This window comes from Phoca vitulina, unplaced genomic scaffold (assembly GCF_004348235.1).
Source record: "Phoca vitulina isolate PV1807 unplaced genomic scaffold, GSC_HSeal_1.0 scaffold43, whole genome shotgun sequence".
In the NCBI taxonomy this organism is placed as follows: Eukaryota; Metazoa; Chordata; class Mammalia; order Carnivora; family Phocidae; genus Phoca; species Phoca vitulina.
Window position 1 is genome coordinate 9,972,528 of NW_022589746.1, and position 108,128 is coordinate 10,080,655.

General features: G+C 38.7%; 3 protein-coding genes and 1 pseudogene across 9 annotated transcripts; 1 reads left to right on the plus strand and 3 right to left on the minus strand.

Moving 5' to 3' along the window:
- Positions 1-13,440: 13,440 nt before the first annotated feature.
- LOC116648357 (zinc finger protein 33B-like) lies at positions 13,441-66,623 on the minus strand. The gene is given in 7 exon segments (XM_032430298.1): positions 13,441-19,231; positions 19,233-21,304; positions 42,302-42,328; positions 50,988-51,083; positions 51,354-51,498; positions 65,269-65,404; positions 66,483-66,623. Coding segments are annotated over 6 exon segments (2,457 nt in total). The 5' UTR covers positions 65,284-65,404; positions 66,483-66,623; the 3' UTR covers positions 13,441-19,129.
- Positions 38,652-40,468, minus strand: LOC116648358 (annotated as a pseudogene).
- LOC116648444 (PRELI domain containing protein 3B-like) lies at positions 52,136-59,150 on the plus strand. Its single transcript, XM_032430426.1, is given in 3 exon segments — positions 52,136-52,277; positions 58,064-58,421; positions 58,423-59,150. Coding segments are annotated over 3 exon segments (780 nt in total). The 3' UTR covers positions 58,703-59,150.
- A 9,891-nt stretch (positions 66,624-76,514) lies between the features above and the next one.
- LOC116648445 (zinc finger protein 84-like) lies at positions 76,515-105,656 on the minus strand. 7 transcript variants are annotated; one of them, XM_032430428.1, is made up of 7 exons: positions 105,573-105,656; positions 101,774-101,904; positions 97,710-97,768; positions 89,409-89,474; positions 85,542-85,668; positions 85,173-85,268; positions 76,515-81,755 (listed from the first exon to the last, which is right to left on the minus strand). In XM_032430428.1, the coding sequence occupies exons 3-7, from the start codon at positions 97,722-97,724 to the stop codon at positions 79,525-79,527; spliced, it is 2,535 nt and encodes an 844-aa protein (XP_032286319.1). In that variant the 5' UTR covers positions 97,725-97,768; positions 101,774-101,904; positions 105,573-105,656; the 3' UTR covers positions 76,515-79,524. The 7 variants fall into 7 exon arrangements, with proteins under 7 accessions (XP_032286319.1, XP_032286322.1, XP_032286318.1 ...); XM_032430431.1 differs by lacking the exon at positions 89,409-89,474; XM_032430427.1 differs by lacking the exon at positions 101,774-101,904 and having other exon boundaries at positions 105,573-105,655.
- Positions 105,657-108,128: the final 2,472 nt, after the last annotated feature.

Genomic DNA, 108,128 nt, shown 5'->3' on the forward strand with positions numbered 1-108,128 from the left:
ATAAATTTCTGTTGGTTAAGCCACCCAGCCTATGCTATTTTGTCATGACAGCTTGAGTAGACTGATACAGGGGCCCTAATGGATGGGACCACAGGATTCAGGTTGTAATGATTCATCATGAGGCACCCCTTATATTTTCCAGGTTTAAGAATAGGCAAAATTGGGGTGTCACACAAAAAAGTAGTGGGGATAATCAGTCCTTTATTAATTAGGTTTTATATAATAAGTTTTAATCCTCTAATGCCCTGTTTTAGCTTACATTAGGACATATTAACGATTTTAACTGGGGTCCATAGGTTCCCATTTTATCAAGCCAATTTGTAAATCCCAAAGATTTTATGGGCATCTATGCCTAATATGCCTAATATGGGATATTTTAGGGCAATGGGTACAACAACTATGGAAAATTTAGGCAAGGCTACAGTGAAAGTGAAACATACCTATTTCCCCTCTATAATTTGGTTAATATCCTAATATTGTAGGATATTAGTAGTAGTAAATACGTAGTAAATACGTAGTAAATACGATGCTTATATTTAGCAGCATCCCCAAGTATAACAAATAATTTGAGACCCAGTGTTGATGAAGTCCACAAAGTTTTGTCAGTTGGTGCATTTTAGCAAATACTAAAGTTAATTTAGAACCTATATTCAAAAGAAAATCAGCACCCTTCTTATTTTATAAATCATTTTAGTATAGAAATTTTGGACTTTCAATTGGGTCAAATCATGGGACCTCTGTTTTAATAGTTATACATACACATATGTAATTTATTTACTATATATTTATATTAAAATATCATATGTGCCACTTATTTAGTTGTGTTTTATTTTCTCCCCTCTAACTAGGGCTTTTGTTTCTTTTTACTTTTTTCTGTTTTTGCTTTTAGCTGCCTGAAGCCATGGTTTTTAGATTATGTGTTTGCTGAAAGAAAAAGGGGAGGAGGAGGGAGCACTCTGGTGCCTTTAGGCAGGAGCTTCTACCTGAGATTAGCCCTGTCTGCAGTATAATGAGAGCCTTTCCCCACTTAAATAAAATCTTTTAGAATGATTTGTATCTCTAGGTGGATAAATTCACTCATTCTTTCTTTCTTCCTTCCTTTTGTTTGTTTTTGTCATCTGTTCCTGATCATGTTTTTCCCCCTTTTAGATGCTTCCCTGATAAACTCCTGGTGGTCCGTAGTGGCCTTCCTTTCAAGAGTGTCCCACTTGACCTCAAAGGGCGTGGGGTTTACGTCCAAGAGCAACAGTGGGATCAGCTTTCGCTTTCACATGTTTTGTGTAGAAGACTGTTTGTGTGCTGATAAGCAGCAGCCCTTAAGAGAGTCCATACACACTGATAAAGTATTTTAGAATTTTTTATTAATTAGGCCACATCCTTAGGGCTTGGGGCAAAGTCAGAACTAGATATTCCTTTCCATTCAACTTTTTCATCGAACATTGAGCTGCTCGTCTCCAGAGACGGGCCGTCTTACATCTGCTGGGTCTGGAGTCAAACTGACAGCACAAAGGCACACAATAGCAGTAGTCAGCAGCCACATAACAGTTGTGGGGAGCTGTGGTCTCCATGGGACAGGCATCCCCAAACCAATATTCAGTAGGTCCTTTCAGTGTAAGAATGCCTAGCCAGGCAGTCTCCTACTACCTGATGAGGCAAGCTGGTGCGTCTTTTGTATACAAGGAAAATAACGGTGAATAATGGAGTAGCCCCTGGGCACATTGGCCTGGAGGGTCAACAGATCAAGCCTGCCTTTCAGGTGAGGGTGGAAGGGTAACTGTTCCAGTCCCTTTAGAGGACCTCTGCTCAGTATGGTGGCCACTTACCCTAAGCACCCTGGAGACCTCATCCAGACTAGGTGTGTCTGTCACACACAGGGACCAACCGGGGACTGCTCTGCCCAGACTACAGCACCCTAAGCTAGGCAGATGATCTCTCTTCTTGAGCTCTAACACAACTGAACTGGGTAACCAGAGCAACCCAACAGACACCGCACAGTGTGGTGGCCACTAAAGCACAAGTGTGCCAACATCCAGCAGTGTGCTCCCAGGCAGGATTCGCTGTCCATGGGATCGGTTAATAAGCTGAAAGCATTCTAGAGACATGCCATCCCTGTCTGTCACTGAACCACCCTGGTCACTGTACCAGTTATCTCAAGATATACCCAGGATTTGTTATAAGCAGGTCTGATAAGATGACAGACATGAAGATAACTGCCTTTGAAGGAAAACTTTATTATATACAATTTTCAAGAGGAAAGAACATACCACACCATGCAGGGCCACCCAGGGAAGCACCAAGGTCAGTGAAGAGACAGAAGTGAGAGAAAATCATGGATGAGAGCCTTTATTTCTATAGTGTAGGAAGTTCTTAGGTGAGGATGTGCCCCACTGGGCAGGAAACAAAACAGATTTAGGGTTTGTGGTTGGAGGGTTTGTAATATGATTTCTGTGCCCCTGTGGAAACAGAGAGATGGTTTGAATATAAACAACTTTAGCCATCAGCTTGATGATGATTTTGAGATGCCAAATCATCAGTTACAGACTCTCAAGAAGGATTATTACAGTAAAACATCAAACTAATAGAATAAACTCATATTGTTATCTCATACAATTACATATAGACACAGGAAAGCACTCAACAAAACTCTTAACAAAATCCAGCACCTTTTCATGATACAACACACAACAAACTGCAAATAGAATGGAACTACCTCAACCTCCTGAGCTTAATAAAGGCCATTTATGAAAAACCTAAGCTAACATCATACTTAATGGTGATTAAGTGAAAGTAAAATCTTGAATTTGGACAGGGTGGTTAGTTTGGCTAGTATTCCAAAAAAGTAGAACATTAGAAGGAGGACATTTTACAGTTTAGTGTCTCTTATCTGACTAGTGTATGACCATACAACTTTAGCTGATCATGTCAGGAATTGCCAGACTCATCCCATCCTTAACACCAAAATTGTTAAGGAAATATAATTAAAAACAAAATCTTCTCCAAACCTAGAAAACATCCACTCAGGCATAAGACAAAGAAAACAACTTTATTATTGAATGACATGATACATATCACAGACAATCCAAAGACAGAAAGAAATCTTACCTCCCCCACCTTTTTTTTTTTTTTTTTTTGGTGCAAAAAGGTGTTTTTATCATAGCATGCGGACAGGACCCATGGGCAGAAAGAGCTGCCTTTTTTTTTTTTTTTCTGGTACCCCCCCTCTTTTTTTGAGAGAGAAAGAGAGTGAGTGGGGGGAAGGGCAGAGGAAGAAGGAGAGAGAGAATCTTAAGCAGGCCCCACACTCAGCACAAAGCCCGACACAGGGCTTGATCTCACAACCCTGAGATCATGACCTGAGCCAAAATCAAGAGTCAGACGTGGGGCGCCTGGGTGGCTCAGTCATTAAGCGTCTGCCTTTGGCTCAGGTCATGATCCCGGGGTCCTGGGATTGAGCCCCACATTGGGCTCTCTGCTCGGCGGGAAGCCTGCTTCTCCCTCTCCCTCACTTGTGTTCCCTCTCTTGCTGTGTCTCTCTCTGTCAAATAAATAAATAAAATCTTTAAAAAAAAAAAGTCAGACCCTTAACCGACTGAGCCACTCAGGCACCCCTCACCCTTTTTTATAGCCAAGCAGATACAACCCATTACATACATGTTGTCAAGATAAACAATAACTAGCCCTCAAGTAAGAGGACTTGAGAGCATCATTTATCACACATTGTTTGCCCTAAATTTACCTGGTAATTGGAATGACTGGCTGTGTTAGTTTATTGGTTTTTCAAAAAGTAAAACGAAAAAACAAAAAATAAGCTTCTCATATCTTTATGACAGGAGGTAATTTTGCAACTTGGATCAAGGCACCCACCACCAAAGTTAGGCTTCTACCCTCTCACAGAAACTGGGAAACCTAAGTGCTAGGTCCCTTGAAGTTTACATTTCAAAGAGATGGTTCTGAGGCCCTTGAGAAAGACATTCTAGGTTGTAAAACTGCCAAGAGACATTTAAGAAGATTTATGTTCATTCTCAAAGGGGCAGAAAAAGAATTTACAAGTTTACAAAAGAAAATACAAAGAGAGATGTCTCTTCCTTTATTTTTAGAGGAATATTAAGCCTCTTATTTTTAGTTTGTATTTGTCCTTACACCATTCTTACCACTTATAGTTAATACTATACTGAAGGTCCTAGAAGGGCAATTATACAATGAAATAGAATAAAAGTCATCCAGATTGGAAATGAAGTGGAAAACTATATCTGCAGATGATGTGATCTTATATGTAGAAAATTCTTAGGAAACTGACAAAAAACATCAGAACTGATAAATGACTGCAACAAGTTTACAGGATACATGATCCTGTAATATATTAATATCAAATGAATTTGCATACATTAGCATTGAGCAATCCAAAAACAAATAAAAAAGTTCTTAGAAATGAATTTAACAGAAGGAGTGTAAGACTACAATGAAAACTGCAAGACTTCTACAAGATTTGTATAATGAAAATTTCAGTGAAAGATTTTAAAGATCTAAGTAAATGGGAAATCAGGAGTGATGTCAGCAAGATGGCAAAAATGAAGTTTCAGTCCTTGTTCCTTCACAGAAACACCAATTTAACAACCACCCATGAATAAAAATACCTTCAGACAAGCTTCAGAATCTAGGTGAGAGGTTAAAGTACATTGGTGGAGCACAAAAACAAACAAACATATGGAAAAGGGTGAGAATAACAGTCTCACTATACCCTCATCACCCCTTCCCCAAACCCACACAGTGTAGCACCAAAAGAGATTCCCTTAGCCCGTAAATTCTCCTGTAGCAAAAAAGAGAGCAAAGTGAGTATCCAACTTCAGTGCAGACCCAGCACTGGGCCCATTCACTCCCAGACTCAGCCAACCAGCCCACCCAGAGTTCCTGGCCAGGCTGACTTGTATAGGGCTTCATTGACAATGCAAGTCTATAAGGACTGGAAAAGGTGACTGCTTCTTCAAATGTACAGACACCAACACAAGGCTATACATACAACCACCATAGGAACAAAATAAGCTCCAGTAACCAACCCTAAAGAAATGGAAATCTATATACTGCCTGACAAAGAATTCAAAATAATCATCTTAAAAAAGCTCAGTTAAGTACAAGAGAACACAGAGAGACAGCCAAATGAGATCAGGGAAGCAACAAGTGAACAAAATGAGAACTTCCACAAAGTAATAGAAACCACAAAATGGGGCGCCTGGGTGGCTCAGTCGTTAAGCATCTGCCTTCAGCTCAGGTCATGATCCCAGGGTCCTGGGATCGAGCCCCGCATCGGACTCCCTGATCAGCGGGAGGCCTGCTTCTCCCTCTCCCACTCCCCCTGCTTGTTCCTTCCCTTGCTGTATCTCTGTCAAATAAATAAATAAAAATCTTAAAAAAAAAAAAGAAACCACAAAAAAGAACCCAATTGAAATTCTTGGAGCTGAAGAATACAAAGATTGTACTGAAAATTTCAATAGAAAGTTTCAACAATAGACTCATTCAAGAAGAAGAAATAAGTGAACACAAAGACAGGTCATTTTAAATCATCCAGAGGAACATACAGAAAAAAAAAAAGAAAACAGAAAGAGTGAAGAAAACCTATAGGACCTATGGAATACTATCAAGAAAACAACATACACATTATGGGAGTCCCAGAAGGACAAGACAAAGAAAAAAGGAGAAATACATTTGTGTGTCCAAGAGTGGGAAATGAATCCAGCAAAAATTCATGGAAGGGGCAGCATTTTGTCCTTCCTGGAACAGACACTCTGGACACAGTCTTGTCTTCTTTGCATACAATGCTTCTGCCAAAACAACCATCTGTGGACTTATAGAATGTCTTATTCACTGTCATGGTGTTCCACGCTGTGTTGCTTCTGATCAAGGAAATCACTTCACAGCAGATGAAGTGAGGCAATAGACCCAGGCTCATAGAATTCACTAATCTCACCATCTGCTCTACCATCCTGAAGAAGCTGGCTTGAATGAATGGTGGAATAGCTTTTTGAAAACTCAGTGACAGTGCCAAGTAGGTGGCAATACCCTACAGACCTGGGGCAAGTTCTCCAGAAGGCTTATGCTCTGAATCAGTGTCCAATAAATGGTGCTATTTCCTCCATAGCCCTGATTCACAGGTCCATGAACCAAAGGGTAGAAATGGGATTGGCACCACTCACTATTACCTTTAGTGACCAGTAGCAAAATTTTTGCTTGCTATCTCCATGACCTTCTGTTCTGCTGGCATAGTTCCAAATGGAGGAAAGCTTCCATCAGGAGACACAACCATGATTCAACTGACGTGGAAGTTAAGACTGTCAACTTGGCCAATTTGGGCTCCCCATGCCTTCAAATGAACAGGCAAAGAAGGGAGATACTGTGTTGAGTTGATTGATCCTACTAAAGAAACTAGACTGTTACTACACATTAGAGGTAAGGAAAAATATGTCTAGAATACAGGAGATCCCTTGGGGCATCTCTTAGTACTAGCATGTCCTGTGATTAAAATCAATGGAAAACTACAACAACCTGATTCAAGGAAGACTACTAATGTCCCAGAACCTTCAGGAAGGAAGGTTTGGATCACCCCAGCAGGTAAAGAACCATGACCAGCTGAAGTGCTTGCAGAGGGTAAAGGGAGTAATGAAGGGTAGTGGAAGAAGATCATTATAAATACCCACTGTGACTGTATGACCAGTTACAGAAATAAGGACTGTAATTGTCAGAGGAGTATTTCTTCCTTATTTTGTTAGTAGGTGTATGCATATATCTTCAATTAAATATATATACTGAATACATATATATTTATATACTAAATAGTTTAGTTAACATACTTAGTATAATATATGTACTTAATTTATACTTGGTATATATATTAAGTAGGTATCTTTGTTTACTACCTTCTCCTATCCCTATATCCATAGTATATGGTGTACTGATTTTATATCATAGTGTTTAAGTATTGTTAACTTAATTATTTAAGTTACGGGCTATCAAAGAGAAGAGTAAATAAACATCACCCAAGGACTCTGCATCCTCTTTCAGGGATATGGCTAATGTTTTTTTCAGTTGTACCCTGGATAGTTGTATAATGGTAGATGGAGGAAGTATGACTTTGTTATTGTCTTTATTTGAGACAATTTAATTGAGATTAAGTATGGAATATGTTATTAGAAACCAGGATCTGGGCACTGCACGTACATGTTGCTTCTAGGACATTGGTGCACTTATATCCTGTCAGTTGACAGAAAAGATGTATTTTGTGTATACTAGCATATGTATATAAACATAAAAACTTATATATGCAATCATATGTATCTATATTCAGTTAAATATGAGTTCACATTGGTATTTCCAACTCTCACCCACTACCATGTGGATCATTCTAGTGTCCTTTTCTTGCTGATCTGTAACCTCCCAATGCAACAGTGATAAACCTGGCTCTTCCCATCTGCTACCTATTTACTCAGTACCCAGTGTAAATGTATAGCAGTACCAGAATTGTTAACCTGTACCCCATGGAAAACAGCTTTATCAACTAGAGTAGAATGCTTATGTGCAATTCTTTGTCTTGAGCATTATAGTCTCCACTCACTTCCATAATTACTTAAGTCAGCACCTTTCACCCTCCACCTCCTTCAATGAGGTTGTCCCATAGATAGTTTACAATCCTTCCTGGTATCCCCGGAACCCATCAATCGCTTTTTAAATTTGCTTACATTAAGTTTCCTTATATATGTTGTAAAGTCCTATAGGTTTGAACAAACGCATAAAGTCATGTACCCACCATTATGGTATCCTACAGAATAATAGCTTCACCGCTTAAAAAATTTCCTGCGAATCATCTGTTCAGCCCTCTCAACCTCCCCTTGAAGCTTTCTAAATGTTATTCTCTATAATTTTGCTTCTTCCAATGTCATATAAAAATCAATCATACATCATGTAGCTCTTTCAGACTGACTTCTCTCACTAACCAATATGCATTTAAGATTGCTCCATGACTTTTAGTGGCTTAATACACCATTTTTTCTTATCACCAAATAGTATTTCATTGTATGGATATGCCACAGTTTGTTTATCCATGCACCTATGGAAGGTATCTTGGTTGCTTCCAATGTGGGACATTATGAATAAAGCTGGTATAAGTATTCATATGCAGGCTTTGTATGAATGTTAAGCTTTCAAATAAGTTGAGTAATTACCTAGGAGTGCAGCAGTTGGATTATATAAGACTATGTTTAGCTTTGTAAAAAACTGCTAAAGTTTGCAGATATTTTTAACCTCAATTTATAGTAAGAAATACATTTTGATTCATGATCCAATATAAACACAAATACTCATTTAACATTTATTCATGGAGTATTTACAATGTGCCACAATCTAGGCACTGGATTTATAGTACTACCTAAAATGGAGAAAACTCCCAGTTTTTTGTTTTTTTTAAGTTTTTAATTTTAATTTTATTTACTTTTATTATTATGTTATGTTAATCACCATACATTACATCATTAGTTTTTGAGTGTTCCAGGATTCATTGTTTGCATATAACTCCCAGTTTTGATGGAGTTTATATTCTAGTGAGGGAATATAAAGAAAATAAGTAAGACATTTCATTTGCTGAATAACAGCTCTGTAAAAAAATTATAGTAGAAAGGGAATAGTTTACAGAAAAGGAAAAATTATGGAGACAAGATAAAACAACAAATCAACACTTCCCTTGTCACCTGGTGTGAAGCAATTTAGCAGCAAATGCTTTCCCCCCCCTCTATAGTTATTAGTAAATATCATCATAAACAGTTTGCTTTCTGCTGGCAAGGCCAGCAATACACCTTCACTGTCCTACCTCAGGGGCATATCAACTCTTCAGCCCCATATCATAGTCCAGTCTACAGACAGCTGGATTGTCTTTTTCTTCCACCAGATAGATGTCTTGCTGATTCATTGCACTGATGATATAATGCTGGTTGAACCTACTGTGCAGGAAGTAGCAAATACTCAAGACACAATGGTAAGACACTTGTGTGCCTGAGGGTGGGATTTAATCCCACAGAAATGCAGGGGGCTGCCACCATGGTAAGATTTCTAAGGGTCCAGTGGTGTAGGACATGCCAAGATATTCCTTCTAAGGTAAAGAATGAGTTGCTCCTCCTACCAATAGGAAAGACGTACAACCATTATTGGGCCACCTCAGATTTTGAAGACAATATACACCACATTTGGGCCTGCTACCCCAAGCCATTTACTAAGAGAACAGAAAAGCTATCAATTTTGAGTAGGGCCCAGAACAGGAGACTGTTCTGCAACAGATCTGAGCTGCCAAGCAAACTGCTGTGCCACTTGGGCTGTATTACCCAGCAGATCTAAGGTTGCTTGAAGTATCGGTAGTGGAGGGTCCTGCTTGGAGCTTTTTGCAGGCACCTATATGTGAATCACAGCGCATACCCTTAGGACTCTTTAAGCAAAGCCATGCCATCCTCTGTGAACAACTATTCTCCTTTTGAGAAACAGCTTTTGGCATGCCTGGTGGGCCACAGTGGAGACTGGACACAACCACAGGCTACCAAGTTACCATGTAACCTGAACTGCCCATCAAGAATTAGATGTTGTCTGATCCACCAAGCCATACAATTGAGTATTCACAGCAGCACTTCATCATCACATGAAATGGCATATACAAGATTAGTCTCCAGCAGGCCCGGAAAACACAAGTATGCCCATTACCCCTACTAATACTACATTCTACCCTCTTATCCTCTTCAACCCACAGCTATAGTCTCATGAGGAGTTCATGACCAGCTGACGGAGAAAGAAAAAACTCAGGCTTGAGTTAGATAATTCTGCACGGTATGCAGAACTTCAACCTCACTCTGAGATGGTCCTGAAAGTCAGTGATGAAAGGAAATCATCCAACTGGGCAAAAATTTGAGCAGGGTACCTGGTTACTTATTTGGCAGGGAAGGAGAGATGGCCATAGTTATGTTTCTATACTGATTCATGCACAGGGGCTAATGGTTTGGATGATCAAGGACTTGGAAGGAGTACATTAGAAAACTGCTTAACCAGCGCCCACACTGCATAAAGTCAAATCCCTGCAACAAATCTCTAACTACATCTGTCTCCTAATGGTTCTGCTTCTCTGATTGAACTCGCATTTACATTCTGATCATGCAGTTTAAAAACCCGTGATATCATGAATATAACCAAGATTATGACTTCTGGTTCATAGGTAGGTACTCCTCAGAATGACTGTTCCAGTTTATCCTCCCCATGCCTAAAAACTTTTGTATTTTTCTGTGAACCATTTTTCTGGAGTTAAAAGTGGTATTCTCAGTTTTGAACAGGTCTTCCCATACTTTGTGTACATGCTCAACTCCTAACGAACTGTGTGCCCCAAGCTTGCAATGGAAAAGAGGAGTCCTATACCCTAGGGATGCAAGCAGACTGAGAATTCCTGAGCTCCTCCACCACCACCACCAATCATGTTCTTACTCCCAAACAGCTGTCAGCAGATAGGGCCTGACCTACACAAGCAAGTATTTAATGGGGCTTTTGGTTCATAGCCCTGTAACAGGGTCATAAACACATTTCTGAAAAATCTATATGAAATGGGATTTACATGACAAAAAAGGATACAAACAGATTAAAGATGATCATCCAAATTCCAGTGATCTGGCTGTCCTGGTTACTACTGTTGTGTAATATTAACCAACCCAAACACAATGACATAAAACATTCACCATTTTGTTATGCTGGGGAATACAGAAAGGGTATAGTAGACACAACTTGTCCCTGCTCCTTGATGTCTGAGGCAAAGCTGGGATGACTCAAAGGTGGGCTGCAGTCATTTGAAGGCTTACTTGGCTACCATGCACAACATAAGGTTTGGGAAGACAAAGACTGGACTAATAGAGTTCCTAGGCAAAACTTCCCTGTGTTGTTTGGCTTCCTTATGATATGGTAGCTTCAGTATAGTTGGACTTCTCACATGGAGGCTCAGGTCTCCAAGTACAAGTGTTAATAGCGACCAAGGCAGTGAGTTCTGTAGCCTTTCATGACTAATGTTGGAAGATACAGCATCACTTCCACCATATTCTGTTGCTCAGTAGAGTCACAAATGTGCCTACATTCAAAAGGAAGGGACACAGAACTCCCCTTTCAATGGGATAAGTGTCAAAAGATTTGCAAATATGTTTCAAAACCTTCACATTTAGACCTCTTAAGAGCGGCTTCTTTCGGGGCGCCTGGGTGGCTCAGTCAGTTACGTGTCTGCCTTCAGTTCAGATCTATCTCAGGCTCCTAGGATGGAGCCCCAAGTCAGGCTCCCTGCCCAGCAGGGAGTCTGCTTCTCTCTCTGCCCCTCCCCACTGCTCATGCTCTCTAATTAAAAAAAAAAAAAATCTAAAAAAAGCAGCTTCTTTCATCTTCCCAAGAGAGGTTGTATGGGAGTTGGGGTGTTGAAAAAAAATCCCAAATTCCTGAGTAGGTTTTATTATCTGCAAATACATGAGCATTCCTGCAAAGATCATGAGCATTTGTCTAAGTTCAGCATTAAGCAGGCACTTTAAATAGCAAGATTTGCACAGGTGTACTCATATACTATAGCACGCCCCACATGCAAGAGGTGGCCTCTCAAGTAAACGGACTGCCTGGGACTTACAGGGTTAAGTGGAGGTTCTATTGAGTGCCTTTTTCAAGAGCCCAGTATTGTGTGCTCTGAGAAGTGACAGGAGTGCCCTGGTCACGATCAGTAATGTCTGGAACTCCTAAGGTAATAGGAGTGTCCTGGTTACTTCCTGTATTATAGTGATAGTCCATGTAGAAACATGTTACCTTGATTTATATTCAGCCTATACTGTGAGACAAAAGATTTCCAGAATTCTTTACCCCAAGAGGGGGCAATTCTTAGGTCATAGCTCAAGAGTTTGTAAAACTGTGCCGATGGGACCATTTGTTGGCCAGGGCATCCAGTGCTAAGATGACTACTTGATGTTTGGCCCGTTATGCGGACTCTTGGGTCCTTCCCTTTATCAGGGACATCCTGGATAAGGGATGAAAACCAGCAACATTCCCCTGTGCTCCATCACATACAATGATGATGATGTCACCTGTAAAGTCTAAGAACTGCTATTACTGTTCATTTAATCCCAAGGGGCTGCCCCAGTAACAGGGTCTGTGAGAGGAGTGACCTCTTCCAGCATCACAGCACCTGGTAAGGGACTGAATACAGAAGAGGCCCCCCCCCTCTTGCAGGTGGGATATGCCAGAGAACCCAGGTTTGGCTCCATCTTGTAGCAAGGAAGCCTCCGTAGCCATGCGTGTGAGATACTGTTTCCATGATTCAAACTATAACAGGCAGCTATGTATGGAGGGTCCCAGGCTCAGTCTGTGAGAGCCTCTGTGTACTGGAGCACCCAGTATATAACCAACAACTGATGCTCCAAAGGTGTAGATTGCAGGGCTGAAGAAGGTAGCTTCTTGCATCAGAAGCCCATGGGCGACTTATGGCCATCATGGATGGTCTACAAACTCCAGGAGGCATGAGAGGAGATTGCTAAAGTCTCTACAGGGAAGAAGGGCACTAACAGGAGTGCCTGTCGATTTCAATTTGGGTTGACTCCAGAGCCTGTTTTTGGAGAAGGCCCTATACAAGTTGAGTCAATTTGAAAGTAACAGCATTAGTAAAATTAAATAAACTTTGTAAGTGGGGAATGTGTTGCTTGCAGAACCCAAAAAGGACTAAAAGATGTTGTATTTGTATTAACATTCTGTGTGCTAAGAACACACAAAACAAATAACAGTCAATATCTGTTTCTCAACAGTGCCAGAGATGGAGCAGCCCTTGGTTTACCAATACTGAGGCAGATCTTTGCAATATGTATGGGGAAATGAATTACCCACTTTTGTGATTCTTTTGTATGTGTAGATCACTACTGAATGTGTGAAATTGCTCCTCAGAAGAGGATGGCATCAATATAATGTCTTACCTGTGCTCCTGAAGAAATGTGGATGCAATCAAGATATTGCCCACAAAGACTATGTGCAGAGGCAGAGGCGCTGAGATATCCCACTGGTACCCTGGGAAAGGTGCCCCTTAGGAGGTGAAGGTGAATTGTGGCTGAGGCTTTATATATATATATAAAGTAAATACTTTATTTACAGGTGGGATATGCCAGAGAACCCAGGTTTGGCTCCATCTTGTAGCAAGGAAGCCTCTGTAGCCATGCGTGTGAGGTACTGTTTCCATGATTCAAGCTATAATAGGCAGTTGTGTATGGAGGGTCCCAGGCTCAGTCTGTGAGAGCCTCTACTGGAGCACCCAGTATATAACCAACAGCAGGGTACAGCAGATCGATTGATCTATCCATCCATCCATCCATCCATCCATCCATCTCAGATTGTTCAGGTTGTTAAAACAAAATACCATAGACCAGGTGGCTTATAAACAACAGAAATTTATTTATTTCTCACAGTTAAGCAAGCTGGGAAGTGCAAGATCAGGGCGCCAGTGGTATTGGGGTCTGGTGAGGGCCTGCTTCCTGGTTCACAGATGGCTGTCCCTTTGCTCTGTCCTCACGTGGGCAGAAAGCCAAGGGAGTTCCTGGAGTCTTATAAGGGCATTGCTCCCATTCATGAGGACTCCATCCTCATAACCTAACCTTATCCCAAAGGCCCCACCTCCAAATACCATCACACTGGGGTTTAGATTTCAACATACGAATTTTGAGGAAACACAAATATTTAGTCGATAGCACTTCTCTTTTATATTCAAAAACTCCTCCAAGGAAGTAACATGATTAAATTTAGTGGAATGCCCAGATATAGCTGTAATTTGAGCCCTGTTTTAAGGCCATGAAACTTTGTCAATGGTGCATTTCAGCAGATATTTAAGTCAATTCAGAAACTAAATAGTAGAGGTACAAAAGCCAAACAGTGCCCTTTTGTCTTTTGCGGTATAAATTTTTTTAAGTCCATACCCCCAATTGGGTCAATCTGTGGACCTTCGTTTCTGTCATTTTGTAGTCTCCTCTTCCCGTATCTAAGTCCCTCCCTCTCCCTCATTCTTTCTTGCCCCTTCTTTCCTTTCTGTTGTCACTAGATATACCTCAGGGGGCTTCTCTTTACTCCGATCAAATTTACTAACTTCATTCCCCAGAGGAGTCTCCAGTCAGGATCTTCAGGGCCATGGGCGCACTCCATGGCAGTATTTGCTTCTTACAGATTAAAGATCCTGGGATGAAGTCACCTTTGGACTATCCCCTTGGCTGGGGCACAGAGTGCGCATTTTCCCCTCCACACACAAGGATGAGAGTTTCCTTCCAACACAGACACAGGCAGCGGAGCACGCCTGGCCAATAGCCCAGCAGTTGACTGATTATCTTCTGTATGGCTGCCTTTTTTTTCTGCCATGCACATCTTCTTCTCTCCTTCATTCCTCTCTGTACAAATTCCCTCTGAATGTTTTGGGTTTCTCGCCATGTCAAGTAGCAGCTTTCAGTTTTTGTCTCTACTCAGTCACCCGTGGCATGGACCTGTGTGATTAGAAGGGAAAGTACCAGAGCCCAGCAGGTGGCTTCATCGGCAGCTGTCGCTTCATCCAGGGAATGCCAGCCAATCTCCCTGTGGTCAGGGTTCACAAACAGTAGGGTCATTTGTCTATAGCCCGGGTCAGAGCCATTAAGCTCCATGATTCCAAGGTTAGACCCTTGGAAAACAGCGGTGCTAAGCAAATCCCAGGTTCACTGGCTAAAGGTTTTGCATTAGAAGAGCATTTGAGGTGCTTCCTCTGGTAATTTGGAAGGGGTCCCTTTTCTTTTCTCATCAGCATCTGGGCCACAGGACACCACAAATGTGCACCTCCACACTGCTGGGCATCAGGTGTGTGTGCAATGGCAGCAAGGGAAGAAGCAGCAGAGGAGGGGGGAAGGCTGCTACCCTGACCTGAGCAACAGCTCATTAGACAACTGGAGTGCCATGCTTAATTCTCCTGGGGCTGACTGTCCTACCTTTCCAAAATTTCACAAAGGGCCAGCTGCATGCCCACCCCAATGGTGCACAATGACAAACCATGGTATGCAGGGGCACCCTGAGCAGCCAGGGATGGTCGCCGGACGCTATGCAGTAACCAGAGAGTTCTAACCAGACCCTTGGTAGGTGGGGCACAAATGCAGTGGGGGTACAGTGCTGTCTCTGCCTTTACAGGCAGAAGCCTCACAGCCAAACTGAACCCAAAGGGAAGTCACCTGGGGTGTAGCCAAATAACAGTTCTCTCATAGGGAGCTTTTTAGGGTGGGAAGACACAGTGACACCCCAAAAAGAAGGCAGTACTGTGCAGGTCAAAAGGCAGGCCTGCCGGCGATTGGCAGCTCTGTCCCAAAGGGCCTTTGTCATATCACAGAACTAGTTAGTCAGTCAAGAACAATTAGTTAATGATAACTAGATGAACCACATCTTAGATGGTGACCTTGTTCTTGGATGGGCCATCCTGTTCATTATGACAACTGTATTAACTGCCTCCTATTCACTCAGTTGGTGGTAGGATTCCATCTTGGTTTCAGAGGTAAAAGAGTCCATTATACTAGGCCTTGATTTCAGGCCACAGTTACTATAATTTAAAATATTTCAAAGACTATAAAAACATCTCAAATGTTCATTAATGTTGATTATATTTTCAGTGCAGAAACGTATGAGAAACAAAAACCTTAATATAGAAACAAGATATTATGAAGAGAGGTAAGAAATTTATGATACTTCCAAAAAAGATAATAAGGCTTACAAGAGCAGAAAAGCTATAACTGAAAATAGGTTTAGTGGTTGTCAATATAAGATTTCTGAGAATGCATTCTGCCTCCCACCATGGGAAAACTGGTACCGAATAATGAGTTTTTAATTTTGTAAGTATAGAAGAAAGCACCTTCACAGATTCACCTACATTGCTATATGCAGGCAGGGTTGTTTATTTAATACACTTTATTTTTTAGAGTAGTTTTAGGGTTACAGAAAAATTGAGCAGAAAGTAGAGTTCCTATATACCCCTTCACTTCTACAGTTCCGTTATTCCTGTCTTGCGTTAGTGTGGTACATTTGTTACAACTGATAAGCCAATACTGATACATTATGACTAACTAAAGTCCACAGTTTACCTTAGGGTTTACCCTTTGTGTTTTACACTTTATGGGCTTTGACAAATGAATGACATGTATCTACCATTATAATATCCTACAGAATCGTTTCACTGTCCTAAAAATCCTCTACAATCCACCTATTCATCCTTCCCTGCCTTGTCCCAAACCCGTGGCAACCACTGATCTTTTTACTGTCTCCATATACTTGTGCTGTTATCAGAATGCATTATAGATGGAAACCAAAATGTAAAGCCTTTTCAGATTGGCTTTTTTCATTCAGCAATATGCAAGTAAGGTTCCTCCATGTCTTCTGTTACTTGAGAGCTCACTTGTTTTTACCACCCAATCATTGTACCTTGTAACCTTGTTATAATTGCTTACCAGTGTCAAGGTATTCTATTGTTGACTCCTCCAATTTTTCTACCTAGAGAATCATGTTATGTGTGAATATAGACAGTTTTATCTCTTCCTTCTAAATCCAAGGTTATTTCCTTCACTTGTCATACTGTGTTACCGATGACTTCCAGAAGGAGGCTGAAAAAGAGTGGTCAAAGGGGCCTCCTTCCTCCTTATCTTAACTGGGAAAGCATCTAGTTTCTCACCATTAAGTACGATGTTAGTGATAGGGCTGTTGTAGATGTGCTTTAACAAGTTGAAGAAGTTCCCTGTATTCCTAGTATGCTGAGATTTCTTACTGTGAATGTGGGTTAAGATTTTGTGAAATGCTTTTCTGCACCTATTGGTCTGATCATATGACTATTTTCCTTTTGCCTGTTGATGTGATGGGTTATGTGAACTGATTATCAAATGTTGAACCAGGACTGCATACCTGGAATAAACCCCACTTGGTCATGGTGTGAAGTTATATACTGTTGGATTCAGTTTGCTTATGATTGTTGAGGATTTCTGCATCTATGTTCCAAGACATAGAGTTCTGTCTGCAGTTTCCCTTTCTTGTAATGTCTGCCTGGTTTTGCTACTACAGCAATGCTGGCCTCACAGAATGAGTTAGGAAGTATTTCTTCTGCTCTTACTTTTTGGAAAAGATTGTAGAGAACTGGTATTTCTTCCTGAAGTGTTTGGTAGAATTCACCAGTGAACACATTTGGGCCTGACACTCTCTGATTTGGAAGATTAACTCAATTTCTTTAACAGCTATATGCCTAGTCAGATAGATCTGTGAGTTTTGGCAGATTGTGTCTTTCAAGGAATTGGTCCATTTCATCTAGGTTATGAAATTTGTGGACACAGAGTCATGCACAGTATTATTATCCTTTTAATGTCCATGAAATCAGTTATGACTTTCTTTCATTTCTGGTATTAGCACCTTGTATCTTCTCTTTTTCTTAGTTAATTTAGCTAAAGGTTTATCAGTTTGACCTTTCCAAATAACTAACTTTTTGGTTTTACTGATTTCCTCTATTTTGTTTTTGATTTCACTGATTTCTGCTCTAATTATTATTTCTTTTGTTTCACTTACTCCAGATTTAATCAGCTCCTTATCCTAGTTTCCTAAGATGGAAGCTTAGACCCTTTGTGCAAGTTAAGATCATTCGTTTGTGTAACCTGGTTTATGTAATCTGACTGATGGTGTAATCTAGTATACCACCATTTTATACCCTGTCTCTCAATAAAAGCCCCACTCTAGCTTCACTCTGGCTCTGCTCCAGTCTCAACCCACCTTCTCCTCACAGAGTCAAAAATCTCCAAGGGCACAGATCTGTCTCTGGGTACACTGGCCTCTGCCTTAGAGGGCAGTTACTTACAGAGGGTTTGTACAAAATGTAGGCTGACTAGAGGACTCACACATGTACACTCAAGGCACCTCCTGGCTTGACATGAACCATGGGTGAATGGGGAAAATGAGACTAGGGACTAGATATCCCTCTGTACTGAACACATTCTATTTGCCACTTTGTTATTTTGATTTATACATTCTAAATGGTTATGTATTACCTCTCTGGGCCTCCTTTTACAAGGCTGCTCAGCCCTTACACACATGGGGAGATGTGCCTGATATGGTAACAACTGCTAAATTAGGAGTGTCTGTTCTCTGTTCACAACTATATTAAGTTGCATTATGCCCATGAAGCACATATGGTTTATATAAGGAATGATACGTGGATACATAAGTCCTGTAAACTTAAGGGACACCTCACATAAGCATTTAAGGCTGTGACCCTAATTATTCAATTTATCTCTGCTTTTAAAAAGCTTCATATTCACGATTGCCAGGATGAGGGCTGCAGAAACGGTATGATTAACACAAGGGAACTTCTCGTGATGAAATCCTGATTCGTTTGTAATCCTAATGCAACAGAGACTCCAGATACCTTTATGATTTTGTAACCTGTGTTGATGGTTACTCAAACTATTAAGTGATAAAATTTCACAGAACTACACTGTACACAAAGTGCTTGTAAAAACTGTTGAAGTAGAAGTAGAAATAAGGACTGTATGTGACTTAGTACTGTAGTACCATCAACTTCCTGTGCTTGACAATATACCGTGGTTGTGGAAGATAGCATTAAAGGAGGGTTGGTGGAGGGCAAGTGAGAATTCTATGTATGACTGCAACCTATTATAAGTCTATTTTTTCATTTTACTACTTTCTTTTTTTTTTTTGGTTTTTAAAGCTTCACATGGCACAATATACATTTATAAACTATAATTTTTTATGTTTCCTAAAGATAAATATGGCATCAAAACCCAAAACACGACTTCTAATGTTGTATTACTTCTAAAAATAATCTTCAAGTTATATACCTCAAATTGAAAGGTTTCTCTTTAATATAAATTCTGACATAACCTAGTTTGTATTTTTGCTAAAAAAAAAAAAAAAATTGTTTTTACAAAATAAAAAAATCTGCAATATTTTATACCAGTATTTGCTTGGTGACATTCAATGGAATGTTACTTAACAAGACTGTCCTGCATTTGTTGCAGTCTACTCTGGAGTAAAATAAGGCCAGTTTGTGTGCAGGAAGGTTCCCGAACATTCAGGATATCCTGTCAACAGAGCTTCCGCCAGTGTGAATTCTTGTGTAATGGGTGCTGAACTGCAGCTCGACATTCCTAACATCCACTTCAATCGTAACGTTTTTCTCCTGCGTGTGTTCTCTGATGTACAATGAGGTTTGACTTCTGAGAGAAGGTTTTTCCACATGTGTTACATTCATAGGGCTTCTCCCCTGTGTGTGATCTCTGATGTTTAGCAAGGTCTGATTTACGGTAAAAAATTTTCCCACATTCATTACATTGACAAGATTTCTCTCCTGTGTGAGCCCTGTGATGCACTGTGAGGGATGATTTGTGACTGAAGGATTTTCCACATTCATTACATTCATAGGGTTTCTCCCCTGTGTGTTTTCTCTGATGTAAAATAAGTCCTGACTTCACACAGAAAGATTTTCCACATTCATTACATTTATAGGGCTTTTCTTCTGTATGAGTTCTCTGGTGGACAATTAAGGCTGACTTATGACAGAAAGCCTTTCCACATTCATTACACTCATAGGGTTTCTCACCTATGTGAATTCTCTGGTGCTGAGTGAGCTGAGACTTCTGGCAGAAGGTTTTCCCACATTCGTTACATTCATAGGGTTTCTCCCCTGTGTGTGTTCTATTATGTTTAGTTAGGTATGATTTATTATAGAAGATTTTCCCACATTCATGACATTCAAAGGGCTTCTCCCCTGTATGTGTCCTATAATGTTGAGAGAGGGTAGACTTATGGCTGAAGAATTTCCCACATTCAGGACATGCAAAGGGCTTCTCCCCTGTGTGAGTTCTCTGATGTACTGTGAGGTCAGACTTCAAGCAAAAGGTTTTCCCACATTCATAGCATTCATAAGGTTTCAACCCTGTATGAATGATCTGATGCCTGGTGAGTACTGACTTGTGGTAGAAAGTTTTCCCACAGGCATTACATTCGTAGGGTTTATCCCCTATGTGAGTTCTCTGATGTTGTGTAAGATGTGACTTCTGACAGAAAGATTTCCCACAGTCAGGACATTCAAAGGGTTTCTCACCTGTATGAGTTCTCTGATGCACTGTAAGGTGTGAATTCATACAGAAGGATTTCCCACATTCATAGCATTCATAGGGTTTCAGCCCTGTGTGTGTTCTCTGGTGTTTAGTGAGGTCTGACTTCTGGTAAAAAGTTTTCCCACATGCATTACACTGATAAGGTTTCTCCCCCGTATGTGTTCTCTGGTGTAACGTGAGGGCTGACTTGTGGCTGAAGGCTTTCCCACATTCACTGCACACATAGGGTTTCTCCCCTGTGTGTGACCTCTGATGTTTAGTGAGGTTTGACTTCTCCCAGAAAGTTTTTCCACATTCATTACACTGAAAGCGTTTCTCTCCTGTGTGTATCCTCTGATGTCGAGTGAGGTGGGACTTCTCCCAAAACGCTCTCCCACATTCATTACATTCAAAGTGTTTTTCTCCTTTATGAGTTTTCTGAAGTTGTGAAAGGCATAAATTCCTCCTGAAATTATTCCCACTTTCATTACAGTCATAGTGTTTCATATGTGCCCCATGATGTTTCAAAAGGGTAGACTTCACACATAAGGATTTTCCACAACCACTAAATCCATAGTGATTTTCCTTTGAGGAATTTATCTGGTGGAATAAGAAGGAGGAGTTATCAAAGAAGGTTCTCCCATATTCATTACATTCACAGTCATTCCCTTCTGCAATCTCTTTCCTGTATGTACTGAATATTGCCTTTCCAAGGAAGGTTTCTTGATAAATGTTATGATCAAAATTCTGCTCTAAAGTTTGAATCTTCTCATGATGAATAGGGTCCTCATCATGACTGAAAGTTTTCCCATTTTTAAAAAATTCACTTTTCTCTCTAGTATGAGTTTTCTCATGTTTAATACTGAGTAGCAATTTTCCACAGGCATTAAATTCATCAGTCTTTTTTCCTAAATAGTTTTTCTTATTGATAAACAATTCTGAAATACAGTTGAAACTCACTCCACATGAGTCACACTGACAGAGGGTTTTTCTGGAAGGAAAAGAATTTGTGTCCAAGTTATGTGGTTTTCCTACTACGTTGCCTCGTTCTTTAGTTAGCATTTTATTATTGATGAATGCAACTTCCCACACATGTTTAGGCTGGTTTTCGTGGCTCCTTTCTTTCTTGTGATCAGTTTTCCAGATTTCTAAAAATAAGAAAAATTAACCTTACATATGAATAGTAACACATTTTTTATGGAATGCAATGTATATACAAATGCCCTATGTTAGAGCTGATTTGGATTTCTTGTCTAGTCTCCAGAGAAGAAAATAACTAGGTACATATTCTTTCTATTCTTGAGTTTGAGATGAAAAAAGAAAAATGAAAACAAGAAACAAAAAGCCTGGCATAATGGAAAAAGGGAGCAGAAACTGGCTATTACAACACATACATCTGCATTCTGGTGTCAGAAGAATAACAGCACCCATTAAAAGCTGAATGTGTCCATCTATCCTCCAAAAAACTGTATGGATCAATATAAGGAGAGCAAATAAAATTACCTACAACAACCCATGACTTCAGCATAACCAGGACATACAAAATACTACTAACTTCAAATCGCCACTAAGGAAAGAAACTTTTAAATACAGAGAAAACTGATAATGAGCCCACATCCGTTGAGAGTCAGCTAGAGACTGTGGCAACCACACATAAAGAAGAGACAGGGAACTCAGAGATGATTAAATACAAATAAAATCATTCCCAGAAAGGGGAAGTCCCACTATGAGTGGGAAAACACTGAGATGACATTTCAGTTCTGATACATGACAGCTCAGACCACTGGGAACTCCAACAGAAGGGACTTGTAGTAAATGGGAACTGAGGACGCAAGCGCTGATCCAGGTCAGAAATAAAACTGTAAGAAGGACAAAGTGATCTTAGAATAGACTTAAATTACAAGGAGCCAGTTATGAACTGAATTATCCCTCTCCCAAATGCATATGGTGAAGCCCTAATCCCCAATGTGACTATAGCTGGAGACAGAGCCTTTAAGGAGGCAATTAAGGTTGAATCAGGTCATCAGGGTGTAGCGCTAATTTGACAGGAACAGCATCCCTATTAGAAGCAGAAGAGACACCAACTTGCTTGCTCCCACTGTGTGCACAGAAAAAAAGCCATGTGAGGCTACAGCAAGAAGGTGCCGTCTACAAGCTGAAGAGACAGGGCTCACCAGAAACCAACCCTGCTGGCACCTTCCCCTTGGCCTTACAGACTCCAGAAGGGTGAGAAAACAAATTTCGGTTATTTAGGTCACCCAGTCTGTGGTGTTTTGTTATAGCAGTCCAGGCAGACTAACAGAGAGTCCGAAGAGAAAAGAGATTTCACTGAAATTTTAATAAATAGCCCTGAAAAAAGGCATGACAACAGAGCAGAAAGAATGACAAGAAAACCAAAGAAAGAAGAACTGGTTCACAAAGAAGATCCTAGATAAAGAAGGTAGTCTGGAAAATAAATAAAAGATTTTAAAATAAAATTATATGCATATATGAGGATTATACTCTCTACAGAAAAAAAAAACAATGAATATTAAAAACCGTAATATGGGGAGCCTGGGTGGCTCAGTCGTTAAGCGTCTGCCTTCAGCTCAGGTCATTATCTTAGGGTTCTGGGATCGAGCCCCCCATCAGGCTTCCTGCTCAGCAGGGAGTCTGTTTCTCCCTCTCCCACTCCCCCTGCTTGTGTTCCCTCTCTCGCTGTGTCTCTCTCTGTCAAATAAATAAATAAAATCTTTAAAAACAAAACAAAAAGAAACCATAATCTAAGAAAACTGCCCAAAAGAGGACCTCATCTACACAGGATAAAGAACCACCATGAACCTGGGCAAAGCTGACCTGGAACAGTCTTCTCTAAGGAACACTTTAATAATACTAGACCTTAAAAATGAAGAAACATCCTCTGGGCAAAAAGACTAAATCTCAATAAACAAAAATGTAGATTTGGCAATAGATTCTGTCACCAATAAACAAAGCGAGGCTTAGTGGAGGAACATTTTCAAGTTAAAAAAAAAGTGGGAATAAAGGATTTGATAGGGAACACTGGCAGAAAAACTGAGCAATGGATAATTTAATTGTAGGCCTAAGACCAAAAGAAAGTTGAGAACAAGAATAGAAGAATAATATATAAATGTTAGAGATGCCTGGGTGGCTCAGTTGGTTAAGCGTCTACCTTCGGCTCAGGTCATGATCTCAAGGTCCTAGGATCAAGCCCTGAATCGGGCTCCCTGCTCAGCAGGGAGTCTGCCTCTCCCTCTCCCTCTGCACCACCCCCTACTCATGCTCTCTCTCTTTCCTCTCACATTCTTGCTCTCAAATAAATAAAATCTTTAAATACATACATACATATGTGTGTGTGTGTGTATGTATATATATATATATATATATAAATGTTATATATTCTAGTGAGGTAGAAATGATGCAATTAGAAGACCTATAGGAAACAGGAATGAAAAGAAGAAATAAGAATAAGCTCAGAGATAGCCATATAAATAATAGCCTAAAGAATGCCATTAAAAGCTAAAAAATCAAATAGAGACTTAAATAAGGAAATGGGCAAACTAAGGCCAGTATAAAAGATATTAGTGTAAAAGTAACTATGAGAACAAAAACATGAAAATTTCCTGACTCCCTCCAAAAAGAAAAAAAGATCAAACAGAATAATTCAGTAAATGTGATACACTCATTAAATGTAACAAAATGACAGAAATGAGACCAAACATGAATCATATTAATAAATATGAATGGGTCTACTTCATCAATTAACAAAATGACTTCAAACTGTGTCACAAGCAAAATCCAAATTGATGCTGTAAAGGGGAAATAAAATGATAAAAACGGACTCAAAAAAGCTAAAATCAAAAGGATGGACCATATTATTCCAGACAAAGGGAAACAATAAGGAAGCAGAGATGCAATCTTGTTATCAGTAAGGACAAAAAAAAAAAAAAAAAAAAAAAAAAAAAATAACAAAATTAAAATAATAAAATTAAAAAAAAAAAAAAAAAAAAAAAACAACCCACTTTACAAGGCTAAAATCCTCAACTTTGAATGCGAAAATCACGGTTATGAATATCTAGAGTCCAAAAACCCTTCATGAAGCAGAACTCAGAAAAGCAAGGAAAAAAATAAAATACACTATTCAAAATAGTATTTCAAGAAAGATCAAAAAGCAAAAAGTTGGGGGTGTAGAAGACTTAATGACAACAATCAAGACATATATCTTTATAATGTCAAAACTTGTAATAGAAAATACACTTCCATCTCAAGGGTGCGTGAAACATTAAAAAAAAAAAAAACTGATATAGGTAACATGCTCAGGTAATCCTACAGTAAAACTAGAAATTATTGGGGAAACTAAATTTATTGAGATTTAGTCTTTTTGCCCAGAGGATGTTTCTTCATTCAGCTTCCACTGGGACTTCAAAAACAAACAACTCTCTAGTAAAAACTGCTCTTTGGTGAAAAAGGAAACAAACCAAAGCTGAAGTTCTAAAGCAAAATAACTAGTCAAAATATTACTTAGGAGTACATATGGGATACACATACTGATCAGAGATTTCATAGCATTAAATGTTTTGTATCAGTGAAAAAGAATGAAAAATAAGTAAACCCTTGACTCAAAAAATAAAAAAAAACTAGAAGAAAACAATAGTAATGTAAAAGAATGAAGTAGAAAGCACAAAGAGGGGGCGCCTGGGTGGCTCAGTTAGTTAAGCGACTGCCTTCGGCTCAGGTCATGATCCTGGAGTCCCGGGATCGAGTCCCGCATTGGGCTCCCCGCTCAGCGGGGAGTCTGCTTCTCCCTCTGACCCTCATGATCTCTCTATCTCATTCTCTCTCTCAAATAAATAAATAAAATCTTTAAAAAAAAAAAAAAAAGCACAAAGAGGGAAATAATAAAGATAAAAACAGATAAACACAAAAATAAATTTAAAATAATACAGATAAAAACTTTCTCTTCAGGGCGCCTGGGTGGCTCAGTCATTAAGCGTCTGCCTTCGGCTCAGGTCATGACCCTGGGTCCTGGGATCCAGCCCCGCATGGGGCTCCCTGCTCCACGGGAATCCTGCTTCTCCCTCTCCCACTCCCCCTGCTTGTGTTCCCTCTCTCGCTGTGTCTCACACAGCGAAAAAAACCTCTCTCTTCATCTTTAAGGTCTACTAGTTTTATTAAAGGCTGTCTTTAGTGAACCATTCCACATCAGTTTTCCCAGGTTCCTGGTGGTCTCTGAATATGTGGATCAGGTCTTCTTTTATTTTTGGACAGTTTACTTACATTAGAAGTTAATGGAACAGAAACAGAAAAACAGCAGAACAAGAGTTAAGTCAAAAAAGCTGGTTCTTTGCAAATAATCAAGTCAAAAAGTGGGCAGAGGATATGAAAAGACACTTCTCCGAAGAAAACATACAAATGGCTAACAGACACATGAAAAAATGTTCATCATCATTAGCCATCAAGGAAATCCAAATCAAAACCACCTTGAGATACCACCTTACACCAGTTAGAATGGCCAAAATGCATAGGGAAAGAAACAACAAATGTTGGAGAGGTTGTGGAGAAAGGGGAACCCTCTTACACTGTTGGTGGGAATGAAACTTGGTACAGACGCTTTGGAAAACAGTGTGGAGGGTCCTCAAAAATTTAAAAATAGAGCTACCCTATGACCCAGCAATTGCACTACTGGGTATTTACCCCAAAGACACAGATGTAGTGAAAAGAAGGGCCATATGCACCCCAATGTTCATAGCAGCAATGTCCGCAATAGCCAAACTGTGGAAAGAGCCGAGATGCCCTTCAACAGACGAATGGATAAAGAAGATGTGGTCCATATATACAATGGAATATTACTCAGCCATCAGAAAGGATGAATACCCAACTTTTACATCAACATGGATGGGACTGGAGGAGATTATGCTAAGTGAAATAAGTCAAGCAGAGAAAGTCAATTATCATATGGTTTCACTTATTTATGGAACATAAGGAAAAGCATGGAGGACATTAGGAGAAGGAAGGGAAAAATGGGGCGGGGGAATTGGAGGGAGAGATGAACCATGAGAGACTATGGACTCTGAGAAACAAACAGGGTTTTAGAGGGGAGGGGGGAGGGGGGATTGGTTAGCCTGGTGATGGGTATTAAGGAAGGCATGTACTGCATGGAGCACTGGGTGTTATACGAAAACAATGGATCGTGGATCACCACATCAAAAACCAATGATGTATTGTATGGTGACTAACGTAACATAATAAAATTAAAAAAAAAAAAAAAAGCTGGTTCTTTGGAACCCCTGGCTGGCTCAGTCAGTGGAGCATGCAACTCTTGATCTTGGGGTTGTGAGTTCGAGCCCCACGTTTGGTGTAGAGATTACTTAAAAAATACATAAAATCTTTAAGAAACAAGAAAGCTGGTTCTTTGAAAAGATTAACAAAGGAGGCAAATCATTGACTACCCTAATCAACAAAAACAAGGGAAAGAAAGCTCAACTACCCAAACTGAGAAACAATAAGGAGGAAACAATCACTGGAACAAGGTATGAAAAAAATCAAAAAGGCTACTTTTACTCAACATGATACAGATATGTTTGAAAGAAAAGTAGCAAATAATTTCCTAAGAAAATACACTTTATCAAATTAAACTTGGTAGAGACAAAATGTAAATAGAATAATTTCCACATAAGAAACAAAGTATCAAGTTTGCTTGAGCCATAAAATAAAGCATTTCTGTGCTTTTCACAATTGTTAAATTTTTCCCATACTTGCCTTATCTTTCTCTACATAAAGTCTTCTTGACCATTAACTACGTGGGTTAAATGCAAACATCATGACCTGTTATTTCAAATGTAGCAGCATGTATCTCCTATGAGTAAAGGCATGATCACACTAAAGAAAACTGTGCACTGATACTATATTATCCATCATACAGTCCACTCAAGAAGAACAGTATCTTTGAAATATCTATGTGCTTTTCAACTATACAAATCCCCTTCCTTCACTGCAAAATCCTCCACCATTAGGGGGTATAGCTATCATGAAAATGGGTTTAATCAAAATTGTCTTCTTTAAAGATTTTCCACATAGGTTCTGAAATCTGTTAATGTATCTCTGAGGTATGCCTGTAATATCTTTGTCTAGTTCTGGTATTAGCAAAATGCTGGCCTCAGAGACTGAATTAGTTAGTATAACCTTCTCCTGGATTTTCTGGAAGAGTTTGGTAAAACTGGTATTATTCCATGTGTGGTAGAACTCACTAATAAAGTCCTGTACTTGGGTTTTCTTCATGGAGTGGTTATCTATTTCTCCTGAAGTGAGCTTGGATAGCTGTTGAAGGAAATTGTCCATTTTATCTAAATGGCTGAATTTATAAACCAGAGGCAAAACATTTCCTTATTTTCCTTGTAATATCTGTAGAATCTTTGGTGGTATTGCCACTGCTATACTTTTTTTTTTTTGTAAGATTTTATTTATTTTTTGACAGAGAGAGAGACAGCAAGAGAGGGAACACAAGCAGGGGGAGTGGGAAACGGAGAAGCAGGCTTCCCGATGCGGGGCTCAATCCCAGGACCCCGGGATCACGACCTGAGCCGAAGGCAGATGCTTAACTACTGAGCCACACAGGTGCACCACCACTGCTATTCTTTTTTTTTTTTTTTAAGATTTTATTTATTTATTTATTAGCGAGTGAGAGAGAAACAGCATGAGAGGGGAGAGGGCCAGAGGGAGAAGCAGGCTCCCTGCTGAGCCAGGAGCCCGATGTGGGACTCAATCCCAGGACCCTGGGATCATGACCTGAGCTGAAGGCAGTCACTTAACCAACTGAGCCACCCAGGCGCACCCCCACTGCTATTCTTGATATCAGTAATTTGTCTCATCTAGAAGCCTGTCAATTTTACTGATCTTAAAGAACCAGCTTTTGGTTTTACTAATTTTCTCAACTATTTTTCTGTTTTCAATTACATTATTTAAACATTCTGTTATTTACTACTTCCTTTCTTCTGCTTACTATGGATTTAATTTGCTCCTTTCCCCCTAGATTTGTAAGGTGGAAGCAGCCATTAAATTGTGACCTTCCTTCTTACCCAGCATGACTTTCACACACATGTTAGATATACACGTGTGTATACACACACAAAATCCAACATGTATGAAATTTACACATATGATAAATACATATTATTTATAATATATATTCCACATAAAAGGAATTTCATGTATGCATTTGTGCGTTAGATATATTCACACAAAAAAATTTACTTGTGTTGCATAAGAAAGATCTCAATTACCTCAGCTGTTTTCACCTTATAAAACAAGAAAAAAAAAACACTAGAAAAAATTAAACCCAAAAGTAAGAGAAGGAATAAAGATCAAATGGAAAATAATGAAATCAATGAAATATTATACATACTTTGTTTCCTATATAAAAATTTCCTATATGTAAATTTCATGTTTTCATGAACATTCAGTTCAAAATAGTTTCTAATTTCCCCTTTGAATTCTTCTCTGAACCATCAAGTTAGGTAAAAGGATGCTATTAAGTTTCTAACTATTTAGGAATTTTACAGCTCTTTCTGTTATTTTTAATTTAGCTAGATTTAACTCCACTCTGGTAAGAGAAAACATTTTATATGACTTGACTCCTTTTAAATTAACTGAGATTTGTTTTAGGTCTTAGAATATGGATCTACCTTGGTTTACGTTCATGTGCTCCTGAAAAGAATGTGTATTCCACTGGTTTACCTGTGTGTGTATGGGGGAGGGGTAATTTTATAAATGTCAATTAGGTCATCTGGTTATTCAGTTTTCTTCAAGTCTACTACAGCTTTGCTTATTTTCCATCTCCTTCTTCTACTAATTATCGGGAGAGGGATTTTGAAACATCAGACTATAACTGTGCATCTACTTCTTCAAGTTCCATCAGGTTTTCCTTCATATACTTTGAAAAACTTATCTGCACCATAAAAGTAAAGGATTAAGTTTCTTGATAAATATATCTCTATCAATATGAAAAAAAATCCTTCTCTTTCTCTGGCAATATTCTTGGCTTTGAAATCCACTTCATCTAATACTGACACAGGACTATAACCTTTTGAATAATTTTACCATTGTGCATCTTTTTCCATCCTTTTTATGTTCAACCTATTTGAATCTTACCCTTTTAATTTATCTCACTTGGCAATCTCTGCCTTTTAAATGGGGGTAAAGTAGTGAAGAAAACAGGCAAAAATCTCTGCTTTCTCAGGTTTACATCCTAATGGAGAGACAGTAAAGACACATGTAATATGTTACATGAATTAAGTACAACTTAGAAAACTATCTTTTGCCAGTGATTTGCAGTGGTAGATCTAACCAAGATCGAATTCCCACACAGGTAAGTTACCTCTAAGCTCTCACTGGGCAAAACAGACCTAATTACCACGGGCTCATTGTATATCTCAATCATTTTGTGTGTTCTAAATATTAAAGGGGTAACTTGACTTCTTGAAAACAAAAACAAACACACCATCAAACCTCATAGGAATTCTAATTAGCATTAATTGAATCTGCATGCGAATTAGGGAGGAATACATCTTCATGATGCTGGCCCTTCCAATAATCAACAACATACATCTATTCATATATAGAAAACTTCTTTAAGTTTTTCAATACCGTTTTAAACTTCTTACAGAAGAATATTATGTGTCTTATGCTTATATCAAGTTTTAAGAAACACTCAGACAGAAATACACACATCTACTAATCGTAAACTGCAGCGTCACTCTGAGAGAAGTGGGGCACTGTCCTGGCTCCTAGCTCCAGAGCAACATTGTAGTACTTATACTCAGAGACACAGGCAGAACAGAGGACTATCAAGTTCTTCTTATGAAAATAAGGCCACCTTCAAAAACAATGAAATTTCAGTGTTCAGCAACTAAGAAGAGGCTCGTGCCTCCATTAGGGCAACAAGGTAAATAACAGACCAACTAAAATTATACCAGAAGGAACAAGGGAAAGAGACAATTAAGGAGAACAACCCAGGCTATAGATCTGGTCCTATCCAGCAGAAACATTCACACAAATACACTTACAATAGATGAAGATTTTCTACGGAAATAATTTTCTCAAATTATGTTTTCTAGGAGATGATTTCAAAACCAGTGGCATGAAGGGCAGTATTAAAGACGGGTCTCAAAGGCTACTCTCTGAAAGGGCTCAAAATTGGACCAATCCGTAGAGCAATATATGACCCAGGACAATGTTGGAAACAACAGACCGACCAATGGGCCAACAATTAGTAGAGGCTAAAAGCAGGGTGACACCAATAGAGGCAGAGAAGTTAACACAGAGATCAGTGAAAGAAACTGTGTTTATCAGGATTCGCCAGAGAAACAGAGCCAGTAACTATATATATACACACATGCGTGTGTGTGTGTGTGTGTGAGAGAGAGAGAGAGAGAGAGAGAGAGACGAAGAGGTTTATTAAAGGAATTAGCTTATGTAGTCATAGAGGCTAAGAAGTCCCCCAATCTGCTGTTTGAAAGCTGGAGAACCAGGAAAGCCAGTGGTATAATTCAGTCTGAGTCAAAAAGCCTGAGAATTACGGAAGGTGATGGTTTAACTTTTAGTAAAGATTAAAAGCCTGCAAACTAGACGGCCAGTGGTGTAAGTCCCAGAGCCCAAAGGCTGGAGAACTAGGAACACTGATTTTTGTCTCAGATATCCCGGCAGAAGAAGAGAAAGAGAATTTGCCCTTCTTTGCCTTTTTGTTCCATTCAGGCCCTCAAAGAATTAAATGCTATCTGACCATAAGGGTGAGGGTGGATCTCTTTACTCAGTCTACTGAATCAAATGCTGCTTCCAGAAAGATCCCCCAAGACACACCCAGAAATAATGTTTTACCAGCTATCTGGGCATCGGTTAGGCCACTGAGGTTAACACACAGAATGAATCATCACAGAGACACTCACAGAGCACCCCCCCATAACACTATCATCATTCTAATAACAGTGTGCGAGCCCAAGGCAGAGCCCTCTGATGAGACATCAGAGATGGTACACGGTGGGAGGAAAGGACTTCAGCCAAATAATCCAATCAAGTCATTAAACAAATAAGCAAGCAAAAATAACAACAGGCCCTAGAGAAAGAAGGAATCAGTATCAGACTAGGAACAAAATATCTAAAATATCCTTTTGTCAAAAAAAAAGATTCACAAGACGAACTGGAAAATTTCACATATATGGGAGAAACAGCAGGCAACTTGAGAGAGTCCAGATATTGGACTTAGCAGATCTCAAAGCAGCTATTACAAACATGTCCAAAAGGCAACCACATTTAAGGAAGTAAAGGAAGGTACTGATGACACCTCATCACACAGAGAGTATCAATAAACAGAAAAGAATGAAACAAAAATTCTAAATTTGAAAATTATACTACCTGCACTGTAAATTCGTTAGATGGGCTCAACAGCTGAAGCTTACAGAAGAAGAAGAATTAGTAAACTTGAAGACAGATCAATAGATATAATTTAAACAAAACAAGAATGAAGTCAACTGAACAAAGCCTCAAATAAATGAAGGATAGTGTTATCTGCACCAACATATTCATAATGGGAATATCAAAACAAAAGAAGGAAGAGCAAGGGGAGAAAAACTATTCAGCAAAACGATGGGGAAATCCTGCAAATTTAAGAGAAAAACAATATGCAAATTCAAGAAGATAAATAAACTCCACATGAGATAAACAGAGATCCATGCCAAGATGCATCATAGTAAAAATATTTAAAAAGAAAGACAAAAAGAAAACTTAAGTATCAAGAGAAATACAACTCATCACATACAAGGGAACTCCAGTTAGATTAACAGCTGACTTTTCAACAGAGAGCAGGAGGTAGGGTGACATACTGTGAGCTAGGAAAAAAAACCCAAAATAGCAGAACTGTTTTCAAAACTGAAAGCGAAATACATAAACCTATACATTTCCAGTCATTAGTTCAAATCCACAAAGATTGCAGGTAAAAGTAATGCTGTAATTTAAAAGATAGCATAAAGACGTATTTCTTCTCCTAACCACTGCCCAAGGCTATGCAACAACCAATATGTATACAACTATATTGTTCTGTAACCTATAGAAATTAAATATATTTGACAATAGGAAAGACAAGGCAGAAAAACAAAGTTATACTAGAGTAAGGAAATGAACCTGGATGGTAACTTGAATTCACAGTAACAAATGAAGCAGAAATGGTGAATAAGAACATTAATAGAGCAAACTCCATAAATAAATACTTGCTATCCTTTCTTGTCTCAGTTTCTTTAAAAGACATCAAATTATATAAAGTAGTAATTCCAACAATGCATTGTTGGAATTTAAACATATACAGATCTACTATGCACAAAAGTAGTATCACAAAAATAGAGCAGAATAAACAGAATTATATATGAATGGCATCTCTATATTTCAGTGTAGATAAGGGAGTATAAATCTGAAGTAGATTCTGAAAAGGTAAATTTATTAGGTAAATCTTAGAACAACGATTAGGAAAATCATTTTTAAGTGAAATCATCATTGAAGAAATTAAAATATTATGCTAAAACATACTTAATGAAAAAGAAGGCAGTAATAAAAGAACGAGAGGATCAAAAAGGCATAAGGCAGATAAACACCAAAAAGTAAAACAGCAAGAGTAAATCCAACCATACCAACACCAAAAAACCGGGAATGGACTTAGAAATCCAATAAAAAATCAGCAAATGTCAGGGTGTATAAAACATGTAAATGCAAGCACATGCTATCTACAAAATTCAAAGCACAAGTAGGTAGAAAATTTTAAAAACAGAGAAAAATAGATCAAGTACACAACATTTATAAAAAGGCTATAGGAGCTATATTAGTATCAGGCAAAAATCTATTTTTACACAAAAAAGTGTTACTGGAGATAAAGTGGACATCATGCAATGAAACCAGTCAATAAGTAAAGGAGACATTAATCCAAGCAATTATATGCTGCTAAGTCTCAAGTGTATGAAGCAAATTCTGACAGAATTCAAAGGAAAAACATACATGTCAACAATAATAATTAGAGACTTTAATATCCCACTTTAAGTAATAGATAAAACAACTGGGAGAATACAAACAAGCAAAAAAAAAAAAAGAAGAAGAAGAAGTTAAAATACACTAATAAAGTAAGCTAGACCTAACATATATTTAAGACAATCCACTTGAAAAGAACGGAATACATATTCTTCAAAAGATGAAACATTCCCTAGGATAGATTTTATTTTTAAAAGATTTTATTTATTTGGCAGAGAGAGACACAGCGAGACAGAGAACACAAGCAGGGGGAGTGGGAGAGGGAGACGCAGGCTTCCCGCTGAGCAAGGAGCCTGATGTGGGGCTTGATCCCAGGACCCTGGGATCATGACCTGAGCCAACGGCAGATGGTTAACGACTGAGCCACTCAGGCGCCCCTTCCCAGGATAGATTTTAAAAGGTTCTCCTGGGCGCCTGGGTGGCTCAGTCGTTAAGCGTCTGCCTTCGGCTCAGGTCATGATCCTAGGGTCCTGGGATCGAGCCCCGCATCGGGCTCCCTGCTCCGCGGGAAGCTTGCTTCTCCCTCTCCCACTACCCCTGCTTGTGTTCCCTCTCTAGCTGTCTCTCTCTCTGTCAAATAAATAAATAAAATCTTAAAAAAAAATAAAATAAAAAAATAAAAGGTTCTCCTACCACAATGGAAGAAAATTATAAATCAGTAATACAAAGGGATTTTGAATTCATAAATATAAGATTAAATAACACATTCCTGAATAAAACAGAGGGAAAAAATAACAAGGAAACTTAGAAAATACTTGGGAGTAAAAATGTAGATTTAATATACCAAAACTTATGAGATACACACAAAACAGTACTTAGAAGATAATTTATACCCACAATAACCATACTAAAAAAAAGGATCCCGGGGCACCTAGGTGGCTCAGTCGGTCAAGCATTTGACTCTTGATTTCGGCTCAGGTCATGATCTCAGGGTCATGAGATCGAGCCCCACTCAGTGCAGAGTCTGCTTGGGATTTTCTCTCTCCCGCTCCCTCTGCCCCTACTCACCAAGCTCACACGGGTACATGGGCTCTCTCTCAAATAAATAAATATAAATGCACGCTCTCTCACTCTCAAATAAAATCTTAAAAAAAAAAAGAACTATCCCAAATCAATAACCTGCCTGGCACACCTGAGAACAATGGAAAAAAAAAAGCAATACCAATCCAAAGCAAGGATAGAAAATGAGATGAGTAAAAATTAATAAAACAGCAAAGAAAGGCAAAAAATGATTCTTTGAAAAGATCAAGAAACCTGACAAACCTGCATTTAGGCTGACATGAAAATAAGAGACATAAGATTCAAATTACTGAAGTTATGGAATAAAGATGGTACATATACTAGGGATAGAATGTACTAACACTACAAAACTGGAATGTTTCATACATTACAAAAAAAATTGTAAGTGAATGTTTTGAACAACTGTATGCCAACAAATTTGATAACTTTGCTAAAATACAAATATTCCTAGAATAAGAAAAAATATAACAACTAACTCAAGAAGAAATAAATCTGAAAAAAGTACAAGAAGTAAAAACACTGAGGTAGTCATTTTAAAACTTCCCATAAAAAAAAGCCGAGGTCTAGGGGCGCCTGGGTGGCTCAGTCATTAAGCGGCTGCCTTCGGCTCAGGTCATGATCTCAGGGTCCTGGGATCAAGCCTCGCATTGGGCTCCCTGCTCAGCAGGAAGCCTGCTTCTCCCACTCCCACTCCCACTCCCCCTGCTTGTGCTCCCTCTCTCACTATGTCTCTCTCTGCCAAATAAAATCTTTAAAAAAAAAAAAAAAGCCCAGCTCCAGATGGTTTCACTAGTGAATTTTAAAAATCATTTAAATAATAATTAACATTAATTATTCAAATACTCCTCCAGAAAATAGAAAAGACCTCCTAACTCATTATATGAGACTAATACCACACTGACACTAAAATCAGACATGAGAAAAGACAATAAAAAACTAAGATCAACATCTTTTCAATATAGACCCACAGATACTCCCCAAAATGCTAGCAAATGTTATATAGTAACATATAAAAAGGGTTATACACAAAGACCCTGTGGGATTTATCCTACTAATGCAAGGCTGGCTTACCATTTGAAAATGGTTAAGTGACTACGGCCATACCACCCTGAACGTGCCTGATCTCGTCTGAAAATGGTTAAGTGAGCACCAACAGTGCATTCTCCCTCTAACTTACTAGAGCTGGAGGGCGTCTTCTCTGCCTTCTCCCTCTGCCTCACTCCTGCTCTCCAGTATCTCCTGAAAAGGAGTCTATACTCACCTGCTATCACACTTTTTCGACTTCCTGGATTTCCAGGCTCTGGTGTCTAGTGTGACCTTCTGCTTTCAGTCTCACAGGACTGTATATATTTATGTACTTTAAGAGGTAATACCTGAGGATCTCCCTTCTCTTCAGCCTGAATCTAGATGCTGACCAAGATCCTCCCACTGGGACACTGACAGGTCTTGAAACAACCTCAACTACTGAAAGCCACTACTAGTAAAATAGACTGGTTAGACAATCACAAAATTTGACAGACAACCAAGAGCTAAGTCAGGGTTGAACAATAAGGTTATCACCTACATGAGGCCATTCCTCCAATACTAGGAGAGTTGGCTGTTTGATCTAATGCATAGAAACCAACACAGAGAATCAAGAAAAATAAAGAAAGAAATGTGTTCTAAATGAAAGAACAGGATAAAACCTCAGAATAAGTCCTTAGTGAAATGGAGGTAAGTGATTTACCTGATAAGGAGTTCAAAATAATGGTCATAAAGATCCTCATCAAACTCAGAAGAACAGATGAACACAGTGAGAACTTTAACAAAGAGATAATATAATAAAATACCAAACAGAAAATACAACAGGTGAACTGAAAAATACATCAGAGGGATCCAACAGCAGAATAGATGAGGCATAAGAGATCAGTGATCTGCAATATATGACAGTGGAACTTACTCCATTAGAGCAGGGGGGGAAAAAGGGGATATAGCTTAAGGGATGTATCAAACAATACAAAGCAGATCAACACTCACATTATAGAAGTCACAAAAAGAGAAGAAAAAGAAAGGGGCATAAAACTTATTTAAAGAAATAATGGCTGAAAACTTCCCCAAATTGGGGCGGGGGGGAAGAAATCCCTATTCAGGAAGCCCAGAGACTTCTATATAAAATAAATCCAAAAGACCCACACCAAAACATATTATACTTAAAGTACCAAAGATTAAAGACAAGGAGAGAATCTTAAAAGCAGCAAAACAAAAACAAAAACAAACAAAAAATCCACAACTAGTTATTCCAATTCTTCAGAAGAAACTTTTCCGGCCAGAAGACAAGTGGCATGGTATATTCAAAAATTCAAAGAGCTGGAAAAGAAAAAAAAATTACTAACCAGGAGTACTCTACACAGCAAAGCTGTCATTCAGAATTGAAGGACAAATAAAAAGTTTTCCAGACAAAAAAAAAGCTAGAAATCACCAACACTACAACAGCTTCACAAGAAATGTTAAAGGGACATTTTTAAGCTGAAACAAAAGAACACAAATTAGTAACAGGAAAACACATAAAAGTATAAATCACAGTGGTAAAAATAAATATATAGTAAAATTCAGAATATTCTAATATTGGGAAGATAGTGGGTTGATCACTTATAAAAGTAGTATGAAACTTTTTTTTTTTGAAGATTTTATTTATTTATTTGACAGAGAGAGACACAGCGAGAGAGGGAACACAAGCAGGGGGAGTGGGAGAGGGAAAAGCAGGCTTCCCGCGGAGCAGGGAGCCCGATGCGGGGCCCAATCCCAGGGTCCCGAGACCATGACCCGAGCCGAAGGCAGACACCTAACAACTGAGCCACCCAGGCGCCCCAGTAGTATGAAACTTCTATGTACAAAAAAATTGCCATAACTACAATTATTAGTTAAGGGATACATAAGATCAAAAGATACAAGATTTGACATCAAAACCATGAAATAAGGAGGGGAGAGTAAAAACACAGAGCTTTAGAATGTGTTCAATCTTAAGTAGTCAACTTATATTTGACATTGGCTTTAAATGTCCCATTAGACCGGACTTTACAGACATTTACAGAACATTTCATCCAAAAACAAAGAAAAATGCTCAATACACATGAAAAATTTTCAAGGATTGATCATACATTAGGACAAAAAACAAATCCTACCAAATTTAAGTAGATTCAAACCCAATCAAGTATCTTCTCTGACAACAATGGTATGAAACTAGAAATTAATTACCAGAAGAAAACTAGAAAATTCACAGATATGTGCAGATTAAACATGCTCCTGAACAAACTGAGTCAACAGAGAAATCAAAACATACCTTGGACAAATGAAAATGGAAATAACAATATACCAAAACTTACAGGATACAACAAAAGCAGTTCTAAGAAAGAAGTTCAGAGTGATAAATACATTAAGAAACCAGAAAATTCTCAAAAAACCTGACTTTACACCTCAAGGAACTAGAAAAAGATGAAGAAATGAAGCCCAAATTAGTAAAAGGAAGGAAATAATAATGATCAGAGCAGAAATAAATGAAATATTATCTAAAAAGACAACAGAAAAGATCAATAAAATTAAGAGCTGGTTCTTTGAAAAGATAAACAGAATTAAACTTTTACTAGGCTCACCAAGAAAAAGAGGACTCAAATAAGTTAAATCAGAAATGAAAAAGATGTTAAAATTGATACCAAAGAAATACAAAGGATTTTATGAGAGCACTATGAACAACTGTAACAAATTTGACAATCTAGAACAAGTGCACACATCTCATAAAAAATAGAGCCTATAGGAGCACCTGAGTGGCTCAGTCGTTAAGCGTCTGCCTTCGGCTCAGGTCATGATCCCAGAGTCCTGGGATCGAGCCCCGCGTCGGGCTCCCTGCTCAGCGGAAGGCCTGCTTCTCCCTCTCCCACTCCCCGTTTGTGTTCCCTCTCTCGCTGTGTCTCTGTCAAAAAATAAATAAAATTAAAAAAAAAAAAATAGAGCCTACCAAGACTGAATCATGATGAAATAAAAAATCTGTAACAGACCAATCAATAGTAAGGAAACTGAATCAGCAAACAAAAGCCTCCCCCAAAATAATGCTCCCCCCCCCAAATAAAGTCCAGGACCAAACAGCTTCACTGGTGAATTCTACAAATCATTTATTTATTTATTTATTTTAAGGATTTTATTCATTTGAGAGAGAGAGAGCACAAGTAACAAGTACAGCAGCAGAGAGAGAGGGAGAGAAAGCAGGAGCGTGGGGGGGCAGCAGAGGGAGAGGGAGAAGCAGGCTCCCCACTGAGCAGGGAGCCTGATGCAGGGCTCGATCCTAGGACCCCTGGATCATGACCTGAGCTGAAGGCAGACGCTTAACCAACTGAGCCACCCAGGCGCCCCTCTACAAATCATTTAAAATAGAATACCATTCTCAAACTCTACCAAAAAAATAGAAGAGGAGGGAACATTTCCAAACTCATATTATAAGGCCAGCATTATCCTCATACCAAACCTGAGCATGATGTTACAAGAACAGAAAATTACAGGACAATATCCCTGCTGAACAAAGATGCAAAAAACCTAAACAAAATATTAGCAAACTGAATTCAACAATACATGAAAAGGATCATACACCATAATGATGTGGGATTTCTTACAGGACACAAGGATGGTTCAACATCCACAAATCAATCAATGTGATATACAACATGAAATAAAGGATAAAAATCATAAGGTCATCTTTCAAGAGAGTGGGGGTTAAAGGGAACATACCTCAACATAATAAAGGCCATATATGAAAAACCCACAGCTAACATCATACTCAATAGTGAAAAACTTTCCCTCTAAGAACAGGAACGAGACAAGGATGTCCATTCTTACTACTTTTATTCAACACAGTAACGGAAGTCCTAGCCGCAGCAGACAACAACAAAAAATAAATAAATAAAAGGTATCCAAATTGGTAAAGAAGTAAAATTGTCACTAGTTGGAGAAGACATACTATATATACAAAATCATCAAGACTCCACCAAAAAAGTATTAGAACTGACAAATATATTAGGTCAAATTGCAAAAAAATCAACATACAGAAATCTTTTGGGGGGCACACAACACAGATAATTCTTTTATTAACTAAATTACAGATGCTTTGAATAAAAACTTAGAACTAACAATCATTTAAGGGTCAATGATTTACTTTCTCCCACAGATGAGAACTAGTTATTTTTCTTGTTTTGTTCGCCTGAACAGTGAATCAAGGCCATGGTGCTTAAACACAATTGTATTCCTTTCATATCTTACTACTTTCCAAATTAGAGTCCATCATTTCATGTCAGTTACTCATTAAGGGTTTCCTCTACAGCTTTCCTAGGAGATTGTATAGTCTTCTGATTGTAAGCAACAAGCTTCATATAAATTAATCCAAGTAATTCTGCTAGAGCTATAATACCGAAAGCTGAAATCAGAAAGAAGAAGGCCATGCGCTGGGGTGCACTCTGAGACACAGAGGCTTAGTCCAACCATAGAGAGCACACAGCCCACTACCTGAAGGATCAGTATCACTGTAGGAATTACAATTAAACCAAGTCCACAGCATTCCTTATTGAATATACACTTGGGACAAAATGACAACTTTGGTGAGCACTAGTCCAACAAATAAAAGAATGGTCTTATTCTTTTAAGACTGGATTTATATTTTAGTGTCACAATACCAAACTGTCCCCAAGACAGAAGGACAGCCAAAACTGGGAAAATAACGAGGATGCTTTCATTTGGAGAAAACCATGAAACAATATAATATTTTAATTCTATGATTTCCCCTTCTCTGCTTAATTCTGTTACCTCACAAGTGTAGTTTCCTATGACAGCCTCTTTCTTATCCATCCTCAAAGAGGCAAAGTCATTAAACAATCCTTGTGAGATTTTGGTCCTCTTAAACTTATCCCCGTTGAGTGGTCCTTTATACAGCTCCATCAAAATGTCTTTTTCTCTAAATTTCCACTTTACATACATTTCATTAATGTTTGTTGCACCCACATTATTAGCAAACATAGGATGACAACAGTTTCATTGCAAGCCGTGTGTTCTACAGATCTGGTAATGTCAACTATTTGCCGAGCCAAACCGCAGCACACCGAGCCCAGCAGCAGCACCACCAGGGGCCACACGGCCGTGGCTGCCGCGGGGCCACCACTGCGGTCCATCACAGGCAGGCCCGCCGCGCAGGCTGCCTGGCCGTGCACTCGCGCGCTCCTGCCACCCCACGCCTGCTTCCATTCCTCCCGCCTCTCCAGGTGCGCATGGGTACTCCCCCCACCCCCCGCCCCCACCGCCGGCCCCAGCCCCCAGGGCTGTTGACGCGAGGCCCTCCCTCCCGCTTCCCTCCTGCTTCATGGGGTCAAGTCCCCACTCCAGTCCGCTCCAAGGAGGCCTGGACCCCGCTCCCACACAGCGGCATGCGCCGGACTTGCGGGTCACGTTCCACCAGCCCACCACAGGAGGCTGAGCACGTAGTCCTCCGCTCACCTGGGACCTCCCTGCACCCGTTCCCTCCCTCTGAGGTTCTCCTCTGCCTCTCACATCAACCTGGGCCCCGGTCCTCTCTCACCTTCACGCTTCAGGAGCGCCGCCAGGCGCTGCTGTCTCTGACCGGGGCACCTTAGCCCACAGAAGCCCCTAATCTCTCTCCTGTCCCGGGTCCCAGGTCAGCCAGCGCATTGACGCTGCTGCATCCTTGCCCCCACCTCTGCCCCAATATACAGACACCTGTTGCATTTCTATATAATAATAACGAAGTAATAGAGAAAAAATTAAGAGAACACTTACAGTTTACAATTGCACCAAAAAGAATAAAATGCCTAGGAATAAACTTAACCAAGAAGATAAAAGATCTGTATTCCAAATAATGAAACACCGATGAAAGAAATGGAAGACAACAGGAACAACTGGGAACATATACTATACTCATGGATTGGAAGAATTATCATTATTAAAATGTCCTTACTACCCAAAGCAATGTACAGATTCAGTGCAATCCCTATGAAAATAACAATAGCAATTTTCACACTAAAAGAAATAATACTAAAATCTGTGTAGAACCACAAAAGATCCTGAATAGCCGAAGCAATCTTGAGAAGGACAACGAAGCTGAAGGGTACCATGCTTGCTGATTTCAAACTATACTACCAAGCTACTATAATCAAAACAGTATGATAGTGGCATGAAACCAGACACACAGATCAATGGAGCAGAATAGATAGCCTAGCAATAAACCCACTTATATGCCAACTAATCTACAACAAAGGAGCCAAGCATATACAATGGAGAAAGAATGGTCACCACTTCAATAAACGGTGTTAAGAAAACTGGACAGCCACGTGCAAAAGAATCAAACTGAACCACTATCTTACACCATACACAAAATCTAATTCAAAATGGATTGAAGACTTGAACACAAAACCTAAAACTATAAAAGTCCTAGAAAAACACATAGGCAGTAAGCTCCTTGACATCAGTGATGTTTTGGATTTGACCCCATAAGCAAAGGCAACAAAAGTAAAAATAAACACATGGGACTACATCAAACTAAAAAGCTTCTGCACTGCAAAGGAGACCAACAACAAAACCAAATGACAACTCACTGAATGGGAGAAAATATTGCAACCATCTGTCTGACAAGTGGTTAATATCCAAGACAGAACTAATATTATCAATTGGAAAAATACAAATCTGATTTAAAATGGGAGGAGGACATGAACAAGACATTTTTCCAAAGAAGACATACAGATGGCTAATAGGTACATGAAAACGTACTCTACATCACTCATCACCAGGGAGATGCAAATCAAAACCACGAGACAGCACTTCACACTTATTACAATGACTATTATCAAAAAGACAAGACATAACAAGTTTACAAAGATGTGAAGAAAAGGAAACCCTTGTGCACTGTTCATGGGAATGTAAATCGTGCAGCCATTATAGAACACAATATGGAAGTTCCTCAAAATATTAAAAATAAAACTATCATATGATCCAGCAATTCCACTTCTGGGTATTTATCTGAAGAAAATGAAAACACTAACCTGAAAAGATATAAGCACCTTTGTTCACTGCAACATTATATAAATAAGGAAAGAAAGAAAAAATATATAAATATATATTAAGTATATATAATTTACTGTATATACTATATATATAAATGTAAATATATATAAATACATAAGTATATATATTTATAATATATAAATTTTATGTATTAACCTACATACATTATGTATACTATATGTATTTTATATATGTGTGTATACTATATTATATATATTTTACATATATGTGTATATATTTTATACATTATATATACATATATATACATATGGTGTATGTGTGTGGAATATTATTCAGCCATAAAAAAATTTTTTTAAAAACATTTTATTTATCTGACAGAGAGAAAGCGAGAGAAGGAACACAAGCAGGGGGAGTGGGAGAAGGAGAAGCAGGCTTCCCACTGAGCAGGAGCTCGATACGGGGCTCAATCCCAGGACCCTGGGATCATGACCCAAGCCAAAGGCAGACACTTAACAACGGAGCCACCCAGGCGCCCCTCAGCCATAAAAATTAATGAAATCTTGCCATTTGGGGACAACACAGATGGACCTTGAAGGCATTATGCAAAGTGATATGAGTCAGACAGGGGAAGAAAACATCGTAATGATCTCAATAATGATGTCACTTATATGTAGAAACTGAAAAATGCAAACACAACACAATGATCTGATAGATACAGGGAACACACTGGTGGCTGCCAGAGGTGTGGGTTTGGGGCTGGGCAAAATGGTAAAGGGAATCAAATGGTACAAACTTCCAGTCATAAAAAATAAATCATGGGATGTAATGTACAACGTGGTGACTACAGTTAATAGTACACTGCGTATTTAAAAGTTGCTAAGAAGTGGATCTCAAAAGCTCTCATCACATACAAAAAAATCTGTAACTATGTATGGTGACAGATGTTAGCCAGATTTATTGGTATGATCATTTTACAGTATATGCAAATATTTAATCAATATGTTACACACCTGAAACTAGTATAAGTCAAGGACACCTCAACTAAAAAAAAAAAAAGAAAATAGATACAAATAAATGTCTCTAGTGAAAAGAAAACAATACAATAAAACTATATGCCTAACTTAAAAAAAAAAAGTCTTTAGGAAGACTTATAAAGGAACATTTTGTTTTGTTCTGTTTAAATTAATAGGTCACATGGTAATTATAGCCACTTCTACAGCATGGTACCATTTGCACTCCAGCAACACTATTAAAATTGGTAGAGTCACAAAATGTTCCCAATATTTATAAATTATAAACTTTCTTCTTGGATATTCTGCATGTAATTGTCAAAGATCACATAAAGACAACTCCTCCAATGCCACCTCCATATTCTTTTTTCCCTGCCTCAAAGCATGAAGGGCTCAGCTGAAAATTAATACAGAGTACAGATTCAGGCAGTGTAAGAGAGCATACAGACCACAGCTGGTAAGATACACATTCTGTTCGTATGAAAACTCTACTACACTCTTTAATTACACGTTCTTCAAGAAGCTGTCTAGTAACAGAATTTGGTTTTAATGAATACACAGCAATTAAGCAGACAGAAAATAGCTTTAAACTGCACTATTAGTTCAAGTTTGTTGAATACTTGGTGTATGACTGGCTCTGAGGTTTATAAAGGTGACGGAGATAAATTCCCTGCTCTAAAGAACTCAACAACCTAGAACTCAACTAACAAATCCGAGTCTCATATTTTAGCATGTGTATGATGTTTCAACAACCCCCTCCCCCCAAAAAGAAAATCAATTAATAGCCTATGTAAGTAGGAAAAAACAGGACAATAACTGCCTGATCATCTCAATACACACAGAAAAAGTGTATGACAAAATCTAAGACCTTTTCTTTTTTTTTTTTTTAAAGATTTTATTTATTTAGCAGAGGAGACACAGCGAGACAGGGAACACAAGCAGGGGGAGTGGGAGAGGGAGAAGCAGGCTTCCCGCCGAGCAGAGAGCCCGATGTGGGGCTTGATCCCAGGACCCTGAGATCATGACCTGAGCCGAAGGCAGACGCTTAATGGCTGAGCCACCCAGGCACCCCTCTAAGACCCTTTCTTAATAAAAACAATCAACAGATGAGAAACAGAAATAAACTCCTTCAATCTTTTAAAAGACATCTATGAAAAGCCCACAAATAACAACACGATAAATGGTGCAAAATGGAATACTTTCCCTCTAAAATCAAGAACAAGACAAGAATCTACTCTCACCACTCATACAGATAGTTCTAGCCAGGAAAAAAAAAATACAGGTTGGAAAAAAAGAAATAAAACTATCTGTACTGAACACTAAATCTGAAACTAATGATGTACTGTATGTTTGCTAACTGAACTAAAAACAAAAAACAAAAACTACCTGTAGTTGCAGCTGACACAATCTTGTACATAGAACTTAAAGAATCCAGTAAAATACTATTAAAACTAATAAATGAATTCAGTAAGGTTACAGGGTACAAGATCAACATATAAAAATTAATTGTATGGGTGCCTGGGTGGCTCAATCGGATGGGCATCCGACTCAGTTTCAGCTCAGGTCATGATGTCCGGGTCCCAGGCTCAAGGCCCACATCGGGCTCTCTGCTCAGCAGGGAGTCTGCTTCTCCCTCTCCCTCTGCTTCTCCCCCCGCTCATGTTCTCTCTTTTTCAAATAAATAAATAAAAATCTTTAAAAAGCCCCACAAAGCTACAGTAATCAAGACTGGCAATGTGGTACTGGCATAAGGACAATCCTATACATCTATGCAATTAAACTGGGAATACAGAAATAAATCTGAGTATTTATGTTCAATGCATTTTCAATAAAGATGCAAAGAAAAAAAATCCTTTTCAACAACTGATGCTGAGGCAATTGGATATTAGATACAACACCAAAACCACAAGTGACAAAAGTAGAACTGTACTTCATGTAACAAAAAACTCTTGCTGCAGAGCACACAACCCAAATAGTAAAATGACAACCCAGAAATGGGAGAAAATATTCGCAAACTATGTATCTAATTAGGACTGGTATACAGAATATGTAAATAACTCTTACAACGCAACAATAAAAAGACAGCTATAACTAAAATATTAACAAGGCAAAGGACTTTTGAATATTAAGCTTGTCTTGCTATAAATGACTTCTTTGTGGTAGGAGTGTGCCACTCTTCTAGGATTCTTAGACAATCAAATCTCTTCAAAAAAAAAAAGTTTTATTTCTTCCTTTGTCATCTGTATACCTTTTATATTCCTGTTTTATTGCATGTCATGGGATTTCTAGTCAGATGTCAAATAAGAGTGGCAAAACTGGACATTCTTGCGCCTGACCTTAGGGAGAAAGTATCCAGTTCTTCTTTATTACGTATGAGGCTAACAGATTTTTTGTTATTGCTTTTTATCAAGTTGAGGAAATTCTCTATAACTAGTTTGCTGAGTTTTAATCATGAATGGGTGTTGGATTCTGTCAAATGCTTTTTCTGCATCAATTGATAGGATCATATAATTATTTTTCTTTCTGCGGCCTGATGGAGTGGATTATATTAATTGATCTGAATGGTAAATGAGCCTTGCATGTTTGGAATCAATCGTACTTGGCCATGGTATGTAATGCTTTTTATATATGGTTGGATTTTATTTGGACTTTTGCATCTATATTCATAACAAACACTTGTCTGTAGTTTTTCTTTCTTATAAAGTCACCATCTACTTTTGAGATTAAAAAAAGAGTAAGGAAGGTTCCCTCTAACTACTAATCATCCTAAGGAATCTACAAGAAAGCTACTATAGGTAATGTATGAATTCAGACAAGTTGCAGGCTATAATACAACCACCCCAAAATCAGGTGTGTTTCTACATACCTACAATAAACAATCTGAAAGAAAATAAAGCAATTCTATGTATAAGAGCATCTTTGTTAGCCTATGGTGGATTACACTGACCGGTTTTTGAATGTTGAACCCCTCTCGCATACCTGGTATATATCCCACTTGGTCATGGTTCTTTTTATACATGGCTGGTTTCTATTTGCTAATATTTTGTTAAGGAATTTTGCTAGTAAATTTATGGGAGATATAGGTCTACAGATTCATTATTGTTTCCTGTACTGTCATTGTATGGTTTTGGTATCAGGATAACAAAAAAACCTGTTACGAAGTGTTCCATGCTTTCTATTTTTCTGGAGGACATTGTGTAAGATCATTATTAATTCCTCCGTAAATGTTTACATGTTTGGTAGTCTTCTATGGTGAAAACATCTGTAAGAGATTTTATCTCTTTATTTTAAATTAAATTTAATTCAAATTATCTATGTCATCTATGAAAATCCACAGAACCTTCAAATTATCCATGTCATCTTGAGTTTTGGTAGCTTGGAATTTCTAAAGAATTGATCCATCTCTTCTCAACCATCAAATTAAGAGCATAACGTTTAAATTATCCTCCTGTTAACGAATGCCGAAGTGATATCCCCCATTTCTTTCCTGATATTGGTGGTTTGTTGTGTGTGTGTGTATTGAAGATTGCTAGGTTTATAAATTTTATTGATTTTTTTCCCTAAGAACTGGCTTTGTGTTTCAGTAGGTTTCTCTATTGTTTTCCTATTTTCAACTCATCGATTTCTGCCTTATTTTCTTCCTATTTGCTGTGGGTTTACTTTGCCCTTTTGCAGTCTCTTAAGGTAGAAAATTAATTATGGATTTGAGACCTTTCATCTTATCCAATGTTAGCATTTAGTCCTATAAATTTCCCTAACACCACTGCTTTGGCTGCTTCCCACATAAATTGGTATATTTTTTCATTCAGTTCTATGTATTTTTAAAATTTCCTTTCAGCCTTCTTTGATTCATGCTTTACTTACATGTGCCTTGTTTAATTCTGAAGGGTTTGGATATTTTTCTACCGACTTTCTATTACTGATTTCACAGTTTGATTTCCTTGTGCTCAGAGAACATAGCATGGTTTCAGTTCTGCTGAATTTACTAAGGTTTGTTTATGGCCCATGATATGTTGTATCTTACTGAATGTTCCATAGGCACTTGAGAAGAATGCATACCTTGTTTTTAGGTAGTATTCTACAAATGTTCGTTCAATCCTGCTGGTTGATGGTGCTGTTCATTTCTTCTATATCTGTTAATTTATATCTGCTATCTAGAAGTTCTACCAATTGCTGAGAGTAAGGTGCTGAATTCCCCAAATATAATTGAAAATTTGTTTATTTCTCCTTTCAGCTCAATCAGTTTTGATTTGTGTACTATGAGGTTCTTTTTTTGTTTGGTGGGGTCACATTTTGGATCAGTCTTTTTCGTTGGAATACTGCTTTTTCTCTAATAATTTCCTTTGCTCTCAAGACTACTTTATCTGATATTAATGGAGTCAATCTTGTTTTTGTTTTCATTAATGTTTGCATAGTGTATCTTTTTCTATTACCCATCAACCTCACTATGTTGTATTTGAAGTGAATTTCTTTGTAGATAACATATTTCTGCCTCATGTTTTTTGTTTTATCCAGTCTGCCAGTCTATACCTGAATTGGTGTGTTTAGATCATTTACATTTATAGTAGGTATTGCTATATCAAGGTTTAAGTCTGCTGTTTTATTTTTGTTGTTTTCTCAGTTTCTCATTCATCTCTTCCTAATTTATTTTCTTACTGATTACTTGAACATCTTTTTAAAGATTCCACCTTCATTTACTTACAGTATTTCTAAGTGTACCACCTTGTATAGTTTTTTAGTGGTTCTTCTAGGTATTCGAGTCCATTTCTAGGTAAAATGCACATATATAATTTATTACAATCTTCCTGGATTAACATTTTACCATTGACTTTAACGGAAATGTAACACTGTAATTTCAATTAAATCCCTGTATTCTATCTTGTAAATATATCATTTCCTCCACATGTAGAGCATCAAATCATATGATATTCTAAATTTTGCTCCAACAAATATGATTTCAGAAACTTCTGAGAAGGAAACTCCATTATTATATTTACCCTTATTTTTTGCTACTACCAATGTTCTTTCTTTTTTGAAGTTCCAAGCTTTCTTGTGTTATTTCCTTTCTATTTAAAGAACCTCCTCTAGGCGTTTTTAAAAGATAAGTTTGCTAACAACATTTTCTCTTTGTTTTCCTTTGTATGATACCTTCAGTTGTCCTTCTTTCATGAATATATTTTCACAAGCCAAACAAGTTTTGTTTGAAAGTTCTTTTCTTTCAGTACTTGGAAAAAAACGTATTATTTCCTTCTAGCCTCCATGGTTTCAGATGACAAATCCACTATCATTTCCAAAGAAAATGAGTTGTTTCTACTTTCAAAATTTTTTCTCTTTTGTTTTCAGAAATTTAATCATGACATGCCATTAGTATGGATATCTTTGGATTTATCTCACTTAGAGTTCACTCAGATTCTTCAATGAGTATTTTTATGTCTTTTGCCAAATTTGGGAAGTTTTCAATCATTATTCCTTTAAATACTTCAAGTGCCATCATCTCTTCCCTTTTTGTTACTCTGATGATACTGATGATTAGTTTTATTTTTTTTTAATTTTATTTATTTATTTGAGACAGAGATAGAGAGAACATGAGCAGGGGGAGAGGGGCAGAGGGAGAGGAAGGGCGAGAAGCAGACTCCCCGTTGAGGAGGAAGCCAGCGCAGGGCTCAATCCCAGGACCCTGGGATCATGACTTGAGCCAAAGGCAGACGCTTAACCAACTAAGCCACCCAGGTGCCCCAATACAGATGTTAGTTCTTTAGTTATTCCAAATACAGAGAGAATCCAGCCTCTTCTCATTACCTCCATATCGCCCCAATTTTGACTAAATGACCATAATTGCCCTTCAGGAAAACTACTAGCGAACTCTCTTAAGTGCTTATGTTCTTTCCAATATTTTCTCTATAGAGGTGAGAAAGATCTTATGAACATAAATCAGACGTTGCTTGTTTACCAAAATACACTAGTAAGAATAAAAATAAAATCTTTAGTAAGATTTATGATATTCATCTTTTGGACCATAGCTGCCTGACATCATTTCCTGCCCCCACTTCCCATCAATCATTCCCCTTTGGCCACTGTGACTTTTTTTTGCTATTTCCCAAGAAACACCAAGCACATTCCTACTCATTGGCTTAGCAGTTGCTATTACCCCTGCTGAGAAGAGGCAGGATCCTCACAGCTCACACAATCATTTCATTCAAATTCTGCTCTAATGGTGATCTCTTTAAGGTTTCCCCTGACTACTCTTCTTGGAGTAGCACAATTTAACTCTGCTCCCATTTCTAGGATAATTTTTACCACTACAGAGCTTTAATACACCTAAGTATCTGATTTTAGTGCTACCTTTTTAATTTATATTTGACATATAACTGTATAAATTTACAGTGTACAACCTGTTAATTTGATACATTTATATGCCATGTAATTGCCACTGTACCAATAACTAGCACCCCTATTATGTTACATAGTTACCATTTCTTATTAGTGATTAGAATAATTAAGTTCTAGTGCCTCAGCAAGTTTGATTATTATAATACAATACTGTCTATATTCACTATATGCTATATTAGATCACTAGGGCTTATGTACTCATTACACTTTTATACCCTTAAACAACATCTCTCTTTTCCCACATCCCCCACCCCCTGGTAACACTACATTACTCATGTTTATAACAAGTTTGGCTTTTCTAGATTCCAGATACAAGTGACACCACATGGTATTTGCCTTTCTCTGTCAAACTTATCTCAGATAGCATAATGCACTCAAGGTTCATCCATTTCACAAGTGGCAGAATGTCCTCCTCTCTCATAGCTGAATAATATTCTATTATTTACACATACCTATTTTAATTACCTATTTATCCACTGACGGGCAGTTAGGTTGTTTCCATATCTGGCTATTGTGAATCACGCTGTGATAAACATCAGCGTGCATATTCTCTCTTTGATAACCTGTTTTCATTTCCTTTGGGTGTCTTCCCAAGTGGAACTGCTGGATCATAGGATAATTTTATATTTTACTTTTTGAGGAATCTCTATACTGTTTTCCATAGTAGTTGAACAAATTTACATCACTGCCAACAGTGCACAAGGGCTCCTTTTTTTCCACATCCTTGCCAACACTTGTTATCTCTTGTCTTCTTGGTGCTAGCCATTCTAAATAGTGTGATGTGTGGTTTTGATTTGCATTTCCCTGTTTAGTAATGTTGACCATGTTTTCATATATTTGTTGGTCACTACTGCTACTTGTATAAACTCGACACTTATTTCTTTCACTACTATAGCATTTAGATAATAGCAACTACTCAAAAATTATTTGAGTCAAAAAATGAGCATATGAAAGAATGCCTGATGATGGCAGGAATGCAGAGCAATGGAGGTAAGGTAGGCAACTGAAAACTGCTTTGAGAAACAAAGGAATGAAGAAAAACAACAGTAAAGATGAGGTAGGCAAAGACTGGTCTGTTGACAGATTAAGAATGGTAAATACAAAGTGAATCAAAAAGAACATTTCTTTTAAGAGTGGTATCTGGAGATTTGGTTCAAAAACCAGTATTCCCAGTCACTTCCAAGGATTAAGACTTCTAAAGAGATATTCTTGAAAAAACATCTTAAAGTTGTCAACCTCTGGATTAATCATGGGAAAATAATAAATCCCCTGACGTTCATCTGTGCAGTATCCATTAACTCACCTGGGAAGCTCTGGCTTGGGAATTCTTCCTCCAATATCCATGGCTCCTCTCCTTGCTCTAGCCTGAAGATCACCTCTGGTTTGGTAACACAATACCCTGTCAAAGCAAAACAATTTAGGATTCAGACCAGAAGGCCTAGCCTGCAGGGCCTCTGAAAGAGAAGCAAGCTTCCAGAGCTGCTCGATGAAGATGCTATTGAACATTTCACTGGAGAGGTAAACACAAATATCTTCCTGGTGCCCAAAAGAGATCAACACTGATTCCTGGTTCCAATATAAAAAATCATTAAACTCTACAGTGTCTACATGCTTCATAACTAAAAGAATTAAAACATGCTATTTAGAATTACAAAAAAACAGACCTTACCCAGTGAGACAAGGTTACTGTAGTTCTCCAGCATCACATCTCTATACAAGGACCTCTGAGCTGGGTCCAGGCGCTGCCACTCTTCCTGGGTGAAGCCCACAGTCACATCCTTAAATGATACTGATCCCTGGAATTTCTGTTCAATCTGAAATGTTCAGAATTGGGTGACATGGAAAAAGCTGTATGGGAACCAATCCTTACCATGATTACCAAAATAGTCTGCAGAACATTTGTTTGGTTTTACACTTTGAGGGAAGATGAGAAATCCTAACAGAAATATTATGCCAGGGGCGCCTGGGTGGCTCAGTCGTTAAGTGTCTGCCTTTGGCTCAGGTCATGATCCCAGGGTCCTGGGATTGAGCCCCACATCGGGCTCCCTGCTCAGTGGGAAGCCTGCTTCTCCCTCCCACTCCCCCTGCTTGTGTTCTCTCTCTCGCTGTCTCTCTCTCTGTCAAATAAATAAATGAAATCTTTAAAAAAAAAAAATATTATGCCATTGCCTTAAGGTATTATTCATGTAAAAAATTATCAAATCCCACAATGTATCTGGAACCATTCTAGTTCTTAGAAATGCTAAGATTAATAAGATTATTCTTGTAGTCAAGTAGCATACAATTTGGTAAGAAAACATGCAGTAGTATGTTATAATTGCTAAGGTGAAAGTACACAGCAGACAGACTAAAATAAATGAGGAACAAAATCAGTTCTATTTTGAGCTTCACTGAAGAAGAACAGCTGACTGAGAAATATAGTAATACCGTGCTCTTCATGAACACGGTGCCATGGTACATTTGGGAAATGAACAGAGGGCAAACAGTACAGAAAACATTGAAAATACAGCCTGGAGCTGTGATGACAGAAAGGGCCATGAAGAAAGAAAGTCATGGAATGGATTACAGAGTAATTTTAGACCAAGTCTCCAAAGTATGTGATCACTTTCAACCTTAAAGAATGTTTTTGAGTACTAAAGAAGTTTATATTTATGAATTATAGAAATAAACTATCGATATATTTTGTGACAAATTTTAATTTTTTCCCTCAATTTTAAAAAGTAAAAAGACAGCTTAATATTTTATTTCACTGCAATACACATTCTAGGTTCTAAGTCTTCAATTTAGAGACCATAACTAGAACGTGTAGAGAATGAGAAGGGAAGATTTTGGAACTGTTACACTTGAAATACCTGTAGAACACATAGAAGATACCAACTGGATTATTTGGGATATCATCTAGAGTGCATGCCTCTACTTTAGGGCTCACTGTTTCAAAGAAAGGGGAGCCAAAGAGATCTGAGTGTATATTAAAATTATGTGACCAGGTTTTTATTTATAGAACCAAGTCTCTCAAAAAGGTAAAGGGAAAGCTAACGGACAAAAACCACCACTTACATAAACTACTATAGCAAAAGCTGTAAAGCAAAGAGGGAATTGATAAAAGGAAAGAGAGTGATAGAACACGGTCACCAATTATTGGCAGAAAGAAGTCTCCTCAGGGTATATGTACAAACATCTGTATAAACACAAGTATCACAAAATAAACAAGGAAAAAATAAATTAGATACTGTATTTTAACAAGATATATCTTAAATATGAAACATAATACTGTAGGTCTAGAATGAAAATAAGGATTTGAGAAACAATAATTTGGTAGTGTCTGACGTCACCAACAATAAATCAGAAGGCTCTCAGAGAAGCAAGAGACTGAAAATAATCAAGAACGCAAGGTGAGGAAAAACCACTTTTTAACTGGATAACAGAGAAAGAAAAGGTCATGAAGGAATGCCTGAAGGTGGAAATAAAAATAAGAATAAATAGTTTTAAAAACTAAGAGATGATGATATGATCACCTGAGTATATACACAAAAGCATGATAAAACAAACAAACAAAAAACTCTTGGCAAACTAGAAAGGAATTTCCTCAGTGTGATAATGGATTTTAACATATACCTATGGCAAATATTACACTTAATGGTGAAATATAGAATGTGTTCGATTTAGGGGCGCCTGGGTGTCTCAGTTGGTTAAGCGTCTGACTCTTGATTTTGACTCATGTCACGATCTCAGGGTCGTGGGATCGAGCCCCGCATCAGGCTCCACGCTGAACCGCGAGTCGGCTGGAGATTCTCTTTCTCCCTTTCCCTCTTCCCCTCCCCTGCTCGCACATATGCGCTCTCTCTCTCTAAAAAAAAAAAAAAATTAAGGAAGGAAACATGGAGAAGAATTCTGACCTTCATGTATGAAAAAGTTAATCTTATTTTGACTCCTGGTTTTAGCTTGATATCCTTGAGACTTCTTCAGATAAACAATTTGTCATTGTCAACTCTGTGATTTTTGTAATTTTTGTTGAAGTATAAATATATACAAAAACAACACACAAGTATACTTTGGCGAAGAAATGGCTCAATGTATTTTCACAGTGAACACACCCATAAAACCAGCATTCAGATCAAGAAATAAAACATGACCTAAAATTGAGAAGCTCCTTCATACCCCTACCTAGTATCTACCACCTCCCCTATCCTAACTCACATGATAACCACAATGACATACACACTCGGATGTCTAAAATGAAAAAGTCAGAAAATACCAAATAGAGATAGTGGCCAGAATATGAAGCACCTTGCCAGTGGGAGTGTAAGTAAGTATATATACTTTGGGAAAATAATAGGGAATTTCTAGGGCACCTGGGTGGCTCAGTCGGTTAAGCATCTGCCTTCGGCTCAGGTCATGATCTCAGGGTCTTGGGAATGAGTCCTGCATCGGGCTCCCTGCTCAGCGGGGAGTCTGCTTCTCCATCTGTCTTCTCCCCTCTGCTCATGCTCATGCTCTTTCTCTCTCAAATAAATAAAATCTTAAAAAATAATAATAATAGGGAATTTCTACTAAAGCTATATGTATTAATTCCTCTCCTAGTTATATATCCAACGTGAATGAGTGTTTGTCAACCAAAGGGCCTATAGGAAATGTTCATAGCAGTTTTATTAGCCAAAACCTGGAGACAGTCCAAAAGCCCATCAACAGAATGGAAAAATAAAACTGTAGTACAGTTACATAATGGAATACATAATAGCAATAAAAAGAAAAACTGATACACTCAGCAAAATAGATGAATCTCACATATACTATACTGAGTGGAAGCCAGACATACAAGCAAAGCTAATCAATGATAATAGATTCAGAGTAAGATGAACTTGAAGTACCAGAGAACCTTTTGGGATACTGGGTGGTAATTACAAGGGGGCGGGGTGCCTGTGTGTGTGTGAGCATGTGCGCACACATATACACACACAAATAAAAATTCATCTAGCTTGACACTTAAGTTATATGCAGCTTACCTCAATGAACTGACAAAAAAAATACTTTTTGGAACTTACAATACACGCTAAGTTTCTGGCATAAAATTGATGATATACTGTTCATAAAACTAACAGACTAAAACAAAAGATTCTGAAATACCAGAGCATAAATCAAGGCATTTGTTTGGAAGTTTATCATTCTGACTTCTTTTCTAGCTTGGATAAAAAAGAAATGGACAATCAAAAGATCCTGATGATAAAACATTAGTCAACAAAGATATGTTAACAGAGAAATACAGACTCTATTATAAAAGTAATATCTTCATAATCAAAACTAGAAAGCAGCAATCTATCAAATTAGAAAAAAAAGAAAATAAATTTGACCAGCAGTGCAAAAAGTAAAGAAACCAAATGTATGACAAAAACTATAATAAAGTAGAACACACAAAATATTAATGATGTTATACTAGGATATACAGTAAACAAAACTGTAAAACAAAAATCCTAAACTATAAGACGGCATATGAATATGCTGAATTTCTTACTAATGATCGACATAACTGATTTGAAAACAAAACCTGTCACAGGTTATTTGCAAGATCAAGAAAATTTGAAAACAAAATAATGGGCAAATATCAAATACACTGTAAAAAAATATATATGCAAAATAGGGACACCTGGGTGGCTCAGTCACTTAAGCGTCTACCTTGGGCTCAGATCATGATTTCAGGGTCCTGGAATCCAGCCCCATGTAGGGCTCCCTGCTCATCAGGGAGTCTGGTTCTCCTTCACTCTCTGCCTCTCCCCCTGCCCATGCTCTCTCTCTCTCGCAAATGAATAAATAAAAAATCTTTTAAAAAATATATAAGCAAAATAAAAGGTGGTCTGGCTTAACTCACAGCAGATAAGGTAATGCTGAGAGCTAAAAGAATGAAATGAGCAAAGATGATTCTTCAAGAAGAGAAATAATCCATTTATCTTTTCTGGTACCAAATACCAGAAAAGCCAATCACTTAAAGAAAACACAACTATAAATACAAGGATACTTTAAGACACAGTCACGTGTACCTATGAAAATATAGGAGATACACTCACATCTCCATGAAATGTATTTTGTTTTCCTAAAGAGAATATTGTATGAAATCCCAAAAGAAACAAATGCTTTGGGTCGAAGCATTAAGGAACTACCAAAATAGACTTAGAAAAAGGTAGAAAATCAGTGCAAAGACCAATAACCTGAAATAGTATTTAAAAATATTTAAAAATCGATTGAAGATCTTGAAGATCTACCACGGAAAAAAACCATTTCAGATGTTTTCAGGATTAAAAGTCTAGCCAACATTAAGTAACAACCCATGTAATTTATTTATTTTTTTATTAAAAGATTTTATTTATTTGAGAGAGTGAGCAAGCGCACACACATGGGGGGAGGGGCAGAGGGAGAAGTAGACTCCCCACTGAGAAGGGAACCTGATGCGGGACTCGATCCCAGGACCTGAGCTGAAGGCATACACTTAACCGATTGAGCCACTGAGGTGCCCCAACAACCCCTGTAATTTAAACATCCCATATCATAAAAAAAAAATTTGTGAACTGTTACAAACTTAGTAACAAAATATTGTTCAAAAATAGTTCCTATTTAATTTTGATACAAATATTCTAAATAAAACACTGGCAAACTCAATTCACAACAGTCTATTAAGAGTAATTCAGAAAGTGGGGGCGCCTGGGTGGCTCTGTCGTTAAGTGTCTGCCTTTGACTCAGGTCATGATCCCAGGGTCCTGGGATCGAGCCCCTGCATCAGGCTCCCTGCTCAGCAGGAGGCCTGCTTCTCCCTCTCCTGCTCCCCCTGCTTGTGTTCCCTCTCTCACTGTCTCTCTCTGTCAAATAAATAAATAAAATCTTAAAAAAAAAAAAAGAGTAATTCAGAAAGCAAAAAAGAAAGCAATTCAGCATGTCCATCCAGAACACTCCAGGTTCCAAACAGGTTCAGAAAAGATTATTTTGTTTACAATATATACTCCAAACACTTAAAACAGTCCATGAAAGGTGTTCAAAAATTATTTGCCAAATGAATGGCCTAGTATATTTTTTCCAAAAATTCAAGCTTAAGACACAGGGAGCTCCAAACATTGGAATTATCTGGCAGATTTAACAACTATGTTAAAATGATACAGAAAAAGACTTGTTGAATCACCATGTTGTACACCTGAAACTAACGTAATATTGTGTGTCAACTATAATTTAAAAAAAAAAAAAAATGATAAAGGGAAAAAGATGGCCAGATCGAGAGTTTCAACAAGAGAACTAAAAATTAAGAGAAAGACTGAATATAAATGGCAAACCTTAAAAGCAGCCAGAGAGAAATGAAACATTACGTTCAAAGGAGAAAACGCACTCCCAAACTGCAATATATATATATACTTTTCAGATTCACACAGACCTTCTGTTCTTAAATTGACCACAGTCTGGGACACAAAGCAGATTTCAACAACTTCAAAGATCTGATATCATACAGAGAACATTCTTTTTGCAGTGTTTAACATAACAATCAGTTAAGAAAAAGATTAACTAGAAAATTTCACAATGTTTACAGATTAAAAGATGTATTTCTTGTTATATTTAAGAGATATATTTCTAAATAGAGACTAGAGAATTTTTTTTTTAATTTATTTATTATTTGAGAGAGAGTGTGCCCACATGCCTGCAAGTGGGGTGGGGAAGGGCAGAGGGAGAGAGAGAATCTCAAGCCGACTCCCCGCTGAGCATGGAGCCCAACACGCAGCTCATTCCCACGACCCTGAGACCATGACCTGAGCCGAGACCAAGAGTTGGACGCTTAACCGACTGAGCCACCCACATACCCCTAGATTAGAGAATTTTTTAAGTGAATTATCAAAAATGACATGCCAAAACCTGTGAGACACAGCTAAGAAGTTATGCTTAGAAAAAAACAAATCCTTAATAGTATGTTTTAGAAAAGAGTTTAAAAAAATTAGTTAAGTATCTACATTTTTTTAAAGCAAAAGAGCAAGTTACAGCTAATATATGCACAAAGACATGTTACAGATCAGATATCAATCTCAAGGTTGTGAGTTCGAGCCCCATGTTGGGCTCAGAGCTTCCTTAACGAGAGAGAGACAGAAAGAGAGAAAGAAAGAAATCTTCCCATGAAGGAAACTCCAGGCACAGACGGCCTCACATATGAATGAATACCTAAGAAGTAGCAACAAAATAAAACAAAATCCGACTTCTGGTTTCAGCTCAGATCATGATCTCAGCATGGTGGGATCAGGTCCATGATGGGCTCTGTGCTCAGTGGGTCTGCTTGAGATTCTCTCCCTCCTTCTGCCCCTTCTCGTGTTCTCTCTCTCTCTCTGTCTCTCAGATAAATAAAATAAATCTTTAAAAAAGGAAAAAAAGTGAACACCAGAGACATTGCGCAAGTGGCCGGCACCACGAAGATCTGGACTTCAGAGCGCATCTTTGACCACCCACTGGAAACTGTTACAACAGCTGTAATGCAGAAATCCCCAAACTCTATGGACCCAAGTGCGGTTGGAGGTGATGTACTGGACAGTCACACAGATCGCTCTGGAAGGCTGCACAGCCAAAGACTTCTCAGCACAGAGTGGGGACTGCCTTCCATTGTGAAATCTCATATTGCAGCAAGAACTAAAACACTTGTGCAAGAACATTTTGTAGTTGATCCTGCAGAGAAAACGATGGAACTTAAATCTACTAATATTTCACTTACAAATATGGCTTCAATAGTTTGTATACAAACCACACCCTCTGGACCTAGAAAAATCCGTTTTGACTCAAGAAGCCATAATCCCTGGGAAAGGAGTCAGTCTCAGCAGTTACCCTGAAGGACCAACGGCAAGTATGGTATCTTCAAATGCCAACAAAGGTCGAGAAACAAGAGAATGGGTAACACATCAATTAAATGCTGAGATTGAAGACTTGGCAGCTTCGGTGAGAGGGAGCACAAAGACATCGACGGCGGTGGCAGGGTTTGTAAGAGAGATGAGGATGAAAGCTGGTATATGACACACCCGCTCCCCACATCTCTGCAAGCTGGCAATATACTTGTTATTTAAAAAACAAAAATATATTTTAGGTAGGATTTTTTTTTTAATAAGCTGAAGGAAAGCTATAAGACTTTTGATCAAAACAAAGAGGTGTAGGGTTTCTAAATAAAAGGGATCATCCAAAAGTATTGTTTGAAATAACCATCTAATTTCTGAGGATTCTAGTATTTATGTGAAAATTTAACAATTTCTGAAAGGTACTTGGAAAATCATATTGGCATATTAAATCTCCTTTAAGGTAGAATTATAAAGCTTTTCATGCATTAGAACTCTACCTGGCTTTGGACTAACCCCAGAACAAAGCTGAGCCACCTAAATACATATAATTACCCTGATACAGTAAACCTCAAGAGCTTGCATTAAGGAATGCTTTTTAAAAGAAGAAATTATACGGGGGGCGCCTGGGTGGCTCAGTTGGTTAAGCGACTGCCTTCGGCTCAGGTCATGATCCTGGAGTCCCGGGATCGAGTCCCACATCGGGCTCCCTGCTCGTCAGGGAGTCTGCTTCTCCCTCTGACCCTCCTCCCTCTCATGCTCTCTGTCTCTCATTCTCTCTCTCTCAAATAAATAAATAAATAAATAAATAAATAAAAAATAAAAATAAAACAAAAGAAGAAATTATACGGGCACCTGGTGGCTCAGCTGGGTAGACATCTGCCTTTGGCTAAGGTCATGATCTCAGGGTCCTGGGATCAAGCCCCATCTAAGGTTCCGGGCTTAGCAGGGAGTCTGCTTCTCCCTCTGCCTCTGCCCTTCCCCCCTGCTTCTGTGAACACTCGCTCGTACTCGCTCTCTCTCAAATAAGTAAAATCTAGGGCGCCTGGGTGACTCAGGTGGTTGGGCGTCTGCCTTTGGCTCAGGTCATGATCCCGGGATCCTGGGATCGAGTCCCGCGTTGGCTGCCCCTGCTATGTGGGGAGTCTGCTTCTCCCTCTCCCTGCCGCTCCCCCTGCCTGTGTTCTCTCTGTGTCAAATGAATAAATAAAATCTTAAAAAAAAAAGTAAAATCTTAAAAAAAGAAAAAATTATATACTTTTAAAAGACATTAATTGGTATAAAATAACTTGCTCTGCTATAAACCACCATTAAGTGTTTTGTTTGGTACTTAAATGACATTTTTGGAATGAAAATTATCACTAAAGTAATACATAACTCCAACAACAACAAAAAAGGATTTTATTGTATTAAAGAGTACTGTATTAACTTGCTACAGTTTTGTAACTTAGGAAAGGTATTACCTTCCTTGGATTTGTACTTTAGGACAATATGCTGTAACGTTTGCTTATGATGTTCCCTGAAAAAAATAAAGTCAACCCAGAATTTTGCAGCACTCCAAATGTAGAGAGAACAGCTGTTCACATCTTTTAGCATTTCACATTTGACTAACTTATAAATTGCCAGGTGTTAAAACCATGGTTCTGTAATTGCTAAAGCATGACATGTCAGGAGATAATTACTTTTTGAAGTAACTGTGACCACAAACCATCTTTTTTACATGAAGAGCTGAATGTTATTTGGAATTACTCAAATGATGTCTTTCTGAAGCATAAATCCCAGGTACTTAGTGTTTTTAATACTATGGTGCAACTGCAGGGAGTGGGGGTGGTGGGGAAGAAAAAAGTGATAATGAGAAAAAAAGCACTGATCTAAACTAAGCACTACATGAATTGCTTTGGAGCTTTTATTTATAGGAAATCCTTATTTTGGATGCCAAGGGGCAGCTGCAACATAAAAAACAATCCAGTAAATGTATTTTATTTCAAATTTTGTAGCAAGCAATTATCAACCAGTAAATACCCTTGATACTTGCAATTGTTACATACAGAGTATTTAGTTAGAAGATAATTAGCTCTTGCCTGGATTCTGTAATGCTTAATGTGATAAACTCATAAGGTCTCCTGTAAAACAAACCAGTTAATTTAGGCACATAACCACAGAAAAAGTATACCAAACTATTTAAAAATTAGTGTTTTTCTACTTAAAATATTGTTTAGCTTAAGACTTCTTAGGACATTGGTAAAATCAAGTTAAATCCATGAGTTTTTTTTTTTTTTTTTAAGATTTACCTATTTATTTTAGAGAGGGAGAGAGAGAGAGAGCACACAAGCAGGAGGGGCACAGGGAGAGGGAGAGAAAATCTCAAGCGGACTGCGCTAAGCACAGAGCCCAATGTGAGGCTCGATCTCACCACCCCAAGTCCATGACTTGAGCTGAAACCAAAAGTCAGACGCCTAACCAGCTGTACCACCTAGGCACCCTCCAATAAGGTTTTTGATTACTTTTTGCAACTGAAGATGGTTTTTACAATTGAAATAATATTTCAGCTAAAGAAAACATTGCTAAACATTGATATTTGATAAAAAGTTGCATTCTATAATTTCTGTAAATTATACTTCTTCTGAAAAAGGTGCAATGCCCTAATGGTAAAAAAATTTCTAAACAAACAAAAGTAAATATCAAGTCCATTAAAGTAGACATAAACGTGAAAGCCAAAACAATACACATTTAAAAATAACAGAGGAGATTATCTATGTGACCTTAGAATAGGAAAATTAATTTTAAAGAGGACACAAATGACAGCAACATTAACAAATTTAATAAACTAATCCAAGGATCTGGAAAGTTTTCCTTGTAAAGAGCCAGAAAACAAATATTTTAAGTCTTGAGGGCCAGATGGTCTCCATCATTTCACTCTCAACTCCACCCTTGAAGCCACAGATCATACACAAATGAATAGGTAGGTAATAGGTAATAGGTAGGGATTTGTGAGAGGAGCACAAAGGAGGCTTTAGAAGTCCTGCCAGTGTTTGTTCTGACCTATGTATTAGTTATGTGGGCATTAGATTTGTAGTAATTCACTGAACTCTAGACTTAAAATGTGTGGATTTTTTAACACATCTGCTATACATATAAAAATAAGATTTACTAAAAAATAAAGCACATTTTAGGTTAGTGATCAAAGAAGTCATCAGAAAGGAAGCTGAAACCTGTGCAGGAAAAAAAGCTCCACATATTGATACTTAGATTTTGCAGCTAAAGTAGTAGTAGAGAGAAATTATATCCTTATATGGGCATAATAGAAAGCTTTACAATAAACTCATCTTCAACAAAAAGTTACAAAAAATAGCCTATAACCAAAGATAGCTGAAGGAAGGAATAAATGTAAAAGCAGAAGCTAATTAAAACAACAGTGAAGGGGTGCCTGGGTGCTACAGTCGGTTAAGTATATGACTCTTGATTTTGGCTCAGGTCATGATCTCACAGTTGTGAGATCGATCCCCACATCGGGCTCCACACTCAGCGTGGAATCTGCTTAAGACATTCTCTCCCTCTCCCTCTGTCCCCATCCCTGCGCTCACGCATGCGCATGCTCCCTCTCTCAAATAAATAAATCTTTTTTAAAAAACACAGTGAAAATCAATAAAACCAAAAGCTTGTTCCATGAAGAATAAAGTATTATCTGTGATAAACATTAGTCCAAAAAAATCAGAAAAACCATTAGGAATAAAAAGGAACAAATGAGGGGCGCCTGGATGGCTCAGTTGTTGAGCGTCTGCCTTCAGCTCAGGTCATGATCCCAGGGTCCTGGGATCGAGCCCCGCATCAGGCTCCCTGCTCGGCAGGAAGCCTGCTTCTCCCTCTCCCTCTCCCCCTGCTTGTGTTCCTTCTCTTGCTGTCTCTGTCAAATAAATAAAATAAAGTCTTTAAAAAAAAGGAACAAATTAAACATCTTTATTTTTTCCCCAAATTTTTATTTAAATTCTAGTTAGTTAACATACAGTGCAATATTGGTTTCAGGAATAGAATTTAATGATTCATCACTTGCATACAACACCCAGTGCTCATCACAAGTGCCCTCTTTAATACCATCACCCGTATAGTCCATCCCCACCCACCTCCCTCCATCAACCCTCAGTTTGTTCTGTCTTTAAGAGTCTCTTATGGCGGGTGCCTGGGTGGCTCAGTTGGTTAAGCAACTGCCTTCAGCTCAGGTCATGATCCTGGAGTCCCGGGATCGAGTCCCACATCAAGCTCCCTGCTCAGCAGGGAGTCTGCTTCTCCCTCTGACCCTCCCCCCTCTCATGTGCTCTCTCTCTCCTCTCATCCTCTCTCTCAAATAAATAAATAAAATCTTTTAAAAAAAAGAGTCTCTTATGGCTTGTTTCCCTCTCTTTCCCCCCCTCCCATACATTCATCTGTTTTGTTTCTTAAATTCCACATACGAGCAAAATAAAATTAAATATTTTTAAAATGATTAAGAATACTATAGAGAAATTTATGGAAAAAAATACTGACAGACAGAATTACAGTGATCACCAAAAGAGTAACACTTTTTGACCAAGTGGGACTTGTTTTAGAACACAAAGATTAGTTATTAAGAAATGTGGAAATGTAATTCAATAGATCTAAAAAGAAAAATATCATTATTCCCGTAAAATGTTAAGAAAGCATTTGGAAAAATTAAACTCTAATTTTCAATAAAATAAGACTCAAAGGATACTTTGTGAACATGACAAAATCTACCTCAGTCCAAAACCAGCAGCATGCATAGCATTCCCATTCACACGTATTGTGTTAGTCCTTTCATTGTGCTGCTTATTTTTTTAGATGGACAAATACAAAATCAGATCCTTTTCATCACATTATACTAAAAAAATTCTGGATTAAGGTACTATATTTTAAAGAAAAGTCTTATTAGAAAAAAGACAGGATATAGAAAAATTTCATTAGGCCCATGGGGTCAGAAAAACAAGAATAAAAAAACAAGACATAAGAGGGTTGTATCACAATGTAAAACTTTCAGAAAGGATATTATTATGACAAAGCATATGAAGAGAAAATAATTAGTAATTATAACAAAAGATTAGCATTTAAAATACATAGGGAATTCTTAAACTCAGGCTGAAACAACTTAAAAAGCCATAGGTTTATGAAAGTTGCACAAACTCAATAATCAGAAAAGTAGAAATTAAACAGTGATGTTTTACACTCTTTAGTATAAAAATAATTTTTATGTCTGGAGAGAAGGGAGGAAGTCATCTTCTAATGAATAAGTTTACCTAGAAAAATTAGAAATCCTCATATCCCGTAACTCAAAAATACTAATCATTGGACTTCAGAGCAATAATTCTTAAATTTGATGTGTATCAGCATCATATGGGCACCTTGTTAAAAATATGGATTGCTGGGCCTTGCCCCCCAAATTTCTGTTCCAATACGTTTGGGAGAGTACATAAAAATCTGCATTTCAGACGAGTTTCGAGGTGATGCTGCCATTTCTGGCCAAAGAACCTAACTTTGAGAAGCACTGCTCCAGAGTTTGGAGACAGACTTGCATCTATGCAGAGAGAACACGGATATTCATAGCAGTATTTACAGTAATGAAAAGTGGAAATTACCTAAATGCCTACCAACAAAATATAGTATTTAGAATATAGTGCACCCATACAGTGGGAAAAATCGAGCATTACAAGGGATAAACTACATATGGATCACTCTCAAATTACTGGTGAACTGAGGGGAAAAATGTCCATCATATATACATGAAGATAATTTATACATTTTTAAAAGTACTCAAAACAATGAACAGTATTGTTCAACTCTCTACTCTCTCAACTCTCATATTTTTTCAGTGTTCATGTTAAAAAAAAAAAAGACAAAGGATGAAAAATTGGAATTGAACTATAGGGCACAATGAGGAAGACTCCAAGAAAGAGCTATCAGAAGACTGGTATCAGAAGAGGACAAAGAAGACGTGCACCATCAGTTGCCAGAATAATGTAGCAGTTCTTCAAGGAAAGCAATTACAATTAAATCATTGGCCACCTTTACCTAGATAGATCCCAAAAAGCAGAGAGGAAAGACCAGGACAGAATTCCATGGGATGAATTTGAATGGGAAGCTCAGACACATTTACCAGAGAATGTAACTCTGAACCATCTGCTGTGCAACTTATATACCCAACCTGGCTAAAGTCATTACGGAGAGTTTTTGTAACAGGCCTGCAGGCCATTCATTCTCCTAAACATACCAGCTTTCATAGCAGGATCAAACAAGACCTGTAAAATTAACTACTAAAATAACAAGACAAGTAAAATTAACTACTTGAACTATCTCTTGACCCTATTACTCTCAGTGAGGGACGGTTTTAAGCACTCATTTCAGGGCTGTCACTGGAAGGTTATCCACTATGTGTCCCTATATTAAGACCAAAAGAGATATCTTCCAAGAAGTTCTTGTGTTTAAAAAAAAATTCTGTTGTATCCAAAATACAGTGTCTTCCTTTTTCCGTGGCTATCAGAAACATCAGAGATGTATTTGTGAATCAATTTAGAAACTCTAAGATATATAATGATCAGTACGTATCTACAAGCCAACTTGGCCCTGCTTCTGATCTATTACTTTATATTTTCTGTAAAGTTACATTTTTATCTATTACTAATTTTCCCCATCTTAACAGATGGAGTCCTACAAATCTCACAGAATCCACTGTAAAATAAAGTGGGGAATGAATAAATAACTTACCTGGGATTTGTTCATTTTCTGCTGTCTTGGAAAAATGTAGACAACTCTGAAGCCGTGCTGGGTTACAACAAGAGGGATGGGGTCATGGAAGATCTGGCCTGCCCGGGGGGCTCCTGAATCCTCCTGCCCTACAAAACTACACATACCCAATAGACAGGAAGAAGAATGTCAATACCTCTGACCTTCAGATGTTCAAACACCACCTATCTAACGTGACTCTGATATAATCACGTAGTAGCTCCTGGGCATAACATTTTTCGCTGGGTAAATGTAAATATTTGCTCCCTGAGGATTTAACAGTTTAAACTTCTCTTGATGCTCAAAAATTTTTTTTAATAAAAAAAACTGGTTTAAGCAATACACCCAGTGAAGTAACATTAACTCTTCACCGAAACTGTTGTAAAAATACTCCCGACTAATCTGTTATCAATTTCCCTGTTACTAAACCTTTGGTTAGTGATTCCACAGAAAGCTATAAAAAGCAGTGCTTTAAGGAAAGGTCTAGGTTTCAATTTCTGTATCTTGCCGTTTCTCAAAGGATCTTTTTAATGTAATTTGCTTTTCCTTGCGTGGAAAGCAGGGAGTTCTCGCTCATGAGTCAGGAGACACGACTTTCAGTCTTCGCCACTAACTGATTCTGAACAAGTCAGTAACCTTCAAGAGGGGAAGATTTTTTTTCTATTAAATGCGACAGAAACAGAATTCTCGAAGATCCTTCCTGAATGCCAGGGCAAGTCAGAACTGAGCAACAGCGCACATCAAGATGCAGTGATGGGCACGGCTGGTGAGCAGCGCAGACTCCAGGAGGGATAAAGGGAGAACCGAGGGAACGGGGTCTCCCCGAGGCGGGGTGGTAACCGCACAGCCCCGGCAGGCGGGCCCCGTTCCCTCGACTACCGCACGCAACCACCCGCCGCGTACGCAAACGCCCTCCCCGCAGCGCCGTCCCCTTCCCACCGGTTCCGACACCCACCGTGCATGCGCACACGCCCTCTTCCTGCGGCCTCCGGGACGGGGCCCCACGGACAGCACCGCACGCTCCGCGCAGGGGCTGATCACGTGGGGTCCCGACCCCTAGTCCTGATGCAGACGTCCCCATCCTGCCGTCGGGGGGTCCGCCGAACTCCTCCACACTATCGGGCACCGACCGCCTACCCCCGACCCCCGGGTAGCACGGCGCACCCCCGGCCCTCGTCCAACCGTCTCGGGCTCACCTGTCGCTCCGTCGCCGTGAGGCACCGGCCCCAGAAAAGCGCAGAGCATAAGCGGCCCGAGAATAGCCTCCCACGCAAGAACTGAAGAAAATGGGGTGGGGGGGAAGACGGAAGTGCACGGAGACAGGAGGCGGAACCAGGCATGCGCAGAAACAGACCTGCGCAGAACCGGGTAGCCGCTGCGATCACTGCTGCAAGTCAGAACGACCTCTCCCTGCTGACTACGGGCGGTGCGAGATTGGCTGAGTGCAGTCTTTACCCAGCACGTGAAAGTTTGGGGCGCTTGAGATAGTTCCCCAGGCAGTCAGAGCCGGTCAGGGACTCCCCACAGCTTACGGATTACAGCCGAGTTCTTTGTGCAGCAACTGTGCAATTCAGACACAGAGCTGTCACGGAAAGGGAACCTGCATGTCACGTTCACTTTTTCAAATACTAGGAAATAGATTCCATCAATAAAATAAAAGGATGCCTAAAAAAAAAATAGTATCCGACACCATCAGCGATTCTCTCAGAAAATGAAAAGCCAGGGGGCGAGGGCGGGGTCAAGAAACTAGTTCATCAAAAATCATGAAAACAGGGCGCCTGGGTGGCTCAGATGGTTAAGCGTCTGCCTTCGGCTCAGGTCATGATCCCGGGGTCCTGGGATCAAGTCCCGCATCGGGCTCCCTGCTAGGCGGGGAGCCTGCTTCTCCCTCTTCCTCTGCCTCTCTCTCTCTCTGTGACTCTCATGAATGAATAAAATAAATAAAACATTTTAATAAAAAAAAAAAAATCATGAAAACAGGGCACCTGGGTGGCTCAGTCGCTAAGCGTCTGCCTTCAGCTCAGGTCATGATCCCAGGGTCCTGGGATCGGGTCCCACATCGGGCTCCCTGCTCAGCGGGAAGCCTGCTTCTCCCTCTCCCACTCCCCCTGCTTGTGTTCCTGCTCTTGCTGTCTCTCTCTCTGTCAAATAAATAAATAAAATCTTTAAAAAAAAAAAAATCATGAAAACAATAAATGAAAATTGTAGATAAATCATAAAACAGACACATTCCAAAAATATATATTCATTTACATAAACATATTCTTTCCTCTGTGGAGACATTAAGATTACTTGAATAAATGAAGATCTACCCTTTCACAGAAAGAATCGATATTCTTTGAAAACATTCCACTAGGAATCTCACAGTCTTGCATGTATTTTTTTCTCTTTGATTTTTGTGTATCTTAATGTGTACTTTGCAAAAGCATTCTCAACTTCATCTGGAATAAATAAAAATCTAAATTAGCAGACAATAAACATTTCAAAAAGAAAAATTCCTGAGAAGTACCAATATGCATAATATTGCTCGAATAAAAATAGTTTGGCATCTGTTTCATGGAAACAAAGCCACGATTAAGTGTATTTTTTGAATGTAGTATAATAAATGTAGCATTTCAAAGCGCTGAGGAAAGAATGAAATATTCCAAAAGCAATCCCTTCCCAGCAATTAGGAGTAAAGTTATGTACATAGATCACACATGGTACAATTCACATGGATTCGAGATTTAAAATAAAACACTAATAGTGTGAATAAAAATAGAGGTGACAAGTTGTGACACCAAAAATAGAAACCATAAATTTAGTACCTGATACATCATAAAAAACAAACAACTCAGCTCTATTTTTTAAAAAAGTTAAAAGCAAATAAAATTATATTTTTATTATTTGAAAGAAAAGATACATTAATTTAAAAAGAGATCTTTAAATCATTAGAAAGAAAAACTTAAAATGGGCTACAGAACTAAGCACTAATATGATAATGAATGACAAAGGTATATAAAATGAAAATGAATGACAAATATATATAAAAGTCCATTATGAGAATTGAAAAAATGCAAATGTTTAAGTAAAAACATGTAAGATATTGAGATTTAATTTTTTAAAATTTCTGTACAAAAGTTCACTCTGCTGTACTTTTATGAATTTTGACAAATGCATAGATCTGTGTAACCACCACCACAGTCAAAATACAGAACTGTTTCATCACAGCCCCCAAAATTCCTTCATGCTACCCTTTTGAAGTCAAACTTTCTTAACCTTTGGCAGCTACTATCTCTTCTTCATGCCTATAGTTTGCCTTTTCTGGGAAGTCACATATATAGACTCTTACCGTATGTAATCTTATGAATCTGCTATCTTTTCCTTAGTACAATACACTTAAGATTCATCAATGTTGTTTAGTGTATCAATACAGTTGTTGGCTTTTATTTCCCAAGTCCTACTCCATGGTATGAATTTACCACACTTCACTTATCTCTTTCCCAGTCAAGTGACTTTAATTTCCAATTTGGGGAAATTATGAATAAGTAAGATACCAATTTGGAGTATAAGACTCAAACGTATTTTTAAAAAGAGTAAGACAGAGTTAGGGTGTGTGCCTGAGAAAATACTTATTCTTACTCACTTTTATTGAGAGCTTAATTCATGTAAACTCTCTAGAGGCTCATTTTTTTATCAAATTCTAAAGGAATTTTAACTGGGAAATTCCATTTAGACAACTATGCATGACTTTATGATAATAGAATTAATTTTCATTGATGTACGAATGTTTACATCAGTCAGAGTCCAGGTGGGAAGAGAAACCTCTCAAATATGATGAGAGGGAATTTAATAGAACAGGTTAAAACAGGTATTTTAAAGGCAAAAGTGAACACCAAGGTAACAGGGGTAACAATTGCAGGCAGCAGTTACCACCCCAGGGTAACATGATGGAAGAAGTCAAAGAATTCAAACGTAGCCACTCAGAAGAGGATTCCACACTTGAAGAACTAGGATTCCACACCTGAAGCAGGGGAGATGCCTGGGTCATGCTGGTATCATAGGTGCTGAGAGAAGAGCCTCGCAGAACTGGAATTCAGACCTTCAGGGGGTGCTGTCCAGTTACTGCAGGACTGTCAGAAGCGCATGGTGGGGTAATGCCTCTGAGGGGTGTCCCGCTCAGCTGGTGCTGCCTGTCAGAGAGGGATCAATATGGCTACATGTGGGAGAGCTAAAAGAAGCTAGAGAGTGAGCGAACCTGCTGGGATTAGATCTTAGTGATGGTTGCAGAACTTTGTGAATATACTTGAAACAACTGAATTTTCTGCTCTTAAGGGAGTGAATCTAATGATACGTGAATTATATCTCAATTTTTAAATACTTCAAAAAAAGAAGCTGTAGTGTACCACTAGTGGCCAAGGTGAAGGGCCATTGCTAGGGTGATGTTAAGGAAAGCACTCCGCAAACAGGAAGAAGGAAGTTGCTCCTCCCATAACCCTGTCCTCCAAACTTCCTGTAGGGTCTCCTAGGGCAAAGCCTAACAGGCAGCAGGGGACAAATGTGAAATGTGGTTTACACAGTCCCAAGCATCAATATCGCAATGCACAGTAGAGAATGCTAGGCTTAGTGTAAGGAGGCAATAGCTAAAACTAACAGGATTCCTCACAATTTAATTTATAAAAGCAAATACTAGAAACAAAATGTCCTTGAAGTTTGTGTAAGCAAAATAAATTAAGGCCATATAGTGGAACGCTATGTAACCATTAAAAGTGGTAATGTAGAGGGGCACCTGGGTGGCTCAGTTGGTTAAGTGCCCGACACTTGATTTCAGCTCAAGTTTTGATTTCAGGGTCCTGAGTTCAAGCCCCATGTTGGGCTCCATGCTGGGCATGGAGCCCACTAAAAAAAAGAAAAAACTGGTAATGTAGAGGTATACTAACTTACATAGGGGGTTGGTTACAAAATACTTTGAAGTTAAGAATTTGGTTTATGTAAGCATATTTAAGACAAGATCACATTTAAAAAATGTACTAGAGAGGGGTACCTGGCTGGCTCGGTCAGTAGAGCATGCAACTCTTGATATCAGGGACATGAGTCCGAGCCCCACACTGGGTGTAAAGATTACTTAAAACAAAAGTGAGAAAAAAAATGTACCAGAGAGTGACATCAGCATGATGGCAGCATAAGACATTGGTTCCTCCTTTTTCTCTCCCTTTTTAAAAAACTAATTTGACATCCATCCATGAACAAAAATGGGTTGGTGGGAGTTGTGGAACCCAACACTATATGCCAAGAGACCCAGAATGAGTCTCCTCTACCTCTGTACCTATTAACAGGCACGCAGTCCTTACTAAGAACTGCAGAACCAACAGAGCCAGCAAACCTGCCCAGTGCCTTTTGCCCTGGTTGGGAAAACAACCAGGAGAGTGCTCACCTAGGACAGATGAATGGTAAAGAAAATACACACACACACACACACACACACACACACACACACACACACGGGAATATTATTCAGCCGCAAAAAGAGAAATCTTGCCATTTGCAATACAGATACACCTTGAGGGCATTATGCCAAATGAGATAAGTCAAACAGTGAAAGACAAATGTTGTATGATCTCACTTATATATGGAATCTTTAAAAAAACAAAAACAACCAGAATCATAATACAGATGGGGGGTTGCCAGAGGCAGGGTGTGGGGAGTGGGTGTCATGGACAGAGGGGCTGAAAAGGTACAAATTGCCAGTTACAAGATAAATAAGGCTGGGGGATATAATGTTTGGCATGGTAAGTACAGTTAACAATACCGCATTGCATTTTTTTTTTTTTTAAAGATTTTATTTATTTATTTGAGACAGAATGAGAGAGAGAGAGAGAGCTCATGAGAGGGGGGAGGGTCAGAGGGAGAAGCAGGCTCCCTGCCGAGCAGGGAGCCCGATGCAGGACTCGATCCAGGGACTCCAGGATCATGACCTGAGCCGAAGGCAGTCACTTAACCAACTGAGCCACCCAGGCGCCCCCGCATTGCATTTTGAAAGGTGTTAAGAGAGTAGATCTTAAATTTCTCATCACAAGAAAAAAACCTGTAACAATTTGTGATAATGGATGTTAACTATACTTATTATGGCAATCACTTCACAATATATATATGTGCCAAATCATTATGTTGTCAACCAAATGCTTACCCAATGTTATATGCCAATTATCTTAATTATATATTCAATGCAATCCTATCAAAATTTTAATGGCATTTTTCACAAAATAGAAAAAACAATATTAAAATTTGTATGGAACCATAAAGACCACGAATAGTCCAACCAATCATGAGTAAGAACCAGGCTGAAGGCATCACACTTCCTGATTCCACACTATACCACAAAGCTGTAGTAATTAAACTAGTATAGTATTGGCATAAAAATAGCTGGGAAGACTAATGGAACAGAATGAAGAGTCCAGAAATAGACTCATGCATATACAGTGAACTAATATTTGACAAGGGATCCAAAAATGCTCAATGCAGAAAGACAGTCTTTTCAATAAATGGTACTAGGAGAATGAGATAACCACATGGAGAAACATGAAATTGGACCTCTATCTTACACCACTCACAAAATTAACTCAAAATAGGTTGAAGACTTAAACATTAAGACCTGATACCATAAAACTCTTAGAAGAAAACATAGGGTAGAAGCTCCCCCACAATGACTTTCTTGGTAATGATTGTTTGGACATAACACCAACAGCACAGCACCGAAGAAAAAAAATCAGCAAGTAGGACGACATTAAACTCAAAAGCTGCTACACAGCAGAAGAAACAATAAAAAAAATGGAAAGGCAACCTACAGGAGAAAATATTTGCAAACCATATATCAAATAAATATATAAAGAACTCCTAAAACTCAAAAGCAACAAAAATCTGATTTAAAAATGGGCAGAGGAGTGGTACCTGGGTGGCTCAGTCGGTTAAGCATCCAACTCTTGATTTTGGTTCAGGTCATGATTTCAGGATCGTGATGTCAGGGTCATGAGATCAAGCCCTGCATCGGGCTCCATGCTCAGCAAGGAGTCTACTTGAGATTCTCTCTCTCCTTTTGCCCCTCCACCCCACTCTCTCTAATAAATAGATAAATCTTTCAAAAAAAAAAATGGGCAGAGGAATAGGCATTTTTCCAAAGTAGGTATCTACATGGCCAAGCACATGAAAAGATGCTCAGCATCACTCATCATCAGTGATATGCAAATCAAATTCACAATGAGAGATCACCTCACACCTGTTAGGATGGCTATTATCAAAAACAAAAGAAATAATATGTGCTGGCAAGGATGTGGAGAAAAGGGAACTCTTGCACACTGGTGGTAGGAATGTATGTCAGTACATCTACTATAGATAACAGTATGGACGGTCTTCATAAAATCAGAAATACAATTCTCATATGATCCAGCAATTCCACTAGTGGATATATACCCAAAGAAAATGAAAACAGGACACTGAAGAGATATATGCACTCCCATGTTTACTGCATTATTATTCACAATACCCAGGATATGGAAACAACCTAAGTGTCCATCAACAGATGAATGGATAAAGCAGGTGTGGTATATATATGTGTACACACACACACACACACACACACACACACACCAGAGTATTACTCAGCCATGAGAAAGGAGGAAATCTTGTCCACTTGCAACATGAATGGACCTTGAAGGCACCCTGGATAAAGTTTCCATGCCAAGTGAATTTTTCTCACGGACTCAGGTCCCAGCACAATGAACAGGAATCCCACCTGGAAGATAAAACTCTCTTATCTGAGCTCTCTCTCTGTAGAGCTAAATCGCAGACAGAACCCCCCAAAAGAGCTTACCTTGTATTTCTGTGATCAGATTTGTTACTCATCTCCCAAGAAGTGGGCAAAACCTGCAGGATGTCGCCATTCTCAGAAGCCATCAAAGACTCTGATCCCAGGTTCAGAAGGGAGGACAAGGTGGAGCTGCATGAGGGTGACACCAGCACTCTGTGCGGAAGTGTCACTTGATTGAAGGGACAGCTTCCCAGTCTTTCCTGATCTTTCACAACCTTGACATTTTGATGAATACTGGTTGGTTATTTTGTAGAATGGCCCCCACTATGTGTTTGTCTGATGTTTTCTCATGATTGGGATGATGTATGTGTGGGACAAGAATACCACTTAAGAGATGTGTACTTCGCAGAGCATCGTATCAGGGAGTTCATCATGTTGCTATGTCTTATTACTGAGACACGTTAACCATTCTGTTAAAGTTATGTCTGCCAGGGTCCTCTGCTGTAACGTTACTATTTTTCTCATTTTAATTAATATCTTAATACTAGCATCTGTTAATGGATAGTGTCTGCAGTAATCATTGATGTGTGGTTTGCCTAATGATGGTCTTATTTCCTTCATTTAGATGACTTTTAAAGATTTTAAGAAATATTTTCAATTTCAATTTGTAATTTAAAAGAAGCCCAAATCATCAAATCACCCATAAGACCTCCTGGGCACTTGTGCAGGAGTGGGGTCCATTCACAGGATACCAACAATTATAAAATTCATTTAGGCTTCCTAGTTAAAATATCATTACCACATGGCAACCAGAGGTACAATTCGTATTTCATTGGGGAAGTCGTTTTTAACATTTTCCGATCCTAGACAATTAATAATAATTCAGAAATTGTATTATTTTAACATCTACAATAATAAATACCAGACTTCATGAATGCTTATGTCATTTAAAATTTGGATATCAAAAACAATCTTAAAGTAAGATGGTACTCCTTTTATATATTCTTTTATGTACATATATATGGGTTTTAAATATACGGGAAAGGAAGATGTTAAAGGTTACACCCTGAACTAATAGCAATGGTTACAGCAAGGAAGACTACCAATGTCCAAGTGGTGGGTTCAAAAAAAACTAATGATTGAAAGATTTACCTTGAAATAATTTCAAACTTTAGGTAAGTTGTAAGAAAAGTGCAAAGAATTCCCATATCCCCCATAGCTAGATTCCCCAACTGTTAACATTTCACTGCATTTGCTTCATATCTCTGTCTGATCAACTATCCTATTATCATTATTCTTTTCCTGAGTATATGAGACAGAGCTACGGATGTCATACATCACAATTCCTAAGTACTCCACCAGGCCTTCTCCTAAAACAAGGACACTTTCTTACAGAACCACCAACTAAATATGCAAGTCAGAAAATCAACCCTGGTAGAGCACTATTGTCAAATCCACAAACCCCATTCCAATCTCAACAACTGTCCCAACAAAGTCTTTCCTTTCTGGTCCTGGATCCGGTCAGTCTGGGTTTGTCCTGTGTTTCTTCATTACCAGACTTTCTTGGTGGTAACCACAGAAAAGATGGATCAGTGTGTATGTCAGGGGCCACACAATGCAGACCATGGTGATATTAGCCTGGATCATCTTGTCATTTTGGTGTCTGCCAGGTTTCCCCACCATAATATCACCATTATCCCCTTTGAAATTGGTATTTGTGGAGATATATTCTGAGGTTATGCCAATAATCTGTTCCTCATCCACTCACCAATCTTAGTATCTATTAATAATGTCACTAATAATAGATCACTACTATCATGGTTACCAAATACTGGTTTTCTATTTCCATTATTCCTCATACATTTACTAGTAAGGAAGAGATTTCCCTTCTCCCCACTTACTTATTTCTATGGATTCATGGCTTTCTGTTTTATACCATAGGTTATACTCCATTGTTACTATTCATTTTTATGTTCAAATTATTCCAGATTTGGCCAATAGGAGCATCTTCAAGATGGTCTTATAGTAACTTTTGCTATGCCCCCATTATTCGTTGAGCCATTCCTTGCCTTCTCTCACAGGAAGATGTTTTAGGCTCATCTGCTTTTCCAGGCCCAGGTCTGGAATCAGGCATTTACCAAGGACTTCTGCTTCCTTTAAGTGGAAGACAGTATCTAGAAACCAAACTCTGGAAGCTAGTGCTCATAGCTCCTGGGATGGAGTTGCTTCTGAGCAATCTCAGCATAAAGAGCTAGGAAATCTGTGTATGGAGGACATTCATACACACACACACGCATGTGTATGTTTGTATACACACATGTATATCTGCATATACATGTGCATGTGTCTACCCACATATGTACACACACACCTATAAATGTATCTAGGTTTAAAAAATGATCAATTCCTACCAGTACCTCCAATTCTGATTCAACCCCTCGGGGTTCTGTTCCATCTTCCACCTTTCTATATTTATAAATACCTTCAACAGGGAGAAACTTGGCTCCCATTTTCAATACATTCATCTTCCCCTCAATGCAATCAATCTCCAACCACGCTATCTCCAACCACACAATTTCCTCTATTTATAATCTCCTTAGCCACCAACTCCCCAGTGTCCCATGTCTCTGTGATAGGAACAGTAGTGCTACTCCGTTCCTCTGTGTGGAGCTCCTCTCTTCACCTCACTGACCTGCAATGGGACTGCTGTCCTTGTGCTGGAAGGGAAGGGAAAAGAAAGGAATAGCTGTAATTTGAAAAAAGAATATATTCCAGTATTATTTGTAAAATAAAAATAATAAAAATGAAGAAATAACGCTACAGATGGAATGTTTATGTCCATATCACTTCTTCCCTCCAAAAAAATCATGTGACAAACTAATCCCGATGTATTAATCCTATTAGATGGCACACAAATTCAATACTATTGAATGATACCAAATGTCAGTATTATTTATGTTAACTTCTACTGCTTGACTGGGTTGGGTCAGCCGACTTTTCCCACTATAACCACACTTACGTTTTACCAGCTGTCATGCTTGGCCAACAGTATATGCTTGAGGACTGCAAGGATGGAGGAGGGCAAAGGGACATGCTTCTTCCCGGGCTTTCCGTCCGCATCCTGTGCTGTCAGCACCCTAGCAATGCTGCTTCACACCCCAGTCAGGCATGGAGTCTTCTGAGAGATGCAGCTAAATTCAGTTTGCAGTTTTTCTAACACTCGCACACCAGCGTCATCATGCCCCATCAGAGAAACCAGTGCCAGGCAACCAGCACTCTCTCCTCAGCCAGTATGGGCCCCAATCCCGAGAGGCCCCTCCTCTGGGCTCTGATACCCACATCAGTGGGACAGGTTCCTTTCAGAGGCCTGCACTTCAGCTCTGAGGGAGGCCCCCCCCACCCCATCCCTTCATTTGACCAGCCTAGAGCTGGTAGCTGCGGCCTGCAGTTGCTATCTTAGTGATACATTTGGGTTTCATTTTTCCCTTTTCGATTCCTGCTATCTTTATATCTCAGTGTGCCCTTTTACCCTTTCAGATCCCCAGTTAACAACTGTATACCAAGTTAACAGTGCTTTAGATCATATTGTTTCTGTTCAAATCACTGCTATGGTTTCTGTCTTCTGACAACCCTGGTATGTCTCACTGCAATTTAATCTCAGGAAGAGTAGAACTTACATTTTATTTACTGTTGTACAATGCCTTCTACTTAATAAGTGACTAATAAATACTGATCGATTCAACAAATGTTTGTATTTATAGTCACTAAAACGTTTTTCTCACTGTGGGTTGAGGATTCAGCTCTACTCTGGATAAAGTACACAATGTCCAAAATTGTATTGTTCATAATCATGAAAAATTAGAAACAAGATGCCTTTCAACAGAATTAAGTTATTTTAATAGAACGGAGTATAAGATGCTAAAAAATTACAAGAGCTACATATATAAACACGGACATAACTCAAAACCGTTATGCTGGTTTTAATAAAGGAATAGTGTTCAGGATAAGGCACAAAGCGTGATGTGACAAAATGTTACTAGAACCACTGAAATTCACAATGAGTTTATACAAAGCAGCAAAAAGCAGAGAGTGAAGAGCAGTGAAATCATTGGTGTGGGGCAGTAGGGTGGTATCCTATGGTTGGCCCATCTGGATTGTGCACCACCAGAATAACGGGGACCTGAATACAGGGCCTAGAAATGTAACAGCCACACCAAAGGATAAACCTCTATACAATAAAAATGTGGTTTCAAATCAGTGAAATAGGGGTGAATGAATCAAAAGGTGAAAGATCAATTGGCTATTCATTTGGAAAAAAACAAAGTTGGATTTTTAGTTCATACCATATTTAATCAACAACAGAAAAAGGTCAGTAGATGATTCTATTCACTTTAAACACGTTTCGTATGTTTTAAAGACAAATCTGACAAAATACAAAGTTTTAATAAGAATTTTCTTGTATCAACTCAAGAAGCAGAAATACATTTCATACTATGGAATGACAGACCATTTTATTTCTAATGTTCAAGTTCTAAACATAAATGCCTTTAGCTCTAATAACAAAACTCTGACCCAAACTGTTCAGTACCTGTGAGGTAGATAATATTATATCCATTTTGCAGATGAGGAAATTGAGGCGGAAATTGAGGCAGAAATTAAATCACTACATAGATCACTCAAATAATAAGTGACAGACATAGAACAGCTTGTCTGAAAAAAACACGTATAATTGTAGGAGGGAAAATGTGGCATTCTACCACACTAAATACAAATGCAGATAGTTTTTTGCTCACATAAAATCTGACCTTCACACTTAAAACTTATATAAGCATATTCTTTGGATATAACACAAATATAAAATGGGGAAAATTTCTTCAACAGACCCTGCTTTCAATCTGTACAGAATAATAAGTACTAATGTTCAAGGCCAATTTTGAAAATTGATTCAGATGTGTATTATAAATAACTGTGTACTGAATCATTGCATACTTCAAGTAAATCTTGATTTTATCAGTCGTTATTTGGTCATCTCCTAAAAGAACAGTTTGTTAACAATGTCTATACTGATTTACACGTGCCACCAAAAAGTAGAAAACACACATGATGCATGGTATTTCATGCATTCAACGCTTCTTTTAAAAAATATATATTGTGGTGTAAGAATATGATGGGACAACAATAGCATTTAGTGTCAGAAATCGTACTGTATGTTACAAAAATTATTTAGCTAAGGGTGCATTGTTCCTACTATAACTATTTTGGAGGCTACAACAAAATCAAGCATATAGAAAGTAGCCGTTAAAGAGCACACTCCTATGTATAAGCCTAACAAAGCTCAGAGGCTTATTATTACTCATGTAAACAAGCAGTGCTGTACTTTATTCACATAGACAGTGCTGTACTTTGAGTTTACATATATTATTCACATATACACTTAGTGCTGTTACTTTAATCACATATACACTTAGTGCTGTTACTTTGATGTTTACAAAGTGCTGTTACTTTATTCACATATACATTTAGTGCTGTTACTTTGAGTTTACATATATTATTCACATATACACTTAGTACTGTTGCTTTGATGACTCAACTCACTTGTGCCTTCTCAAAGCTACATATTCTTTGTTGACCGTGACAGTCAAATAAATATCCCGTGTTAGATTATTAATAAGATATTTAGTATTGCATCCAAAACATTGCTTCCAGAATAAGATTATTTCTAGATGAGGATGTTTTCCTCACTTCCTAAACTGACAATTTTCTTTTGTTATGTATTCTCTGATAAATAAATCTTGAAATGTTTTTCAAGTTAACTAGCTTTTATTCTACTCTCAATTATCTGATGGTCAATCAGATGTAGATTCTTTGTGAAAATTTTCCTATATCCATTTCATTTTGGGGTGTTTCAATTCGTAAATTTCTGATTTACAAAATGCTTGACTTGTTGATGAAAGTTTATTAAAATGAAGAATACTGAGAGCAGTTTCCCTGCCCACTGAATTCTCTGACATACAGTGTTTCTCATACCTTCATTAGATTCACGAGGTATATGAGATGAGGGATGGCTAGAATATACCATGACAACAAAAAGCCCTAAACATGTAATGGCTGAACAAATCCGAAATTAATTTCCAGTTCATGACAAAACTTACAAGTGATGTTAGAGAAGGCAGAACTCTGTGCAGGACCCTGGTTTCTTCTAACCTGTGAATCTGTAATCTCTAATGATTAGCTCCCAAGTTACCCTGAGGATGATCTCCATTACCCTTTGATAAGGAAAGAAAAATGGGAGTAGGAAAAATTCCAAATGAGGTCCTTTACAGGCTTGGAATTTGTTTCAGAGGTCATATGGCCTCATGTGAATGGAAGGAAAGCTAGAAAATCTTGACTAGTTGTGTAACCACAAAGAGAAATGGGTATTGGGAAAAACAGAGCAAGTTTCTGCCACAGAGCTTCTACCCTATGTGAATTCCTTGATGATGAGTAAGCGCTGATTTCCGGCCAAAAGTTTTTCCACATTCACAACATTTATAAGGTTTCTCTCCTGAGTGAATTCTCAGATGGGTAGTGAGGGTAGATTTATGACGAAAACTCTTCCCACATTCGTTACATTCAAAGGGTTTTTCCCCTGTGTGAGTTCTCTGATGATTAATAAGAGTTGACTTCGTAAGAAAAGCTTTCTGACATTCATGACACTGAAAGGGTTTCTCTCCTGTGTGAGTTCTCTGATGTACATTAATGGCTGACAGATGACGGTAAGTTTTACCACATACATTACATTGAAAGGGTCTATCTCCTGTGTGAGTTCTCTGATGTTGAGTGAGGGCTGACTTCTGGCAGAAGGTTCTCCTGCATTCATTACATTCATAGGGCTTTTCCCCCGTGTGAGTTCTCTCATGTCGAGTGAGGGATGACTTCTCATAAAAGGATTTCCCACATTCATTACATTTATAAGGTTTCTCTCCTGTGTGAATTCTCTGATGTGCATTAACATCTGACTGCCGATAGAAAGTTTTCCCACACTCATTACATTGAAAGGGCTTCTCTCCTGTGTGAGTTCTCTGATGAACATTAACTTCTGACTGCCGATAGAAAGTTTTACCACATTCGTTACATTGAAAGCGTTTCTCTCCTGTGTGAGTTCTCTGATGCACATTAACGTCTGCCTGCCGATAGAAAGTTTTACCACACTCCTTACACTGAAAGGGTTTCTGTCCTGTGTGAATCCTCTGATGTGCGTTAACATCTGACTGCCGATAGAAAGTTTTACCACATTCCTTACACTGAAAGCGTTTCTCTCCTGTGTGAGTTCTCTGATGCACATTAACATCTGACTGCCGATGGAAAGATTTACCACATTCATTACATTGAAAGGGTTTCTCTCCTGTGTGAGTTCTTTGATGTGCATGAACGTCTGACTGCCAATAGAAAGTTTTACCGCATTCATTACATTGAAAGCGTTTCTCTCCTGTGTGGATTCTCTGATGTGCATTAACATCTGCCTGCCGATAGAAAGTTTTACCACATTTACTACACTGAAAGGGTTTCTCTCCTGTGTGAATTCTCTGATGTAGCTTAATGTCTGACTGCCAATGGAAAGTTTTGCCGCATTCATCACATTGGAAGCGTTTTTCTCCTTTGTGAATTCTCTGATGTACCTTAATGTCTGATTGGCGGCGGAAAGTCTTCCTGCGTTCATTACATTGGAAGTGTTTCTCTCCTGTATGAGTTCTCTGATGTTGAGTGAAGGCTGACTTCTTGCAGAAAGTTTTTCCACATTCATTACATTCATGGGGTTTCCCCCCTGGATATGTTCCCTCATGTCGAGTGAGAGATGACTTCTTACAAAAGGACTTCCCACATTCACTACATTTATAAAGTTTCTCCCCTGTATGTGTTATCTGATGGTCTGTGAGGGGTGATTTGTGACTTGTTTTCCCACATGAATTAAATTCATGGGGTTTCTCTCCTGTGTGTGTTCTCTGATGCACTGTGAAGTTTGACTTGTAGTTGAATGTTTTCCCACATTCACTACATTTGAATAGACACTCATGTCTCTGTTTTTTCTGAACTTTAGTGAAATGTGACATCCTGCTGAAATTATTTTCAATCTGATTGCCTTTGCATTGTTTTATTTCGAAGGAGACCCCATGACATTTCAAGAGGGATGCCTTCTCACAGGTTTGTCCATGTCCATTATATTCACAGATTTTCTCTCCTGTGTCAATTTGCCTGCGTGGAATTACTGTGGTCTTTTTTCCTAAGGACTTTCCACCGTCATATTTTAAAGTCTTCTCTGAAGATTGACTATTTACGTGCTGAGTAATACCATTCTTATGACCAAGGGCTTTCTCATATTGATTATTTTCATGAGAAATCTCTTGAGTATGAGGTTTTTCCTGCTTAATATCAAGTAATTTCTCATATACATTTAACATGGGAGGCTTTTTTCTTGAAGAATTTCTCTTACTACCAACTGATATTAAAATATTTTTCAAATTCATTCCATGTAAGTCATGTTTACAGGGCATTTTTCTTGAAGGAATAAACTTTGTACTCATATTAGATGATTTTCTTAAAGCATAAACTTTCTCTGAAGTCACTGTTTTGTTGTTTAATAAAACTTGTGGCAAATATTTGTCTTGGTTTTTCTGGATTCTCTCTGTTAGGTGAGCTTTGCTGTCTTCTAGAAATGAAAATATTGAACAAACCATAAGAATTTTACAGTTCCAATGGAACTGGATTAACATACAAATGTTCTATTATATATTTGACTTTTGGTTTCAGTAGTACCTCAGGATCAAAGTGCCTTTTTCCCACCCAGTTCAAGAAAACGTATGTGGAAAAAGAAAGAAAATGAAGATATAAATTCAAGAAGCAGCGAAGAGAGGATGGAAGATTGACAGATCCAGGTATGAGAAAAATCACAGAAGATAAGATGGGTCCAACTGAGCTAACGAAAAGTAATTGGAATCACAAGAAAAATGAGTAGACAAAGGTGTTTATGGAGAAAAAAGAGACATTAAGGAGACAGACTAGGTCTAATACTCTCAAAGCTATATTTTTTTAGTAACGCCCAAACAAGTTTTCATGCTTCCAGTTGAATTTCCCTCCTACACAATAGCAAGATAAATTTCTGAATGCACCAATGGCCTTATGTTCAAGGAAAGAGTCATCAGACTGTACTCTAATTCCCCTCCCAAGAGGAATGCCAACATCCCTAAATAAAGTATAAAATAATGACAAAATAAGTAATCTTGTGCCAACATAGATCTGATGTATCACCCTATTTTGGCTTTGATACTTTCATATTGCTCTACTATAGCCACTCAACAGGTGAACCCACCATGATAATCACATTTGTGTTCACTTACTTTTCCATAAAATAGCATTACCAGTGCGAAAATACTAATACTTAATTTTGGTTTATCTTTCACATTTCACATGTCCACATTTCAGGTTTCTGTTTATTATCAAAATTTAAGGATCATATATTTCCAACCAAATCCCAGGAAATGAGTAACATTTATGTTGATTTACCATTTAAAAAATACTGTCCACATTTGCTACCCAGTGCAACGAAGTCTATCCCAAGCTAAAAAACCACAGCAAACAAAATTTACACCAACTAAATGCACATCAGATTTCAAGCTGCCATTCTACAACTCCCAGTCAATATCCTCTGCACCAGTTTAGTCAGTTCTTTGTCTCATTAAATTACTCATTCTTGACTACAAGGTCAAAGTGCGTTCTCTCACTCAGAGCCAAGGCTAGGATGTACGCTATTCAGTATCTAGAAAAATGACATAACACCATTATTCCAAACCTTCAAGAATGACTTTTCAAATCTTCCCACTTTCAAAACTTTCAAACTTATATTCATTCTAAATCTAAAAATAGACGAGCTGTTTTAACACAACCATAAATAGCACTGCTTTGTAATATATACTGTACTTCATCTAATGCAATATACACATATTTAACATTCTAAAATCAGAATGCATCTTATAATTGATAACAGATCTGTGATAAGCAGGCCACAATATAATGAGCAGAATATTTTTTCCTTAGTGGTTCATCACATAATGGTCTAGTTACAATCTATGGCTTCTTAGATTTGAGAGAATGACAATTTTCTTCTTAATTAAATGCTGAATTTAAAGTGGTTCATGCAATTTTATTCTCATTCTTCAATCCAGATGATGGCAAACTTTTCCTTAAAGGGCAAAATAGTACACATTCTAGATTTTGTAGGCCATACCTGTCTGTCACAATATTGAACTCTGCTATTAGAGCATGAAATTGGCCAAAGCCCGTATGTTAACAAAGGAGTATGGTTGTGTTGCAAAAACATTTTATTTACAAAAACATGTGGTAGGTCTGCAGACCATACTTTATAACCACTGCTCATAACAGGGTGTTGTTAAGTCTGATTTTCTGTGAACCTGAGTAATTTTAAATCAATAGACTTCAACACGCTGGGTGTATGAGCATTACCTGGAGAGCTTTTTCAAACACAAATGTTTAGACACTATGCCGTTTTATTCCTGAATCAGGAATTACAGGTTCATGTAAGTAATCAGACAGAGATCCTTCACAATGTTTTCAGAATATGAAATTTTTCCTCTCCTTGATTCCAATCAACATGTGTTTATCAAATGCCTATTTCAGGTTATATACCAAAGTAAGAAAGAATAACACAATCGCCATTTTCTTTGTTAGATCATACCCCAAGTGTGAAAAAAGGTAGATATGATCAGGTAACAGATCATTTACTTTTGTTTTTTCTGAAAGACCCACTGCACACTGAGCACTGAGAGAAAGAAGAGATTACACTGGCTCAAACATTTGAAGTCTCTTTCTTGGAAGCAGATACACTTAACTTGTACTATAAGGACATTCAATATAATAACAGTAAAAACAGTGTTTTACTTATATACTAAAAAATGTTCTGAGTAATTTTCACTTATTAACTCATTTAGTATCTAGTCAGGGAAAGCAAGAAAGGTGTGACATGGGAAAGCATACAGTATGCCTAAGTGACATTTGATGCGAGCGGATCTAATGATGTTTAGCCTAAGTGTAAACAACATAAAAATAAAATTGGAGCAGCCAAATAAGGCACAATGCAGTAGCCAATAAAAGGCAAGTTAATTTAAATTTCATGAAATAAATAATAGGGGGAGCATAGGTTTATCTTGTCAGGCTACTGAAAAAAAAAACGTATTCTAGGCAAACAAAAACACAAAATTACCACCATCAAGAACAAAAAAATTCTCACCAACTACAATTAGGAATGGGGAAAAAATAAAAGCATGAGGGAATATAGTTCTTACTGATATTGACGTAAAGCAAGAACATGAAAAATATTAGAAGTTTACAAAGAAAAAATACTCAAGAATACAAAAGAAATAGTTTGTCACGTGTGCTTAATAATTTTGTTACCAATTTCTGGTTTTATCAGACTATAACTAGGGAATGTCTTATTTCCTACTCTGTAGGATTTACCGAGGGTTTCCTTTTAGCATCAAATACACTTCCACTTGTTTGCAAATGTTTTTTAGGCACTAAAATAGGTCTTTTTCCCATTTTTTTTTTAGGTATCAACAGAAGGATAACTGTAAAATTAAGGAGACTGTACTTTTGTTACATTAATCTGATAAATATGAACTTGTAATCCTATTAATCTATAGGTAATTTGTTTAAATAGTATCAAGTACTACTATACAACACGTAACACTGAAAACATTGTTTCCTCCCTTCTCCTCAAGAACCAAATTTTAGTAGACTTTATTACCTTTCTTAGTTTTATCTTTGTGCTATTAAACACAAAAAAGCCAGTATTACTTGTTTGTCTGCATAAATGATATCCCTGGACCCCTAAATTTGAACAATCAAAAAACAGTTCACATTCCTTCTCAAGCATTACCCTTTTCTCTTCTAATTTTATCATATATATATCCTTCTTCTACTTCTAAAGTAGGTGCCACTAGGAAGAGATTCTTAGAAAACATTTTAAATAATGTCCAACTCCTAGACTGACCACCTAGATTATAATTCCCCCTGGGTTCCTCACTAACCTTTCTGGTACTCACTAACTCACCTGGGTAGTTCTGGTATAGAGATTCTTCCTCCAATATCCATGGCTCCTTTCCTTCTTCCAACTTGAAGATCACCGATGGCTTTTTAATGAGATACCCTGTAAAAGGAAAAACGACATAGTTTGGACATGGGCTACAGCAATTCTAAAGGAGGGAGGACATAGAATTTCCAGAGCTGCACCTTGATGATGCTCATTTAAACCTTCAGAGGATGTGAGAATACAAAAATTGCTCCTTGTGCTCAAAAGAGATTAACAACCTCAGACTCCTGAAGCAAAAGTCTCAACAATATTAACTCTGAAAGACCAAAAGTTTTGGTATCTAAGAAACAAAATGCATGCTATACAAAATCTGATGTGAAAACTGCTTACCCACTGAGACAAGGTGACTGTAGTTCTCCAGCATCACATCCCTATACAGGGTCCTCTGAGCAGGGTCCAGGCACTGCCACTCCTCCTGGGAGAAGTCCACAGCCACATCTCCAAATGACAGTGACCCCTGGAACAGCACATTTCTGCTCAGTCTGAAGTGGTCACAATTGGGGCGGCACAGGAAAGAAATATGGAAACAAATTCTTCCCACTGTTGAGAATTGATGTTACAATATGCCTACTGTGTACATTACCTTGTATTAGGTTTTATAGAAGAAAAGTAAAAGAACATTCTGCTTATTTTATTAATGCTCTACACCTTGAAATGCCCTGGATGTGAATACTAAGGAGAATAAAACACTGTTCTTGTCCTCTAGAAAACTAAATACTACACAGACACAACACAGTCCAAAATTGAAAATAAGGTATTACTAGAACATATTAGAATATGTAAAAAGTAGGGGCGCCTGAGTGGCTCAGTCGTCAAGCGTCTGCCTTCGGCTCAGGTCATAATCTCAGGATCCTGGGATCAAGCCCCGCATTGGGCTCCCTGCTCTGTGGGGAGCCTGCTTCTCCCTCTCCCGCTGCTTGTGTTCTCTCTCTTCCTGTCTCTCTCTGTCAAATAAATAAATAAGATTTAAAAAAAAAAGAATATGTAAAAAGTAAAGAAAATGTAAAATGTATACTGGAGTCAGAAAAGAAAGATTAACTATTTCGTATCACAACTTGTGCTTAATTGAAGAGTTAAAGCTGTAGGGCCTGTAATGTGAGTGTGAAACCCCTTCAGACCACAGACATGGAGGAGACTTGCACCTTCTTACAGGCATCTTTTCTTTTCCTCCCTCCCCCTCTCCCCCTTTTTTTTAAATTTACTTATTTATTTTAGAGAGGAGAGGAGGGACAGGGGGGGAGTGAGTCTCAAGCAGATTTTGCACTGAGCACAGAGCTCCCTGCAGGGCTCGATCTCATGACTCTGAGATTATGACCTGAGCCAAAACCAAGAGCAGGATACTCAACTGACCATGCCACCCAGGCTCCCCTTTACAGGCTTTTTCTCTGTGAACCCCACTGGGCATTTACTCTATTCCTTGAGGGAGGGCAGGATTATGCACTGAGTCTACAACTATAGCTGGGTGCAGGGGGGTGGGGAGGGGCAAGAGAACCAAGAAGGACACAGGACAGACATAAGGACACAGAGCAGGGTGCCTAAGTGGCTCAGTTGTTAAGCATCTGCCTTCCGCTCAGGTCATGATCCCAGGATCCTGGGATCGAGCCCCGTATCAGGATCCCTGCTCAGTGGGAAGCCTGCTTCTCCCTCTCCCACTCCCCCTGCTTGTGTTCCCTCTCTCGCTGTCTATCTCTGTCAAATAAATAAATAAAATCTTTAAAAAAAAAGGGTGGGGGGACAGGGCAGACCTAACACTGAAGCTGTATTGGAGTAAGACAACACATTCTGCCCACAACTTCTCACCACCAAGCTAACAAGCTTAGAATAACAAGTACCAATAGAATATTGCTGACAGAAAGACAGGAGATAAATAAAAGCATGTAAAGAGACCCTCTCTGAGACACAGAGCAAAGAGAACCCTTAAAACTCAGAAATGAACAGAAATAGCTCTGGTAAATGAACCTGTATCCTAAAACACAAGGTATCTCTACAGAAAGTCAAAGTCTATGCCGCATTGAGAGTAGTAACAGAAAAATAACTCTCAAATCCTGCCAAACTCCTAACTAGTTAAACCCCTGGACTAAAGGCCTAGCAGGGAATTACCCATTTCCAGCAATAAAACATAGTTACCCCAGTTCAGAGTATGACACAAGATATATACATTTCAACAAAAAGTTACAAAGCATATGAAAAGGAAAGAAACTAATAAAATACTACCAAGATACAGAGTAACCATCAGAAACAGATATTACATAGATGTCGAAACTATCCAACAGAACTTGAATTATAACTAATTATGTTAAAGACTCTAAGGTATATTAAGACTCAAAAGGTATATGACATGCAAAATCAAATGGATAATTTCAGCAGAGAACCAAATGGAAATCTAGAAATGAAAACACAGTAACAGATGAAAAACATCTTCAAAAGGCTGATCAGCAATCAGCACAGTTAAGGAAAGAATCAATGAACTTGAAGATGGGTCAAGAGAAATTACCCAAACTGAAATTTAAGGACAAAAAAAGTGAAAAATAGAACAGAACATTAAAAAGCTGTGAAATAGGGGTGCCACGGTGGCTGAGCCAGTTAAGCAGCTGCCTTCAGCTCAGGTCATGATCCTGGAGTCCTGGGATTGAGCCCTGCATTGGGCTCCTTGCCCAATGGAGAACCTGCTTCTCCCTCTGCCCCTCACCCCTCTCATGCTCTCTCTTGTGCACGTGCTCTCTCTAATAAATGAATAAAATCTTAAAAAAAAAGTTGTGAAATCTGTGAAATACAATAAAATGTTCCAACATATACATAATTTGGACGTGGGTGGGGGGAAGAATGGGACAGAAGAAACACTTTCAGAAATAGTGTCTTAAAATTACTCGCAACTGGGCTGCCTGGGTGGCTCAGGTCCGTTAAGCATCCAACTTTTAATTTCGGCTCAGATTGTGATCTCAGGGTTGTGGGATTGAGCCACACGTCGGGGTCCCCAGGCAATGGAGAGTCTGCTTGAGATATTCTCTCTTGTCCCTCGGAGCCCCCCCCCCGCCACCCCAAAGATAAATAGATAAATCTTAAAAAAAATGTTGCAATCAATGACGGAAAACAAACCAAAAATCCAAGAAGTTCAACAATACCAAGCTGCATTAATGCCTCCCAAAAGCATAAAGACACACAACATATTAAAACTGCAAGAGAGAGAGAGATTGAGAATGAGAATCCTGAAAGCAGCCAGTGAACAAGAAAATATTACAAAAAAGGAATAAAGATACAATTAAAACAGACTTTTTACCAGGAACCATATAAACTAGAACACAATAAAATGACGTACATAAAATGTTAAAAGAAATGTTATAATCACAGCACAAAAGGAGCAGTTTGAAAAGCACCTGGGTATATTTTAAGATTTACTAACTAATTTGAAAATGTGTGCAGGAAGTGCTGGGATCTACAAAAGCTTTCTCCAGAAACAACGGAGCTGGAGGGCACTATTTTCCTTGCCCTCCCAAAGCCCAGCCAGATGCTTACAGAGCCAGTGCAAACACTCTCCATCTACCTTTCTAGCACAATGTGCCCCACGCCAGTGCTGCCCCACCTAACCCACCCTGGGTTTGGTGCTCCTCCAAAGTGGCTTCCACCCCACCATAGCTGGTGGGCAGCCCCAGCAAAGAAGGTGCCTCTCCAATGTGACTCAAGGCCTGAGCAGGAGGGGAGCTAATCCCACACACCAATGCGCCGAGACTCTAAGCTGGCTGTGCAGGGAGCAAGTGCTGCCCATCAGTGCACCCAAGCTGTCCCAGTGGCTAAGTGCAGACAACCAGGATGAGAGCAAGCCTTGCACACCAGTGTGCATGCAGCAGGCAAAGCAGGTCATTACATGTAGCTAAGCTGAGAGTAAGATACACCTACCAGCATGCCCACAGCAATCGTGGCTCAGCAACAATGCAACACTCCTGAAGCATCTGGTTCTGGTGACCAGGGGGACTGCATTACAGGGAACAGGGTCCCTTCTACACAAGGTGAGTACTTTCAAGACCAGTATACATAGCTGACCTACCTATTACACAGAAACAGAGAGGTAGACAAAATGAGGAGACAGAGGAACATGTTCCAAATGAGAAGAACAAGACAAAACCAAAAAAAGACCTAATCAAAATAAACATAAGCAATATGCCAGATAGAGTTCAAAGTAATGGCCATAAAGATACTTACTAAACTGGACAGAAGAGTGGATGAAGTGACTGAGATCTTCAACAGATAGAGAAGAACCAGCTGGAACTGAACGACAGAATAAAATGAAAAATATACTAGAATACTTCTTCAACAGATTGGAGGATGCAGAAGAATGGATCAGCAATCTTGAAGATAGAGTAATGGAAAGCAACCAAGCTAAACGGCAAAAAGAAAAAGCTACATTAAAAAATGAGGATAGGTTAAAAGACCTCTGTGACCTCATCAAGCCAAGTATCATTTGGATTATAGGGGTACCAAAAGAAAAGAGACACAAGGAAGCAGAAAAATTATTTGAAGAAATAACAATTGAAAACCTCCCTAACCTGGAGAAGGAAATAGACATCTAGGTCCACAATGCACAGAGGGCCCCAAACAAGATGAATTCAAGGAGGTCAAAACCAACACACATAATTAAAACAAATAAAATTAAAGATAAAGACAGAATCTTAAAAGCAGCAAGAGAAAAGCAGTTACACACAAGGTGAACCCCATAAGGCTATCAGCTGATTTTTTTCAGCAGAAACTTTACAGGCCAGAAGAGAATGGTATGATATAGTCAAGGTGCTATAAGAAAGAAAAAAAAAAAAAAACCTACAACAAAGAATATTCTACCCAGAAAGGCCACCATTCAGAACTGAAGAAGAGATAGAGTATCCCAAACAAACGAAAGTTAAAGGAGTTCATCAAACAAGCTTTAAAAGAAATATTAAAGGGACTCCTTTAAGTGGAAAGAAAAGGCCACAATGAGAAGAAAATAAATTTCACTGGTAATAGCAAACGTATAGTAAAGGTAGTAGATTAGTCACTTATAAAGCCAGTATAGAAGTTAAAATGCAAAAGTACTAAAATCAATTATATCTACAAAAATTACTCAAGGGATACACAAAATAAAAGGATACAGAATGTGACATATACGTAAAATGGGGAAGAGGAAGTAAAAATTTAGTGCTTTTATAATGTGTTCAAACTTAAGCAACCTTCAACATAATATAGATTACCATACACATACGATATTGTATATGAATCCCATGGTAACCACAAACTTAAAATCTGTAACACATGCACAAAAAAATAAAGAGAAAGGAATCCAAACATAAGACTAAAAAAACCATCAAACCACAATGGAAGAGAGTAGAAGAATGGAACAGAAAACAACCAGAAAACAATTAACAAAACAGCAGTAAGTACATACCTATCAATAATTACTTTAAGTGTAAATGAACTAAATGTTCCAATCAAAAAACACAGGGTGATGTAATGGATTAAAAAAACAAGATCCATCTATATGCTATCTAAAGACACAGGCCGACTCAAAGTAAAGGAATGGAAAAAAATATTCCAAACAAATGGAATAATCATTAAAAACAAACAAACAAACAAACAAAACCCAGGGGATATCAAAATCAAACAGAATAGACTTTGAAACAAAGATGGTAACAAAAACCAAAAAAGGTCAGGAGCAATCCAACAAGAGGATATAACAATTGAAAATATATACTCACCCAACATAAACAGAATTCAAATTCACGAGGCAATTATTACCATATGAAAAGAGAAATTGACACTAATACAATAATGGCAGGAAACATTAACAACTTGCTTACATCAATGCATGGATCATCCAAACAAAAAATCAATACAGAAACAGTGGCTTTGAATGATCCATTAGTTCAGATGGACATAACAGATATCTATAGAACACTCTACCCACAAACTGCAGAACACACATTCAAGGGCATATGGAACATTCTCCAGGATAGATCACATGCTAGACCACAAAGCAAGTCTCAATGAATTAAAGATGATTGAAATCATACCAAACATCTCTTCCAACTACAACAGGAGAAAACTAGAAATCGGTTACAAGAAAAAAACTAGAATAAATACAAATATGAGAATCTAAATCTAAACCTAGGGGCACCTGGGTGGCTCAGTCGTTGGGCGTCTGCCTTTGGCTCGGGTCATGGTCCCAGGGTCCTGGGATCAAGCCCCGCATTGGGCTCCCTGCTCATTGGGAAGCCTGCTTCTCCCTCTCCCATTCGCCCTGCTTGTGTTCCCTCTCTCTCTGTGTCTCTGTCAAATAAATAAAATATTTAAAAAATAATAAAAATAAATAAATAAATCTAAATCTAAATAACATGTTACTCAACAACAAATGGGTCAATGAAGAAATCAAAGAGAAAATCTGGAGAGAAATGAAAATGAAAATACAACAGTCTTAAATCTTGGAGATGCAACAAAAGCAGTACTAAAGGAAATTTATAGTGATCAAGACCTACATCAAAAACAAGAAATAACTCAAATAAATGATCTAACCTTACACTGAAAGGAACTAGAAAAAGAAAAAAACAAAACCCAAAGTTAGCACAGAGAAGGAAATAACAGAGGGGTGCCTGAGTGGCTCAGTTGGTTAAGCATCTGAGTCTTGATTGCAGCTCAGGTCATGATCTCAGGGTAGTGCGCCCTGTGTTGGGCTCTGCACTCAGCAAGGAGTCTATACTTGAGATTCTCTCTCTCCATGTCCCTCTGTAGCTCTCTCCCTCTGAGCTGTCTCTGTCTCTCTAAAATAGGGGGCGCCTGGGTGGCTCAGATGGCTGAGCGTCTGCCTTCGGCTCAGGTCATGATCCCGGGGTCCTGGGATCGAGCCCTACATCGGGCTCCTGGCTCAGCGGGGAGCCTGCTTCTCCCTCTCCCCTGCCTCTCTCCCTGCTCATGCTCTCTCTCTCTCTATCTCTATCTCTGTGTCTCAAATGAATAAATAAAATCTTTAAAAAAAAAATTAATTAAAAAATTAAAAAATTAAACAAATAAATAAATCTAAAAAAAAAAAAGAGAGAGAGAGAGAGAAGGAAATAATAGAGGGCGCCTGGGTGGCTCAGTTGGTTAGGCGACTGCCTTCGGCTCAGGTCATGATCCTGGAGTCCCTGGATCGAGTCCCGCATCGGGCTCCCTGCTCGGCAGGGAGCTTGCTTCTCCCTCTGACCCTCCCCCATCTCATGTGCTCTCTCTCTCTCATTCTCTCTGTCTCAAATAAATAAATAAAATCTTTAAAAAAAAAAAAAAAAAAAAAAAAGAAAAAAGGAAATAATAGAGATCAGAGCAGAAATAAATTAAATAGAGATGAGAAAAAAGAAAAAAGAAAAGATCAATGAGGCTAAGAGCTGGCCCTCCGAAAAGACAAATTAGCCAGACTAATCAAGAAAAAAAGTGAGAGGACTCAAACATAACGAGAGAGGATTAGTTAAAATTGACACCATAGAAGTACAAAGGACTATAAGAGATTACTATAAAAAATTACATTGGTAAAACCTAGAAAAAAAATTGACAATCTAGAAAAAATGGATAAATTTCTAGAACATATAGTCTCTTCTGAGACTGAATCATGAAGAAATAGAAAAATCTGGGGGAAAAGCACAATTACTAGAAATAAAATTGAACTGGTAATCAAAAAACTCCCAACAAACAAAAGTCCAGGACCAGATGGCTTTGCAGGTGAATTCTATCAAAGATTTAAAGAAGAGTTAATACCTATCATTCTCAAACTATTCCAGAACACAGAAGAGGAAGGAATGCTTCCTAATTTATTATATGAAGTCAGCATTACTCTGAAAGGAAAGCCAAAGACACTATAAAAGAAAATTATACACCAATATCCCTCAGGAAGACAGATGGAAAAATTCTCAACAAAATATTAGCAAACCAAATCCAACAATACATTAAAAAAATCACTCACCAGGATCAAGTGGGATTTATTCCAGGAATGGAAGGATGGTTCAATATACACAAATCAATCAATGTCATATTCAATGGTGAAAAGCTGAAACCTGTTGCCTAAGATCAGGAACATGACACTCTTAACCACTTTTATTCAACATAGTACTGGCATTCTTAGCCATAGCAATCAGACAAGAAAAAGAAATAAAAGGCATCTGAATTGATAAGGTGCAAGTAAAACTGTATTTGCAAGTAACATCATACTATATATAGAAAAACCTAAAGACCCCACCAAAAAACTATTAGGTCTAATAAATGAATTCAGTAAAGTTGTAGGATACAAAATTAATATACAGAAATCTTTTCTGTTTCTATACACTAATAACAAAATAGCAGAAAAAGAAATTTTTAAAATACCATTAACAACTGTATCACAGAGCATAAAATACCTAGGAATAAATTTAACTTAAGAGGTGTAAGACCTGTATTCTAAAAATTTAACATATTAATGAAAGAAATTGAAGCCAACACAAATAAATTGAAAGATATATTATCCTTATAGATTGGAAGCAATATTGTTAAAATTAAAATGTCCATACTACACAAAGCAATCTATAAATTGCAGCCTATAGATCTGCAATCCCTATCAAAATACCAATAGTGTTTTTCACAGACTAGAACAAAAAAATCCTAAAATTTGTATGGAACCACGAAAGGCCTCAAATAGCCAAAGCAATACTGAGAAAGAAGAACAAAGCTTGAGGTATCACAACCCTAAATTTCCAGAAATACTACAAAGTTACAATAATCAAAACAGTATGGTACTGTTGCAAAAATACATATATAGGTCAATGGAACAGAATTGTGAGTCTTATGCACATATAAAGAGAGGAAGAGAGAACACCAATTAATCTATGACAGTGGAGGCAAGAATATACAATTGAGAAAAGACACTCTCTTCAATAAATGGTGCTGGGAAAACTGGACAGCTACATGCATTAAGAATGAAACTGGGCCACTTTCTTACACTATAGACAAAAATAATCTCAAAATAGATTAAAAACCTAAATGTAAAACTTGAAACCATAAAATTCTGAAAAGAAAATACAGGTAGTAATCTCTTGGATATCAACCTTTGCAATACTTTTCTGGATCAGTCTCTTCATGCTAGGGAAACAAAAGCAAAAATAAACAGGAATACATCAAACTGAAAAGCTTTTGCACAATGAAGGAAACCATCAACAAGATGAAAAGGAAGCCTAATGAATGGGAGAAACTATCTGCAAATGACATGTCTGAGAAGGGGTTAATATCCAAAATATATAAAGCATTCACACAAACATCAAAAAACCCCCAAATAATCCAATTAAAAAGCGGGCAGAATGGTGGGAAAGTAAGTGTTGCCCCCACTATGAAAAACAGTATGGAGGTTCCTCAAAAAATTAAAAATAGAACTATATGACCCAGTAATTCTTCTACTGGGTATTCACACAAAGAAAACAAAAATAAGAATTCAAAAAGATACATGCACCCCTGTTTTTATTTATAATAGCCCAGATATGGAAGCAGCAATAGTGTCCACTGATAGATTAACGGATAAAGATGTAGTATACATACACAATGGAGTATTATTCAGCCATGAAAAATTAGAGCTTGCCATTTGTGACATGGATGAACCTAGAGGGTATTATGTTAAGTGAAACCAGACAAAGACAAATACCATATGATTTCATTTATATTTCACTTACATTTAGAATCTAAAAAATAAAACAAATGAGCAAACAATAGCAAAAGAGAAACAGACTCATAACAACAAAAAAGAGAGTAACAGACCCATAAACACAGACAACAAACTGGTGGTTGCAAAGAGTACAGGGGAGGGGGGAGTGGGAGAGATTAGTGAAGGAGATTAAGAAGTACAAACTTCCCAATTATAACATAAATAAGTCACAAGGATGAAAAAGTACAGCATAAGAGATATAGTCAAGGGGCGCCTGGGTGGCTCAGTCGTTAAGCGTCTGCCTTCGGCTCAGGTCATGATCCCAGGATCCTGGGATCAAGCCCCCCCATTGGGCTCCTGCTCAGCGGGAAGCCTGCTTCTCCCTCTCCCACTCCCCCCTGCTTGTGTTCCCTCTCTCGCTGTGTCTCTCTCTCTGTCAAATAAATAAATAAAATCTTTTAAAAAAAAGAAATACAGTAAAAAATACTGTAACTTACTTACAGTGATAAGCATTTCATGTTATATAATAGTTAACTCACTATGTTTTACATCTAAAACTAATTTAATATTATGTCAACAATACTTCAATTAAAAGTTAAAAAAACTTCCAAAACTAAAAAACAAAAACAACCCCCCACACACACAAGATAACTTCAAGAATTATTTATTAAAAACATCTTCAAAAATGAAGGAATAGGGGCGCCTTGGTGCCTCAGTCAGTTAAGCATCTGCTTTTGGCTCAGGTCATGATCTTGGGGTCCTGGATCAAGCTCCATGTCTGGCTCCCTGCTCAGTGGGGAGCCTGCTTCTTCCTCTCCCTCTGCCCTTCCCCCTGCTTGTGCTCTCACTCTCTCAAATATATAAATAAAAAAAATTTTTTTTTAAATGAAGAAACAATACCTTCCCAGAAAAACAAAAATTTAAGGAATTCTTTACCAGCCAAACTACTCTGCAAGAAATATTAAAGGAGGGACGCCTGCGTGGCTCAGTTGGTTAAGCGTCATCTGCCTTAGGCTCAAGTTCCGTATCAGGCTCCTTGCTCAGCAGGGAGCCTGCTTCTCCCTCTGCCTGCCTCTCTCACTCTCATTTTCTCTGACAAATAAAAAAATAAAATCTTAAAAAAAAAAAAAAAAGAAAGAAATATTAAAGGAATATGGCACCAGTGAAACTTGAATCTACACATAAAAATGAAGAGTGATAGAAATGGAATAAAAAAGGAAAATTTAAGTTAATTCCTCCCTCCCCAATTTTTAAGTGTTCTAAAGCAAAGGTTGGAAATTTTTTTCTGTAATGAACTAGATAGTAAACACTGTATTGTGAAGGTAGCCCCAAACAATACATAGAAGAAAGCATGAGGCTGTCTTCCCAGGAAACTTAATTTGTGAAAGCAGATAGGGAGCTGAATTTCACCCATGGGCTGCAGGTTGCCAATCCTTATTCTAAAGGATAGCCAACTGTCCAAAGCATAAATAGTAGTATTGTCTCATGTTCACACAGCATATGTTAAAGTAAAATGTATGGTGCAATAGCACAGAGAATAGGAAAGAATAATTGGGAATATACTGATGTAAGGTCATTATACTATAACATCATGTGGTTTAATATCTGAAGGGAGGCTCTGATTAATTAAAAACAGGTATTATAAGTCTTTGGCTTTTTTAAAAGTAAAAAAAAGAGGTATAAATAATAAGTCAAGGAGCGCCTAGGTGGCTCAGGTGATTAAGCGTCTGCCTTTGACTCAGGTCATGATCTCAGGGTCCTGGGATCAAGCCCCACGTTGAGCTCAGCTCATCAGGGAGCCTGCTTCGACCTCTCCCTCTGCCTGCCGCTCCTCCTGCTTGTGCGCGGGCATTGTCAAATAAATAAAATCTTAAAAAAAATAAGACAGTAGCAATGATAAAATGGAATAATAGAAAACAAATTCCAAAGAAAAAAAAGATAAAAAGAAATAAAGAAGAGAACAAATAAAAAAATAGCTAGCAAAATGCAAGATTTTAATCCACTATATTGACAACCAATTTTTAAATATGAATGTTCTAATCAAACCAGATAGAAAGATTATCAGATTGGGTTAAAAAACAGGACCAATTATATACTAACTACAAGAAACTGACCTTAATTACAAAAATACATAAATTAAAAGTAAAAAAATAAAGAAATACAACACAAACAATAATGCAAAGAAAGCTGGAGTAGCTACGTTAATATCAGACAAAACAGACTATATAATAGGAAATATTACTGAAGATAAATAGGCACATTACATTAATGATAAATGGTCAATTTTCCAAGACAAAACTAAATGTACATGTACCTAACAAAGGAGCTTCAAAATATAGGAGGTAAAAACTGATAGGACTGAAAGGAAAAACAGACAAAAATTAATATAGTTGGACACTTCAATATTTCTCTCAGTAATTAATAGAAGAAGATAACTGGAAAGAATATAGAAGTCCTAAACACCACCATCCCTGAACTAAACCTAAATGACGCATTTGTAGAACATGTCACCCCACAATTTTAGGGAAGTCTTTGTGTACCATTAAGAATCATTATGGGTTATTCTCCTTTTCACTGCACTTCCTATAATAATGTTTGCTATTGCTATCAGCGACAGATGTATAGCTCAGCATTGACAACTTCAACATTAAGTACTTGAAGGTCAACTTCAACATTAAGTACCTGAAGGTCATCATCATAGCCCCTTAGCCCTGCTACTAATCTGCTACTCCTTATTTCCCACAAAGTTGACATTTATCTATTTCTACGTTTATATTTTAAAGGTTGTATCTTATGCGTAAGAACTAATGTAAAACAAAATAGGAATTAAAAAAAAAACAACTCACCTGGGGTTTGTTCATTTTCTGGTGTTCTTAAAAAAGCATGGAGATGTGTGAAGATACAACTGAGAAATAATAGAAGAGAGATGAGTCATAAATGATCTTGCCTCCCTTCCAGCTCCTTGATTTACCTGCCTACAAATACGCTGCATACTGGTGGGTAAAATGCCTTTCTATGGGCCAATGTCCTGTTGGTTCCTAAAAAGAGAGGGAATGGCCACATAGAAGTAGTGCCAATAGACTCAAATACTTAATAACAGCCTCTCAAACAAGCAAACCCAAACAAAACCCAAAAAACCCTTGGGGCGCCTGGGTGGCTCAGTCGTTGGGCGTCTGCCTTCGGCTCAGGTCATGATCCCAGAATTCTGGGATCGAGCCCCACATCGGGCTCCCTGCGCAGCGGGAAGCCTGCTTCTCCCTCTCCCAGTCCCCCTGCTTCTGTTCCCTCTCTCGCTGTGTCTCTCTCTGTCAAAAAAAAAAAAAAAAAACCAAAAAACCCAAACAAACCCCCCCCAAAAAACCCCTGACTTTTAGTTGCCCATTTCAGACGCATAAATACTCCTGCCATGGCCAATTACAGACTACCAACATGATGTCACTGAACAGAGCTGGGAAGAAATGTGCAATAGCATACCATTATATAGGATTTTTACCATAATGATAGATAGTCTCAAGAACACAGAAATGAGTGAAAAGAAGAAAATTACTTAGAAGTCATGAGTTTTGAATATGATCACAGCCATGAGGAGCTTAAGCAGACAGCTACTAAATGTAGTGCAGGATCCTAGAAAGGAACTCAGAAGAGAAAAAAGAACATTACAGAAAAACTGAGGAAATATGAAAACATATGCACTTTACTGGTTCATTAATTGGGACAAACATACCATACTAATGTAAGATGTTAAAAATAGAGGAAATTAATGTAGGATCTACAGAGTTGTCACTGGATGAACTGGGGAGACCCTGAGCCCTGGAGCCTCAACCAGGCCCATCCCAAAAATGTCCCCAATGGTTCCTGGTCTCATCACGAGGAAGAATTCAAGGACAGACACAACACAGTGGGGAAGTTTATTATTAAAGTGAAACTACACTCTCAAGATTTGAGAACAAGAGAGAGCGAGCAAGCATGCTCAAGAACTGTGGGTGGTGGGAGTCTGTGTTTCTCTTTTATGTACAGTTGTTAACTAGGGGGTAGAATATTCATTATGTGGGGCGGGGATTTCTTGGAAGCAAGGGTTTTTTTCCTTCCTTATTTGGAGTTTCCTGTCATGGCACCCACCTTCGTGGGCCTATCTGGTTGGATCCAGCTTTCTTGTGGCTTTGTTTTGGAGTGATGCCAGCTCAGGCCTCTGACTTTCCCCACCGCTGCCTGTGACTTCCTTGTTGATGGTGCCACCAGGCCTCCTGTTAGAACCCGGATAATTGCTTTTGACAGAATCTCTGCATTATATTGACCATAATTCTTTAAGTCTAAAATAATTTAAAAATTCATCAAAGGAAAATGTAAAGGATATCCACTTAATACAAAAGAAGGCAGTAAAGGAGAAACAAAAGAACAAAAAAGACATGAGATATATAAGGAAAGTATAGCAAAATGGTGGGCATAAATCTAACCAAGTCAATAGTAACATCAAATGTGAAAGGGTTAAACATAGCAGTAAGGTGTCTGATGTGGTGGGGACCCAGCTAGACCCCAAAACCTGACCTTCACAGCCTACCTGGTTGTACCCACCTCTGTCCCCCATTTGTCCTTTAGCTCTTCTTTCCAGCTTATCTCTTAAATCAGACAAATGGAAACTGAAACCACCCCTCAGGCAACAGCCCTGACAAAACCTCCAGCCGGCCCGGACCACCCAGACCAGTTGGAGCTTAACCTCCGGACTCGCACCTGCGCAGGTGCACCACGGAGCAATCTCTGGAATGACCAACAACTACCTCTACCTCATTGTAAAACTAAAATCTCCGCCCAAAAATGAACACAAGTCTCATTTACTAACATACACTGTATGTATAAGCATGTTTCCTTAAGACATATGCCTGACCTTATGCCTGCCTCTACATACGATGACAAGGCTTCCCTAACCCTAAACAAAGGAACCATCCACCCTTGCTCGGAGAGTCAGGGCTTTGGAAGTGGTTCCCCGTAATCTCCTTACTTGCTGCAAATAAATTTTGCTTCGTGCAACAATCCCACCTGATTTGGTTCTAGGACACACCAAGGAGCAATCTCATGTTAGTTGGGTCACAAATTTGGCAACCCAGATGGGACTGTTGTCCCTCCGAGGTTCTGCCCTCTGGTTACCTGGTTTCCAAAGGATGGAGCAGTGAGCAGCGGCAGCCCTTCTGGGCTAACCCATTCAATTAACCAGGACTGGGGGTGGAATCCTTGGAAGGGGCTCTCCTTTCTTGGGGTCTGTGCTGCTGGACTGGTGTTGCTGCCCCCTTGAAGACACTGTGGCCACTCCAAGCCTCTTGCTGAGAATCTCTCCACAAGGGTAAGTGGTGCCAAGCCTACAGCACGACTGTAACAGTATTTTCTTTGAGTTGTCTCACAAAGCCTGGCAGTTCGGCAGTCGGTTAAGAACAGGGCCTCTCTAGTCAGAACTCCAGGGGATTGAACGCTCATTATAGTCGAGTCAGACATCCCTGGGTGGCAAAGGATAACACCTGGCCATTCAGAGGCTGAATGCTTTGGCCCGGCAGTTGGGAAGTGGCCCAAATGAGACTAGTCTAGAATCAGCAAGGGTGAAGGATATCTCCATCTTATCTGTTTGACCTGTTAATGTTTGTTGGGGACATCTGACACTGTTCCAGGTTTGTTTTTCCTCTTAAAAGGGAAGTGTGCCTTGAGTTACTGAATCTAAACCAGGTTCTCCCTGAGCCATTCCCCAAGTAAATCCTTTGGGACTGCCTCGACGTTGAGAGGCTAGAAGAGGCAGCCTGTGCACCAGGCCACTGCTCCTCAAGGCACAACTACCCAGACCCACTTGGACACCTTAGCATTAACCCACTCTCCTTGTGGGCCTGGTTTTAAGTCAACCGAGTCTCATACATATTGTGGGTAAGGTTGTGTGTAACCATTAACACTGTAAGTTACCTTGAGGAAGGGTAAGAGGGGACCCTAAGAAAGAATCTCAGATTATGGGAGGGACAATTCCACCCTGAAGGAGAGCCTCCGTTGGGCTGTAACCTCCAGAAATGGAAAGCGCTAGACTACTTTCCTTTAACCCAAAAACAGACGACTTTCTTCTGTAACACAGCTTGGCCACAATAACAGACTCTAGAGGATGAAGAGAAGTGGCCAGAAAATGGGACCTTAAATTTTAATACAACACTACAATTGAGCTTATTTTGTAAAAGAGAAAGAAAACGGGAAGAGATTCCATATGATCAGTGCTTTATGGCATTACATCAAAACGAGGGCTGCAAAGAAAATGTAGGATCTGTAAAAAGGTAGAATTGAAAACCCTAAAAATGCGTCCTGTACCCTCTGGTGAGTCAGGGAGTCTTTGTCCCCATCTCCATCTCCTCCTCCAAGTCATTAAATCGTAATAAGCCTTTGCCTTATTCCTCTGGTACTCAGGCCTCAGCTCCCCCAGCTTCATGAGCACCAATCTCTAATCCTTTATGAACGCTTTGCTAACCACTCTCTTAATGGTAGAAGAAAAGTTTGCTGTGTGAGCAGAAGCCAGACAGGAAGCTGATAAAGAATATCAGCCAGGATCAAGTTTTCAGAGACTAAACGAGGAGGCAGCGCTAAGAGCTGACTCTGAGGGGGATCCCAACTCCCACAATGAGAGAGAAAGTTTAGGGCATTATTGAGGGCTTCTTTTAAAAGCTATGAAGGAGGTAGGTAGATCTCCTGGTCCAAATTAAGGGAGATTCAACAAAGGACAGATGAAAATCCATCAGCCTTTTCAGAAAGACTACAAAACTCCCTAAGACGAAATATAAACTGGGACCCTGAGGCTCAGGGTAGTTGAATGGTCCTTAATAACCTATTTCATATCTCAAACTGCTCCAGACATCCAAAGGAAACTCCAGAATTGGCTATTAGTCCCAATACTAACCCTGCTCAGCTTCCAGAACTAGCTTTCAAGGTGTTCCATAACCGGATGTGATGGAGGACCTACGAGAAGACCAGAAGATGAGAAGGCAAGCTGCTCTTTTGGTGGTAGCTCTCCAGCCTACATGAAGTAACCTGGAAGAGGAAAAGACGACATCTATGGGTGAGTGCCCTGAGCCCCCTCCGTGGGACCAAGAGACCAACAACAAAGCTGGGATCCAATCAATGTGCACACTGTAAGCAGGAAAGGCACTGGAAACAGAACTGCCCGAACCGCTCCCGGAACAGAAGGAAGAAGGGCAAAGCGGACTCATTTCGGCTGTCCCTAACTGAAGATGAGATATGACAGGGCCACAGGGCTCCCCAATTGGTCTTGGACCATTAGATCCTCATCTCCCAAGAGAAGCCTGAGTAACCTCTCAGCAGTAGGAGGGAAGCCAGTTGAAATTTTACTTGATACTGGAGTTAATTTCTCTGTACTCAACACCCAGCAGGGTAGCCTTTCTAACAAAAATTGTAATATGAAAGGAATCTCAGGAAAAGGAGACATTAAAAGGTTTCTGGATCCTCTGACTTGTGAAATAGCATCAAAGCTGTTAAAACACTCTTTTTGATATGTGCCAGAATGCCCCACATTCTTTTAGGATGAGATATTTTAGACAAATTGGGGCCCACAGTAAGTTCAGAACACAACAAATTAGCAATTCGAGTCCCTAAATACCAAGGAACTGAATTTATGTCATTATTACAACATATCCTCGTATTTAAAACAGGAAACTCCCCCACAAAAAATCTTAAGGCAAGTCAACCCAAAAGTCTGGGTGTGAGGGCAGGTGGGGGCATGCCATTAACAACACATTTGTAAAAGTAAAATTGAAACAGATAGATTGCTGGCCCCAGATGCTATACAAGGGATCCACCCAGTAATTAACAAGCTCTTAAATGTGATTAACAGGTTGATTAGGTCATGCAGATCCCCATGTAACACCTCAATTTTACCTATTAAAAAGCTGGGAAGTGAGGAATACAGATTTGTTCAAGGCCTCGGAGCTGTTAATGAAGCTGCTGGAGACATACAACCTGTAATACCCAATCCCTATACTCTATGACCAGCTACCGAGTAATAGTAAGTATTACGTGGTGTAAGATTGAAAGGATACCTTTTTCTGCATCCCACTAGATCCTAAATTCCAAGTACTATCTGCTTTTGAGTGGGAAGACTTTATCTATTTAATTTTAGAGGGAGAGAGAACATGAGAGTGAGCAGGAGGAGGGGCAGAGGGAAAGGGAGAGAATCTCAAGCGGACTCCTCACTGAGCACGAGCACGACAGGAGGCTTGCTCCCACGACCCTGAGATCATGACCTGAGCTGAAGTCAAGAGTCCACCGCTTAAGGGACTGAGCCACCCAGGTGCCCCGGGCTTAATTATTTCAAGAGGACAGTGAAGCCTCCCTCAAGAGAGAAAAATGGTAATATGGAGCTAGCTTCACCAAAACCCCATATTCAGTCTTCCCACTAGGTAAAAAGAGCCTCAAAACTAATTCTGGTTGGTGTTGGACTGGCTGTCGGGAGTAGATGCCTCTTAGGGAGGTTTTATAGGTTATAAAGTCATTGCAAGGAAACTAACTGATGTCATAGAAACCTTAGCTAAAAACACAGGAAATGCCCTCAAAAACTTAGTAATTTCCCTGAACTCTTTAGCCAACGTAGCGCTAGATGATGATTAGCCCTGGACTACTTATTACCAGAAGGAGGAGCATGTGCAGTAACAAACAGCTCATGCTGTACCTGGATTACTACTTCAAGTGAAGTGGAAATAGATATTAAAAAAATCTTCAACCAGGCAGCCTGGCTACATACTTTCAACCAAAAAGGAAGATCCCCTGATGAGGTCTGCAGGCTATTAAAACAGCATTAACCAACACTACATGATTTCTCCCTGTCCTGAGGCCACTAATAATCCTACTGCTCTTAGACTGCTGTTTAGACTTTGCATCATTAACTGACTAATACAATTCTATACAAATGTCTGGAGGCCAAAAATTACAGATGGTAGTAACATAAAGACAGGAGCAGCTTAGACTTAAACCTAGTGACCCACAGACTTATCTAAAACTGGCTGAGGGAAAATTCTGCTCGGCTAACAATCTCGATGACTACATCCGTGTCCGGCAGGAACTACAGAAGGAGGACCTTTGCCCTGTGCCCCTCAAGAATGAGCAGCAGAATAAAACTAGAGGAGGGATTTATCACCTGCTAGACCCCAAGACTGGACCTTTACTGCCCACCTGCTTGTACTCACTGACCTCTGTCCCACATTTTTCCTTAACCTCTTCTTTCCAGCTTCTCTCTTAACTCAGGCAAATGGAAACCAAAATCACCCCTCAAGCAACAGCGACTGCCAGGACAAGGCCCAGACCACCCAGACCAGTTTGAGCTTAACCCCTGACTCTCACCTGCGCAGGTAGGACCATGAAGTGACCTCTAGAATGACTACCACTTTTACCTCATTACAATACTAAAATCTCCGTTCAAAGAGCACAAGCACCACTAACATAACATAGAATGTATGTATGTACTGGCATGTTTCCTTAAGAAACAACCTTATGCCTTCACTACATACAATGACCAAGATCCCCTTTCTAAATATTCATCCCCTCCCTAAATAAAAGGAACCCATCCACCATCTCAGAGAATCACGGCTTTGTAAGTTATTCCTCATGATTTTCTTATCTGCTGCAAATTTTCCTTTGCATGACAACTGGATCTGGTATAGTTTGTGTCTGTGACTCGCCAAGGAGCTAATTCAAGTTAGTTCGGTTACAGTGGCACCTCAACAGGAAAATAAAGAATTGCCATGCTATGCTCTGCAGTTCTAGGATCTATCCCTTTCTGGGACTATCGCCATTCTAAAACTCTGGAGAGGGATCAGAAGTCCCTAGGGTTCTCTTCAGGATGAGATTTCTGTTTCTGAAGTTGCAGCTCTTTATAATCTCACAGGAGCCCAGAGGTTCCTTGGAAATTAGGATATAAGATTAGAGGACAGGGGCGCCTGGGTGGCTCAGCTGGTTAAGCGTCTGACTTCAGCTCAGGTCATGATCTCAGGGACCTGGGATCCAGCCTCTAGTCAGGCTCCCCACTCTGTGCGGAGTCCACTTCTCCCTCTGCCCCTCTCCCAGCTCCTCCTCTCTCTAATAAATAAAATCTTATTTTTTTAAAAAGATTTTATTTATTTATTTGACACACAGAGAGAGAGAGAGTACAAACAAGGGGAGCAGCAGGCAGAGGGAGAAGGAGGCTCCACACGGAGCAGGGAGCCCAATGCGGGGCTGGATCCCCTGACTCTGGGATCATGACCTGAGCCAAAGGCAGATGCTTAACCAACTGAGCCACCCAGGTGCCCCTCTAATAAATAAAATCTTAAAAAAAAGATTAGAGGACAAATTCATATTGGAACCCTCACCCAGCACCTCAAATCTTACTATCCCCTAGAAACTAGAGCCACTGAGGACAAAGACAAAGGAGACCACGAACAGGGCACTTGTTACCCAGCTAAAAGCCAAGCCAGCCTCCAAGTCACGGGGCACCCCACGCAGCCAGAGCGCACCCTCACGCATGCGCACGCGGCCCGTCCTGGGGCGCACGGACAGGACCACTCGCTCAGAGCTGGGGACCCACTGGAACTCAAGCCGCTGGTCCGCACCCAGAAGCCCCCACCCGCCGTGGGGGTTCCCGCTGCGGGGTCCCGGGCCTCCTCCCCACCGAGGGTCACCGCCGTTTCCCTCCCGGCCCACGCTCTAACCTCTGCTCTTGGGAAGGTGGGCAACCAGGACCTTGAGTTACTGGGAAATCTGGAAACGGGATTTCGGGCTTCACTAAACCTGCTGGCGCAGGAGGGGGACCAGGAAGATGGCGAAGCTGCGCGTGCGCAGCACTGTCCCCGGCCGGGGCGCAAGTTCTGCTGGGTAAGCAAACTAGTCTCAAGACTACGTCTACCATAATCCTTCGCGTCCACTTGTTTAAATAACTATGTAAATAAACCTGTCTTATTCAAAGAGTAGGGAGGTGGTTGCTGTGGAAGGTCTGTAGCTCTCTCTGGCGTTTTCAGAGGCCGCCCCCTACTCCACCCCCGGAGGTTAGGCCCTACGTGTAAGAACTACTAAATGTAATTTGTGGTCCTTTAGAGCATCCTGGTTTGGCAAAAAACAAAAACAAAAAACAACTCTTTGAAAGACTTTTGCGGACATCATGAGAGTTTGATTATAGATGCGCTATTAAAAAATGTACTTAGTTTTGGAAATACATACTGAAGTATTAAAGAGTGAAATATATCTAATTTATTTTAAAATGTTTTCGCAAACACAAGATAAATATGGCAAAATGTGAAATTTGTCCAGTATAGAAAATGGTAAATGGGTGGTCATTTTTCTTTATTATTCTAAGATTGAAAATAGAAACTTCAATGAAAGAAGGAAAAAGTAAAAAGAACTGGGTGTATCTTTTAGACACAAAACTAATAAAAAGGAAGATATTTGTCAGTTATCAGTTCTTGTGAATAGGGAATTTAATTAAAATGTTAAAAAATGGAATACAGTAATACATTAAGAAAATAACATCTCTCTACCAAGCAGAGTTTGTCTCAAAATTGAAGAAAAGGAATATTTCAAAATTAAGTAAGCAATAGTTTTTTTTAACTAAACCAGAAAATATATGCATACTTAAAAGATTTTAAATAAGCAAGTACTTCACTCAAGTAATTCCACTTATTGGGTTATATGCTATAATTCAAAGATTTATATAAAGAATTCCCTTCACAGTTTAGTTGAGTCAATAAGAATATTCAAGAATTTATGGGTAAAATATGCTCATCCACAAAGTACAATAACGAGCAGCAGTCTTTATTTTTTATTTTTTTTAAGATTTTATTTATTTATTTGACAGAGAGAGAGGAACACAAGCGGGGGCAGTGGGAGAGTGAGAAGCAGGCTCCCCGCGGAGCAGGGAGCCCGATGCGGGGCTCGATCCCAGGACCCTGGGATCATGACCTGAGCCACCCAGGCGCCCCAAGCAGCAGCCTTTAAATGTGATAGAAATATATTAAATCATACAAGGGATATTCAAAATATATTCTGAAATTTAAAAAAATATGCCAGTAACAAAAGAGAGCTATCTATAAAACGTATGTATTCATGAAGATATGACAGTGTCTGTCACAAGGTAAGCACTCAAATAGACATTATTTCCAGTCAGGTTATGTAAATGTATTTATTGTGTCAGTGAGTCTGTGTGTATGCATTTTTGTGAAAGAGGTTATTTCTGTATGACTTGTATATTTGTGTGTGTCCATCAGTTGTGGGAGTGACCACCACAAACTCTCTTGAGAATAAGGCAGGTACTACACAAACATAACAGTAAATAAAAATGATACATTATCTAAAAATACTTGTATATCTATGTGTGAACTATCCTTCATCAATAAATAGTAACTACATCCATGGTTCCCCAGGCCAAAATCTGAAATCACTTGTTCGGGCAGAATTCTAAGAAGACCCTTTATTTTTAATTATTTCTCCAACCGCCCATCTAGAAAATTGGTATGTGTATATGAAAAAGGACTTCAGCTGCCTCCATTTTGATCTCAAACTTTCTGGTGGGTTTCTTCTTTCCAGCTTGTCTCTTGGCTCAGGTGGAAGACCAAGAGAGTAAAGAATCTCACCCCTAACAGACACTACCCCCTTAAGGAATAAGGACTAGCCTGAGCCCTCAGGCCCTCACCCATGTTTGACTCCGAGACAACGATTCCATTGAACCTTCACTGCGGACCTGTAGTACCCACTGTCTTTTGCCCCACATTTTTCTTATATAAACCTGAAAATATTTTTTAGCGCTTTGGAGACCGTCTTTGAGATGCTAATCCACCGTCTTCCTTGTATTGGCCTCACTGAAATAAATTCCTTTCCTGTTTCACCATGGCTCCTCTCTCTTTGCATTTTTGTCAGCGGTGAGTGGCTGGACTTGCTCTATTTGGGACTCCCACAGGCAGGTGTTCCTGCACCCCTGAACGCCAGCTACGTGCGTATGTACGTATGGTTTCTCTATATGGATTTTATGTTTTAAAATTAATCTTACCAAAAAATTAATATTTTTGTCATTACTTTGAATGGAAACTCATTTCTTTTGTTGGCATGGGAAAGAGTAAATTAATGTCATGACGTTACTGACCAGGAAATCACTACATATGTAATATATATTCCCTAGTGAAAGGAATTAAAATATTTTATACCATTAACATAAAATGAGTAAAAATCTGACTCTGCACTCACATTAAACTTTTTTTCTTCTTTTGGGCAGTGGTATG

Coding starts and splice junctions, on each gene's coding strand:
- LOC116648445 (XM_032430428.1), bottom strand. Junction 85,669..89,408: donor CCACTCTTCTGTCCAGTTTA/GTAAGTATCTTT, acceptor GTGCTGTTCCAG/GGGTCACTGTCATTTGGAGA. Junction 85,269..85,541: donor CAGTCACCTTGTCTCAGTGG/GTAAGCAGTTTT, acceptor TTCCTTTTACAG/GGTATCTCATTAAAAAGCCA.